Source organism: Prosopis cineraria, unplaced genomic scaffold, assembly GCF_029017545.1.
Source record: "Prosopis cineraria cultivar Desert tree isolate PC_DT_omini unplaced genomic scaffold, ASM2901754v1 PC13, whole genome shotgun sequence".
Classification (NCBI taxonomy): domain Eukaryota; kingdom Viridiplantae; phylum Streptophyta; class Magnoliopsida; order Fabales; family Fabaceae; genus Prosopis; species Prosopis cineraria.
The window spans coordinates 8,727,720-8,841,724 of record NW_026555344.1 but is presented as its reverse complement, the minus strand read 5'-3'; the positions used below and the strand labels follow the sequence as shown (position 1 = coordinate 8,841,724).

The following is a 114,005-nucleotide window of genomic DNA, read 5'->3' as shown; positions in this document are numbered from 1 at the left end:
AAATTATTAATTTAATTAATTTAAAAAATTTTAAATGCAAAGAAGAGATGAATTGAAATTTAAAATGAAAATTAAAAATTAAAAATAATAATTTTATTTTTATTTTTAATTAATAAAACATTAAAACAGATATAAGAGTTATAAAAATATCAATAATAAAAAAGCAAAGAAAATAAAATATCTAAAGTGATTAAAATTTTAAATGGGTTAGGTGTAAAGAAAAATTCAAACTACAAAGAAAATATAATTTAAAATGGATTTGAATTTGAATCAAATCCAAATTTATAAATTTATGTGTATTCTAATAAGGATTTTGGTTAAAATTCAAATCCTAATCTAAATTTTTATTAATCCAAACATACTATTAATTAATTAAAATTGTTGTTAATATAGTAGATTATATGAATGTTTATATTTTTTGAAATTCTCTAATATTTTTCAATTATTATTATTTTATATATTTTTAGTTGATTTAATTAATATATTTGTGTTTATAAATGGAGGACACATAGCTCTAATCTTATTTTGTTTTCAAGTTTTTCTTATAATATCCTAAAAAATTAATCACTAATAAGTAGAGTTAAATAAGGTTAATTGAGTAAATTAATGTAGTGTGTGGTTACAAAAAGTAAATGGATGTGTTTGGATTATGATTTCAACTATAAGATCAAGCTCGAAGTGGAGTTAAGGCACTCAAACCTTGAAATGAAAGAAAAATAAAAAAAAATGACTCTGTGTCACATGCCATAGCTCACAAGTCATCAAAACACAAATTAGGCTTCTTAGTACCATATGCGGCGGTGTGTGGTGCATGCACCGCGGCGCACAGCCGTGATTCTGTAGAAATAGAGTTGCGTTAGACACAAAAAAGAGACAAAAAAGGAACAAAGAGGAACAAGAGAGCTCTAGTAAGGCATTGTAAGTTCAAAGGAATAAGAGCAATTTGAGACTTGTAAACCTTAAAGATAAATCCCTTAAGTCCTTCACTTCCTTCCTCTTCATTTTCTTGAATAGGGCAGTTAGGGCTTATTAAAAAAGATGATTTTCAATCTATAAAGGTTATAGGTTCAAACTCATTAGCTTAAATAAAGTTAATGAAAGTTATTTAGGTTATTTAAACCTAGTATTTATAGTTCAATGCGTTTTTTATAGTTTGGAGCCATTAATGTCCAAAAATTCATCATTAATGTGGTGGATGAGAGTTGAAAAAATGTCATAAATGGTTGTTTGAAAGTTCAACAAAGTTAATGTGACTTAATGAAAATTAATGAACTTGACAGATATGTTTAAAAGTGAGAGACTATCATATTGGGAGTTATGAAAGTGTAGGGTTAAGAATTAGGATTTATCCTAATAAAGATATTAATGATTGTTAATGTGATCAATTGTAGATTAATTATTTATTAGCACCATTCAAGCTTGGATTAACTTTGGAGGTGTATATTTAAGGGCTAAACCTTTGATCTCTCAAAAATTTGAGGTAACTTAAGGAAAATATTTTTATATTTTTGTGCATTAATTGATTATTTGATTGTGAGTTAATATTGTTAATTGTAAAATTATATTGTAATGCAAGTGCGGCGTATGAAACTTTATTCTCCCTTTCATAATGAGGGGAAGTTTTGAAAAGAATACTTTTAAAGTGGAGGTCAACGAATGTGTGTAATATGGAGTTCAATAAATATTTGTGAAGTGGAGTTCAACAAGTGCTTGTAATGTGGAGTTTGATAATATAATGTTTTGTGGAGTTTGATAATATAATATTTTGTGGAGTTTAATGAATTTTTATAGTAAGGAGTTTAATGGTGAAATGTGATGTTGAGTTTAATGACTTGTTATGTGTTTATGCAATGATCGTGTATGATGTAAGTACAATAATGACACTAAGCATGCATTTATAGTGAGTAATTTCATAATTCGCATGATATGTGATATTACATTTATGGCTTGCATGATCACGTGACGTGGGAGCATAGTTATCATTGAAACTCGATGGCTTGCCTGGATATCAATGTCATAAATAGGATTGTCCCATTATGTAATAAGGGACTTGAACTTGTTATAGTTTCCACTTGTTCGATAAAGAACCTAAGAGAATGATACCCTACAGTGTAAGATTTAGGGGAAACCATAACCACAAGTGAGTTAAGCAACCTTAGTCAGATAGCTTCTCACCCATGAATGGTTAGGGTAGTCTCATCATATGGGCGATCCCAATGCATAATTTCATATCAAAAGCATAAAGAGGATATAAAGAAGGTGTGATCATGCATATTGTAAAAAAAGGTGCATGGTTGTTTGTATTATGTCCCTTATATTAAAAACATGTGATATTATGTGATTAATGTCATAATTGTGAAAATGATATTGCAAATTATGAAAATGGATACTGTGAATATGAGAAAATGATTTGTAAATTGTGAAAATAGAATTTGAATATGGATGACATGAGTGAAATAATAGACTACTACTTGCATGTAAATTAATTGACATGTATTAGTATAAGTCAAACGTACCTTAGTTATTGAATAGTTATATTCACCCTTTTTTTTAATATTATAGGAGCTAGCTCATCGAGATAAAATTGAGAGAAATGTTCCAAGGCTTAAGATTTCTATCCTAAAATAGTAGGCCTCATTTATTTTAAATATTATATGTATAATTCATTTTGATATTTGCCAACTAAGACAATACATGTTTACTTACTTGCACTTTATCATTATTAAGCTAAGTTGTGTGTTTTGGACCAAAGGTTGTGTATGTTCTAAATTGTAAAATCTAAAAAGTGTTAAAATATTAGTGCAATTAAGAAGTGAGTAAAAGGTGATTTATGTTGAATGATTGTGATGGTTGTGAATTTGAGGCTCCCCCTTTTATTTTTATGATTAAGGGGTTGAACATTGAAAATGTGCTGGATGTGTTGATTGTATAATATGGTGTATTGCACAAATTTGTTATAATCTATTGAGTGTGGTCTAAGATGTAATTTAGGTTTTTGGTACTTGGAATAAAATTTGGGCACCTAAGTTGTATTTGAATTGTGAAAAGGAGTGATTGGAGAAAAGAGTGTCCAATTTTTGATCAAAAAATAACTTAATTATGAAACTAGTACCATTAGCTAAAGTTAGAAGAAAGATCTATGAAAACACCTAAAACACCTCGATTGGACGTTAGACAAAGAAATGAGGCTTGTCAGAAGTTTGCCCTTGTAGTTGTCAAATGATAGTGTCAACATATAAAAAATATCTCCGTAGAAATGAGACGCCTCAACAGCCTTTACTTTTCTGTGAAATATTTAATGTGTAGGATATTGATTTGATGGGACTTTTTACTATTTCATTTGAATTTGCTTATATTTTACAAGCTGTTGATTATGATTTTAAGTGGGTAGAACCGTAGAAGCTAAAGCCACCAAAACTGATGACTCTGCTGTTGTTGTAGATTTTGTTACGTTACAGATCTTTTGTAGGTTTGGTATTCCAAAGGCTATTATCAATGACAAAGGGACCCATTTTCATAATTGAAGCATGCAGAGTTTGTTGGGTAAGTATGTGGTTGTGCATAAGATGGCCATTCCTCATCACCCCCAAACTAATGAGCAAGTTGAAGTTTCTAAATGAGAGATAAAACAAATTCTTGAGAAGATGGTACAACTCAATAGGAAGGATTAAAGTAAGAGACTTGATGATGCATTATGGGCATACAAGATTGCCTATAAGACTTCGATAGGAATGTCTCCTTATCTGCTTGTTTTTGGGAAAGCTTGTCATTTACCTGTGGCAATTGAGCATAAAGTTTATTGGGTAGTAAAGCAATGCAATATGAATTTGGCTAAACCACAAGTTCAAAGAAAAAATCAATTGTAAGAGCTTAAAGCATTTCACTTGAAACCATATAAAAATTTAAGGATCTATAAGGAAAAGACCAAGTCGATGCACGATGAGCTGATGGTTAGGAAATAGTTCAAAGTAAAACAAAAAGTATTGCTTTATAATGCCAGATTCGAACTTATGCTAGGAAAACTTCATTCTAGATAAGAAGGCCCTTTTATAATTACTAAAGTATTTTCTTATGGTGGAGTAGAGATTATGACAGAGTCTACTAAAGCAAAGTTTAAAGTTAATGGGCACGATTAAAGCATTTTCATGATGGATTCAAGGCACACATTATGGAGGAACTTTCCCTCCAAGATAGCACTTAATCAATTAGATTGTGTCCCTTCTCTTCACTTTTAATTTACATTTTTCTATACATCTTTTGGATTATGTTCTATATTGAGGATATTGTAGATTTTAAGTGTGGGGGGAGGTTTTTGTTGTTTTGTTTTTCAACTTAATTGTAGACTTGAAATTAGATTTAGAATCACTGATAATACTATTAATCAATTTAGATAAGATTTTAGAAACCACACTATCCCTAATTTTATGGTGCTTTTGATTTTTACGATTACTACGACAAGTTCTCTCAATTTTAGAGTTTAAATCAATTAATTTGTTATGCAAAGATCCTGTCATGCACCAATGAACTAGCAAAATCAATGAAAAATATCAAAAACAAGGAAAAAAATACTAAATATGGAAAAAAATAAAAATAAATCATAGAAAATTCAAAATAAAAATAATGAGAAAAAAAGAAAAAGAAAAAAAGAAGCTAATAACTAAATTCAAAAAGTTAACACCTTTGACTCCCTAGCAACGGCATCAAAATTTTGACACTACTGTCGAATAGCATCAAAATTAATAAAATCAATTTTTGCAATAAAGCACGACCTCGGTCATCTCCCTTAGAGTTAATAGAGTAACTATTTGAATTATGATTATAAAAAGGTAAATAATGGGGGATTTTTTTATGATGAAGTTAATTTTAAAAACTAAATTAAAATATTATAAATAAAGAAAATTTAACCAAGAAAATTATCAAGAACAAACAGCGCAATTAATCATAACCTAATAATCTAAATTTGATCTTCCTCGTTCACAAAATAAATTAATTTTATTTAAGTTTATTATTCTGATTTTATTTAAATTATAAATTAATTCAAATTTTCATTAGCCTATGACCTAACAACTCTTCTAAGTTAGTCATACTAAAAACAAAGCATGGATAATCACTCAAGTCAAGCCAAATTATTCTTATATTACTATATCAATCGATTATAACAAGCAAAACTTCATATAAACTTTATAACCTAAAATTATGCAATAAAGCTACTCTAATCGTCAACAACAATTAAAACATAAAATTCAGAAGTAGAAAGAAGAAGAGCAAATTGGAATAAAGTTAAAATAAAATCTTTCCTCACTATTAAAGACTTTGATTAAAATTTAAGATCATCATTTGTGATTGATCATATTAAAAAAATTAATTATCTATAAAATTAAAAATCAAACAACAACCAACAAGAGAAGCCATCAAGAATTCTCGAACAAACGATCGCCCCTCACATTCTATCGTCTCCTTCAACCCTGTGCTGCGTCTATTATATATATATGGTGATGAGTATTCCCATAAGAAATCCAATAATTTAATGAAAATGATAACATCACCCTAAATAAAAACTATACTAAAATATCCAAAATAAATACAAATCAAATTTTTAAAATTTAATTTTTAATTTGGTCTCCAAGTATATCCTTATTCTTCTTATCTAAAATAATCTCTATCAATATGTTTTAAATTGAATCTAGAAAATTTACACAAATAAAATAAAATTAAATAACAACTGTGTAAAAATATTAAAGATATTATTTACATTTTAAAATCAAAATTTAGTTAGTTAAATCCAGAAGAAGAAGATTGGCTGATAAAATAAAATAATATTTAATTAAACTCAATTAAATATTTAAAAGTCTAAATTAAAAGAATAAAAATATATAAAATTGTTATTTATCAAACAACAACAATGTTGTCAAAATTGTGCAATGCACCACGACGTATGGCACAAAGTCAAATATGCTACGGAGCACGTATAAAAAGTAGCAAAGCATCTCTATTTTACAATATTGTTTTGCAATTTTTTTTCAATTGAAATGCAAATGCTTAATATGAGTTAGTATCTCATTCTTTCGCCTACACTTTTTAATCTGACTTTTGAATTTGTAAAAATATATGAGAATATTTTAAAATTTTAAAAATTTGGGATCCTAACTTGTAAATTTTACAAACTTATTAATTCTTTTGGATTAATCACTTGATTACCTTAGGTTTTGGAGTTAACTATGGATTAATAAGAGAGACTTTACATCTCTCTCCTCTTCTCCATCTTTATTTTTTCTAACAACAACATTAATTATTATTTTTCTTGGTGGAGTATATTATTATTGTTGAAAGCTTTGAAGAAAATATAACATATTATTTTATATTTTTCAATTTAATCCTAAACAAAAAATGGAAAGGTTAAAACTAATTGGTTTTTATTTTATGGTAAGCTTTACTATTTCATTGTATTTGACCCAAGCTAATTTGGTCGGCAATTTATGGACTCCTCTTTAGGAGACACGTCTCTCGTTGAGAAATTAATCACTGTTATATATCTATGATTCAAACTCAAGATTATATAAATTTTTACAAATTTAAAAAACTAATTGGTTTTCATAAATTTTTTATTTGACATGTACGCACATATAAATGGCTTTTTTAATATTGCGAAGAGAAAAATAGACTTTTATTGAAGAGGTAAAACCAACTTAAATGGTCTCTTTGTATAGAAAAAGATTATCTTTGACTGTTGAAGACTTGAAGGATATATTTTATTTAAAAAAAAAAAGAGGATTCAAAGACTTCCATCAAATTTAGTAAACCAAAGCACAGTACTAATGTGTTTGTTTTCAGTTTGAGTGACCAGGCAAACATCTCAAAATGAAGTTTACAAGGAGCAACATTTTGTTTCTATTTTGCAAACATCCATTTCAAAATTTGAAATGGTGTACCAAACACACATGTACATCAGCAAGAATAAAATTTGTTACACATAAAAACTAATAGCTGTGTTGCGCTGTATAACTAGCATTTTAGCTATCATTTTATGATTAATAGTAAATTTCAAAGACAGCCCTCAAATTAGTAAATCAAAGTTCAGTACTTATGTGTTTGTTTTTCAGTTTTATGATCCAGGTTGCCTGGCAAATATTCCAAAACAAAGTTTATGAGGAGGAATAATTTTTTTTCTATTTTTCAAGCATTTGTTTCAGCATTTTTGAAAAGGTGTGGGTGTGCTGGGCAGGCAGGCACACATGCAAATCAACCAGAACAAAGTCAGGCTACGCAGGAAAAAAAAAAAGAAAAGAAAAAAACCCCTAATAACTGAATTATGTAGCACAACACCCCGCATTTTAGATTTTAGATATCATTTTATGATTAATAATAAATTACTAATTTCTTAATTAAGCATTTTAAATATTTACACCGCCATTTCATAAACAATTTAAGTTGGATAATAATTCATATTCAAACTGTTTTATTGACATTATATCTCTAGCGTACTTAATTAATTAACCCATAACCAAGTAGGTATGACATAGATAGTAGCGGTTTGAATTTCTTAAATATCATTCCAAAATTCAATTTCTAAAAATGTGTGTAGAGAGCATCACTTGAAAAGGGACAATCCCTTAAATGATACTTAGATTTCTTAAAGGATTAGTCTCATAACTGACAATTGTGTAGATATCTTACAAAACCCAACAAAAAAAAAAATTGGCCTAGAAGCTTTTAGAGCAATCAAAATCATAATTGAAGGGAGGGTATTGAAAATGGATTGGTGATTGAACTAGTCAAAATATTAATTTAAAAATTAATGGTCACTAATCAAATAACTAGTTTAAGAATTAATGATTAAAATATTAATCTAACCATGATTAAAACGGTCATAAAACATTTATTAAGGAGTTTACATGCAAACTTTGAAATATTTATGGAATGGAATGATAAGATAAAAAAAGCTTCCTTAAACCATATTCCAAAAAAAACTTTTTCATGCTATCCTTGCAAGAATGGTTTAGGTGGAATGCCCAAACTAACATGAACGAGTTTGTGCAGACGCATGTTGGATGATACGGAAAGCTTTATTGTAATCTTAAATACCATTTATAAATTAGGTGAGTTATATGACATTGCAAGAGGCATTAAACTTTGTGGGGGAATCACGTCTTCGCAAAGTGGAATTCTTTAAAGATTCCATGGAATTCATCAATTTGATTACATGACATCGGCAAGCACTCCCATGCAAACATCATTCGCACGATCAGATGAAAGTTGATGCACACCTTAAATCACTATTGAGATCACAATTTCAAGAAGTATACTTCTAGCGCAAGTTGGCTAACTCAGGCATGTTTGGTTTGACTGTTTTAGGGGAGGAAAGGGGAGGGATTGTAAAAATGGAAGGGAGGGAGGAGCATTTTTTTTTTTTTATAAATTTTTCATCCCCTCTCCTCCAAACTCTCCCCTTCAAAATAGTGGGATGTGAGGAGAGGGTATAATTTTATTATATTGGATTAATATACTTTTTTTATAATATGATAATTTAAAAATGTCTCTATCTTTTTGTTGTCATAGACTCTTTTATTTAAGTTGTGTTTCTCCTCTTAACTTATACTATCATTTTTATTTCCCTGATTTTATTTTTTTTTTTATTTTTTGTCATGTTTTGTTGTTCTCCTATTTTATAAAGAAAATATAACTTTAAGTCTCTATATTTTACTTACATTTTACTATTAGTTCTTATAATTTTTTTCGGTGTTTTTGATTCTTTACTTTGTTTTTTATTATTTTAGGTCCCCCATGAAAAATTGCAATCACCAAAATAATAAAAAATAAAAGTATAGAGACCAACAACAAAATAGGAGCAAAGTATATGGTATGTTTTTTCTATTTTATATTAATAATCTTATTGCTTACTCATACTTTTGGTTTATAAACTTTGAATATATTATTGGCAATGTATATGTGAATTATGGATAATTATATACTTATACATTGAAAATATTCATAACCATATTTTATTAGGAAAAAAAATTACTTATATAAGGATAAAATTATCCATGTGTATCTATTTTCCCTCCCCTCTCTGTTTGGTTGGAGGGAAAGTATGGGAAGAAAGAAAATATAAGAAAAAATGAGGCAGAAAAATCAAAAAATATATTTTCTCTTGTTTGGATGAAGAAAAAAAGTGAGAAAAAAAAAGTGAAAAAAATAAACAAGATGCGAGATCCATCATATTCCTCCCAATTATTCTCTTTAAAAGTGGAGAGATTTTAAAAGTAAAGTTTTATTTCCACTTCGTACTCTCTTCTATCTCTCTTCACTTCAATCATATTAATTCTTCACAAACAAATCAGAATTTGATGTGGATAAAAATTGCTTATCCTCACAAACAAAATCAAATTTTCAAAATTTGAAACTTTGAAATCACAAAGAGCCCCTTATTTGGAATCAAATTGCTTATTTCTCTCCAAGCAATAAGAATAAAACACCCAAAATGATAAGAAATAGAAAAAAAATTTTGCATCTTTAACTTTCTAAAACTAATTTAATTTTAACAACTAATTTTAATATAATTTGATTGATTTTAAATTAATTTGATAATGTTAATTTTAATATAATAAAATTTGCTTTTAAGAAATAGAAACAAAATTTGCGTGTTCAACTTTCTACAATTTTTTTTACAACTACTATGATTTTAAATAAATTTAAAGATGTTAATTTTAATATGATTTATTCTTTCAGTTTATTTTTACAAAGATAATTACATGAAACATGATATATACTAATATACGGGTATTATAATTATTGTAATATTGGCTCATTTTCTTTTACCTTTATTTTTTTTATCTGTCAAAATGAGTGATAATATTTTCTTTTTAATTTTTTTTTCATTTTTTTTCTCTCATTTTCATTCTTTCCATATGGAGGGTAAAATCTCCCCACTTCCTCCAAACCAAACAAACTCTGAGAATGAGCCATCTCTTGAAACTTCTCCAATAGCAATATTAATGAAATTAGATTGACAAGATGGGTGGATAAAACAACAGCGTGGATAAAACAACAGCAACAACTAATTCAGGAAGCAGCAAGACTCAAACGGCCAATTATATTAATTTGATCTGTCCTGATCCAGACATGGAAATTTCTAAGCAGTTTAGAGAGGAGCAAACTTCAACCAAGAAATATCTAGATGTTAGAAATTCAATCCAATACATATTACTCATTGGCGTGGTCGAATACAATACATATAAAGAAAGCATTGTAAGTAAAAACAGCGGAAATCATTGGACATAATTGAATTAATAGACCAATCTTACTTATAATGACAGCTTCTATCCCAGAATGACAGGATAGAATCACCCCTGAACTAGGAACAGCATTACAGCAACCATGCCTTGACCTACAGGAGCTAACCACACTATGGGAACATTAGGTATAATTAACACTATGCAGCTAATTTGCAGCCCTACCATGATGTCCTGCTTATTGATTTGGTTAGAAGACATCAGGATGGAAACGACCGGGAAAGGAGTTGCACTGCTGAGCCTGCTTCAGATGCATTGCCAAAGCATAGTTATTCACCTGTCAACAAAATCATTGGCACCATATTCATCAGCAAACAAGAAATGCAATTTTTTTCCGTATAACAATCACTGATTTTCACCAAAAATATGCCAATTGATTTGCTGTAACATGCCATGCCACCCAAAAACAAGGACAACCTTATTTCTTTAAGCACTACATACAGAAACCAAAAATATAATTTATTTAATAAATAATAAATTTCATTTGTCATCCTAAACATGGCTATAGTGTGAGATAACAGTGTATCTCAATCGGCTATGTGAACAATGGAAGAGTGTCAAATCCCACATGGAAGTGACACATAACAGCCAGCCACTTCCCTTGGATACATTTCCAGCTACCGAATATGAAATACCCGGCGACACTGTGCTTCACAAATTGGTTACAAATTTTCCATTAAACATCATATAATCTATTGGCCCACCTCATGTCCATTCTTTCTCTTCCATCCTGATGGGAAATCAGAGTTTATAATGATTGCAGATGATAGTCAAATTTCTAAACATGTTTTGAATTGAAGACTAAATAAATCTTAGAATTATTTCAAGCTTCAACTGGGAGAATTAAAACAGAAAGAAAGCTCATTCTGACCTCAAGAGTTCTCAACTGTTCCTGGTATTGAGACATCAACTGCTTCAACTGCTGCAACTCTTGACTCTTATTTTCATGCTCAATCTGACGTTCATGCTGGATTTTAAAAGCACTTTTTAAAATAGTATTCTCCCTAGTCAGCCCTTCAATTTGCTCTTTCAACATCATATTTTCCTGAAAACAGAAGGGCATTTGTCATATAATACTTACTCCTGATCAGGAATAAAAGGAAAAGCAAAAGCAAATCAGGCCTTGGTGGTAATTAATCCTAGAGCATTGCATGAAGATATCTGTATATACAAGCATTGAAGATTACTAAAACTATGGACCAGGCAACGAAACCACAGGCTAAGAAAAAGAGGGGCAAAGAAAGGCAATGAGACCACCAGCTTAATCCTGATACTGTAGCATATAATCAAGGCCATTAATGGAAAGTCAATATGAAAGATGCATGCATAAGTGCAACACTACGCTCTTCCCAAGATTAACAAATCCTTCAACAACCATTATCGTTCAAGTGCTTAGTTCAATAATCTTACAGCCTACAGCATGTCCAATTATGTCGCCCCCTAGACCAGCATGTGTTTTGACTTTAGGTAGCCAGATAAAAAAAATTTCAGTTATGACCTCAACAAGCTATTTTAAATTAAATTGTTTGCCAAGACCCAACTCTCAATCTCATGGCATGTACAGCCATCAACCATACAGGCATGTTAATTGATCCTAGCATAAACATGTACCTTTTGAATAACATGTGTTGCCTCAGCACTTGCATGCCCACTGATTGATCTCTCTAAAACCTCCAACATTCTAGAAGCACGGATTCTAGCATCATCAACAGTAATAGCACTCATCATTTCTCTCACGAACAAGTCAACCCATTCTGCTCCATCTGCAGAAAGCTTTGAAGCTGATTGGCTCTCAGAAGCAGAAGCATGCCCATCATCTCTCAAAGTACCTGGAAATTTTTCAAAAGACTTCAACTTCTCATTTATTATAAGCTCCAAATGCACACAAATAAACAGGTACTCACTGTGTAGTGTTGTAACCTGCACAGTTCTCCATATTGGTTCAGAATATTAAATATATGTTCCCAAAAAAGGGCCAAATAACATCACCAGTTCATGTTATGCAAAAACATATATTGACCCCTGATAAATCATGGCTACATGTATAGCTGCCGATATGCATCCATACATTCAACCACCCGAAATACTACCAGTGGAGGCCAGAAAATTTGCAAGCCTTAAGAAAAAGAATGTTCAGGGTAATAGAGCACTGTCTACTCTTGTTTCATGCAGTCGAAGGAGAAAATTCAGCAAGCATAAATGCTAAAAAAAAGACACCCCTCTTGAAATGAAAATCCAACCTAAGCAAATACCAAATGCACCTTAAGCAGGCCGCTTTCAATTGCTTCAATAATTGAAAGATTTTTAGTAGAGAACAAAACTATAGATAACTCGTTCAACTCCATTAACTAGTCTTTAGTCCAAGCCAAGCCATTAGAAATGTGTAGCATGATATATCAAAAGATGCCTAAGAGATAAAAGGCCCTATCCTGCTGCCAAAACTGTATAAGAAAAAGAATTATTTTCCAGAACAATTCAAATTCACTAAAGTCACCAAGCATGGTTCATTTCTGGACTGGACGATGATCCCTAGATCCTAACGCAAAAGTCTATTCCAGGTACGGTAACACCTGCTACCACATTAGCATCGGATTGTTCGGCAGCACCAGAATTTTCATCAGCAGATCCCAGGCAACGATCATGCAAGCTTTTGACAGCAACATCTAGATCATTTCCACATTCTTGGAGAGCTCTCTCAAGAAGCTGAAAGGTTATATACCAACTGATCAGAAATACTTGTAAAGAAAATGCAGAAAATAATGACGGCTATACAATATTCAATAGATTTGCTGATACGCAACAATACAAATATCTAGTTAATCAAATGTAAATAAATAAAATTAGGGGGAAAGAACCCCTCTCTCAATCAAACCATAAACCAAAGAATATACAAGTTCCAAATAGTATAGCGCTGTTGGTGTTATTACTATCGGCGGCGGCGGCCTAAGTTCCACGCTTCATTACCAGGATGACAAAAAAGTAGAGGAAAACTCGACAGTTCATCAAAATCGAAGAATTAGGTGATTTAAATTGAAAAGTTAATTTGTCTGCCTTACTTATGTTTTCTGTTATTTTCCCCAGAAACAAACAAATCACAAGAAATTAAACCAAACAGTCAACCGGAGAAGGCAAGGAGATATACCTGAACTTCCATTTGAGGGAACACCGCCTGAAGCTGATCGACGAGGCACGGAGCGGTGAAACGAATGGGAGAAGATGAGCAACGGAGCCTCTTAGATACTGGAGGCGACGGAGGAATATCTTCAAAGAAAGATCTCTTGCTTCCACACACAGCAGCAGACATCGTTCCAATACCAAATTGTTCTTACCTTTCCTCTTCCAGTTCCTCCACCGACCCTGATCCCCAAGTTCCAATTATCCAAAGAGGGAACAAGGGTCAGGGAACTATGAGAGGATCGAACCTCTGAGGGTTTTGTTGAGGTTCCTCTCTGATTTTCAGTATTGCCTTGGGTTGGGTCTATTGATGGAATTCAAAGGGAAAGGTCTCGCAGGTTGGGTAGATGAGATTGCGTAACATATATGGACCGTGGAGGCTTAGAGGATCGGCGCAATGAAGGCTAAAGAAACGGCGTGGAGATACTTGCACGTGCTTTTCCGGCGCGTTAGTCAGAAGTCAAAAAGTCCCCATCCCTCCAAAAATTATTGTCGGAAAAAAAATAAGAAAAACGACGGAAAGACAATAGTACCCGGACTTTTTATGACAAAATAAAATAGAAACAGAATTTTAGAGAGCACTGATAGCTGATGCCTGCTTTTCAATTTTACTTCACTCCGTTTGAAAATATAAAATATTTTTAATTAAATTTTATTTTTTAATAAAATAATTATTTACTTTTTAATTAATTTTATTTTTTCATATTTATCTTAATTAAAAATTTTATAATAAATATAAAATTATTATCAATAAGAGTACTTTTGAAAAAAAATAATGATTATATTTCAAAATACTAAAAATATTTTACATTTTTAAATATTTAAATTTTTTAAAAAATATCTCATATTTTTAAATGGATGTAGTATTTTTTATTCTTCCAATACCAATTTTGTATATTTTAATTCCATTAACTCAATCATTTGTTATTTAAAGTTTCATATATTTTTTTTTTTCATAATACACAATGTGGACATGCCATCCCATATATCTGAGGGGACGTAATGAAAATCAAACTAATTTAAATTGTCAGGCCAAAAAAAATTAATTTAAATTGAGTCGAATCAAAATTCTTTAAATATTGTTGCAGGCTTCTACCTGGAGACTTGATCAAAAAGATATACAATACATCTCCCCTACTAATGTTAGTGCTGAGCTATTGTATTCCTTTTTTAATGACAAACAGCTATTTTTCTATACTTTTATTTTAGCAAATTTATTTATGGATTGGTGTTAAAAAAGTAAGTTCAATGTAAAACTTATTAAATTATAACATAATTTGAATTCAAGTATCTGCATAGTATTAAAAATTAGGTTAACCTAACTAATTAAAATAAGTAGATTGTTGACCAATACTTTGACTCACGCATTGAAATATTTTATTTATAACTTATTTAATCATAGTTTAATTATGATTTTGATTATTAATTCTTGAACTGAAATTGGTTCGATTTTTATTTTAAATATTTGGATAAGATATTTAATTAAAAATCCTAACAATTGCATGCTTGTCACCAAATAATTATGTGGTCATTGTAGTGTAATTGACCAAACCGAAAAAAAAAAATCATTTGTGGCTCGATTTATATCAAAAAATATTCAGGTTATTTGGTCATTATCTACGTTAAATTTAAATAATTTCAGCCCTTGGTTGTAGTGATAAGAATGTGAATTATTTATCATTTCATAATTGTCTTTTATTCTCAACATTTTGTTCAGAATTTGGAGAAATCGTTGGTTAAAGAAATGACCTCAAGATAGTTTGATTATCAATCAATCAATGAATAATACAAAAAAAAATACAAAATATAAAATATAAAAAAGTATATGTATGACCAACAGGGATTAAGTACACAACAGAAGGATTAATTCTTTATGATATGATGAATTAATGTTTGAATTCATTTAGGAGAGGTGCTCATGTATTTTGTGATAGAGAATGCCTCGGATATGATTACTTCTAATAAAATAATACATGTGAAAAATAAATAAAAAATAAAAAGTAGATGCATGAGAGTGGTCCTAAGAGTAATTTTTCCAATAATCAAACAATATATCCTTTTTCTTTTAAAATATTATATAAATTTGTTTATTGGGTAAATGTGCAATTTTTTTCCAGAAATATTCTTCAATGAGCACCCAGTACTCTAAATTATTCGTCAAAATAATTTTATCCTTAAAATAATTAAAACAAAATATTTTTTCCTTGTCATTAAATTCTCAACATTGACCGTTAAAAAATATTAATTGAGATTCTAATGTTAACTATTAGGGAATTTGATAGAAAAGGCAAAAATGTTCCATTTTAATTACTTTAAGGACAAAATTGTTTCAACTAATAATTTGGAATGTTGGGTATTCCTTGGAAAATACTTTAAAGGCAAAAATATAATACACATTTATCCATATTTATTTTTATTTTTATTAAATTCCTCCAATGTAAAAATCAGTAATAATCATTCAGGATAACATAATGTTAAAAAAAAATTGAATTCTAGGATCATAGTTGTTATTTTGCAATTTAGAAATTAATGTTTTGAGTAAAACACCTACATTTGAATGCATGTCTGGTCACTTACTTTAAGGAATATTTTAGTCATAACAATAATTTGTGAAAAATTCCAAAAAAAGGGATCCTGATACTTAAATTCAATTACCAGATTTTATGAACCTTAATGGTTATTACTAATTTTTACAAGAATTTATTTATACTTTTCCTAAATAATTTGGTTTCAAATGAGGCTTTCCTTTCCTGGTGTGAAATTTGAAATCTAATATACTGTTACTTGGATGTGTCATCTCCCTCGAGGACAACATAATATTGTTGCTTTCTTGCTAGATGCCTGATTTGGTATAGCATTTTTCTTCTTGAGTGCACATTCTTTTGTTTACTTTTCCCATACACCAAGAAACAAGTTTTTAGCCGACATTTAGAATAATTTAAAGGAAGATGGAGGAATGAGGTTTGATGAAATTATACCAAGTGGGTACAAAAGTGAAAGGTAACATTATGGAGGATTTAATTATAGAAAAATATAAATAGTTATTGTTTAATCATAAAAATATTCTTTGTTGAGAAAGTTTAGATTATTTAGTCAAAATAAAACTTCTCATGATTCTTCTTTAACAAATGATTTTCTCTAGCAAATCATAAAAGATTAAAAAAATATATCACCAATTAATTTGTGCGATTGCCAGGGTGGGTCTTAACTGGAGAAGGCCTACAAATTTGAGTGCATTGGGCATATATGCTCCATGCTCTTTTACAAATTAATATGTAACTTTATTGTTGACATGAACAACCCTTAATATACTTGTATATATACACGCACACACAGCCAAAAGGTATATAAAGATTAAAAAAAAATTGACTTGGTGATTTGAGGGCAATATCTCCCATTACAGTAAGATGAACGGAGTTGTGGTGCCTGCAAATATCAAAACCATGTGGATGAGTAAGTGAAACCTAAGAAAAATATGCCAATGAAAGAAGGAAAAATAGAAAAAGAATTGAAGCTAAAAGCATGTTGATATCATAATTCAACATTTAACATATTATAAACCATGCTAAAATATTATAAGAAAATTATGTTGATTATTGTTCTTTAATGGCAAGGATTGTATCAGTATAACTTTATTGGCATGAAGTGTATTTGAATGAATGATTCACGCCAGGGAAGAAAAGGAAATAATAGAGTTCATCAAATTATCTAATATTCCTAATAGATAGTGAATACTACTTGACCATGTGATAGATACCATGCTTGGTATTCTGGTCATGCAATAGGATTGTGATAATCTGGACTTTAAACACCAATAACTAATGTAATTAGGATACAGCGTAAGAGTAATGGAAGGAAATTAACTAAAACTTTAGAAAATGAGCATATTTTTAGTAAAAACAATAAAGTGAAAAGGCAACTCTATTAAAAATAAAATCAATCAGTTTAGTTTGATAAACCTACCAAATTGTCAAAGATCTCTTGCAAGACAATGTTTTGAGTTGTTGATAATGCTTAACTGTCAGAGTTATCGATCAAAATTTTCAAGCCTTCTTTCATTTTCACTCTAAACACAACAACATATAGTTGCCCGTGAGTGAAAACTAAATTAGACAAATATACAACAACATAGTCTAATGATTAGACAAATATACAACAACATAGTCTAATGATTGCCCTTGACTTTCATTAATACTCACGGCAAAAGAAATAACTAAAGGAAATTGTCTTCTTTTTAATTTGAATGGCAACTTTGACTCTACTAAAGTCATGTCCATCCTGTGAATTAGGGCTTTATCCCTTACATTTGATCCATTCAAGATTCTTGCTTCAATAATATGCTCACCATGATCCTTAATTATCAATCGAGTTTCATTACAAAGTTCTATTAATTGATCGATATTTATTATTAGCAGAACAAGTATTCCAACCTTTAGAGTTAATCTATGAGGTGGAAGACATGAACAGTTCAAACTGTTAAGGAACTCAAGAGTATATAAATGATTAAAATAATCATTTTGATATGAGTGAGGTGCAATGGAGTATAAACTAAGATAATCAATAAAATCTCTTATAAAAATAGAGCATATGTGGTTATTTAATTTGTTGACCACATCATTAGACACCGCCAGAATTGCACAAGATGTAAAAATAACTAGGATCTAAGTACTTGTACAACAAATCTTTGTAGATTGCATTAACAATAGCCATAATAGGATCATCAAACTGAAGGATCAATAGATTTGCTAGAATTTTAATTTTAGCATGTCCATCATAAGGTTGTGCTATTTTAACACCAGTTACATTTGGAATCCATTTAGCAAATGCTTCAACCTTAGTTTGATTGTTAACTAGAGATGATGCCATTCACAAATCTTTTATAAGGTAACTACTTTGCAATAAGACCAAAGATTGGATCTATTGATTGAAAAGTTGATAATATCTAGCCTTGATCCTTTTGCAATAATAAGCAAGATTTGTATGAAATCTCCACCTAAAACAATACAATTACCACCAAAGAGATAAGTATGACTATCTAGATTATCAAGAACCAATATATCTCTAAGGGTGCGATCAATAGCTTCAAGAAAATGCTTCTTGATCTTGAGTGTTTCATCCCATATTATTAGTTGAGGTTTACGAATAAGTAATGACATAGTAGAATTTTATCTAATACTGCATGCATAATCCTCATTAACTTCAATAGGTATTGAGAACATGGAGTAAGCAATCTTGCTATTAGGTAGTAAAGTTGTAGCAATATCTCTTCAAGCTACATTCAACATAGTTTGGCCTTTTGATTAGAGGAAGGCACTCAATGTGTTCCATGAGAAAGTTTTTCCTATACCCTCATAACTATGGGCTATACTTATGGGACGTAAGGTGGCTTGGGATATAGGTGCCCATCATGTTTTGTTACTACATATGCATTGGAAGTTGTTGAGCTCGTAAATAGGGGTCAAATTGAGTTACATCAGGATAAGGGAATCATTGAAGAAATTTGTTCCCTCATGCAACGAGAGTAGGCAACGTCTATTACACATACAGCAAGGATAGCGAACAAGGTTACTGACTATTTAGCACGTAAAGCGATACATGCATGGCCAGGTATTCTTCAATTTTTTGATCCTTATGATATTACTCCTCTCCTTGAACATGACTCTATGGGCTTGAGCAGCAACTAAGCTGCTTCACTAGTGCATAAAAAAAGAACCTTGATTCAATTGAGGACAAACTATTGATAATAGCATAAAAAATGCTTCTCTGCTCCACAATAATTGATTGAATTAATCGAGTAGCTTTTTTCTCCTAATTTCTCATGATTCACATTAAGATGCTTTAATATTAAGTAGTCCACTAAATAATTAAAAAATGCAGGTAAATCACAAGAAACTTCAATGAAGTCATGCAACCTTAGTCCATTTTTCTTGAGTAACTCATCAATTTCAACACCATTACCATTTCTTTCTCTAAATTAGAGAAATGAATTTCTACAAAAAAAATGATATAATCATGAGTTAGTTATTGCAACAATTTGAGTAGCTTATAAACAAACAATAAAATTTATGAAAAAGTAAGATGCTTTAGGATTACCAGATAGTTGTTCATTACTGTGAGATATGTAGCATATCTTGTGAAATAATGTCCTTGGTATGGTCCCAAACCAATTTAGGTTCTAACAATGTTTGAAACAAAAGCATTTGAGAAAATAAATGACAAAGATAATGACTAAAAGCCCAAGTTGATGCTTCTTTGATTGCATTTATAAATTCTTGCTCATCATCCAAAAGTCTCATTGCATAGCAAGTAGCCTTAAAAGTTGGGTGGAAATATTGTTGACTGTCCTAATTGCTTTAAAGGATTTAGCACTTGAGACTTTGTTCAATAAAACATGAAGAAAGTATAATTCACCAACGTTTGGATGAACATTAGTTAATCGGCCAATCTTGATGCCCTTTTTTTTGAAGGTGCCATTCTCTTTTTATGCAGTCATATACAAATCTTCAAAGGAATTCTGAATATGTTAAATCTAAACCAACAATGTGTAATGACTATAAATTTTAAATTAAATTAAATTATTTTTTCTCCCAATTGTTATTTTACTTAAATTAATTTTATAGTAAGAGGAGAGTGGTAGTTTGGAGAAATTTATGCTAGTAATTTTTTAAAAGTTCAAAGTTTGAATTTTATCAAGCAAAAGTTTAATTTAATTTTGTTTTAAATTATAGAAAAAAATTTGGGTCCTTTCTTGTAATTTTTTCTTGTGTCATTTCTTGTAGTTTTCTCAATTTTTCCTTTCATTCAGAATTTTTATATTTGTTGCACAAAACAAAGCATCTTGTTTTAGCTTATCATCTTCCTTCCCTTCACTGACATAAGCTCTTTTAATTCTTCATTGTCGGTCTGCATTTTTATTCTCCACTACTGACTTCCCTCTCGCCGTTGCTGGTTGTCTACCACCCTTCTCCCTATCAATGTCAATCTGCTTTTGTGAAGTAGAGTTGTTGGATTTTCTGTTCTTGCTCACCCCTGCTTCGCTTCTGCTCTTCTCTTACTTCACCGTCGACATGTATGGTCTATGAGTGTGTGAGCTTCAATTTCTTTCCTTCCCAGCTACTGGAAGTTGCATGGGTATATGTGGTAAGCTCATTCTTTTCCTTATCTGATAACCGATAGATGTATTATTTTCCTCTTTGAGCTACTGTGGCTGTTGAAGGAGGGATCTAAAATTGTGTTTTAATTGTTTCACCTACTTGTTAGTGAAGGAAGAAGCTTGTTGAATGAGTCTTTATATATTAGAATTTTTAGTTGAAATTGTTCATTTTAGTTGCTTTCTAATGATGTGATTTAAATGGTTGATTGGGATTAAATTTAAGATATTTTGTGTTCTTAATTATGCTTGAGTAGTGTACGAAAGTTTGATTTAGGAATTAAATGATGATGAGAAGTTGGAATGGATATGTGTAAATTGGTTTTATAGTGAGCAAATAGGAATACTCTCAAGGTGTTTGTTTAAATGCTTGTGAAAAGAGTAATGTGTTAATCAATTGACACAATTTAATTTGAAATTTATTAATGGAAAAGAAGGAAATTATATTCTAGGATAAGAGTTTATGTTGATGTTGAGAAAACTTTAAGAAATTACATTTGCGCTTCAAAGTTGGGTTATCTATTTTATATCAAGGTGCTTGCTTTTTATCTTAACTTAGAATGTCCATAAAGTATTTGTTAAAATGTTTAAGAAAGAATTTAAAGTTAGATTGAGGAAAGTATTAGAGTCTTGTTGGTTGCTTATTATGAATAGGACTTTGATGCACTTAAGATGTTTGTAAAAATGCACAATAGAAAAATTGACAAAAATGCAAGTTATCTAATTTCTATATTATTAGTTTAAAGGAATATGTGTAAATGGCGGCTTGAAACATTAAATTGGCATCTTAGGGCACTTAAGGAGGTAATATTAAATAATGGTTATGGTGTTTTATTAAGCTTTAAAAAGGAATAAAAAATTCTTATATTATTCTAGTTAGGTTATTGTTTTGTTAATAATGTGATAAGGAAATTGTTAATTGAACATTTATAGTTATGATGTTATTTAGAATTAATTTGAATGTCATTAATTGTTTGAAGAATTAATTAACAAGTGATATTGAATGAAGCAGAGGACTTATTAGAGTAAAAAGAATTTTGTTAATTGTTGATTATTAGGATATTAAAATACTTACTTATTTATATTAAGAAAAGAATGAATAAGTGGTTTTTAAATTGTGATTGATTTATTAGGAAAATTAATGATATCCTTGGAATTAAGTAAGAAATTGAAGTGAAGCAAGTTTTAGAATTATTTAAAAACTCTCAGGTAAGTACGTAGTATTCCAAATAATTTCTTGTAAAGTGTTTGTAAAAATTTTTTATTTAAATTTTTATATTATTCCTTTATAAATCGTATAAATATTCTTGTTAATTCTATTTTTATAATTTATACAATTCTTCTCACTTCACTCTTATATTAATTGATTCATTATAGAATATGCTTTATTTTTATTAAGAATTATGCTATTGTTAAAAAATATTTAGATTAAGTATATTATTAACTGATTATTTATTCTAAGCTTGTTTAAATTTTATAACTCATATGATATTGGTTAACACGATGATTCATGCATGGAGAAAAATTGAAAAGAAAGTCTGATAGCTAAATATTATATTTTGAAAGAAATAGTTTTAAATGAATGTTTTAATTCCATGCACGTTTGATTTAATTAGGGGGATGAGTTTAGAATGTTGTATGCTAATGGCAGTTTCGTTAGCGCTTGGTGCACCATGGTTCACCTAGCTAGCAGGGTGCATTGAAGGTGCTAGCCCTACGTGCCGGTCAACACAGGTGGAATGGAGGATACGATTTTGTGGATATAATTCATGCCTATTATTCGTGAGCTTTATGCTTGCGCCCATTTTTTGTGGCTTCTTGCCATACTGAGTATGTTTCTTACCTTCGTAAACTGTGTGTCCACTCTTATTAATCATTCTAATTAATTCTTGCTAAAGAAGGAAAAAAATTGAAACTATTTTCCTTAAATTTAATCTCAAAAAGCAAACTGTTATTTTTACTACATATGGATTTTACATTGAACGATATATATATATATATACCTCAAGATGTTTAAGTATGTGTAAAATTTTAAAAGGAAAAAAAGGAAGAGAAGAAGAAGGAAAAGAAATTTGAAATTTTAATAATTTCTATTTATTTTTATGTATTCATGGTTTATATAAATTTTAATTGATTATTTTAGTAAATTTATAATTGACTCATTGACTTGCTTTTCATTATTTTTTCAACTGTAAATTGAGAGGCTATTCACCAAAAAATTTTCTTCAGCATCAAACATTAAAATTGACCCTGCACCTCCTGCTAATCACTGAAGGACACAATTGCTTTTTAGACCTATGAAAGCATGCATTAGTTATTTTGATGTAAGCATATTTTATATGATGAAATGTTAACTTAACATCCCATGTATACCGTAGTTAGATCCTAGTCTTATTTTATTATTATGAAATCTGTTAGTGTGAAGCTATGCTCCTTTCTAGTTTGGTTGACAAATTTTGTTATTGTAGAAAATTTGGGAGGTCCTAGTTGCAAAAAAGACTCTACTGAAATTTTTACAAAATGTTTAAAACTTTATAAATTTTAAATTTAAATATAAATTATATCATTAGTCTAAATGAATTTTCTAATTAATCGAGGCTTATGGAATGTGAGTCTATTTCATATTTCGTACCCGCCATCATGGGCTCATTCACACTTAGCTTTTGCATGATATCATCCAACTAATCATAGTTTAAGTAGAAAATAGTTTGTTCATTCAACAAATGAAATCGCAAATGCTCAACTGGAAAATATTTATATATGATTTTAAACCCAAGAATCCCCCAGGCACCTTTGCATGAAGAAACATAGTGACAATCATTATATTGTTTGATTTCATTTTCCACGGTAAATGTTGATGATAAACCATCATGCTTGTAAAATTTGACATTCACTCTATCATTTCCTATTTTCCTTTGCTAACATACTTGAATAAGTACTTAATAGATTTCAAATGATTTATTTTTTCAATATTAATGTGGCATTGAAACTTTTTAAGCAAAAAAGAATTATAAGGCATAACACATCTATTGTCTACATCAACTCCATTTTTTACAACTACCCTATCATTATTTCTTCTCCTATATGTAGAATATTCTTCATCATTAACAATAGTCTCTTGGTGAAATTTCTTTGAGAAGTATTTGTCGCATTTATTATCTTTCATACAAGGAGAATTTTGATTTGCAATTCCACAAGGTTCATGAATCATGTGAGTTTTAACTAATTCATATAGAAGGTGGTCTTCCTCTTTGTCAAGAATTTCAATAAATATATACTTGTCAACCAGAATCGATGTAACAACCTCCGAGAATATATATATATATATATATATATAGGATTTCTCCAAGAATTTTGAATATTCACATATTTCCTTGTATTTTGCAAGATATTGATCAAGATACTAAGTATTTAATTCCCATGTTTTGGTACCAAAAATAAAGACGAGTTGAGTTGCATGAAATTTAGTAATCCTAGTGAATTTCTAAATACTATTAGACAAAAAATTTCCACACATACACATATATAATATACGTAGGCAGCCATACCTACTTTGTAATGGGTGATTATTGTCATATAAATCTAATATAGTAGTAATATATTTATTGTAGTATATATTGATATGTATATTATCACTAAGAATATATATATATATATATATATGGGTGTAAGTACCTACAATATAGCTACAGAAAGATTGTATTGTATATACCAATATAATAAATCTATTTATTATAGTTCTTTCTATAAATTACTACTATTTGCAACTTTAGACCTTAACTATTTTTCAATAATAATGTATTGTATATACCTATATAATAAATCTATCTATTATAGTTCTTTTTATAAATTACAACTATTTACAACTTTAGGCCTTGACCATTTTTTTAATAATAAAGTTGTACTTAGCTTCCTTCTTGATAATTAAAGTCACACGTAAGGGGGAGAGGGAGAGAAAGAAATAGGTTAAACTCTGGGGAAAAAAGTGAAGCTTGCTACAAGTGAATGAAAGGAAGAATTGATATAAAATAATAAATAAAAAACATGGAATAGGGATGAATTTACGGTGAGGAAAGCATTATTATGATATGGGATAAAACAATAGTGGGAAGTGATGCAAAAAGTTGCCAACCACTTTTCTCTCAACTTTTCCCCTATAAATAGCAAGATGATCGATTGGTGAGGGGGTAAAAAAAAGAATTATTGAGAGAGAGAATGAAAAATCTTAGTGCATGTTTGATTTTTAGTTTGTCAAAAGTCAGTTTGATGAAAGTTCATTTATTAAAAGTCAGTTTGGTAAAAGTCAGTTGTTGTAACGAAAATTGTGTTTGGATACATTTTTTTAAAAGTCAGTTTGACAAATTGAAAGTTGTTTGGATTAATAAAAATATATGCTTTTGAAATGTGCTTCTAAATATAGAATGACTAAAAAGGACATTGATTTATAATAATTTATAATTTTTATTATATAAATATAATATATTAAAAAATATGAAATAAATTTAAAATAACATAAAATTTAAAATATTAAATAATAAGAATAAAAAATATAAAATTTAATATTAAAAAAATGTGTAATAATAATATACTCTCTATCGTCACGTCGTCCTCGCCATCAACATCTGGACTATCTCCGCCTCAGTCATGGCCAAACTCTGCTTCTGAGACATTACCAGCACAATAGAGGAAGCTCAAGAAGGGCCGAGATAGCAGCAACAGCAAGCATCCCATGTACAGAGGGGTTCGAATGAGGGCGTGGGGCAAGTGGGTGCTAAAAATCCAGGAGCCCAGGAAAAAGAACTGGAGCTGGCTCGGCACCTTCGCCACGCCGGAGATGGACGACTTTCACCTCGCGAGTTCCCTGCCCTGACTTGCTCCCAACTCTCCGATGTTCAGGCCGCCGCAACTAAGGTCGCTGCTATGAAGATATTTAATCCTCCGACAAAGTCACTCTTATTTTCCTCTTCGTCGTCGTCATTGGCAATGTCCTCTTCCTCCTTTGGCGACCGTCCATTTCGAAAGAACTGGGCGAGATGGTGGAGATGCCGCCTCTGGAGAGCAGCTTCGAGATAGGTGGAGAGATAGTAGTAACAGGAGATGAGAGAGCTCTTTGGCCAGAAATGCAGCCACCGTCGATGAAGGAGGGAGATGCTTAGGGAAGGAAGAGATCCGGATCTGTGATGGCGAAGGAGAGGCGAAGGAGAGAAGGAGAAGAGATGGCCGAACGGTGGACTAGCGGCGAACGATCAGCGAACTAGCAGCGGACGACCGGCAGACACAGAGCAGCAGCAAAGGACGAACGAGACTGATGTATCAGCTGCATGAATGAGGACCAATGAGGGAGCGTAGGTGATATGTATCAGCTGCAAAAATGAAGGGCATCATGGTCAATAAAAAAATTATGTACCAGCCATAAATATCCATTCCAACTGATCACGTTTTGAAAGCAACCCAGAGTAGCTTTGCAAATTTCTCCATCTCAAACGTTTTTGAAACTCAGTTTGGAAAGTACGTTTTACTTGAAAAAAGGAAGCCAAACAACATTTTACATTTGGAAAGTTAAAATTTACTTTTGGAATGGAAACGTGATCAAATCCAAACACACACTTAGAGAAAGGCCCGGGAAGAAAAAAGGAGGGACATAGTAAGATACTACTTTAAATTTTTCCTATCTTTTAATTATATCGAGATAAGTTAAGATCCTCTTAAATATCTATTATTAATTATCTTGGTACTCTGATGTGCATTAGTCACTTAAGCACTCAAATTAAATTAATAAGCATTATAATGCATATTGGGAGCAACCTAGGTCAAATCTCTTGCGAAATTAGTTAAAAATTAAAATCTTAGTTGATTAAATCTACCCAAAATATTAACAACTTGAGTGGATTTGATGATTTGAATTAAAATAAGCAAAGATTAAAAACTAACTATTTTATTTTTTGGTACTTTTTTCAAGATTGGACGGATTTAGAAAATGGATTGATTTGTGATTAAAAACTAACTATTTTATTTTATTCATAAGTTGAAATGCCAGAAATTCATAAATAAAAACAAAATTTCTCTTCTCACTATATAGATATGCACTTAAATTTCTCTTCATATTTACCTCGACCAAATGGAAATAAAATAGGATATTAAAGTAGAAGGTATGACTGTGCATTTCATGAATTCATTGTAACTCTTCTAATTGTGTTTTAACAATGATGTCACGAGGTTGATAAGAATGATCTGAATCACCTAAAATGAGTGCATCTTAATTAGAGGGTCTCAATAAAGCATAATTATGACTTTGCATATATGTTTTGCTCATCAAACGTATCTTGATATTATCAACATGATGATGGTTAATCATTTAAGAAGCCATTTGATAACTCTTGACAAGACAATTTACATCATTAAATAATTCCATAAGATTCTACACAATCCTTGGATCAAGTTCATTATCTTGGTCATGGTTATTAGGAAAAGCAAAGAAACCTTCAGCAAAACAACTTTTAGGAATCAATGGCGCCTGACATGAGACAATTGCAACAAGAAGACATACCTCATCACGGAGAATCTATTAGAAATCTCATGCTTAATATCAAAAATAAAGTTGAGAATAAATTGGTTAGGAGCCTATCGTTGGAAGATGACTTCTAATCTGATGATAGTTTTGTACAGATAATGTAAAGGAGTAATGCCCATAACCAATAGAAGTTGTGATTTTTTCGCCCATATAAGTAAAGGAAAACATATTGTTATAAGATCTAATATTACTAAGAAAGTTCTTAGATTCATGTGATGAACAATAAAAAAAACTTATATATGGAGATATATATGTGATGGCTCTATTAAAAGCAATTTAATTTTTTCTTGTGAATGGCAAAGAGAAAATCGCAATAGTAAAAATTTTATTCCATGCTTTACTTGTTCATTAAACCACATCAAAGCATTATAATGTTGACAAATATAAATTAAATCCCTTTCATCTATATAATCTGCATGAACTACATTTATCACATAAGAATTTTATCTTAAATAATGAACATATAAGCTAAGTTCATCTAACAAATCTCACTGATCAAATACTAACCATCAACATTAATTGGGAGCATATTTTAGGTAGAGTTAGTATCATCGGTTGATATTTTATCATAGTTTACAAGCCTTATAAATAAAAGTGAATCACACACAAGAAACTAATAAACCTTTTATTGAATTCGTGGCATCAAAATCAATATTACATATACTTTAAGGAAAGTTACATATAAGTCTCATGGAGTAGACAAATAAGTCTCGCAAAATTTAAAAATCATAATTATGTTCCTTGGGATCTTACTATAATTAATCAGTTTAAACTATTTAACATGTGAAGTTACAGTTGTAAAAAATTAAAATTATAGTTATAGATTACTAATGAAGTAATTGTAAATAATTAATGTTAAACTTTGTGATCAGTTTAATTATTGAATATATGAAATTATAACTGTAAAAAGCAAAATTATAGTTATAAATTACTAATAAAATAATTGTAAATAATTAATGTTAAACTTTTATTAGTAACACGATTGTTTAACTATTGAATGTATGAAGTTATAGTTGTAAAAAGTTAAAATTATAGTTATAAATTATTAATGAAGTGGTTGTAAATTAATTATCTAATTAATGCAAGTATGTTTAATAGGGGTATTATTGTCTTTCTAGCTTAATTTCAAATTACACTTAGGTTCCAAGAGACCTGAATGTGGTTTTCAAATTTCATAAGACTTATTTATAAATAAGTCTGTTCCATGTGATCTATACATAATTTTACCAACACTTTATCATATTAGAGTAAAATGATAATTAACTAAAAACAAAGACTAACCAAAATTTTTAGCTTGATGACAAACATCTCTAGAACAAAGATTAGTGTAATCGAGGCTATTATTCTCACTAAATTCATTAGAGAGATTAAAATCAGCATTTAAAGACCCAGATGATAATCCAACAACAAATTAACCACACATCCATAGAGTTATAATGGAACAATAGAGCAAGAAACTTCAACTTTATAAGGAATATGATAATATGTGAGACACTTTATATTAGTAATAGCTTGTAAGGTTTGACGTCAATTAAGTCCCATTGTGGGTGAGATAGCATCATTAGATGAATTGGCTACCACACTTTGGTTATAGTTTGCAAGCCTTGCTAATAAAAGTGAATCAACGCATAAGAAACTAATAAAACTTTCCTTGAATTTGCAGTGTCAACATCAATATTACATAAACTTTGTCATATTTGAGTAAATAAATGGTAATTAACTAAAAACATAAACTAACCAAAATTATTAGTTTGATGACCAACATAACCAAAATGAAGATCAATGTAATTGTGACTATGATTCTCACTAAATTCATTAGAGTAATTAAGTTCAGCATCTACCTAGGTGACAGACCAACAAATTAATCCATATTCCACAGAGTTATAATACAACATGACAATACATGAGATACCTTATATTAGTGATATCCTATAAGATTTGACGTCAATTAGGTCCCATTGTGGGTGAAATAGTATCATTAGATGAATTGGATGCCATACTCTAATCAAATTTAGTTCTCTTTTGTACCACTTAAACTATTCAAATATGGCAAATAACAAATAACACAAGCAAAATAATACCTAACATGTAACCTATAGGCAAGTTACTTGCCAATAGGGGATTATATCTTCCTTTTCTTGTCATATAAATGAAGGAGAACCAATTATAATTATGAACAAAAACTTAGCTAGGCTTTGCAATAATGAAATCAAACACTAAATACTTGAGTAAGCCAAGGTCCATTAAAGTGCATTGAGTGTCATTCTCTTTATTGGAGGAACGGCAACAATAACACCCATTTTCATTCTATGGGTTAAAATCATAATGAATAAGAAGTTTTGCAAATGTAGGCATACTAACTTTTAAATTAGATTGGCCACTTATGTTAAAGTTTTATATGCCTTCCATATAATTTTGATGCCGCTTAGCCAAGGATGGATCCAAAATTGAATATCTACAAATTAAATTAAAAATTATAGTTAAAATCTATTTGTAACATCCTTTTTAGGAGTTTATTAAAATTGGACATTGTGTTCTTTCTATTGGCTATTTGTTCGTAAATGGCGAGCTGCTTGAGTGGTACCCAGAAGGACACTATTCTTAAGAACTATTTAGCACACCGAGATGACAGATCGGTAGTTTCTCAGGATTAAACAAGCACTTCCTGCACAATGTAAGGATATAGAACAACAACACTAACAGAAAACTCAAACAAAAAAGAGAAGTTAGAGGGGGAGAAGAATGCCTCGAAAGCTCAAGAGGCTAGCAAGTTGTTCAGTCCGAATGCATGCCTATATATAGGCCAGATCTTGGACTCAAATGTTAGGCATTCAACCACCGGAGTAAAGGCTCGGTTACACACTCATAAAGCATAATATCTCGATTACACAAATATAAAACATGTTTAAGCATCAGTTTGAAAATGTTGGGGGGACAAATATGTTTAGAAAATTAATCATCCATTTCAAAATCTAGTTAATGGCAAAAAAGGTTCATGATTTGATTTCAAACTCCAGACAGCCAAAAAATGAGATTTTCTAGTAAGCAAATGTAAATAAATAATTATTTATTTTTGTAAAATTAATCCGATAAAAGGAACCCAGTGCCTTTTGAACTCGTACATAAGGGGCGAATTGGTTGATTTCAACTATGATTGCCTTGAGTTGGTCTGTTTCGTGCATGCGAGCTCACTTCTCCTTCAAACTCATTTTATTAGACCACTTCATTCCTTAGTATTTATATACTAAGAGAGTTCTTCACTTAGGCAATATGAGACTTTTGACACACACACACACCGCTTTCATATCTGATCAGATTAACTTATAGATTTCCTTAAAAAAATTTATAGCGCTTGATCCAAAATTTTGAGAGGAGGAAAATCAAATAAAAATAGATATTTTGGAGTCGCCACCAAAATTTTAAAAGGTAATTTTAAAAACCTTTTAAATGCGTGGTTATATATATAGAAAAGGGTAAGGGAGTGATTGTGTGCAGAGAAGGTGTTAGGCATCCCACAACACCTATTCATATGAACGATTACCTTAAGTTAACAATATAAATTTAAACAACCTTAAAAATATATTAATTATCCTTAATAAAAATAAGATAAAAAGGTTAGAAAATTAAAAAGGAAAAATTTTATTTATTTATAAGTTGAACTTGACTTAGGATAAAACCTTAGGGCCTACGTACCCTTTTAAGGAATTAAAGCCCACATAGTTCGGGTACATGCCTCTTAGTTGAGATTTTTTCTAAAAAATGTTATTTATTAATTTTTTATAAAATAGTTTTAATGTTGGTTTGTGTTTTTTATTCATGAAAATATTTTATTTCTTTATTTATAGCAAAACTCTAAGAAATAATTTTGAAAAATATTTTAATAAGATTTATGAGAATTTCATACATTCACCTTTGAAAAAATATTTTATTTTATTTATTTATTTTAGAAAAAATTATTTTACTTAAAGATAAAATATTTTAAAATGTACTTGCTATAATTTATCGCTGTGTAAGATAATTTATTTAATTTATAAATTTGTGAGGGTTTTGAAAGTTTCATACAATTGATGATGTTAAAACTATGTACATACAATAATTTATAGCTGTGCAAGATAAATTAATTAATTTATAAAATTTGTAAGGACTTTAAAAGTCTCAAGCAATCAAAATAATATAAGTTTTATAGATGTACATATTGATAATTTATTCACATATATGCCAAATTAATTAATTTAAAAATTTATGAGGACTCTGAAAGTCTCTCACAACAAACAAATTAGATAACATTATATAATGCAAAATCGATAAATGTAGATTTGAGATCTAAGTTTTGAAATTACTTTTTTCAAAAAATTTTATAATGATTCTCGCATGATATATACTTCCTAATTCAATTATGATGCTAAGCTTTCCCATATATTACAATCAAATGCTATTATAAAAGTAAAAGAAGTTCTCACCAGACATCATAAGAAGCTTAAAAAGTGGTATGCGTTGGTAGACGTGGGCATAAACAATGGACTCAAAACCAAAGAGTTAAGATTCAAAGCTTGTGAGATCGTGCATATGGAGAAAGCAAGAAGACATATAGAGAATCCAAACTCAAATCTTAGATTAAAAGACAAGAGGCCAAATCAAATAATAATTATGTGAATGATCAAGTTTCATTTAAAAAAATAAATTAAGGACAATAGAGGGTGGAAGAATAAGATATGCAAGCATTTATAAAGTTTAAGATAGATGAGCTTACCTCTAGTTTTCTTTATCAATTAGATTTCTTGTTCCACTATTTTCTATTGTGTTATTTTTCTCTCATAATTTTTTCTTGAGTCTCTCTCTACATGTCCTTTGCTCTTCCTTTGTTTTCCTTTATATAAACCCATACATCTAGGGTTTCTCTAATATCTCCATCCTATCCTCATCAATATTAGTATTTTATATATTCTTATATTATTATTGTTATCATTATTTAAAGATTGCATATTAATTGTTATCTTTTCTATTATTATATCTTGATTATTATATTATTTTAAAATTTTCAAATCTTAATATTATATAGTAGATTATCTTGAAATATTCAAATTAGATTATATTATCTTGAAATCTTTAGATCATATTATATTATATTCTGATTATTTTAATTATTATATTGTGATCTAGTTTGAATATATTTTTTTATTATCTTTGTACCCACCTATATATATATTTTCTTGTTGTAACATATTATTTTTTCTTTTTTATTTATTTTACTATGGATGTTATCTTATTTACTTATTAGGACTCGAACAAAATACAGTGTTCATAATAGTCAAACAAATAATTTGTAAAAAATTCCAGAAAAGGATCCTGATACTTGAATTCAATTTCCAGATTTTATGAACACCAATGGTTATTACTAATTTTCACAAGAATTTATTTATAATTTTCCTAAATAATTTAGTGTGAAATTTGAAATCTAATATACTGTTACTTGCACGTGAGATCTCCCTTGAGGACAAGTTAACACCGTTCCTTTCTTGCTAGATGCCTAATTTGGGACAGCATTTTTCTTCTTGAGTGCATATTCTTTTGTTTGCTTTTCCCATGCACCAAGAAACTTGTATGGCCGATGTATGTCACCAACAGCTCACATGCTACCCCATCCTCATACACGTAGGAGATGCTATCTTTTTACGAGCCTCCAAATGAATGGACGTACTACACTTCTTCCACTTAAAAATTTGGATAGAAACAAGACCCACGTGGACTTTCTCTTCTACACATAATAAGATAAACGAACCGCGTTGCTTATGATTCGTAAGTAATATGGATTAGCAGATTTATTTGTTTTAGCAGATTTATTTTGGATCACTTCCTGTTATTTTTTCAGTAAGATGTTCGAAGAACTGATATAAAAACTGGTCCAAGTCATGCATGACATGAGGATAGGGACAATGTTTTTGAGAATTATTCAACCGCACAAGCCCATGATTAAATGAACTTTGTCTATAATAAACAATGTGACAAATTAAAACAGTGGAAATATTCAGAGAAGACAGCAGATCTCGAGTGATGGATGAGAGGAATGTTCGAAAACTCAAGAGCAGCGTGTCCTAAAACAAATAGTGGGCACAATCTTATATAAACAAAAAAAAAAAAGAAAATTCTATGGATGGTTTAAAGGAACTTAAAGACAGCTTAATCACCATTAAAGACAACCTAATGACCATTAAAGAAAATTGTTTCTGATTAATATTGAAATTAATGGGCAACTTGATTAAAGTACCAACTGCTAACACCACGTATAACTCGTGCAAGGAAAATCGTTGGGTTTCAACCATGTTGACCTCTTATTGTGTGAGCGAGCCTACTCTTTTTTCTCATCTTAGCAGGCGTTTATGGATTAAAAGTTGCAAAATTAGAATTAGAATAAACTGGAGTTTGCAAACTGTAGTTAGGGAGTGTCAATGTTTAATATGATTCTAGTTTGCATATATATATCACCATCAATATCAACACACACACGCAAATCTTGTAGCTTCAATCTGATTGCTTAAAAAAATTGACTCTCATTGATTAATAAATTCTAGGCTAACATTAATATAAAAATTTCTCTTGATTTATTAATGAGATTTAATTTATTCTTCTATTTTTCATGTATTTTCAGTTTTTTTATGGGAGCATTTAATGGTATTTAATTTATTTTTTTATTTTTATGTATTTTTAATATATTTTCATGGAAGCATTTAATGAGATTTAATTTATTTTCTTATTTTTATGTATTTTTAATTTACTTTTATGGGAGCATTGATTCAAAAGCAATTCTATTTTCAAATTTTCTTGAAGCAATAACTCCATTTGACTATCATTCTCCATTTGCTGTACGTTCCCATGCCTTTTCAATTTTCTTGATCAATGAGTTTTAATTTATTTTTCTATTTTTCATATATTTTTAGTTTACTTTCATAGGAGCATTGATTTAAGATCAATTCCATTTTCAAATTTTCTTAATCGTTAGCATTAATTTCATTCGATTATCCTTATGTATTCGCTATACTTTCTCATGCCTTTTCAATTTTCTTGACAATGAGATTTAATTTCTTTTCTTATTTTTCTTGTATTGTTTGATTCGCTGTACTCAATATCAATTAACTTTCATTAACTATCATCTATGAACATTATCTATAAAAAGGAAAGAAAAAAGAAGTTTAAGTTTAATTTGAATTATCAATCCTTATCTCGCGATCTTGGCCCTTTAAACTGTGGATGTTTCACCATACATTTTGCGCTAACAAGATAATGTGATCACTTTTTAAGTATTCTAAATAGGCAAAACTTGAGTGATAAATGTATCTTTTTGGTAGCTCTTTTGTTTTGCACATAAAAAAAAGAGAAACCAAAAAATACAAAAAATGGAATACAATTACAAAAAAAAAGAGGAATCCTTTTGGATTCTTTATTATATCTATATTTATGGAAATACAATTTATATCATAATTCATAAACTGGTGATTAATTTTTTTATGTAATTGAAAATGAGGAATTATTGAAAATTCTAAAGAAGTATTTTTGTTTGGGGCCAATATTCTCTAAGCATTTTAAGAACAAGTATTTTCTAGATAGATTTTTCACTGTAGGCTTGAAAATAAAGATAAGATGTGTACAAATAAAATATTCAAGAAAGAAAATGATTGAATAGAAGAACTTTTAAAAATTTCGCTATTTCAAATACATTATATCAATGATATCTAAAAAGGACATAAATTTTTATTATATTTTTTTGTTTTTAAATTGATCATTAAAAAAACTTTAAACTACAATTTTAAAAATAAAAATTTCACATACAATCAAGTATTATTTGTAAATTCTAAAAATCTAAAATAAATTGATAAATTTTAAAGGAAAAATTTATTTAGGTCCCACATAAAAAATTTATTATCATGAGGTCCTATAAAATTTATAAAATACTCTCAAATATAAATCTTGCACATTTATAGTTTGATTAAGAGAATTAATAGTTATGCAATAATTATTTACAACTTGTATTACATTGTAAATACGCAGGATTTAGAATTTGAAAATATTTTATGAATTTTGTAGAACCTTTTAATAACAAATTTCTTTATGTGGTACCAGATGTAATTTTTCTAATTTTAAAATATTAAAAACTCAAAAACTAAAAAACTAAAATAAATTGATAAATTATAAGATATTAAAAACTAAAATAAATTGATAAATTATAAAATATTAAATTCTAAAAAGTTAAAAAAAGTTTGATAACCTAGGCTTTCGCTCAAAGCGCTTTTGAGAAGTCAGAATTTCTGACTTCAATCTTAACCTAGGTTTTGGTCCATAAACTCAAAAACTTTGTTACCCAAACATAAGATTGCACTATCAAAAGAGCTTCTCCCATTATAACTGGGGTTTGAGACAAGCTAATTTTAGGTTTGATGGTAAACCAAATACTCGTGATCATGTAGGCAGGACGAATAGAATACTGCAAATCAAAGTAAAATATTGAGATGAAATCCATATACCACTAATCACTAATGTTTTTAATTTTTAATTTTTAATTTTTAATTTTTATATATATATATTAATACTGATATATTGATATTTTGGTGGACGTACTGACACCTATTAATCAAATCTTCTAATAATTCAATTAAATTGAATTGAATTTTTTTTTGCTAAATAATTGAATTGAAATTAAAAATATAAACTGGCATGAGTTCTTCTGGACCGGACATCAGTTTGAAAAAGATGAACAGAGCATTTCGGGCCGCCAATTGTTTATGGACCAACCCAATCTTTAAGTCGGCCTCAGAAAGTCGGCACGTGCTACCGCCACTACCACCACTCATCGGCCATCGATCTTCAAAGGCTCTTCGATCCACTGTCGAGTAACTCATTTGGCTCTCTTCTCACCGAGGGGGAAGTTTATGTCTTAAACCCTAGAACTAGAAGCTCCAAGAGGAGCCCTCAGAGGCTCTTTGTTTGATCCACCAAAGGAGCTGTGGAAGTATAAGCAATCTTTGTCCAGCGATTTCTCCACCTTTAGTCTATCCGAGTTGATAGTTTTGCAAGCTTTCAAGATGTGGAACAACGGTCAGATTGCACCACCAGGAACTACTGGCTCTTCCATTCCACCGCCTCCTGCAGCCCAACCGTCGTACACGGTGCTGCCTCCTCCCCCGCCTCCAGTCCCGGCTGAGACCGAGGCTGATGCTGAGGCGAGGCTCGAGGAGAAAGCCAGAAAATGGCAGCAACTGAATTCGAAGCGGTACAGTGATAAGAGAAAATTTGGGTTTGTTGAGACGCAGAAGGAGGATATGCCTCCGGAACATGTTAGGAAAATTATCAGGCAAGTGTTTCTGTACTATTTTATTCGGCGTCGTAAATAAGGTTTCTTACTGATTATGGTATCGCGGGACCTCTGTCTTCAGAATTCAAATTTTTAGTTACTACTATGTCTCTCCACGTTTGGTCAATTGTTTCTGTTCTGGGCTTTCTGCGCTAAGAGCCTTGGCAAATGATACAACCCGCGAGTGTTGTCTTCCTTCCTTTTCTCTTAGTAATTTTATTTGAAAATTGTTCGCAAGTTACAGTGGCGGTGCCGCTGTAGGATTTCTTTGAAATTCGTTTCGCTGCTACAAGTCATGGGTTAGGATCATGGCTTTAACGTTGTGGCGAAGAAAGCAGTTAGATACCAAACTTTCTAGGATGCTAAGCAGCCGGTTTGTCATTATGTGCGGATTATTATTTGTATTAATGAGTCATGTGAGGAAGAAACAGCACCATGCAGCTCCTGCCCTGAAAAGGAATTTTCTTCTTTTTTCTTGAACATGAATATAGATTTCTCGTAATAGAGTAGAAAGTTGTATGCAGAATCAACCGACTCTATTGATCTGCTCACGAGTCGGTTGATTCTGCAGAAGGACATTTATAGCAGTAAATAAGAAATATCATAATTCTTGCTTTTGAGTCTATTGATGTTTTTGGTCTATTCAGCTTAGCCTTCCTGTTGTCGCAATACAAAATAAAATATCTATAATATCGATGGTGCTATCATTGTTGTCTCTTGATCCACTTTGTAATTTCCTTTCCCTTTCTTTATTATAGGGATCATGGGGATATGTCCTCAAAAAAATACCGTCATGACAAACGTGTATATCTTGGAGCACTGAAATTTATTCCACATGCAGTTTACAAGCTCCTGGAGAATATGCCCATGCCATGGGAGCAGGTATTTACCATTTCTCATTTGTCCGTGATAGTCTTCTTTCACACTTATTTGCGTGTCTTTCTTTGGAGACCCATTACTAATACCAGCTCTGTATTGTGTTTTATTAATTAGGTCCGAGATGTGAAGGTCTTGTACCATATATCTGGGGCAATTACTTTTGTTAATGAAATACCATGGGTTGTCGAACCAATATATCTGGCACAAGTATGTTGTTTTCCCTCACTTATTACGTTTCCTTGCATTTTGTTCTCCTGCATAATTCCGACGGTTAAATGTTTTACAGTGGGGTACTATGTGGATCATGATGAGAAGGGAGAAGAGGGATCGACGCCATTTCAAGAGGATGCGGTTTCCCCCATTTGATGATGAGGAGCCTCCTTTAGATTATGCTGATAATTTGTTAGATGTTGATCCTCTGGAGCCGATTCAGCTGGAATTGGATGAAGAGGAAGATTCTGCTGTATATACTTGGTTTTATGACCATAAACCTCTTGTGAAAACAAAGCTCATAAATGGCCCTAGCTACCGGAAATGGCATCTTTCCCTTCCAATAATGGCAACTCTGCATCGGCTTGCAGGACAGCTTTTGTCTGATCTAATTGACCGGAATTATTTCTATTTGTTTGACATGGAGTCATTCTTTACAGCAAAGGCATTGAACATGTGCATACCTGGTATGTGGTTTTTATTGTTATATACAGTTAGAAATGTCAATAATTCTGTTAAAATTTGATTATTTTGATATTGATGTGGATAATTTTTTTTTTATCTGATTACCAAGGTTAAGAACTCAACAAACTTATAAGTTAGTAATTTGAAAGCTAGGAAGCTATGCACATTCTAATGAATTTTGTATTACAGAAAAGCTGTCTTTGTTTATAAAAGAAATCTATCTTGGTTCTCTATAATGCAAAAAAATTAAGAGAGGCAAAGCATATCTGTTTTTTGTATAAGGTCAAAGTCAGGCGTCAAGATTTTTTTTTTTGGGTATATCCTGCAGGTGGTCCTAAGTTTGAGCCCCTTTACCGTGACATGGAGAAAGGAGATGAGGATTGGAATGAGTTTAATGACATCAATAAACTCATTATAAGGTCACCTCTAAGGACAGAGTACAGAATTGCATTTCCTCATCTCTATAACAACAGGCCTCGCAAAGTGAAGCTTTGTATTTACCACACTCCAATGGTCATGTATATAAAAACTGAAGATCCTGATCTACCGGCATTTTATTATGATCCATTGATACACCCAATAACTAGTGCCAACAAGGAGCGCCGTGAGAAGAGAACTCATGAGGAGGAGGATGAGGAGTGGGAATTGCCAGAAGGTGTGGAACCTTTGCTTAAAGATACACAGCTTTACACAGATACCACGGCAGCTGGTATCTCCCTACTATTTGCTCCTCGTCCTTTTAACATGAGATCTGGTCGTGCACGACGTGCAGAAGATATTCCCCTTGTGTCAGAATGGTATAAGGAGCATTGGTAAGTGGTGACCTCCCTTCCTTAAATGCTTCATGACTAGTCTCATTTTGGCTCAAGCATATCTACCTCATACTTTTACCCTAATATGAAAATTAACCTTTTTTCTTTATGTTTTCAACAGTCCTCCTTCATATCCAGTTAAAGTTCGAGTTAGTTATCAAAAGTTGCTGAAATGCTTTGTGTTGAATGAGCTGCATCATAGACCTCCTAAGGCTCAGAAAAAGAAGCACCTATTTAGATCTCTTCAAGCAACCAAGTTTTTCCAAACCACTGAACTTGATTGGGTTGAAGCAGGTCTTCAAGTTTGCAGGCAGGGTTATAATATGTTGAATCTCTTGATACACAGAAAAAATTTGAATTATCTTCACCTTGATTACAATTTCAATCTGAAGCCCGTCAAAACCCTTACTACAAAAGAAAGGAAAAAATCACGATTTGGTAATGCTTTTCATCTTTGCCGTGAAATCCTCCGGTTGACTAAGCTTGTAGTGGATGCCAATGTCCAGTTCCGTCTGGGTAATGTGGATGCATTCCAACTGGCTGATGGTTTGCAATATACTTTTTCTCATGTTGGTCAGTTGACTGGTATGTATCGGTACAAGTACAGGCTTATGCGGCAAATTAGAATGTGCAAAGACTTGAAGCACTTGATTTACTATCGGTTTAACACTGGACCTGTTGGGAAAGGTCCTGGCTGTGGATTTTGGGCACCAATGTGGAGAGTATGGTTGTTCTTTCTTCGTGGTATTGTTCCACTTCTTGAACGATGGTTAGGCAATTTACTTGCACGGCAGTTTGAGGGACGGCATTCGAAAGGTGTGGCAAAGACTGTTACTAAGCAGCGTGTTGAGAGCCATTTTGACTTGGAGCTTCGAGCAGCAGTTATGCATGATGTGCTTGATGCCATGCCTGGTATTTGTTTAGTACTGTTTTCTATTTTAGAATTTTGGATTTCCTTCCACTAAGTGGCTTTTGCAATTCAAGTTTTGCTAAGTAACAGTGCTTCTCCCTCTTTGAATGGCAGAGGGCATTAAGCAGAATAAGGCCAGGACTATATTGCAGCATCTGAGTGAGGCTTGGCGCTGCTGGAAAGCAAATATTCCTTGGAAGGTAAAGGACCACTTAATTTTTGTTTTTATGGCTAGCATGAATTTGTTAGTGAACGAGCAAAAGTAGAATTCTCATACTGGATATGGAGAAAACTGCTAAGAGATGAATAATGTAATTTCTTGGCATATGAATAGTAAGGCGCATGTACAATTGCCAATGAAAATTATTTTGCAATATTAATTATGGAAGATGTTTTGCTAGTGCTGCCAGAGAGAAGCTACTCCCCGCTCTTTATGTTCACAATTCCGTTGTTGATTTTCATACTCTGTTGTTATGTAGGTTCCTGGTTTGCCAGTTCCCATAGAAAACATGATCCTCCGTTATGTGAAGTCTAAAGCAGACTGGTGGACCAATGTTGCTCATTATAATCGTGAACGTATCAGAAGAGGGGCAACTGTTGATAAGACTGTGTGTCGTAAAAATCTTGGAAGATTGACACGACTATGGCTGAAGGCTGAGCAGGTGTGTTTAGCCTCCTTCACGAGTCATTAAAATGTATCATGGGTCTTTTTTATTATTCAAACTTGAATCTTAGTTGTTTAGAATATATATTTAATGGTCCGATGTTTTCCCTTGAAAGTTTAATTGCCATAGTACTATATTTTATTTATTCCTTGATCATTTATCTTTGTCACAGGAGCGGCAACACAATTATTTGAAAGATGGTCCATACGTCACTCCTGAAGAAGCTGTTGCTATCTACACAACCACAGTTCATTGGTTGGAATCAAGGAAGTTCTCCCCCATTCCGTTCCCTCCTTTGTCTTACAAGCATGATACCAAACTGCTAATTCTTGCTCTTGAGAGGTTGAAAGAATCCTACAGTGTTGCAGTGAGGTTGAATCAACTGCAGAGAGAAGAGTTGGGGCTGATTGAACAAGCTTATGACAATCCACATGAGGCCCTCTCAAGAATCAAGCGACATCTCTCACCCAACGTGCTTTCAAAGAAGTATGCTGATATTTAATTGCAAGTTTATTAGCTTAAGGATATGGATATCTAGCTCAAGTTTTTTTTTTTTTTATGCAAATCTAGCTCAATTCAAGTTAGTTATGATTTTTTTCTCCTTTGTCAGGTTGGGATAGAGTTTATGGATTTGTATAGCTACTTGATTCCGGTTTATGAGATAGAGCCTCTAGAGAAGATTACAGATGCTTATCTTGATCAGTATTTATGGTATGAAGGTGATAAGCGCCATCTCTTTCCTAACTGGATCAAGCCAGCAGATTCAGAGCCACCCCCACTTCTGGTTTATAAATGGTGTCAGGGTATAAACAATCTGCAAGGTATATGGGATACCAGTGAGGGCCAGTGTGTTGTGATGCTGCAGACTAAATTTGAGAAGTTCTTTGACAAAATTGATTTAACAATGCTCAACAGGTATGCATTCTGCAAATCACCTAAATGTAATCAGTAATCAGTGCTGTCCTTCTAAATTAACTTCCCTATGTTGCAGGCTTCTCCGTCTGGTTCTTGACCATAACATTGCTGATTATGTCACTGCAAAAAACAATGTTGTTTTATCATACAAAGATATGAGCCATACAAATTCATATGGTCTTATACGTGGTCTGCAGTTTGCATCTTTTGTTGTCCAATATTATGGACTTGTGCTAGATTTGTTACTTCTCGGACTTACTCGAGCCAGTGAAATTGCTGGCCCACCACAAATGCCTAATGAATTCATCACTTACTGGGACACGAAAGTTGAGACAAGGCATCCAATTAGGCTTTATTCTCGGTACATAGATCGGGTTCATATATTATTTCGCTTTACTCATGAGGAAGCCCGAGACCTCATACAGCGTTACCTCACTGAGCATCCTGATCCTAACAATGAGAATATGGTGGGCTACAACAATAAAAAGTGCTGGCCAAGAGATGCAAGAATGAGGCTCATGAAACATGATGGTGCTTATTTTTCCTTTCTATCTTGAGTGGGTTGTAATTTATGATAAAGCTTAGTTGTAATATGGATGGCTTTTTCTGTTGCGTCCTTTTCAGTCAATCTTGGGAGGAGTGTCTTCTGGGATATGAAGAATCGTCTTCCTCGAAGCATAACAACTTTAGAGTGGGAGAACAGCTTTGTTTCTGTTTACAGCAAAGATAATCCAAACTTGCTTTTCAGCATGTAAGTATTCAATGATTTTAAAATAACATTTTGTTTTTAACTTTTTGTTCTTCACTGAAGTGGTTGCCTTTGTCAAATTCTTCACACATTCCATTGCCAGTTATTGTAAGTTTTAAATTGGCTGTAGATGTCTAACCTGATGGAATAATGATTTAATATTTAGCTTTGCTCCTAAGTTTAAACAATAGAAAGAACATGTAGCTTCACTGGTTCTGAGCAATTTTGCTCAGTATCTAGCTTTCCCCTGATGGAAATATTGGACATCCCTGTTGTTGTCGGTTGTCACAGTTTTTACCTAATTGCCAATGATGACTGCATATTATTTTATGTAACTTTGTGTGAGAACTGGCTGTCCTCACATTTTTTCCCTTGTGCTGGCTCTTTTTATATGATGGATGAACCAAAAGAATCTCTTTGCTTACACCTCTTGATGACTTGTAGGTGTGGGTTTGAAGTTCGGATACTCCCAAAAATTCGAATGACTCAAGAAGCGTTCAGCAATACAAGAGATGGTGTTTGGAATTTACAAAATGAACAGACGAAAGAGAGGACAGCAGTTGCCTTTTTAAGAGTTGATGATGAACACATGAAAGTGTTTGAGAATCGTGTTAGGCAGATTCTCATGTCTTCCGGATCTACTACGTTTACAAAAATTGTCAATAAATGGAACACAGCTTTGATAGGTCAGTGGAGTTGAATTGTTTTTGTTACTCTAGGAGCTCTTTGTAGTTGTTGTCATCAGTTTGTTGACAGAAGCTCTCATCAGGTCTTATGACATACTTCCGGGAGGCAACTGTACACACTCAAGAGCTGTTAGATTTGCTTGTTAAATGTGAAAATAAGATTCAGACTCGTATTAAGATTGGATTGAACTCAAAGATGCCTAGCAGGTAAGTAATCAGATCCTATTATTCATAACTCTTGGTTTAAAGTCTATACTAATCTATTGTCTTCTTGTGTTAAATCTGTACTGATGTATTGCCTTATATCAGATTTCCTCCTGTCATTTTCTACACCCCAAAAGAAATCGGAGGACTTGGCATGTTGTCCATGGGTCACATTTTGATTCCACAAAGTGATCTCCGATACAGTCAGCAGACTGATGTTGGTGTGACACACTTCAGGAGTGGGATGAGTCATGAAGAGGACCAGTTGATTCCCAACCTTTATCGCTACATTCAGGTGAACTCCAAACACCAACCACCCCCACCCCAAAAAGAAAAAAAAAGCCACCAAAATAAATGTCACAATCTATCTACACCACCACCTGCATATATGTATTTTTAACACTATTTTTTGGATTGTTGACATTTGACAGCCTTGGGAGAGTGAATTCATTGACTCACAGCGTGTCTGGGCTGAATATGCATTAAAGAGGCAGGAGGCACAAGCACAAAATAGGCGTTTGACCCTTGAAGATCTGGAAGTGAGTTTTCTGATGATTTGTTACTAGATCTTGTGTGCTGTCGTTTTTGTATTTAAAAGTAGAGGCAATGATATGGGGGATGTCTTTTAATTTTTATCTGTTATGAAACTAATATGCTTCCTGTTTCTCTTGTATGGAATTTTATCTTGACTTTCGGACATGTATCTCCATTTTCTAATTGATAGGATTCATGGGATAGAGGTATACCGCGTATAAACACTTTATTCCAAAAGGATAGACACACCTTGGCTTATGATAAAGGATGGAGGGTGCGTACAGACTTCAAACAGTACCAGGTTCTGAAACAAAACCCTTTCTGGTGGACACACCAGAGGCATGATGGGAAGTTGTGGAACTTGAACAATTACCGTACTGATGTAATTCAAGCCCTTGGAGGTGTTGAAGGAATTCTTGAACATACTCTGTTCAAAGGAACATAGTAAGCATCTATTCCCTCATAGTCTATTGTTGCATTGAGGGGGAATTTCTAACTGCTTAACCACTTTATAAAGCAGATGATATTATTCTGAAGTTTGTCAGATAAAATTTCAAGTAATGTTATACCTGTTGGGAGTAGAAAACAAGTGTACAGTATTTAGCTCTTTCTATTGCCTGCATGTGATGTGACAAACAAACCATTGACTAGGCAAGAATTCTTACTGTCTAAAACTTCTGAACTTACAAATAAACAGGTTTTTCAAGGTATAGATAACTAATGCTCAAACAACCAAATTTAAAATACTAGTTATAAAATGTGATTAATGAATATAATAAAATTTTCGACTGATTCGCCACTTCTTTTCACTTCAGCTTTCCAACCTGGGAAGGTCTGTTTTGGGAAAAGGCATCAGGCTTTGAGGAATCTATGAAGTATAAGAAGTTAACAAATGCCCAGAGATCTGGTCTCAACCAGATACCTAATCGTAGGTTTACTCTTTGGTGGTCACCAACCATAAATCGAGCCAATGTTTATGTGGGGTTCCAAGTGCAGTTAGATCTGACTGGTATTTTCATGCATGGGAAGATACCTACTTTGAAGATATCTCTTATTCAGATATTCAGAGCCCATTTGTGGCAGAAGATCCATGAGAGTGTTGTCATGGATCTGTGTCAGGTTTTGGATCAGGAATTGGATGCTTTGGAGATTGAGACTGTCCAGAAGGAAACAATCCATCCGAGGAAAAGTTACAAAATGAACAGCTCTTGTGCAGACATTCTTCTGTTTGCTGCCCATCGATGGCCAATGTCAAAGCCTAGTCTGGTGGCTGAGTCTAAGGATGTTTTTGATCAGAAGGCAAGCAATAAGTACTGGATTGATGTACAGCTTAGATGGGGGGATTATGACTCTCATGATATTGAGCGTTACACACGGGCAAAATTTATGGATTATACAACGGATAATATGTCTATATATCCATCTCCTACAGGTATTTTTAATCTGTTCTACTTTATTTTCTTTATCATCAATTAGACTGTTAGCCTGATTGTTGCTTTCATGCAGGGGTGATGATTGGCATTGATTTGGCATATAACTTGCACTCCGCATTTGGCAACTGGTTCCCTGGTTCAAAGCCACTGCTTCAGCAGGCCATGAATAAAATCATGAAGGTAGCACAACCATGAAAAAAAAAAGAGGTCATTTTGGTGTACATCATTTTAGTTCTTCAATAAGTCCCTGCTAGGCTAGAACCTAAGATCCCTACCCAAATTTTTACCTGCCAGAGTCTACTGGATTGAACTTGGGTGGCCTTGTTTGTTTGAGTATGCTTTTTGATTGTGCAATCAATTATTTTACTGATTGTCTTGTGCATGTGCAGTCAAATCCTGCGTTGTATGTCTTGAGAGAGCGGATAAGGAAGGGGCTTCAGTTGTATTCTTCTGAGCCTACAGAACCATACTTGTCATCCCAAAACTATGGAGAGATATTCAGCAATCAGATTATATGGTTTGTTGATGACACTAATGTGTATCGTGTTACAATCCATAAGACCTTTGAAGGAAATCTCACAACAAAACCCATCAATGGTGCCATCTTCATTTTTAATCCAAGGACTGGCCAATTGTTTCTGAAGGTTTTTTCCTCGATCCTTTTCTTCCTAATAGGGTTTTTACAGCAATGATTGTCCAGATTGTGACATGTTTTATCCTTTAATGTAGGTTATCCATACAAGTGTCTGGGCTGGTCAGAAGCGTCTTGGTCAGCTGGCCAAGTGGAAAACAGCAGAAGAAGTTGCTGCTCTTGTACGTTCTTTGCCTGTTGAAGAACAGCCCAAGCAAATTATTGTCACTCGTAAAGGAATGTTGGATCCATTAGAGGTTCACCTTCTGGACTTCCCCAACATTGTTATTAAAGGAAGTGAGCTTCAGCTTCCATTCCAAGCATGCTTGAAGATTGAGAAATTTGGCGATCTTATTTTGAAGGCTACAGAACCTCAAATGGTTTTGTTCAACATTTATGATGACTGGTTGAAAAGTATTTCATCTTACACTGCATTCTCCAGGTTGATATTGATTCTCCGTGCCCTTCATGTAAATAATGAGAAGGCAAAGATGTTGCTAAAGCCTGACAAAACAATTGTCACTGAGCCACATCACATCTGGCCTTCTCTCAATGATGACCAGTGGATGAAGGTAATTTTGATTTTACAGTTTAAGCACTTTTTTCCCTGGGTTCCATTGTCAAGAAAATGCTCAGGAAATGGGAGGTTGTATATTTATGTTTTGAAAATAGTTGCTGGTTAGTTGACACTGAAGTTTAGTGAAGGGAAACATGACTGGAATTATTTTGGTTTTAGTGATTTCACGTGTACTAAGTTTCTCTATTTTAAAAGTTAGTTCTTTAATTATTCAAATATCTTATTTATGGCTCATTTAGTAGTCCTAGATCTCATCAGTCAGTTTTGAAGATTTATTATTGAGAAGTATTTTGCTTTAGTTATCTTCAGCTTCTCTCTTCTCCCTTAGATCTCTGTTTTTCTTTAATTTGCTCTCTTGAAAGCACTTAGCATTCCCCTCTACCCCCACCCCTTCCCCCTTGCCCTACACCTATTAGTAACCTAAGACTTTGGGCTGGGTATTTTAATAGCAAGCTCTTAAAGCATAAATTAATGGTCAAGATTAATGCAAAACCCGCTAATGGGAAAATCATCCAATTGAGGAAGTTATTTAATATATAAACTTTTCCTAGGTTAACATTGTATTTCATTCTGCAGCTCTGTTAGTTGTTAATGTAATCAAAACATATTAATTGCATTGACAGGTGGAGGTTGCATTAAGAGATCTCATACTCTCAGATTATGCCAAGAAGAACAATGTCAATACTTCTGCCTTGACTCAGTCTGAGATTCGTGACATCATACTTGGAGCTGAGATTACTCCACCTTCTCAACAGCGGCAACAGATAGCAGAGATTGAGAAACAGGTTTTGATTCTTTTCTGGGTTTCTTCCTAAATATCAAGTTTGAGAGAATTCCTCCGACCACAGGTCTTCTGTTATTTACTTGAGTTGAACTTTCTTTGCAGGCAAAAGAAGCCAGTCAACTGACAGCTGTAACAACAAGGACAACAAATGTTCATGGGGATGAGCTCATTGTCACCACCACTAGTCCCTATGAGCAGGCTGCATTTGGTTCAAAGACTGACTGGCGTGTCAGGGCAATTTCAGCAACAAATCTGTACCTTCGTGTTAATCATATTTATGTAAACTCAGAGGATATAAAGGTCAGATGTGTTCTCCTATCTCATTTCTGTCGATTGTATTATATAATTTGAGTCATCTGCTGACAGTCAAGTGGTTGTTCAGGAAACTGGTTACACCTACATTATGCCCAAGAACATTTTGAAAAAGTTTATCTGCATAGCTGATCTACGAACACAAATTGCTGGATACCTGTATGGTGTAAGTCCTCCAGACAACCCACAGGTTAAAGAAATCCGTTGCATTGTGATGCCACCACAATGGGGGACTCATCAGCAAGTCCACCTCCCATCAGCTCTTCCGGAGCATGATTTCTTGAATGATTTGGAGCCTTTGGGATGGATGCATACTCAACCAAATGAACTTCCACAGTTGTCTCCTCAGGTTCTTGCTCAACTCAGTTGCTATTAATTTTAAGTAGAAAACATTGCAAGGTTTCCTAGTCCACCCTGTATAATACCATAAAATGAGATATAGAACCCAGCAAACAAAAGTATGAAATCAAGAAATTTTTATAGTTGTAAAGAGTGTGCCATTGTCATGACGAGGTACATCGTCTCACCTGAGTAAGAAACATTGCAGGATCTCACTTCACATGCCAAGGTCTTAGAGAACAACAAGCAATGGGATGGCGAAAAGTGCATTATCTTGACTTGCAGTTTTACTCCAGGCTCTTGTTCATTAACTGCATACAAGCTCACTCCATCTGGTTATGAGTGGGGACGTGTCAATAAGGATACTGGAAGCAATCCTCATGGCTACCTTCCTACTCACTATGAGAAGGTTCAGATGCTGCTCAGTGATCGCTTCTATGGTTTCTACATGGTAAGTTTTTCAATCTTCTCAAAACCTTATAGTATGTTTGTCATTCTTTCATTGGGAAACCTTCCTCTCAAATAATAGGTTCCTTCTCTTTAATTTGGCAAGTACATGTCGTGATGGTTTTCTGGTTTAATTCCTTAGGTTCCTGATAATGGACCGTGGAATTACAACTTCATGGGGGTGAGACACGCATCTGGCATGAAGTATGGAGTGAAGTTGGGAACACCACGAGAGTATTACCATGAAGATCACAGACCAACTCATTTCTTAGAGTTCAGCAATATGGAGGAAGCGGAAACAATTGCCGAGGGAGATCGCGAGGATACATTTACTTGAACTTTTTTCTCTGTAATTTTGCCCTGTAATTGGCAGAAAATGTTGTAAGTTGTAACATCTGAATAGTTTTGCTTGTCACAACACTATTACGGCACTGTAAATATGTTCCAGAATTAGCAGTCAAGTTAAATTCCTATTGAGCCTTGTCTGCTTTTGCAGATGAGTTGTCAAGTTTTGGATTACGGTTTGCTAACTATGCTTGATGAATTAAGTTGATGGGTTCAGGAGCACTTGCTTCCATCCCAATTTATCTCTTGAAAAGTATACACTACGGAACGCTACTGGCACATTTTTCAAGGATTGGTAGTAATTGTGAAGCGGAAGGGTGATAAAGTCAAATTCTGAATAACATGATTTCATCCTTTCCTTCTGTCTCCTAAAATGAAAATGTGCTGAAGGCCTAAGGACGGATCAACAAACAACTTGCTATACAAAGTTTCTATTTCGTACATAAAGCCTTGAAAGGCACATCATAATGTACATGAACAAAACACAAATGTAGATTTACAAACGATTGACCTTTTGAAGCCATATAACAAATTTTCAGATGACTATGTCCAAATTAAATGAAATGGCAAGGCTGCAATGCGAGGTAAAACCCGAGAACTAGAGGGGAGAAAAACCAATGAACAAACATCAGTTGCTCTAAACATGAAACTGATGCACACAAACCCCAAGCACTAAACCATGCTTTCATATTGATAGTGGCTAAAATGTCCATGGCACCCAATATAAATGGTACTAGCCTTGCAATAATAACAAACTGCAATTAGTGGAAGCTTCATAACCAGCACTTATTCCAGTTTCAGTATTTTGCATAATTTATGGCCCAGGATTCTCCTTCAACTCTGGTTTTGATTCATTCTCTGCTGTTATAAAGTCGGAACTATCTTCGGCAGCTTGTATCTTGTCATCGTTGGAATCAGCAGGTTGAGGGCTTCTAAAAAGTTCATGATTCTCTAGCTGAGAGAACTTCACTTTAGATTCTCCCTTCAGCAGCTCTACCACCTCCAGCATGTTGGGTCTCTTCTCAGGCTGATTCTGAGCACAAACAAGTGCAACATAAACAACCCTTTTAAGCTCTTCATCCACATAGTCACCACTTAGTCTTGGATCTGCAATTTCACTAAATTTCTTCTCAAAAACCAATGGTAGTGCCCAATCAGTTATTGACCGCTTCACTGTTGCACTCAGTTTTTCAATTGGTTTCCTTCCAGTTGCAAGTTCCAGCAAGAGAATTCCAAAACTGAAGACATCACAACTCTCAGATGCTTTACCCAACATAGCGTACTCCGGTGCAAGATAGCCTAGGGTGCCCTTGACCTTTGTAGTCACATGTGTTGCCCCCTCAGGGATTAACTTAGCAAAACCAAAATCTGCAACCTGAGCCTGGAAATCTGCATCCAAGAGAACATTGCTCGCTTTAATATCTCTGTGGATGATGTGTGGAGTTGCTTGGTGGTGGAGATATCTGAAAGAAATACATTATATGATTAATATATGAGCAGTGACACAAGCTATGAGAGAAAGGGGCAAATCAGTACTCACGCAATTCCCTCTGCTGATCCAATTGCAATACTCATCCGTCTGCTCCAATTCAGCAGGGATTCTGCTGAGTGCTGTCCATGAAGATGAGAGAGTAAGCTCAGATTTGGCATATAGTCATATACAATTAACCGTTCCTGCCCTTCAGCACAATAGCCTCGCAGACTAAGAAGATTCTTGTGTCGAACTCTTGCCAATATCTCAACTTCAACAGCAAATTCCATATCTGCTTTGTTGCTCCAAACTTTCAATCTTTTCACTGCAATCTGCATGAGTACACATTTTAAATACTTCTTACTTAATGGGGATAAAAATAATTACTAGCAGCCAGATTGAAGAGATCTATAAAAGAGAAAAGGACGATACAGCTATGTTTGCATCAAGTACTATAAAGCATATTTGAATTTGAATTGCTTCATTTCCACAACCATTCACTAAAAATCAGTTGATCAGAAGTTTGGCAGCACCTGAAACATTTGCAAAAACATTTTCTCTGAGCCTATGAAACAAACCCCCCACCCTTCCTTTGTTTTTTTTTTTTTTGGTTTTGTTTTTGCTTGGGGGGGGGGGACCTGTGTTGCCAGAAATGGCCCTAACTCAGTGAAGAGAGTTAGCATTTGTTGACAGCCACTTGAAACATGTTAAACATAGAACATGAAATATTAAACCTAAGAATCCAACAAATACATAAACATTTGTGCATATAAGTATGAAAACATCAATAAACACATGTTTCGCTAGCATATGTCAGAACATGTTTAAAAAGTATCAGTGTCAAATATTAAATTTTAAACACTTCTCATTTCTAAGCGTACCAATTACAGGAGTCAAATACTTAGTGTCATACTGATCATATGGCTACTTTCTTTAAATGTCGGTGCTTCATATCTTGTGACCAATAAAATTCAAGAACCATCATTTTTACTGTATCCACACAGACGCTTCCAATATCTTATAATTTTCATGTAAAAATCTACCTCACAGTGTCATGTAAAACTGAGGAAATTCTTTTTAAGATGACTCGAAGATATCAAAGCAGGCTCAGAGACAGAGATCAGATGGGCCATCATATTTTAAGCCAAAAGAAAGGAGTCCCATACAACATTATATCAATGTCCCTCACAAATGAGAAGATCACTTTCCAAACTAGGAGTTACAGTTACAGACAAGTACTATAAATAAATCCCTTCAGAGGCCAATAGAAGAATGAGAAGATCACTTTTGGGTTGAAACGATCATGGGCAACAAACGACCAAGAATTAAAAAAGACAGTATCCCCTTACTTGTGATCCATCCCAAAGCTGGCCCCAGTAAACACTGCCAAATCCCCCTTCTCCAAGTTTATTATCATAGTTGAAATTATTTGTAGCTGAGTGCAGCTCCTTTAAGGAAAAGACTCGCCATGGTGGTTGTTGTGACTTCCCTCGCGCTTTGCTGCATGTTCAGAGACTCTAACATCAACCTCCATTAGAAGTAACAGTTACAGACGAGTTTAAATCACATAAAAGGGGGGAAACAGTAGTTTGAAATATCCAGGTAACAAAACAATTATACAAGGCACGCCCAGAAATAACTATTCTGTCAACTTAGTTATGAAGAGCAGAGTCTAAATGTTCTCTTCAACTACCAAACTAGACCAGTAGGTTGCTTTTAGTTTCATGGTCGGAGTCATTTGATCATCCCGAGAACATGGGAAACCCAGAATCCAAAACCCTTTCTTAGTTTCATTTTCCACCCACAACTGAATTGGGGAATGCCTTGACCTTGAGTTCATATCACATATTTGATCCAAAACAATAAGAACATAGAAAAGATACAACGAGCAGTTAGTAACTAGAAAGTAGAGACCATTGTATGATTGACGTACCGATCCGAACCCCTTCCACAACAAAAGATTGGGCAAAAAGCCATACCCTTGCAACCAATCAGTCCCACCTTCTCGTATTTCTCTGTTGATAACTTCTCCGAACCCTCTGACCTCTCAGTCGAACCCAAGAAGTAAACAAAAATCCGAACTTGAGATTGACCCAGGAAACCAAATCAGATTCTCTTATTGTTCCTCCACAGCAGAAGTGATTCTTCTCAGAGCCAAGAAGAGTTAACAAGAGGGTGTGAGGAAAAAAGATGAGAGAGAAAAAGATGCCAAACGTAACACTCTGAGAGAAGCCGAAAACATGCTTCCGCGGGCAAAAGCTGATGATGTATCGTCACGCGAACGTTGGAGCTCAGCGAAAAGGAAAACCCCAAAAAAGAGCCGCAGATGAAGTTGCTTTTGTTTATTTCGGCCGATGAAGAGATGTGTAACCCCAAGTCCAGCTGTTCACAATTTTCAGAAACAAATACATGGGGTCCATTTTCTATTAAAAAAAATAAGAGCGAGGTTGTAATATGCAATTTAAAACATTAATTTAAAAGCGCTTGTTTATCTCGCAAACTATTAAAAAAAAAAACGTTGTTTTCTGGGGAAGAAGACCTTAATATGGAATGTTATGGCATGTTTATTACTATAAGTTATATTACTATATGATTACTTCTATATTACCATAAGTTTTGAGTAACTTGTTAATTTCCAGAACAGATAAGCAAAAACAAGGCAGTGAGACAAACATTCAAAACTTTGCACAATTCTTAAATGAGTAAATCGAAAGTTCTGCGATCGGCTAATTCTTTAGTACAATATGTCTCCCCGAGACTGCAAAAACAGGACATGCATGGCATGCGCTCCAGCTTCCTTCATTGTTTGTTTCTTCAGTGCCTTTTACCCCCTTGGGACTTGGATCTTCTTCTTTTGTGACTTCATATATGGAAATTTTGAATATTTGTATGTGTATGTATATGTGTATCTATAAATACAACATAAAATGGAATTGTTTTTTCCCTTACCTTTTTTTTTTGGGCGAAGTGTGGCTTTGGACCGAGGTACTAGTAAGTGCCCAAGTGGGTATTATTGGCTGTGTTGAAATAGAAGGGAAGTTTTGGCACCTACCATAATATATGAAAGAAATGTAAGTTATAGAAAATGTTAATTGAATTATTAATGAACATGTTTTTGTCGGCAAAAATGTACTGCCAACATTATAGGACACAAATCTTTTTTTTTTTTGGGATAAAATAAAAGCACAGCAGACTTAACCACCAATGGGCCCCGTATAATAGGACATAATTCTTTTGGTCCTAAATGTATATGATGTAGTTAATGTTTTTGTTTTGATCCTCGACAGTGGATCTCAATCTTTTTTTCTCATTTTTATTTAACATATAAAAGAGGAGTATTTTAAGAAAAGTAACACACATTTTTTACATAATAATAACAATTAACTAACTGAATCAATTTTCTACGTTGAATTAATTAAGTAAATTTTTTATTTAGAACTAGAAGAAGTAATCACAATAATTTGAATTCAGTGATTAACAGGAAGAAGTAATTACATCACAATAATGACTAAATGTTGTAATTTAATTGAATGATTAATTAATTAGGTGTTATTATGCTCATCAACTTGTCAATCATTGATGTCACAATAGACTGCAAGTGCTTGTCTCTTAACCTTTAGAAGACAAATTCCATAGAAATGAGTTGTTGTTTATTTATAATTATTATTATAATCTCCATTAATTGGCTTCACTAGCCACCATCTCATCATATTATATTCATAGATGCTTATATCCTCTCATCAAATTGCTTCACTCCATCATACTGTCAGCAATATTTTTTTTTTTAATTGGTGCTCTCATGCTCTGTTTGATTGGAAGGGAGAAAAATATTTATTCCCCTCTTTTTATTTGGAACAAATAAAAAATATAGGAGAATTTTTTTAATGAATTTTTAAAATTAAGAGAATTTGGAGAGATCATTAAGTTTTCTTCTCTTCCCTCACCTTTATAAAATATGACCCTCCTCATCAAAATCTCTCCTTTTCCCCTCTACTAAACCAAACACTACGTTAGACTTTAATTATTGGAAAAATTGGTTAGAAGTCTCCATTCAGCAAACTAATTGTGCAAACATCATAGGTATAAATTTTCAATTTAAATGTCCAAATTGCCCATGTCACTCAAATGGAACTTTCCAGTTTCCAGGAAACAAATAGGTTTTCTTAAATACGTGGAACTTTCCAGGAAAAGAAACAAAATTTTCCTGAAAGCGTGAAACTTTTCAAGAAAAAGAAATATTCTTTTTCTTGAAAACATGTAAATAGAAGAAAATTTTAAAAACAGGGAAGAAGCATGCATACTATTAAAGAATATTTTCATACATGGAAAACATTGCAAAGACCTAATTTCTTTAATGTTTATGGAAGAAAAATGTATATGTTTAAAGAAACATGCATATAATTAAAAAAAAAAAGAGCATATATGAACGATGACTTGCATATGGTATTAATCTAATGTCACGGAAAAAACTTGCATATAGTGGAAGAATGATGCATCCTTTGAAAAAAAAAAAATTACACTCATGGAAGACAGTTTGCACATATTTAGTGCCCATGAAAAATTATATTTAAAAAATAGCTTTTTTTTTTTTGGCCTTTTCATTCTCGCCATTAAATGTGATGGGAAAGAGTATATATCTTAGTAAAACATCATTACATTCTACTTTAATTTAGGTCATCTATTTTTTTTAATCCACGTATAAAAATACCCCAAAGCAAAGCAACGAGCATTCTAAAGCGGGAGAAAGTTCTTCTTTTTTTAAGGGCAATAAATCTTAAGGTATTTTTGCTCAAAAAAAAACTCTTAAGGTTTTATTTTCTTTTTTCTTTTTCTTTTTCTTTTTTTTGGTGAACTTAAGGTTTTTTTTTTCAACCCAACAGTGTAATTAGTATCCTTCAATGAGAGTCAACCTAGCTAGCTAAATATTAATTGAGAGGGCATATGCTGCGAGAGGTGGTCCCATATTGGATATTTATTAATGGAAACCAAATAGATACACTAATATATACTTCAGCATTAAATCACAATCACTATACAATGACTTTTAATCAACCTTTTTCCCTCCAGAGCTCTAGTACCTGCTTTGCCTTTTCACACAGCCTAAGTCAGGGTCTAGAAAGAAAACTCAACTTTATTTGCGGTACAATCAGAAAGAAAACCTTTAATATATATTCTGCTACTCGTTCATACGTACATACAGAGTCTTCCATTAGTCATTGCTTACAATAAAATCAAAGTGAAGAGAAGAAGTGAAGTTAGTCCCAACAACCTTGTAACTGCATCCGCAAGAACAGCATCCGATGAAACATATGTGGTTGTTGTTGTTGTTGTTGTTGGCTCTGATGACTTCTGATGAGTCACTGATGAAAGATGCTGCACTGTCCCAAGTGATCCTCCTCCTCCTCCTGAACCACCACTTGAACTCTCATCACACATCTCGATGCCATAATTATTGAGAGTAGAGTCTTCACTGTCCCTGAACCCACTTTTCTGATCATAACACAGACCAGAGTTATTGTACAGCCTTAGCTTCCTCTTCATCCTCCACACCATCTCTCTGCTAAATGGGACTGACCCACTTAGCCTATTATCATTCAGCCTCAGCTCGCTCAGATTCTTCAGCTCCTTCAAGCTCTTCGGGACCGACCCGTTTAGTAAATTCCCGTCAAGATGAACCACACGAAGGCTTTGTAATCTGCCCAGTGATTCTGGTATTGGGCCGTGCAGGTTCATGTTTGATAACACTAAGGTCATAAGTTTCGCCATGCCGTCAAACAAGTCAGTGGGAATTGTTGTTGGGCCTGGACCCATTGGGTTACCTTTCAGAATGAGGGCCTGAAGAGAACTCAAGCTTTTCAGGGATTTTGGGAATGGGCCTGAGAGAAGGTTGTAGCTCAGGTCCATTAGCATGAGCTCTTTCAGGCCGTTGATTTTCTCTGGTATCGGTCCGGTAAGGTGGTTGTGGCTGAGATCCAGTTTGATGAGAGAAAGGCAGGTTCCTAGGGTGGATGGTATTGGGCCGGTCAGAAGATTCTCGCCCAGGTCCAGTATGTCTAGGGAAGGGCACGTTAAATCGGGTATGGGCCCGGTTAATCTGTTGCCGCTTAGGTCTAGCGACCTTAAACCGGGGATCCGGTTCAGGGACGACGGTATTGAACCGTTGAGGTCGTTGTTGTGAAGATCCAGCACTCTCAAACGGGTCAGATTACCCAGTTCGTTCGGGATGGGACCCACGTGCCCGTTTTCTCTGAGGACTAATGTTTGTAGCGTGGGGCCCAGCTTGCCTAAAAAAGCAGGGATTGGCTGAGGATTGTAACTGAAACAACGGTAAAAGAAGAGGGTCTTGAGGTGGGGCAGCTTAGTGACGGACCGTGAAAGGTAGGACCGGGTCGGGTCGCATGTAGGGAAAGCCGTGTCGTCAGAGAGCGCTCCGAAGGAGAGTGACACGACATGGTAAACGTTGTCCTTGTCGGGCATGCACTCGATCCCGTGCCACCGGCCACGACACACGTCGGGGATATCGGAGGCCCAGTCGTTGCCGGTGGCTCGCATGATGTCGTAAACCGCTTCTTGCTCGTGAGCGTCGGTTCGAGCGCCGTCCTGCTTCATGGAGAACCCGGTCTGAGGGCCGTCGACTAGAGATGAAGGCGCGCCGCCAGAATCTGACATGATGGTCGTGAAAGACAGAGCAAGATGAGGATAAAACATGAGAGGTAGGAGCTGGAGTACTGGGAGACAAAGAAAGAGCAGCATCATTTTGGGAGTGAAATGTTAGAATTTGTGTGGAAGATGAAGACGGGAATGAGGTGTTATATAGTCGAGGGTGATGGGACCAGAAAAAAGAGGTAAGAAATGAGGTTGGTGCAGAGATTAAAGGAAGGAAATTTATGGGATCACGAGAATGAGGAGAAAGGTTATAAATGGCAGAGAGAGAAGAGAATGAGCATTTATGTGTTTCACGGGATTTACACATCACTTGAACAGGGGCCCCGCCCAGCCGTTTTTCCCACAAGGCTCTTATCTATTTGGGCCGCTCTCCATGATTTGGGCTCTTATGGGTCTCTCCATTACCCAGGCCCATTCTTGGTTATCTTTGCATGTTTTTCCTTCTTGCTTTATATTGTACCTTTTTTTTTTAATTGACAAAATCATGGTTTAATTAATTAAATAGTCTTGAGCTCAGTGAGAAAACAGCAGGGGAATATCAGAGAAAAAATTCAAAAAAAAAAATTGCTAAACGAGATATTTTGATCGACAACCCAAAATTTTTATTATTTATAGAGGTTTGTTGTTGTTATTGACAAAGCCACGATTAAGGTCCTGTGGTTACAAACAAATCACAGAAAATCTAATCATAAGAAATTTCTACATATGATGAGGGTGGAACATTAAAAATGCTAACATTGAAAACTGTCAATTATTATCTGCTTGATAAGCAAGCTCGTCGGTGCATTAATTACCTTCCTTAAAACAATAAAACTTGCCAATCCCACATACGCGCACCTTACCAGGTTTAACTCTTTGCCTTGTGAATTTCTCGTTACTCTCTCGGCGTTTTGCTTAGTTACCTGCTCGAATCTTGCTATGTTTTTATTCTAGAACGCGCTTCTCTTCATGTTATAGCACAAATTGCCCAGTTCAACAATTTCTAATTTCCCACAAATTTCTCGATTTTAAAGAATACTGAACACAGATGCAGATTTTGAACTTGATAAAATATATAGATACACATATCAGAGTACTCAAAAGGAATAAAAAGGTGTCGCATGCTTATGCATACCACGAGTCATACACAATACCTATACACTCGGGAACATCAGAACAAGCCACGTAATAGTTCAAATCATTGTAGAACAACACGTATAGTCATATAATAGCCCAAACAAAAATAATAATAATAATAATAATAATAAAAGACATGCGATAAAAGGAGAAATAAACACTGCAATTTGTATATTAACCTTCATGCTCTATGCCTCTATATTGTTCCACTACGTCACCGGTTTATTTTTGAAATCCAGAAACACAAACTTCACTTTCAAAATTCAAAACATGCAGCAAATCAAAGAGGTGAACCCCACCACCATGCAAGGCAATGAAAGCACGCAGATCACAGCGAAGAAGGTGAAGGATTTGATAGCAGACAAGAAGAGGAGGCTAGTGGAGGTGCCGTACACTGCGTCACTGTCTCAGGTGATGAGTACGCTAGTTGAAAACAAGGTTCTGGCGGTGCCAGTGGCGGCGCCGCCTGGCCAATGGATCGGAGCCGGTGGGTCCATGATCGTGGAAACGGATAAGCAAACAGGAACCCCACTGAAGCATTACATAGGAATAGTGACCATGCTTGATATCGCGGCTCACATAGCCGGAGACGACCACTTGAGCCAAAAAGATGATGGAACCGAAGATCTTGATCAAAAAATGTCCGAGCCAGTGTCCTCCATTATAGGTCACTGCCTCGAAGGTCTTAACTTGTGGACTCTCAGTCCAAACACAAGGTGAGTATCTAACTATTTATATATTTATTAACAACAGTTTAAACTTGTTCGGTATATTAGAATTTTTGCACTATTCTAATCATCAATTAAAGCTTTTCATTTAGATCAAAATAGTTTCAACTACTTTGATAAAGAACTTAACACACTTATATAGTAATTGATAATAGTATGATTTATTCTCTAGTAAACTTAAGTAATACTACATCATACATCTAATATTTTTTTTATTTTTTATTTCCTTTCCTCTTTTTTGTTTTTTGTTTTTTCGTAATATCAATTCTCTTGATACTGTGTTAATTTTTTACATTTATTATCATAAACTATTAAAACTTGTCACTTACATCAAAAGAGCTTAAATTACTTTGAAAAGAATCGCCCCACACTTAAATAATTGTGACTTGTGATTAATTCTAATCACTAGATCTATAACATATAATATTTTTCTTACTATTTTTCATTTCCTTTCTTTCCTTTCTTATTTTTTAATATCAATCCTTTTGATATTATATTAAACTTTTTCTATTAATTATAAACTAATTAAAGCTTGTTACTGCTTGCATCAAAATAGCTCATAAAGTACTTAGAAAGAATCACCACACCTTTATATAGTTGTGACTAATTATTAATCACTCGACATGGACACCTGATATTTTCTCTAATATAGTTTTCATTTCTTTTTTCTTTTTTTTTAACATCAATTATCTTGATACTACCTTCGAGTCACAAACTAATAGTCATAAACTAATTAAGGTTTGTCATTTAGATCAAAATAGCTTAAATTCTTGGAAATACTCACCACACAGTTGTATAATTCTTAAATTGTCACACCTAAAGTTTGAGCTTAGTAATTCATATATAATAAAGTGAAATTACTTGAAAACTGGACCTTGCCATGTAATTAAACTTGAACTCGTGATATGTTTTGTAGTTTATTGGATTGCATGGAAGTATTTAGCAAAGGGGTGCACCGAGCTTTGATACCAGTGGACAGCCAGATGCAGCAGATATCAGAAAGTGGAGGAGTTGAACTCATAGAATCTTCTTCAGGCTACCAAATTCTGACTCAAATGGACGTAATGAAGTTCTTGAAACAACACTCTATAGAATTGAACAGCATCGTAGGACGATCTGTTGAAGATCTGTGCGCAGTCACAGATAAAGTGTACGCCATCACTGAACGCACAAGACTCATCGATGCCATCAGGTGCTTGAAAGCTTCCATGCTAAACGCTGTTCCCATCATCAACGCCTCTGAAGTCGGCCCAGATGATCACAAGCAGCTTCTCAATGTAGGTCTCACAACAAACACAGACGCACATACACACACATTTTAACTTGGGATTGTGATGAGAACATGTTTGTGATGGCAGGGAAGAAGCAGGAAGCTGATAGGGACATTTTCTGCGACAGACTTAAGAGGATGTGACTCAGAGACACTGAGATTCTGGTTAGGGAAAAGTGCTCTAAAATTCACAGAACTGATTGGTAATGGAGGGTCGTCGTCAAGAAGAGAAGTAGGGACATGCAATTCAGAAAGTGGGTTATGTGAAGTAATTGACAAGGTAGTGAGTAGACATGTTCACAGAGTGTGGGTGGTGGACCAAGAGGGTTTGCTCGTAGGGGTTGTGTCACTCTCAGACATAATTAGGGTTATCAGGACTTGTCTGCTAAGCACAGAGTGGTGATTAATAATACATACATACATATATACAGTGTCTGTTTTGTAGGCCGGATCGGAGAGTTCATGTGAGTACGTACGTAGAGGTTCTTATCCTTTGAAATAGAATATAGAGGCAGTGGAATCTGAATGCGTGATGCAGATTCGGAGATGGGGTTTTATAAGGGTACTGTAATATATATCCACACACAGCACATGGGGGGTGGCTTGGACTCTTCTTGTAGTAGTTGGCACTAAATAACGATGCCTCTTGAATACTAATTCCATGAATTTTTTTTCCTTTTGATTGAATGTTCAATGCAATTTTGTTTTTTTTTTTTGGGTTTTATGAGTGTATGGCAATAACAATGGATTTTTCTTTTTGGCCAACTTTTCATATAGCATTTACTTACGTCCAGAGAACATTTTGTATTCTTAAAATAGTAAAAAAAAAATCATTTGCTTTCTAATTATCATCCAATGTTTACAATACAATTAATAAGAGCAATTGTACGTGTAATAAGAAATTTTAATATTATTAACTTTTTACCATGTGTCTTGTATTTTGAATCTGACACATACTCCATTTGGTTTTTAATATAGTAAGTATCTTTGCACGCATTAATAATTAATAATTCTATTCTTAAAATTATTTAAAAATATATAACTTTTTAATTAATAGCTATAGTAAAGGGAAAATTAGAGTGAGGACTGAGCTTAAAAATTCTAATTATTAATGACCAACTACTAAAATGTAAATTTTAAAGATATTAAATTGCCTCGGTCAAATATCCTGCATTATCCCACTCCATATGTTAGTTTTCTTGACAGTTTATAAACAAATGGATATTGGTTGAAGTTCCTACGTCTCATGTATGTGAATTTATTTTTAATTAACTTAATCTATGATCGATTTGAAGAGTAGTCAGTTCAATAAGAAGCTGCTTAATTGCTAAAGACTACTTGATATGTTTATCGAAATTGTTGAATATCAAAATTAAGATGCCCTCCAAGTTTGAAAAGGGAGAAAAAAGAATGGAAGCAAAATGCTGACGGATGCAATATAGCCATTTAGTCAAATTTCTTTCGCAAGGGCACATAATGGTCTATCAATTGTATTTTAGTCCTTCAACATAATTTGGATTTTTATGGTCGTTTATAAAGAAAAATATTAATTGATGTAGACCCTGGAATATAATTTTCACTATAATAAATTGTTAGGAGTTGATGATAATGAGTTTCAATTAAATTAATAGACATACGTAATGAAATTATCAGGCATTTAATTATTAGATCCAACAGGCGAGCAAGAATTACAAATATATATAAATAAACAAATTACTTATTACTGAATCAATTATTTGTGGCACAGAAATAACAGTCCTTCGCTTCTTTGTATGCACGTTGTCTTCCGGTGGCATCAATGCTTTTTTTCTTCGAAACGTCCAAAACTACTGAAACAAGAGGAAGAAGGGACATGGTTATGGAATTTAATAATGAAGAAATAATGTATGATAGGTTAATTATAATATAAATTCATTTGAATAAATTTATTTATTCCTCTTGATTAATTAGAAGTGTTTAAAGTGTATTATAGTACTTTCTATTGGTTAACGAAATAAAGAAATTTTTGTATATTTTACTTTAACATTAATTGAAGAGATATAAAAAACGTACACAAATTTCTCAATTGAAAAAAATCATGTACATCATGTAATTTAATTATAAAGGACTTATTTTCTCAATTATATAGGACAGCGAGGTACGATTTAGGACATATATATACATAATACTAATTTGAAATTAAATTTAATTAGCGATATATAATCACAATGTTATAAAACGACACAAGATCCTACAGAAACAAAAAAACAAAAATTAATGCCAATATTCTGATGACAAATTGTGAAGCAGGCAAAACGGAAAGAAAACCAAAACCTTCATAAGTTCATATGCGTATGCTTCTCCATATCCTGCTCGACAAAACATGAAACCAACCTCATCGTATCAAACCAGAACTTTGACTCTATTCTGTTTATGATGTTTTCTAGCTTCTCCAAACATTTAAATGATGCAATATGTTGTAGTGTAAAAATTAAAATTCTCTAATGCCTTCCTTAATACAATTGAAGTTACACAAACAGCTATTTTGCTGACAATTAGGATGTACTCAGAATGTTAGGTTCGGGCTCCCTTCTTATGTGGAGAAGGGCTCAATACTAAAGCCCATTATAAGTCTCACTAATTAAAGTAGAAATGGGTCAAATTAGGTTATGAAAAAGAAGTCATATTCAAGATTGAGATGCACTTATTTGAGAAAGAAAAGGGAGTTGGGGAGAGAGCAATTTTCGCATATTCACAATGTGTAATATTCTCACTCCATTAAACTCAATTAACCAATAAAACTCATGATAATCAAAGTATTAACTCAAAAGGTGATTACCAAGGTTTAGTTCAAAAGTAAGGGATCCCAAGTTTTCTAAATGACAATGAGTTTAAATCTATCAAAATCTTTTATATCAAAGTAAAAATAAGTTTTAAAAGCATAGGATACCTCAGAGGAGTGAAAGAAGTCAAAAACAGTTGAAAAACAAAACATGTGCTATGATACAAGGTAATGTGCCGCAGCTCATGCATACTGTGCCACGACGTGTTGCTCTCTATGCCACACATTGCGGCTCAAGCACCATGCGTCGAGGTGTTTTGCATGAAAAATCAACAAATTCTGCTGTCATTTAACAGCAGAATCGAGAAACTTTCGATGAACCTTGATTCTCCATTCGACATCCGAATGATATGGTATAGGTATCTACGAAAAGCTCTTTATATAAACTAGCTAGTGGCACGAGTTTCACTTTCAAACAATTCACACTAGAAAGATGGACACTCAAACATATTTTTAACCACTTTTTACCACTTTAACACAAAATGAGTGTCCAAAACTCTCAACATATGCCAAAAGCATTTCGTAACACTTGGATCATATCCAATGAACCTAGGACTATCAGTACAACACATCACAAGCACTAAAACAATACTATAACAAAAATTCACTTATCAATCCCATTTTATTAAATATCAAGGAGGTAAATAGTCATTACTTTATACCTAAAACAATCAAAATATGCTCAAATGTTTAATTCTACACTTGCACTAGTATTTTGACCCTATTAACATATATATCAACATATACAAAGATTCAAGGCTCAAAATACAAGTCTAATATTCCCAATAACAAATAGCACAAGTGTGATGGCATGCATCCTAGAATTGGTGTTTATATACTATTACACAAAATAAATCTAAGTTAAAGGAATACAGTAGGAATATAGTAATTTGTAGCCTCTTAAGCCTTTTCTGTCGCTGCACCAGAGTTAGAGCCTGAAAAATGTTAAATGAAAGGGATGAATCTAGTCACTCAGTAATCAAGGTTAAACCTATCCTATGCGGTTATAGATCAATTATAAACCAAGTACATACATAAGAAATCAAGTATCTAAAACAAGCGCACATATATCATAACTTGTCATTGATCATTAAATAACTTCTTTATCTCTCATAAATTAGATACATTGTCATCATATTCTCAGATATGTGACCTTGACCCATTACTCACACGACTTGCCACAACTTAGCACATGTGACACGTCATATATTTATATAGGCAATATCAACTAACCTTATATCCTTCTTATTTCTTTAGACTGAAACTATAGGCTATAACACTGATTGAGGTTCTGTCCGTGTGACTGGACTACCTAAACTTACTAATCGTGAGGTGTGATCTAACTAAAGATTACATGACTCACTCTCAGACCACGACTTCTCCTGTTCTTGAATCTTGGAGATGTCTTATACTCTAGACTATTCTTCTCATTGAATTGGTAGAGATAGCTAGGTTCTAATCCCTCAATAAACTATGGGACAAGGCTATACCCCCGTGCACCAGAGAATAACCTAAATACTATATAGATTTTCTCTATTCCTAATCCGTAGGCAAACTCCTGCCATTGATCATGCCATAATCAATACTTACTTATTTTAATATTTTCATTTTTGTTTACTCATCATCATAACAAATCACGTTGGGCTCATGATCATGCACTACCCAAGTGTGTATTCTCATCATCTTCTTAAAATCTATTTCTCATCAACACACATCTATCTCACATAATCATCACATTCATTTTTTTAAACACATATGCATGTTCATATTCAAAAATATCTTAATTAGGCATTTGCATTTCAAGTCATAATAACTTTATGCACATTCCATTTTTCATATACTTATCAAAACTAGCACATGTTTTTCACATTGAAAATCAACCCATACATGCCACACTCATAATAGAAATTAATTTACAATCAATTAATATATAACTACCTAAAGTAGAGTTTTCCCTAATTATCTCAAACCTTTGAGAGGTCAAAGATTTACTCATCAATCTACTAGCTTCCCAGCTTGAATTTCTAATCCAATAGGTGACCAAGAGCCAAAACTACAATCAATCAAGTTGCATTTCATCAACATTACCAATTCAAGCATTTACACCTTCAATCTTTTACTTCTAAATTAACCAATGTTCGCTCTACATGAATTGGAGCATATCCATTGAATTCATTATCTATCTATAACATCATATAGCTTTATTGAACAATCATATTGCCATTAATACCTCAACAATCATAATAATAATAAATTTAATGTTCATTTTCGAACATTAATGGAGCTCATCATTTGATAACCAATAAAATTATTTATACTAGGTTTAAATACTCTAAAAACTTTCATTAATTCTATTTGAGTCAATAGGTTTAGACCATACCCTATATGGACCGAAATCACCATCCTCATCTAAACCCTAACTCAAATCCTTAAAAAAATGAAAGAGGAAAGGAGAAAAAAAGGGTTTAGAAATCTTATATTGAATGATTTAAAGCTTCAAATCTTCTCAAATTCTCATCGAAGTCGCACCCTAGTAGAGCATTGGCGCGTCTCTCCATTTTCTCTTTTCTCTTCTCTCTTTTTTGTCTCAGGTTCGCGTTTGATAAATTGCAAAAAATGGCTATATGTCGCGGCGGACGCACAATGTGCCGTGGCTCATGGCATAAAAGGTCTTCCTCGCATTTGAAGTGTTTGTGTGTCGTGGCGGACGATCTCCACACCACAGCATGTGGCACAGCAATATCACTATTCATTTTTCTTCTCCTTTTAATGCTCGGGTGACCCGCCTTAATACCGGACCCATAATTAAAGTTGAAATACAATCAAATTTGATTATTAGATCTCTCTACTTAATTACCCTAATTAAGTTAATTAATTAGGAGATTAAAATTCAGGATGTTACATAATGTACTCTCAATAAATCAATATTTGCGAATTCATTAATTGTGAGATCAAATTGAAATTTGGTCAGTTGATTTGGAGCATTCAATTTATCATTTTTAATGGTTGGATTGTTGATTAGTTGCTTGATGTGAAAGTTATTCCATTCGCACTACACTTTCTGGCTTGAGTGTTTTTTATCTTCTCCATCCTTTTGTAAGTTTGTTGCTTTTTGATTGAGACTCTCTTATACTCTACTCCCTCCGGTCCTATTTATAAGTCATTTCTACCAACCTCATCAATACCAATACAATAAAAGTACAAAGAATAAAAGTAAGTAAAATTTCCAAACATGCCCCTATATAACAAATCTAAAAAGTAATGTCCTGTTACTTTTTCTCTCTCATGAAGGGTAATTTTGGAAATACCTATCAAATATTACCTAAAAAGACGCACTATAACTTATAAATGGGACCAGATACACCTTCTAAAATTGGACTTATAAATGGGACTGGAGGGAGTATTTTTTATCATAGTATAGCTTTTTTTTCATTAGTTTGATCAATCTTTGATTTTTATCTTTACATTGAGAGGTTTTCCATGTTAATAATTCTTTGTGTCTCTAATTGAATGTTCTGTTTATTTTTCTATCATATATTTATTTATTTGCTTCTCTGACCTTCTAGATGAAAATTTATTTCTACTATATATAAATTATTTGGATGTGCTTTTCTTATCATAATCCAAACTTCTTTAGAAGAAATAAAGAATGATGGTTAAAAGTTTTTAGATGGAAACGGAGGAGAGGCTATAATTATTTTAATTTTTAAAAATTGAGAAATTGGATTAATTTTTTTAATCAAATTTTATTCCTCTTATAATTTAAATGTTTTTATTATTAAAATTTCATAACCCCACTTGTCCTTATTTTTTTAACTCATTAGAAACATCCTTTCCTTTCAAAACCCTCCAACCAAAGAGGAGTAATATATAGTCAAGATCAATAAATATATTCTAGATTAATTTTTTTCTAGAATGGCCATATCAGTTGTTTGACATGGTGGCTGTGTATTTAATTAAATTTCTTTGTTAAGGTGTTAATTAAGCGTAAGCTGATTTGATATTAAAAGTCTTGCACCTAATGGAATTGAGTTTATATATATATATGAAAAACCTACGCACTTGATTGTTGTGATTGTAAATTAAGATGCGACATCTCATTTGAAGTCTAAAAATTTGTTGACCTCGCGCGAGCCACGAAAGGAAAGGACTTCGTGCTTATAATTAAAAAAGAAATTGTATAATAAATTTCTTAATATTTGCCTTACAAATTTTAATTTGTGTTCATATACATACACACACACACACACACATATATATATATGGAAAAAGTTTATAAGAAAGTATCTACTATGAAAGAAGTCAATAATATTTAAAGTTAAATGGTAAATTAATCTTTAAATTATAAACTCATTTTTAATATAATATTCTCTTTTAACTTTTAAAAACAGTATAATTTAACTTTTATCATTAGCAAAAATTAATTTTACTTATTAGTGAACTAGAAAATGATAAAAAAATTATAAAAAGGACCAAAAAATACAAAAGAGGGTCTGTTTTTATAATTTTTGAGGTTGTGTTTTATCATTTTTTGATTAATTAATAATTAAACTTAACTTTTATTAATAGGAGGAGGCTAAATTGTATTGTTTTTAAAAATTGATAGAAAACACTGCTTCAAAAATTGATGGACTTATAATTTAGAGACTAATTTGTATTTTTACCCTAATATTTTGGAGGACATTTGTTGAAAAATATTTAAATTTTTTATAAAAAAAAAATCTTAGGAAAAAGAGGAACATGCCAATGCCATGTGCTTGCTTTTTGCCATCATTTGAGAGTGAGGTTTCCGTGAGATGGTTCATGGTTGGTGTTTTAAAGCACAATAGTGTTTATTAAGGGAGAATGACAAGCAACAACCTTATAAAAATATGAATATCAAATTAGAGTTTTTTAACATTAACATTTCTAATTCAGTATTCATCCTCTCATTTTTTTAGTATTAAAATTTTTAATTTAATATTAATATTCTTATATGTTCTTGTTTGTCATTTTCCCTATTAATAACCCACGCACAACACCATCACATTAATGTGCCCTGGACTTTGGTTTTCTCTGGATCGCACGGCAATGTGGACTATGTGGATCCCACTGCATTCATCCAAAATAAAAGCCACCTCCTGAAAAGTTTTTTAGAAAATTAATTTAATTGGGAAACAAAAATAAAAACAAAACAAAACAGGATAAAAAAAAATTAAGGCATAATGAAACTTTCAACCAGTCAAACTTATTTCAATCTTCTTAAATTAATTGATTAAATGTTGGTATATGGTAAAATTATACTCCTTTCGTTAAAAAATATAAAACATTTTTTGAGGAGTCAGATATTCAAAAATATAAGACATTTTTTGTCTTTCGAGATGTAATTATTACTTTTTTAAAAAAGTATTCCTATTAATAATGACTTTATATTTATTGTAGGGTGTTTAATAAGAGTAAATATAAAAAGATAAAATTATTTAAAAATAAGTAATTACTTTATTGAGAGTTGAGATTCAATTAAAAATAAATTATATTTTTAAATGAAGGATATAACATTTTTAAAACTTATGAGATAATATTGTAATCAAAAGTTAAAAACACTAATTACACTTGCTAAAAAACTTTCCAACAAAGATTTGAGAGAATAATATTAAAATTTTAAAACAGTGAATTTATGATAGAAAGTTTCGGATAAAATTTTTTGTCAAACAATTACAAATTTTAAAATTTGAATCATAAATAAAATATTTAAAATTTAAATATTATTTTCAATTTATAATTAAGATTCCTGTTTTCAAAAAAGAAAACTCCGTGTCTCCGTCCAGGTCCAACCGTGTTAACTTAACAATATAAACATAAATTTAAAAACATAAAGAAATAATACTTTAAAAAAAAAAAGTGGAGGCGGGGTCCACATCCAAGCCTGTACCAATAGAAAGCATAGCTTCATCAAACCCAGAACCAGAATCAAATCCCCCACCACGCACCGCCCTTCTCGTCTCTCTAATTTCTCTTTTTAATAAAATCTTCAAAAATCTTCCCCCAGCCCCAATTCCCTAATTTCCCAATCTTCCCAGTCTTAATCCTCTTCTTCGTCCCTAATTTCCCACCTACTTAATCCTCGTAATCTCCGCCTCCTCCTCCTTCCCCATCCGTCCTTTATATATAATACCTCTCCCAATGCATTTCCTCTCTGTCTCCTCCTTTCTTAACGGCCATGGACGCCGTTAACGCCCACCCCTCTCCGCCATCACTCCCGCAACCACCACACCAACAGCATTTGTCACCTCCGTTAAGCGCAGGCACGCCGCCGGAACGGGGCCTGCTTCCGCCGTTGAGGTAGATCGCCGTGTGCATGACATGGGGAAGAAGAGTGTGTACAGTCAGGCGTCGTTTATGCAATGGACGGTTGCTGATGCCGTCCACGTGGCTAGATTCCATTGGCTACCCTGCTTGTTCGCTCTCGGCCTCCTCTTCTTCATGGCCGTCGAGTATACCCTCCGGATGGTGCCCTCGTCCTCGCCGCCGTTCGATTTGGGTTTCGTCGCCACTCGGTCCCTTCACCGACTCCTTCAATCGTCGCCTCAGCTCAACACTCTCCTCGCCGCCCTCAATACGGTACGTCGCTCCCCCTTGTTCCAGATCTGAACGAGAATTCATCTCCTCGCTGTTTGTTAAACGACATTTAAGAATCAAATGGCTCTTTTTTGCTCTCTGTTCTCTTCCGGGTCCAGAAGAGAAGAATCTAAATCTGTTCGACCAAATCACAAGCAAGTGGGGTATAGCCATGGGACCAAATCTGAGCTACCAGGTCCATCTGATCTCTTCATTTATGACCATGTTTATTGACTCAGTTCGCTAACAGGTGTTCGTAGGAATGCAAACAACTTATATCCTTTGGACTTGGCTCATCGAAGGACGCCCCAGAGCCACAATCTCAGCTCTCTTCATGTTCACATGCCGAGGCATTCTAGGCTCTGCCACTCAGCTTCCGTTACCTCAGGTGAACAAACAAATACTGATAATTCTCCAGATTGAAATACATATTGTTGCATCATACAGAAGCAGGGGAGTAATTGGAGATGGGTTTTATTTGATTGGTGTGAAACAGGGTTTTGTGGGATCAGGGGTGGATTTTCCGGTGGGGAACGTATCGTTCTTTCTGTTCTTCTCCGGGCACGTGGCGGGGTCGGTGATAGCGTCGCTGGACATGAGGAGGATGAAGAGGTGGGAGCTTGCGTGGACGTTCGATGTGTTGAATGTGCTTCAAGCCGTGAGGTTGCTGGGGACGAGAGGCCATTACACCATAGATTTAGCAGTGGGCTTGGGAGCTGGAATTCTGTTTGATTGTTTGGCTGGCAAATACGAAGAGAGCAAGAAGAAGACAATTCCTTCTTCCTGCAACGGCGCCACCAAAGAGGCTCTCCTAGTGTCCTTTACCGCTACTAACTAGCTAATTACTAATTAGGCATTTTCTGTAAGATATATGTAACTTTTATATGTTATTTATTTATATGAAAAGGAATTAGAGGGTCTTGGAAATTCGTCATGATGTTCTTTTTCGATCAGATTAGTGTGCGCCAGTTTGAAGAATGAACCGAAAGATTACATTACGTGATTTCCTTTTTTAAAAGGGTAAATGGTAGAAAGAGAAAAGAGCGATTTCAAATTAGTAAGGTGTAACGAGCAAGGTATTTTTCGTGTGATGATAGGCGATTCGTGTAATTTTGTTTTTAAGCTGTTCAAGACATCAGAAATGACCTGTATTCTTGTTAGTTCTTTTTAAAGGTTTTAGTTTTAACTATATATATGTTAGTAGCAACAAGGGACTCGCGCATGTACTTCAGAGCTTCAAAAAAATGAAGGTTAAATGTATATTTTAGTTCTAAAGTGTTTTTCAAGAAACATTGACACCTTAGATTGTTGATCGAAATAATTTTATTTTTAAAATAATTAAAATAAAGTATTTTTATCTTTGTCATTAAATTTTTTAATAGTTAATGCTGGAGTTTTAATTAACATTTTCTAACACAAATACTAAAAATTTAACGGCAAAAATAAAAATATTTTATTTTAATAATTTTAAAAGCAAAATTATTGTGAAGTGTTGGTTGCTTTCCCAAGAGAGACAAACATGAAAGGTACTGTAGATTACAGCGTATATAACTGATGATCAAGACATTCTATTGGATTTTAGTCGAAGATTTCAGTAACTATTCTTATACGTTTAATACTATACTTTTATCTAACTAAATTAAAATAAATAAATTTTAACATGTTAATAATATTAATAAAATTTTATTATGAAATAAATAACATGCAAAAGATTCATCTAATTAAAAATAAATATTTTAAATATATAAAATTAAGCATAATAATTCTTGTGAGAGTTTGGGGGAAATGGCAAAGGTTGACTTAAAAGTTGACGATTCGAAGGATATTTTGTGAGAGCTGATATGCATGCATTTGAAGTGGTAGAATTGAATGTGAAAAGGGATGGGGGACTGGAAAATATGAAATAATATGAATAAATTATAAACAGAGAGAGAGAAGATGGAAATGGAAGCGCATTGTATAAACTATAAGGCCTCATTTGGTATGATGGAAGAGTTTTTAATGGAATCGGAATCGGAATCGAAATTGGAATTGGAATTAGAATCGGAATATAATTGAGTTTTAAAAGTGTGTTTGGTAGGAAGATGGAATTCTAATATAATATTAATTTATATATGTACTTAAAATAGGAAAAGACTAAATTGCACTTTTTTTTAAATTAAAAAGACCTATCTTGTTATAAATGGACAAAAAAGATGAGGATAGTGAAGTTCACAAATTAAATTCAAGGGAATTGAAGCAATTCCATGATCAATATGATGGAATTGGATTCTAACATTTTTGGTGGAATTAGGATTCTTAGAAATTACAATTCTTACATATCAATCGTGCTTAAATTAAAATTTCATCTTTAATTTCATTGTCACCTTGTCAATTCAATGCTATCAAATATGGCCTAAAGCTTCATTGAATTGGCCTTGTGTGTGTATTGAATGCTACCGACCAGGCCTCCGCTGCGTGTCCACGAGGACGAGGTTGGCTCTCATGTAGTACAAATAACGTCATGTATACATTGGTTTCAAAAATCAAAATAACGTGGTTGCATGTACGTTGCCACAATCAAGTAGTAATCATCTGCGAAACGCAAGTAAATTCTACCAGTTTTTATTACTACTTTCATGTCAACGTGTTTACTGCTTTACTTTTCTTAAATACTTCTCTATTCCTTTTGCTATTATTTATATAAGCCATTTAAAACACAGATTTTGTGATCTACGTTTTGATTATTTGTCATAAATTTGTGTTTTTACCCATATTCAATCTTTATATATGAAATTCGAATTTTTTTCACGGATGAATTTAATATGATCAATGTAGAATCTTTTTTATTATTAAATGAAGTTAATAAATTTTAATATTTTTTTAATTTCAGTACAATTTTAAAGTATAACATCATATAATACTCCGTTCCTCCTTCAACCATTTGAATTTGAATTTTAATCTCTCATGTAAAATTTTATTCAAATCAACATGTCTTTTAGTCAATGTTTTTAAAACAAGAGTGATTATTAAATCCATCAAGATAGTCGGACTATGATCAAATTTAAGTGGAATTGATTTTAATTAAATCAATTTAATAATATAATTTAAAGAATTTGTCTAAAAATAAAAAATATTTCAGATAAAATGTATTCATGTCCATTTCGTACATGCTAAATTTACAGTCAATCACACCAGCATTATAACAAAAATATTTATTGTCCCTTACAAATCGCCAAAATTATCAAACATGTTAGATTAATTGTTCAACTAAATTAGTATAAGGTTCCATGATTAACCAGAACCTCCAATAGATCGTCGAATATATATAGATAATATTAAAGAAAAACCAATCAAAGACAAATAAAACACTAACATAGCTTTCGATTATTGGGAACTTAAAAAACAGTTCGAGACCAATTTGATTGATTTTTAATCAGGTTTCATCAGACTCGGCTAATTTTTCCTTTGGTTTACTTTTCCCCCTATTCTGAGGGTGTATTAGGCCAAACATATGACCGATTATTGATCTGATTAGTCAAACTAGCCGATTGAAAACAGCTTTGACAACACTAATTTTAGCACAAAATTTTTATCAAATGATTTTCTTTTTCAATCACATTAAGAGGGTTTAAACTTTTAACTTGTTCCCACATCCCATCACACGTTTACCACTTAAACTAGCATTGGGTGGCTTTTATAACATAGTTATTTAATGAAAGGAAAAATACACCAACATAAAGACAGCTTATTTTACAACCAAATTAAAAATATTATATCATATAAAATTTATAACAAAATGTCATAAAACTCACTACAGATGGCTAGCATGTTATTATATCCAACAAGCATCCCATATTACTACTCGTGTTCTAACATAATTTTTGTTAAGTCACAAACTGCTTTTTTTCCCCCCTTTAAAGAGTTGCAATAATTTATTGTCTATAAAAACCAAAAACTTCTGTGTATTTTAAATACCAAAAATTGGTTCAGAATCTATTAGCGTCCACAAGTATTGGACCTTAGCTAATAGAAAATTAATTCAAACGAAAATTAATCAAACGGCAATAAAAGGACAATCCTAACATAGTTGGGAAAGGGCAGGCTCAAATGTTTTTTGCCTTCTTTTTCCCCTGTTTGTTCTTCTCTTAACTAATGTCTCAAATTTAAATATTATACATGAACAAAATTATTGCTAAGTGAGCTTTACACCCATATGATTTATCTTGATTAATGATTCTGAAAAATCAGATGGATTGAAATGTGGACACAGGACAAGCTAAATGGAAACTCTGTTTGACTGCAATGCATCACCCATGACTCTGAAGGAAAAGTAAAAAATGGGGACAGAACAAAGTAGTCATGTAATAAGGCTGTAAGTAACTGCAATTTTATGAGGGATTAATAATGGAATTTACAAAGTCCCATGTATACATGTGATTTGAGATATGCATCTGTATATGAAGTATAATAACAATACCAATAACAATAATACTCCTATTCCTCAGACTCAGAATCCGTCTCCAAGGCACATGTACCATCATCTACATTGGCTAATGGATTGTACAATGGAGAGCTAGGATCTGTACACCCAACAACCAAATCCAAACTGCACCTATCACCCTGCAAATTTATTCATTTCGATATCCTTAACATTCACTACCACATTTCATAAATCCCACCACAAGGAGGAAAAAACACACAAAATTCAGTTGATGAGACAGTGTATCAAACTAACTTCTTTATTCATCCTTTCCCATACTTTCATATTTTCTTTTGAGAGAATAACAACTAGGGACCTTATAAGAAAATTAATGCTAAATTAGGATCTTATCACAATTAAGGTTTTCAAATTCAGTACTCCGTCTCCTATATTTTAACATTGAAAAATTTTTAAAATCCTAATTTGTTAGTAACCTTCATATGAGGTCATCCTTAATTGTCATTCTTCCTTTTCTTTTTGAGCTTTGACATTTTCATTTTAAAGAAGGAAAAACATAGAATGAAACTGACTCTCCAATGCAGAACTTTAAAAAGTGATGATTGAAATGTCAAAACTTAAAAAGAAAAACTTGAAAGGTTCAAAAGAGAAAATGAAGAAAGAAGTTGGTTTGAATACACGTGGACAGAATCCAGAGCAGGTCACTGAAGAGGACCCCACCATTTTCCCCCTTTTCTCTCCTTAACTTGATCTCTTAACTTTAGAAGTAAAAAAATGATCATTCTATTGAAGAAGAAAGACAATGAAGATTTGAAGAATTCACTGTTTAGTACTCACCCCTTCTTTAGACAGATTACCGATCATAGCACATCTGGCAATGATCATATTTGTGTCTGGGAATATTGCCTTCTCACATGCTCCTTCTTTACTCAGTTCCTCTGCCAATCCCTATCACAAGATTTATAACTTCTAATTCAGGATCATCTTCACCATGTACCCAAGCATATCCCATTTTTTGAACTTTCATGTATTTAGCTCCTACCTTCTAGAGTAACTTATTTACACTCGCCAATTAAATGTAAGCATGCCAATAACACTTAAGTAAGACCCACAAATGACATGTTTACAAAAATTTACTCATACAGGACTAAATATTCTTATATTTTGTAAAATGAGTCTGGTAGAGAATCTTGCATCACGTTTTACTTTTACCTCGTTAAAGAAGTCAATTGTCTTGTTTTGCCAACGCTTAGGAACTTGAAACTGAAGCCTGTAGGGGCCATCCCACTCAACTCCATTTGTAAAGGAGAAGATCAAATTCAGAGCTAAAACACAAAGGGGGGAAATGTGAACTTGATGAGAAGACAATTAACGGTTTTATGAGGGGAGAAAAACATGCAGAGAAATAAGCATACCGTGCTTAGGAATGCATATTTGGATGGTGTATATTGGGGCATCAGCTTTGCCTCTATCTTTTCTCAGCATTGCTCTTGGCTCACCACCACACATAATTGGCTGGTTAAAACCACCTAAAAAATTTGCAACTTCGTAAGTCAATCCCAAAAAACATGACTAACAAAATGGATATCATCAAATCAGAGGTAGTATGAAGAACAAGGCAGCCTCATTACAACTTGATAAGTGATATAGTTAAGTCTCCTGAATCATGTGTGAAACAACTGTCTGTGGACTTTAAAGGATTAAACTCTTCTACGTCTAATGAAAACTTCCAGGTTGAAAATTTGTGGGATAACATAACTTAGTTAAGATAATCGAAATTACCATTAAAACCAATTCCAAATTCTTCACTGGGGGCAAGCTGAGATGCCGCTGGATTGTAAAAAAGCTTTAGCTTTTCTCCCTGTCAGAATTTACATAAGTATTTACTTGAAGGCTAATAACAGCCAAAGAACTGAACTATATGTTGTACTGTCATACGTACCGAGGTAGGAGGAAGACCATTCATGGTTTTCCAAAAGACAGGGGCCATCCCAAGTTCAAACATAGCCCACGAAGGAAGTTTGTACCTAAAAAAGCCACATAGTCGAGATTGTAACATTGCACCAAAAGATAACTCAATTCTTGAGAAATTAAGTATCCCTAGACAACAACATAAAGAACACTGCATCTCGAGACAATAACAAGAAACTTCGGTAAGAAAAAGGTATTTTGTGGGAGTTCATACTCCTGAATTTCCTCAAGCGGAGATGTCACAGCAACAGCAGTAGCAGCAGCACTGATTTTTCTGCTGATTTTAACATTTCTTTTCTTTACTGGTGAAGAATTTGTCAATGGTACATTGAGAAAATTGTTGGCTGCATCAGAAATGATACAACTATTACAATAAGAAAGATACAAGACTAATTCAGATTTAATAATTGCATTCAAAATTTAATGCTTTCTTCTATTCAAACTGTCAATCCACATCTTTAAATGGGCTGATGCAATAGTATATCATATGTTACAGGAAATGTAAATAAAAACAAATGAAATTGTTTTCTCCATATCTACAGAAATCATTATGATATTTCTAAACATTGTAGCATTGAGCTGAGGAACGACGTCCAGATTATGATGTAGTAACTACTCATAAATCATATTAGAGGAAATACACTCTTCAGTTTCTTGACTAAGTGTGTAACTTTTTCCCAACAATGGTGTCATGCTGATGAAATTGTCAAAATGAATGTATACTGGAGGTCCATCATCAATTGAGGCAAAAAAGAAGAAGAAGAAGAAGAAGTCAATCATTAATCAATTTGAATCCTCTTTAATTACCAAAAAAAAAAGGATTGCATATAATACGCTCAAATAAAAAAAGAAAATAAAAGTAAACATGTTCCAGTCGTGGTTATTTATGAACGTAGTGATTGCATGACTGGAAGAAAAAAAAAAATCAATTTATATCATTGACAACTTTATCGAGGTCGGAGAAAGACACACAAACTCCCATGTTAATTCAGATTTCAGATAGCTCTATAAGCCAAAACTCCTTTTTCACAAAGAAAAAGCAAATCTGCCTTATATCATTGATCCAAATGGATCATTAGCATCGAGTACTCTAGAGCACCATCCTTAAGATTCAGATAACCTAGCAATAACTTATTTTTCCTTCATCAAAGTTTGCACGCAACGTTATTAGAATCTTCGAATATAAGGGAAGTTATTTCCTACTAGGACTAGCAAGTATGTAACAAAATGGAATCGATACAAAGATTTAAAACATGGGAAAAGAAGAATAGACAGACTAACCAAGCGTGCTGGAAATGCCACAAGAAACGGACCGCTTGGCCAGAAACGGTTGCGTGGAAGATGCAAATATTGACCCCTTTGTTGCCGCCATGTTTCACACTTTCTTTCTCGGATTGAAGAGAGATGAGAATATAGTTGAAGTTCAATGCACTAGCGAGACATGTTTATAGATAAAAGAGGAAAGATGGGATATTTCTCAGTATATGTATGTGGGTAAGAATTTGCAGATAGAGGAGAAGTTTTGGCGCAAAACAATGAAAAATCTTATAATAGAGACAAAGGGAAAGAAAAGGGTTTATCTGAGAATCAAAAATATCTGGACCTTGTTTCTCCGACCTGATAACTCTTGGCTAAAACCCTTTGCGGCTTCACCGCCTTATCTCTTTTTCCATTATCTGATTTATTGATTTATTTCTGTTTTCACTTTTCACTTTCTTTCTCTTTTTGCCCACATTTTCACTTTGAAATTTCAATTTCAACCCGGAAGTCGACAAATTACAGGTCTCGCAAGTGGCTTAACCTTCATTTCACATTCCAACTTGCGTTTATCAATCCATCGCATCATTAAAAACCCAAAATCCATAAAGCTTCCATCAAACGACTTCAAGCCTCAAGGTTTCATTTCTCGCGAGAATCTCAAATACAGAGACGGGAAAAACACAGGCCATTTCTTTTTCCTTCATGGCTCTGATCACCTCACAACCCAAAAACGCCATCCTCCATAACTTCACCACCGTTCACCGCTCAATCCCCCGGCTACCTAATTCTGGGTCGTTCTCAAACAATGCCAGAACCTTTAAAGTCTCCAACTTCAATTCAAATTCGAATAAACTTTTCCTGAAATCAAACCCCTTCAGAACGGTGCCGGTTATAGCTGCCAATGCAGCATTGACGGAAGCATTGGAACCAGAAGAAGGGAATGTGAAGTACAGGAGAATTCTGCTATCAGACGTGGAGGTGAAGCGAGGGAGACGAGTTTTCTTTGGAAGGAAATGGAATTCCTTGGATTTGGGCACTGCCGGTGTTGTATTGACCATGCATGTGCTTAGTCTCTTTGCACCGTTTCATTTCAATTGGAGAGCTTTCTGGTTTGCCATGGCTCTGTATGTTGTGACGGGTCTCTTTGGCATCACGCTCTCCTTCCACAGACATCTTTCTCACCGGAGCTTCAAACTTCCCAAATGGCTTGAGTATCTCTTTGCTTATTGTGGAGTTCTCGCTCTTCAGGTAAATTCTGATTCTCAAAGCTTTCTTCTGAGTTCCTTCTATCATATTTTTTGATTTTAAAGAAGTATTTTCATTACCAAATGGTCCCAAGGTAGCTGACATAGGAAAATGAGAAGTTTGGCTATCAAATACTTATTATCTTTATGTCAAATTATTGCATTTCATAAATTTGAAAGATTTGAACATGTATAAGCCTCGTATTATCCCTTTTGTTAGACTATATTAGCCGTTTGGTCAAACATATATTGTTAGCAGATTATTTTAAAACAAAAACAATCTTGGGTGATTTTGATTTGATTGGTGTGCAGGGGAACCCAATTGATTGGGTGAGCACACACAGGTACCACCATCAATTTTGCGATTCAGAGAGAGATCCACACAGTCCCACTGAAGGATTCTGGTTCAGTCATATGAGCTGGTTGTTCGATACCAAATCTGTGGTTGAAAGGGTATGCATATTGTGATCCATGAATCCCTGGTCTCTGTGTACTATCAGTTTTTGACAGGCAGAATAATCATAGTTCATAACCTTGTTGCAAATGTTTTGGGATATTTTGATGTAGTGCGGAGAGCCAAACAACGTTGGAGATTTAGAGAAACAATACTTCTATAGATTCCTCCGAAGCACATACATTTTGCATCCTCTTGCCTTGGGAGTTCTGCTTTATGCCATGGGAGGATTTCCTTTCCTTGTTTGGGGAATGGTAAGGAAATTTCTTTCATTTTCTTTTTCATCTTCCTGGCTATCAATCAAAAGAGCCTCATTTTTTCCAATTATTGAATTGAAACTCAAGCATATATATCACTGTTACAGGGTGTGAGAATTGTTTGGGTATACCACATCACTTGGCTAGTAAACTCAGCTTGCCATGTTTGGGGAAAGCAAGCTTGGAATACCAAGGACTTGTCCAGAAATAATTGGTACTTACTTTTTTACCTTCATTGAAATTTTTCCCCTTCTGTTATTTTTGTGTGTCAGATTTTTCTTTTCAGCAACATGTGCTATTCGGTACTACCAGCTCATATTTAAGTACTATTTGGCTTACCTAAAATAATTTTTTCAGAGTGATCCTTTCATCTACTTGATTCTAAATTTCCCATCTTGTTCGAGAGAAATCAAGTTTAATCAAGCCAAAGTATTGAAAATTAGATTAGTCATTAAAATGGTTAAGATAGCAATTGAAGAGTTAATGTTTCAATCATGGTTGAAACAAGTTAACCTAATCATAATTAAAATAATATAATCTAATTAAAATATATAAAAATTTTCATATACAAGCGTTAATAGAGTAATCTTCAAATAAGAAGGGCATTAATCCACAGAGAAATGAAACATTCATGTATAAACCATATATGATCCAACAAAACAGAGTTTCTAAAGCTAAAAAAAATGAAAAAATTTACACAATCAATCCGTCCAAAACTCTTGACCAAACCGATCAGGGAACCAGTTCACTAGTCTGATTAGTCAACTCAAGTAGGGTTTTGATATCTAAAATAGTTATTTGGCATGGCTGAACAGGTGGGTGGCAGTGCTAGCATTTGGGGAGGGATGGCACAATAACCACCATGCATTTGAGTACTCTGCAAGACATGGGTTAGAATGGTGGCAACTGGACATGACTTGGTACGTTGTGAGGTTTCTGCAACTTCTTGGGCTGGCCACTGAAGTTAAGCTTCCTTCACAAACTCACAAACTAAGAATGGCATTCAATAACTGATTGATAAGCTCACTATGCGGTGTTGCTTTCATCCCATATCAATGACTTCACTGTTGTACGCTGTGTGTGGGACTAGCATGCCTGCACACTATCAGAGAGCTTCATAGCCTGCCTGATGCAAACGAAGATGATTTTTGTACACCACAATGAAATCAATATGCAATATCTAAGAATGTTTGGTGTGCCAGATTTTAAGTAGGAGCACGAGAGTTTTCTGTCCATAGTTTTATTCTCTTTTTTCTTTTTCTTTTTCCTTTTTCAATTATTATTGGTTTCTGGCTTCTTATCTTTTTATAATGGTCCACTTTACTCTGTTCCTCCTCAGTTCATTTTCAGCAACGTGATAAAACATAGTTAGGTGAAAGCCACGGCGTTCCCAAATTCAAATCGATCATTGTGTGACAGAGTTTAACACGTTTGTGTGTGTGTGTGTGTTTGAGAGAGAGAGAGAGAGAGAGACTAGTGGTTCTATCGTCATTCTCTATGAAGGACAAAACTGTTGGGGAAAAAAAATCAATGATAAAAATTGCCGAAACATCTAATACATTTATAATTGGTATAATCTTATTTTCAGCGATTGAACTTGGCTTGTAATGCAACTCAAAACCTGTTAGTTGGGGCACTTTAATTTGGAAATTCCATTTATACCCATTAAATACTCTGTGGAAGACCTTGCCTCCGATCATATAAGAGATCATATAAGACATTGGGTGCAATACAGGAAAAACCCACACGCATTAAAGAAATAGGAAAAAAAAATAGGGAAGTTGTGAATGTAAAGATGATGTTTAGAAATTAGAATAGAGCAGGAAATGAATGAAAATACTTGTGTGATTTGATAGATCATTGATGTTTGGTTGGTAGAATATAAATAATAAAAAATTGAAATAATTAAAATCACACTCACCTCAAGTAACTAAAAGATTGCTCGTTTGATAGGTAAGTAGTTGGTAGTTTTGTAAGTATAAAACTAAAATGATAAGGTCCTGTTTGTTTACTAAAAAAGTAAAATAAAATGAAATGAATTAAACAAAATAAATATAAAAATAAAATGATTAAGGAGAATGAATACATTTATAAGAGGGAGAGTAATTAATTCATAGGAAAAAATTATCATTTATAAAATTTTTGAAGAGTATGATAATCGTCATATTTATAATATATATTAATGAGTTTTATCATATTTATTATAAAAAATAATTTATTTTATTTTTATTTTTATTTTTAATCTATTTTATTTTTTTTTTAAAATCAAGCGGGACCTAAATATCCAACCTTCAATTACTTATCCATGCTACTCATGTGAAAGTTCAGTCTAGTAATTTTTGTTTTCTAAGATCTACATATATATATATACACACACATATGATCTACAGAAACCAATTATTTCCTTTACAGTTACTATGGAATTTATTTATTTTTTTTTAAAATGGTAATACTCCGTATAGACTGATCGTAAATAGTAATAAAATATAACTCACATGTCCTATACAGTGTAGTTAAAAAAAAAAAAAAAGAGTTGTACTTTTTATAACTGAGTAATCATTTTAAAAATAAGATTTGCATGTATGTATTGATTTAACATGTTGACCCTGCTTGTACAAAGCATGCTTGGAATGTTTAAGGTGATTATTATTATAATCAAAATCGTTGAAAAATATTAATTATGATATAATATCATACTATCTATTATAAAACAGAAAAAAAAAATATCATAGCAATTACAAAATCATAAACTTTCAATGACACTCACAAAACTGCTTTCATATGGCTTCAAGCTGATTTTCTTTTCTCTCTCCCCCATCACAAAAGAAGAAGAAATCATGCCTCCACCGTCCATTTTGGGCTGAAAGTTGCATACCGTCCACTTTAATTATAGCGTATTTGATGATGATAATGATATAAGCTCAAGTGACATTTTAATTCTTTTATTTTTATACTGTTTTATTTCAATCACTAAATTTTATAAAAAAATTTTTAGTTTTTAACCTTAATATGGTTGGTTCATTAACAAGAATTTTTTACATTGAATGAACTTTTAAATATTAGCATAATATTTTCAAATGTTGATATATTAAATTTATTTTTTTAAAAAATAATAATGATTGAAATGAAAAATAATTATTTAAAATTAATATTATTAAAATTAAAAAAATTAAATAGATACTCCCTCCGTTCAAAAAATATAAAGCATTTTTTGAGGAGTTGAATGTTAAAAAATATAAAATATTTTTAGTTTTTTAAGTTATAATTATTATCTTTTTTAAGTGCCCCTATTGATAATGACTTTATATTTATTATAAAGTATTTAATATAAATAAATATAAAAAGATAGGATTAGTTTTAAAGTAAGTAATTACTTTATTAGAGGTGAAATTCAGTTAAAAATATCTTATATTTTTTAATGAAAAGAATATTTATACAATAAACTGATAAAACTGAAAGCTTAAATGGTTCAATATTAATATATTATTATTCTCCTCCCGCTCTTCCTCCTTCACCTCATCTAGTCATATTGAATATTGATTGGTCATTGTCAAACATGAGAATACAGATGTTGAAGGTCAATCTAAACATGAATCATGTTTTTGGTTCGTTTTAAATATTAAATATTTGAATGGAATTGATGGTTGGGTTAGACTTAATACTAATAATTTCGTTAGCATAAATAGGGTCAGTGTTTGTGGTAGCGTCATTTATAATAAAAAAATTGAATAAAAGGTTTCTTTAAATATTTTAGCCATTACCCCAACACTATTGCTGAACTTTTAGGCATCTTGAAAAACCTAAACATGTGCTAGATTGGCAAGTTTTTAAAGTCAATGTTTATATTGACTCTTTAGAAGCTCTTTCTCTCATTAATTGTGATTACAATGACAATTACTCTCTTTTAAAAACAATTAAGAAGATTAAAGATTTTATAATAAGATATTGGACGATCACATTCGACCATATCTATAAAAAAGCTAACAACTATGTAGATTGACTCATCCAGCATGTTCTTAAAAATAGTCTGAATATCAAAATTTTAAACAATTTATTTTTAGAATACAATAATTTTTTAAATGTTGATATAATTTAATTGTCATCTTTTGCACGACTTCTGTCATGGCCTTTTAAATTATATATATATATATATATATTTTTATATAGATTAAATATTTTCACACGCAAATCTCACTGTAATTTATTTTTTCCCCGGGGGTGTGGGGGAAGCTTCCTTACCTACACTGCTTTTGTCAGATTTTCGCTTTCTCTTTCACACAACGCATGTGCCTCGAGAGGAACCGTGCTTCTGGTTTATGAATGGGCTTTTACTTTTCGGTCTCCATGATGACTACATGAATTCAGTGCTTTACGCCCAATTCAGGCCCATGAATTACCAATCAAGTTGAAGCACTTCGGCAAAGAAGAGAATTTTGTTAAAATATTTCAGGCCAAAAAAAAAATTATGTTAGAACATTTAAGTTTTATTATATTTTATTTAAAATAATTTGATAAATATTTTAAATAAATTATAATATCAAAATATTTTATATTTTTATTTTAATTTAAAATATGTTAATATTTGGTCCAGCAAACTAGTAATAAAGTTTGGGTCTTTGAGATAGTAATAAAGTTAATTGAAGGCTTAATATTTTAAAATATGTATATCTTTTCAATGATATTCTAATTATACATATAATTACCTCAATAATGACATTTGATATTCTAATAGAATTTTTTTTCCAAAAGAGATAATAAATAAAGTAAGGATATAGTTTAAAAAAAATTAGAACTACCGAATGTCCTATATTATGAAATGAATGAAGTATATATTTAATATATTAACAAAATACTCCTTCGGTCTCAAATTATAAGATATTTTTAGAAAAAAATTTAACATTTTAAATATAAAATCCTTTAATAAAAATAAGGTTTCATTAATTACACTTTTCTAGTATTACCCTTCCTATATATTCTCTCTCTTCAATATTATTTCAGCAATTAAGTATTAAATGAAGGTTATTTTAAAAATTTATATTTTTATTTTGAAAAGGAAAGGTTATAAAATGTATTTAATGAGTTTTATTGATATGTGAGGTTTTTTTTAAAGTGTCTTATAATTTAAAATGGAAAGAATAAGATATTATATAGGGGGCATCCAAAGGTCAAATATGGACATTTATTGAGAAAAGGGACCAAAAATTCTGAATTCATTATATTGGATGAGTGTAATTAAAATTTTATTGCAAAAAAAATACCCATGATATATTTTTTTAAAAAAAAAAAACCTCCCTCCACTATACATTGTTTTGAATTCATTATATTGGACGAGTGTAATTAAAATTTTATTGCAAAAAAAATACCCATGATATATTTTTTTAAAAAAAAACCTCCCTCCACTATACATTGATCACCAGACCACCGTCGGCAGTCACTCAAACTTTAGCACTAGTGACATAAATTTTTGAGCTGTTCAGAGAGGGTTTGGACCCATAACCCCTTGGTCATCAAAAGACCAATGCATCTTAATCTTATAGTGCACAAATTTGTGTGTGTGTCGTTAACTTAGTCTTCAATATTCAAATCACTAGAGCTTAACTGATCAATTTGTCATTTCATGGATGTTTACTTGTTAAATTATTAAAAGAACTTGTTAACAAAATTTAATATGCAAGATGTGTGTCACTATAACCAAGAGTCTACTTGTAAAAAATTTATGTGAACTTTTTATTTTAGTAAAATTACTTACTCGTTAATTTAGTAAAGGAAATTTTGGAAGAAGAATTATTTTTATGTAATGAATTGTAATTGTCAAATTAGAGGCATAATTGAACTTGTTATTTCATTGACGTAGAATTGTCATTTTACTGGTTTGCATGTCAAACACTATTAACAAGTTTTTCTTAGAAATTTTACAACTTAATTTTACAAAAATGACAAGTTGACACATCATTTTGACAAGTACCTTTCTGGTTATAATTGTCACGTTTTACGTAGTGAATCTTATGACCAAGTTCCTCTTGATAAATAATTGACAAGTAAATGTTGCTAAAATTAAATAACGACAGGTTGACATATCATTTAAATTGGATAGAGAAAGAAATAAAAATGAATAACTTTTTGAACGCATCTAAATTGGCAAGTATATTTCTGAATATTTTCAAGAAGGGAAATGGAGAACATTCTAACTTGCTGCCTAACCTAGTGATCCCATTTGTTGAATTTTATTTCCCAACAATAATACGCACATTGATTATTCTTGAAGTCACGGCCACTCTTCACCAATTAGCTATATATAGTACTTACTGCTATTTGTTTAATGAAAATGCAGAAAAAGAATGAGTCTCGAAGTGGAACACAAAATTCAGAAAAGAAAAGGGGTAAATTTGAATAGACAGACATATAGTAACATAAACATTTTAGGAAACAAAAGAACAAAACCAACCTTGAGCATCGAGAGCACCAAAGTTTCATTATTACTCTTCAACCTTTTACAGAAAAAATTACCATGCTCTAGTCACCTCGAGGTCCCAAAAGCTTTTGGAATTTCGAAGCCATAGGATAATGTAAAACAAACCCAAAACAACTGCTTATTAACCATACAAAGCCACCCACAAAAGGTATTACTTGTTTGTAAGAATAATAAAATACTTAGTAGAATAGTAGCCACGGTTAATAAGCATGGGAGAATATTTAAAAAGCACAATCATATGGAACCTAGCTCTCAACTCCATGCACAAGCACCTCTGGTTTATTGTTTTTAGTTTCAAATTAACATTGGTAATCAAACTATAGCTATCTAGCTAGGTTGTTCTAAAATAATAATAATATTATTCCCCAGGTTATTATAATATACTTGATTATGTTAATGATGGGTGAAAAGGCAAAAATTAATTAATTACGCTTGGGAAATTTGTGAAATATTAGTATGTGGGGTGAGCATGAGTTCAGTTCCCATTCGAGGGACTGCCAAAAGTTGCGTGTATTATTTTTCTGACACTCCATAATAATGAATAAATAATAACAAGACGGTAATTATTATGTTAAGCAGAGAAATTGCATGCTTACGTCATTACAAAGCATGCCTTTCAAGCAACGATTTCGAGGTGTCTATAAAATTTAAAACAAATTAATTAGTGCTCCTATTGTATACTACTATTATTAATAACATGCCCATTATTATACATTCAGTCGTGTTAAATTAAACTGTAGATTAACCCATAACTGCTTTTTGCACTAGTACGGCTAAAGTGTATTTTTAACTCATCTCCATGTGTCTCTCACGCCGATGAATGGGAATTAGGAAGACAATGTTAAAGTGAAAATTTTAATTTGAAAGCTCGCTTGCTAAACAACCATGTGAATTTCTTAGACTTTTTGTGGTATATGTTTATTAACCATCTGAGAATTATTATTTTTCTTAATTTCCTTCTAACAAATGTAAAAACCAAATTTAAACATGAGAAAGGCAAAATTAATGAATTATATAACTTAATGTTACTAGCTACAAATTATAGCATTAAAATAGAAGCCTACTAGATCCAATGTTTATATCATAAAAACGAAGTCCCTGCTCAAACTCCAATTTAAATGCGAGTTTTAAACGAGCAAGTTCCTAATGAAACAAGCTTCTGATACTAGTTGTCAAAGCATGTTTCAAATGGCGGGATACACAATTTCCAAATTAATATTAGGGTCGAATTACAATTTACAACCTTAATTTCTTAAAAAAAAGTTACAACTTTTCAATTTTACCTTCATTAAATATTTTATATAGGTTCTTTGATAATGATAGTTAAAATTTTAATGCATCATTTTGTTGAAAAGAGTAATAAATGTAATAAGGATATAGTTTGAAAAATAATTAAAAATGTTACCTAATGTCCTATATTTTGAATTAAGTAAAGCTTTTAGAAAATGTCCTGCATTATAGTCCGAATAGAGAAAATGGGTTCAACATCATAATTTAATTTAAAATCCTAAAGCTTTAGTTCAAAAGTCTTTCCACTTTTATTATAAATCTTATCAATTTCCATTATATTTTACATATTAGAAAATTTTATTAATTACAAAACTAAATAGATCATTTGTGAAAAATCATATTACTCCTGTTTCACATTATAAGATACTTTTCAAAAAGATTTAATATCCCAAAATATACGACACTTTAAGAAAAGTAAGGTTTCATAAATGATACTCTCTCCCCAAATCATAAAACACTTTTGAGAAAGATTTGTCGTCTCAAAATATAAAACACTTTGAAAATATTAAAGTTTCATTAAATATGCTTATTTCAATATTACCCTTTCTCTCTTTATATTTAATACTAATTAAGTACAGATTTAAGGTTATCAAGTGAAGGATATTTTTAAAAGTTTATATTTTTATTTTGAAAAAAATAAGGTGGTTGAGTGTATTTAATGAGGTTTATTGGTATGTAAAATTTTTTATAAAAATATCTTATAATTTGATACAGTTGAAGTACTTTTTTTAATATTATCTTTTTCATATGTTCTTGATCTCTGTAATATTTTTTCACAAATGGAGTACTCCTTCCATTCCAAACTAAATCACACATTCAAATAAAACTTACTATCTTCATCTCCACATATAAGATATTTTTAATCGAATCATTCAAACTAATAAAAGTTAGTTATCTAATTAAAAGCACAACAATATTTTAATTTTGCCCATACTTATTGTAAATAAAAAATGAATACCTTTTCTTAAAGTAAATTAATGAGAGTACTTATATTTTATTTTTAATTTAATAAGGGTATAATGACTCATTTATTAAAAAAAATACTAACAACATTTTATATTTAGGGACCAAAAAAATTCTAGAAAATCTCTTATATATAAGGAAGAGAGAGTATTATTTACAATATTATTTTTTCAAGAAAAAGATACAAAAATCCTAAAATGCCCTTTATTAATTAATATTCCATTTGTGAAATAATATTATTGAAAAAAAATTATCAATAAGATCTTATTTTTGTCAAAGTATCTTAAATTTTAGGCTGTTAAATCTCCTCCAAAAGTGTTTTATAATTTAGGATGTATGTAATATTAATAAAGGATATTTTTGAAAGTTTATATTTTTATTTTAAAAAAAATAAGGTTATAAAGTGTGTTCAATGAATTTTATTTATCCGTGTGATTTTGTCTAAAAATATTTTATAATTTGAGATGTAGAAAGTATTAATTATACCTTGACATATGCAAAATGTCTAATCTGTTTTAACATTATATTTTTAAAAAATAATTTATAATAATGAATCATGTCTATTAAGACTTCTTTTGATAGGTCGTTACTCCTCTGATCCTATTTATAAGATAGAAAGAGAAGAAAAAATTCAATTCTATTTATAAGATATTTGTGAATTTTTAATTTTTAATATTTCTCTTTACTTTTTTATTTTTATTAAATACTTTAAATAAAACTATTAACAATAAGATTTAAGAATATTTATTAAAAATAAAGGTTGAAACTAATATTTATTAGGAATAAAGGTTGAAACTATTTAAATGTTAAGACAAAGTTAATGAGATTTATATTTTTTTTACTTTGATAAAATATATTAGTAGTAATTTATAAATAAGCTCAGAGGAAGTATAATATGATTTAATTTTTAATGTTAAATTAATTTTTAATATTAAAAGAGAATTGAACCACAAATATATGAGGAGGCAAGCACGTGTACAACAGATTTGCGTTATAGTAATTAATAATATATGGGAGCAGTAGCGGGACCAATAATTTAGTGGTTCATTATGCTTGGGCGGGAGAGAAGGAAGCTGTGAGGGCGTAAGGATGGTGGTGGAGTCGAAGCTGCAACAGGTAGCCCATGATTTCACCTTTTGGAAAAGGTCGGCCGATTTCAGAGGGTCGTCTTCCCCGATACACTCCCACCAGTCGCAGTGAAAGACAAAAAAAGCATCAAAAGCAAACACTTTTCACCACCTGTCACTCCCACCCTTGTTTATCGGGCGCCTCTATATTCCCTCCCTCCCTCTTCCCACACTCCAATGCCAACACCAACGAGAAGAAGAAGAAGAAGAAGCTTTCTGCAATAAATTAATGGAAGGCCCGAAGCACGCGAGGTGACCGGGCACAGGAACAGCAGGTGACCAAGCCCAGAGCTATGGCCTGAAACCTCCAACACAACACTGAGACTCAGGTGGTAGGGATGGTCCGGTAGATACCCCGCATTCGCCTCGATTTCTCACCTCTCCCCTGGCACGCCTTTCCACTTACTCTCTCATTCTTATTATTCACTTTTCTCCTCCTGCAGTACTTGTCACCTTGGTAATTGTTTTCCCCTCATAAATCCTCATTCATTCCTCAATCTTCCCAAATCATCTCCATTTCTGTACACACACACTCTCTCTCTCTCTCTCTCTCTCTCTGTTTAAATACCCCAAGAGAACGACAACACTCTCCGCGTCTGTGTCTGCGTGGTTCTTCTTCGCATTATCTATATCACATTATCACATTGGGTTCGGTCTCTCAAGGCTTGATCCATTTGGCTAGCTGTGTTGGTTTAATTTGTGAGGTTAGTGAAGAGCAAGTCAAAACGGGTCTCCCACTGTGGATGCTTGGGCTCGGAGCGGACCGTCTGTGGGCCGACATGAACCGCCTCCTTGCCTTCCTCTTCCACCAGGTCAGTCACCGACACAGACACGCTTGATTTCTTTCTTCCTTAAGCAACAACGTACCTAAAGCTGTCTTGAGTGAAAGATGTACGTCACGTTTAGCTAAGTTATTAACGGTGTTAGCGTACGGTGCAGGGAGTTCTGGATGAGCAATTCCTGCAGCTTCAGCAGCTTCAGGATGAGTCGTCTCCCAACTTCGTGTCCGAGGTTGTCAACATCTACTTCCACGAGTCCGAGAAGCTTCTCCGAAACCTCAGATCACTGCTGTATGTACACACACACTCTTCCATAATTACCACCTTAATCTTCTCGACTCTTCCCCTGCATTATGCATATCTTTATAAATGTGTGTGTTTTGCGACAGAATGGATAGGGAGTTGTCGGACTACAAGAAAATGGGAATCCATGTGAACCAGTTGATGGGAAGCAGCTCGAGTATTGGAGCCAACAGAGTTCGAAACGTCTGCGTCGCGTTTCGCGCTGCCACTGACCAGAACAACCGTGCCGGGCACGTGCCTTCTCCTTCCTCTTTTTCCACTTTCTTCGTCTCCGATTTAATTATCTATATAAAAGTTCAGCGTCTTTCTTACCTTGCAGTACTGTATACATGTTTGGTTTCAGATGCTTGCGAGCTTTGGAGATGCTGGAGCACGAGTATTGCTATCTCAAGAACAAATTACACGAACTTTTCCAAGTACTTTATTGATCTGACTCTGTATATTATGCCTCAAAGAACTCGTAGCTTATTATACTATCAAATAAATCAGTTATCAATGCGTAATAATATTGCAGATAGAGCAAGAACGTGCTTTGGCAGCAGGAGTGAGGTACCCGGTGCAGAATTGAAGAGTGAAAGACAAAGGAAAAAGCGATGAAAAACATGAGATGTTATTAACTTATCATCTCAGGGAGATATGGTTTTTGTTGGTGTAGTTATTAATATTATAGTATTTGTACTTTGTTTGTGTTGAGGTCAGTTCAGGTGGTGCCTCGTCTCTGGGGTTTAGTTTTTGGATTCTAGTGTATACGTGCGTAGTGGCATAATAATAATAACATAATCACATTTGAACTCTTGGATTTGATGGTTACCAATACCAGACCAGTAAATCGTAGCCCTAAGTGCTACGCGTTACTGTCAGTGTCTATCCTGGTTGGACAGATCTCGAATGCCAAAGTTACTTTCAAATTTTAAACTTGCATCATTCTTATCAGCTACAAGCCTACAAGAAAACTAGGGTTTTCTCGTTTTCAGCACAGTAATGACGACGACGCATGAAATAACATCACATCACTATATTTGTAAGTTGTTCAACTATTTTCAACTCCCTCCGGTCCCATTTATAAGTCCAATTTTAGAAGTATTTTCTAAGTCATCAGGTATTTCCAAAATTACATGAGAGAGAAAAGCCTTACTAGGGTTTTTCGTTTTCAGCACAGTAATGACGACGACGCATGAAATACACATCACTATATTGATAGTTGTCAACTATTTTCATTTTATATATTACAGTTAATGAGGAAAAGGGATTTGAACGTTGACAGTCAAATCGATGAAAAGCCAAATCGAGAGTAGCACCCGTACATGTTTTTGGTCCTGAGATCAATTCTGAAACGAGACTGAACCGGCGTGTAGTCTAACTCATATACAGTAGCATTCCGTAACCATGGAACTTGTAACTATCGTACAATTCTCATTCCATGCACTGCCCTCCACAGTCCACTGGGTGGAGTATAATATATTATTAGTTAATGATAAATTAAATGATGAAGGACATTCAATTCTATTAAAAATTTAAATGTTTAGTTATTTGAAATAGATATATACTGCATTTTACATCTAGATGTTCTTAATATGATGATTCATTTTAATTTCGCTGCTATCTATATAATTAATTCATAAATGGTGAAAAAGTAACATTTTTTGTAAGGATCTTGCATTTGCGAAAGTTGTTAAGCATAAGCTTAAATAAAGATTTGACCCAAAAAAAAGGTTAATTCACACTAGTCACAGGATTTCATTAATGTCTCAAAATTCAGGCTTGACCCGAAATAGATAGAACATTTAGTTAAAAGACGGTCGACAATGATGTATTTAAACAAATTTTCAGCATCTATATGAATCATTGGATTAAAGCATATGACATGATGACAGGAAAATACGTTATTTGGTATTTTCTCTCTATATCTTGCATTAATATCTCTTGCAACTGTTTGATATTTATAGTGTCACATGGAACATTCATTAAGTAAGAGGATTTTGGAGACACTACCAAATTCGAATTCATTATGCGCAAACTTCCTTTTATTCCTATTATCAGGTATATCCTTTAGTCATATTTATAAATTAAATTTTAAAAGATTCATTTGATTCTATTTATAAGTCATGATGTGACTTTTTAGATAATAGTTGAAAGGTATTTTCAAGAGAGAAAAAATATAACATGATATTACTTTTTTAATTTATTATATAAGGGCATATTATGAAATTTTACATACTTTTGTTCTTTATATTTTTTTGGTATTGGTATTAATGAGATGGTGAAAATGACTTGTAAAGAAGATCAGAGGAGTACATCTAAAGCTCTAATCAAGCCATAAAATCAAAAAGACATGGTTAAGTAATTAACCTTGTCTTAAAAAATAATGAACTTTCAATTTTACCTACATTTAAATAAAAAAATTATATTTATATTACTAGTTAATGAGTTTAAATATAAATACTATTAAAAAAATGTAATTAACCCATCACCCAGTGCCTTTTTTCAATGATCATCAATGTCTTCTGTATACTTTACATTCCTTTTATTTACTCATATCATCTGTGTTTACCAAAAACTGACAACACAATAAAACATGGCTTGGTATAGATTCACAAATTATTTGAGGGAGGAATGGGTCAATTAGACCCATTTGGGTTGGCCCATCATGTAAGGGTATAATTAGTCCAAACTAAGTTTTCCACTTTTTGTTATTAATTACTGCAAAAACCGTTGAGGTGCCCTTTCAAACAAACATGCTACAAGTTTGTTGACCCCATCAATCACAGCCCATATCCTCGACTCAACTTTGAGCAATAAAATTTAGTACATGTTTGTCATTACTTTCTATCCAAAATATAAATATTTTTTTTAATTAATCTTGGTACAATATATAAGCAATTTAGTTTTTTTATTTTTTTTATTTTACCTCTTATATTTATTAACCTATATTCTTGTGTTTGTGAAATTATAACTTTCTTCTTACTCAACATAAATTAGAACTAAGGGTATATATATATATATATATATATATTCATGAAAATAATGATTTTATTGATAAGCAAAATATTTTTAAAAGATACTTATATTTTGGACTGGAGAGAGTATATGAAAAAATGCTTCTTATAAAGAAAAATGCTTGTATGTGGATAAAAAAATAACATAAGGTAGGTATATTTCTCATTTTATTTTTTTAAAAAATATTTTTTCACACATCAAATATGCACTTACTTTTCAAATTTCTCATAATGCATGGAAAAACTTGTTTAATTAATAAATATGACATTTAAAGTGAACTATACTATTTATAAGTTATTGTAATTGTGTAATACATATGAAGCTAGCATTGAAGCAAAGACCAATATTACAGGATGCGCTTTTAATAGTGAATAAAAAATACTTTTAACAGTGGTTCTATGTTCGCAATTGTTTTAAGGGATGTTAAATGTATGTGACTTTTAACAGCAGTTATACAATCGTCGTTAAAAATAAACTTTCAACAGCGAATCTATGTTCCGCTATTGAAAGTTGCTCATTGATTTTTTTTAAAGAAGACTTTTAACAATGTTCTAGCCATAACAATGATTATGGCATTAACCGGTGTTAAAAATAGACTTTTAACATGGTTTGGCCAGAACCACTGTTAAAAGTCTACTTTTAACAACGGTTAATGCCATAACGTTGTTAAAAGTCCACTTTTTTTAAAAAAATTATTTTGTTTTTAGTTATTTCCCTAATCTTTGCAAATAAAAATATTTTATACAATTTATTGCTAGCCAGCCAATTCAAGTACATATAAATAATCTAAATTTCAATACAATTCTATAGAAATGACACAAAATTCAAATTTTTTTATACAATTTTTAAAAAATTACCTAAACCTTGCATACCATTCGCAAGATATTGTGCCCAACGTGTGAGGATGTTGTCAACCTCTCCCTTAGAAAATGGATCCGCAATGTCAAACATCTATCTAATGTATAAAATTGCAATTGAAACACTAACCAATTAATCCAAGTAATAATAAAATTAGCTTTTAAAAAATATAGTTACCTTATTTGTAAATTCAGTCATTCCTAATGTGATGATATTGAGTATGCGCCTCATCACATATACACTGCACAAACTACTCTTCAGTAGTTGCCTATGACTGTATATAAAAACACATATATATATATATATATAAAACAATTGGGAATCGAAGATAAATATTGACAATTGAATATATTAATAAAGTGTTAGTTTTAACTTACCTTTAGCTCAATCCACATAGCATCCTTTAGTTTATGTGGATGCTTTTTCAGGACCATCATTTGATATGTTTTCATTGCCCTATGATCAATATCACAAGATTTGTAACTAATATATCTATAAAAATTAATAGTTTTTATACAAGTATACTTACGAGTTTATCGTCTTCTTTATATCCTTGTTTGGTTTGTAATGGAGGGAGTATAAGTTATTCTTCAATGAAAGAACAATCAGTTGGTAGTGGTCCCTACAAAATATATTGAGATATTAGAAGAAATCCATATTTAACGAAAAACTATCAATCACAAATTGATCCTTATGAATGCACATATAGAACCATGAAAACATCCTTTTTAACTTTACATATTCGTTGCTAGAGGCACTAGGATCTTATTTTAGGAGTATTCCATTTCTTCGTCATGTGATGAAGGCAAAGAAATCTGAAATGATTACCTTTGTCCGATGTAACGATGGAGGTACCTGTAATAATGCAATTGTATTAGTTGATCGATCTTGATAAGTTAATTATATTTAAGTAAAACATACTTACAGTATAAAAAACTCAATTAATGCTGTAGTAAGCTGACTTTTCAAGAGAAGTCAATTCAAATCTTCTCGTTCAATAATCACTAGACTCTCCATACCCATAACACCCTTTTCCTTTGCAAATTTTTTTTCTTGGAATGATTTATTGTAAGTAATAAAATTATTTATTGGAAAAGAGTCAACTTGCGGTGGCTACAATTGCTGGGGTTATGGAAGTTTCAACAGGGAATTATTTGGTAAGGGAAGCTGAAAAGGCAAGAGATAGTTAATTAAAAAAGTATAAAAAAGAAATATTTAATAAGATGTATGAAATATTTAATAAAACGTACCTCAACTTGAACCACACTCACAAGTCTCTTAGGCTACATGATAAAAGTACCAACAACTTCGGATACAATCTTGACCTTATTAGTAGGGAATGGGATGAGTGCATCTGTTACTTTTACATCTTCTACCACTACTCTAACTTGATCTTGTTACATTTGCTTATGGCAGAGGGTTTGTCCTAAAGTGTGAACACTGCCAAGAGCAACCAAGTGTTTATCAGGATCTTTTACATATAGCTCACACGTTTCATTCGTATTTCTCATTGAAAGACCCTCTAATATGTGTCCAAGAACATTACTCTCTTTTGTGTTGTGAAATATATGAGACTGTGTATGAGGTGCTTCAGCAGTCATCTCTTATTGTGAGGACATAAAGGTCATCATATCTTCTTTCATTTTTGCAAGTCGAGCTTCCAAGCGAGCTTTAAATGAAGCTTCAGCCTTCATTGTTTATTATCTTACACTTGTTATTACATTTTTCAACTCCTCTCTTGTAACAACACTTGATCTGTTAGGACGTGCATGTGCTCTAAAGTAATCTCTAATTCTCTCGCCAAATCCAACACCTCTAACTCGTCTCGAATGCTCTGGCTTGCCGATAGCAACTACCAAAATGTCATTTCTATCCTCTGGAATGAAGGATCCTTGAGATTGTTGTTCCTTAAGAGCCTCCTATAACAAATAAAACAAATACCATAACATTCTATATTAGTAATTGAATAAAAAAAAAATTAAAGAATTAAATATTACTTACAATCCTTTCAGCAACCTCACATGCCTTCTCACTTGTATACCCTCCATTCTTGTATTGATGATCATATCTCTATTTATCCTCATAAGAGATAGGCAATGTTGGGAATAAGAGAATAGAAGGATCAAATTTAGCTTCTTCTTCTCTCTTTTTCAACTTCTCATCTATCAAAATATCGTCTACATGATCATAACCCCCACGATACATTATGTGAGGGCATTCATTTCTCTGATCAATTTCTTTACCTTTTGCTTGTTTTTCATGTTAATAAAAAATTAATATAATTAGTTAAATTAAATTACTACAATTAAATCAATTAGCATTGACTAACCATAGCTTTTTTAGAAGTCTAAGTCCTGTAAAAATTCTCTCATCCGTATGCCACCTCAAGTTCTTTGCATCATTAGTATTCGTAAACAAGTGCTTGAACCTTGGTATAATTGGAAGATATCACAAAACTTTTGCAGAAGCCCCTTTCTCTTTGTACCATAATACCTCACATTTCGGACACTTTTCCTCTTCTTCAAGCTCTTCTCTATACATCACACAATCATTAGGACATGTGTGTATCTTTTTAAAATCCCATTGGAAACAAGATCTTCTTAGCATCATAATAATGATTTGGTAGTACATTTCCTTTTGGAAGCATTATTTGGAGTAACTCTAGCAACCATGTAAAACTTTGATCACTCCACCCTACTCTTGCCTTCAATATAACTAATTTTAACACTCCAAAATAATAAACTGAAATCAGTTCATCCTGAATATAAAGGCTTCTCTATATCATTGCACAAGTTACTATATACATGCACTCGTTCAAAGACCTCTTCCTTAACATTATGAATCATGTCCTCTAACTAATCTTCATCCATATTTATTTCATCACTAAGATCATTATCAACTTCCACATATTGAGATGTACCACTATAGTTTTCTAATCATTCACCATGCCAAATCCATACCATACAATTCTTGTAAATTCCATCACAAATCAAGTGTTCTCTTATCTCAGTAACACTAAGTCTCCTCTCATTCAAGCAATTTACATAAGGACGATAAAACTTTTCACTATTGTCAACAACATTTTTTTTAACAAATTCCAAAACTCCTTCACACCATTATCATACACATCACTTATTCGTCCAGCATTCATCCAACTACGATTCATATGTTACTACCTAGAGGACAATAAAACTAACATGCATGTTATCGTCTTCAAACTACTTCAAAAAATGTAAATTCCTAATTAAACTATGATTTTAATTAATTTAGAGAAAATAATATATTTAAATTTTAATTAATTTAGACCTCCCAAAAAATTTACAAGAGAAAATTTATAATTTTACACAAAATAAATAATCACATGCAACACCTAAGACCTTATAAAGCCATTAACAATACTTCCAGTAACAATCAATATCAATAAAATATTAAAATATTTTTCTCAAATATTAGATATCCAACAACAACAACAATTCTACATAAAAATAATAATAAAAGTAATTCAAAAATAATTAAAAATGACATTACAATTAAATAATAACTAATCTATAAAAATTAATAATTAAAAAAAGCATTTGAAGCTATGGAGCAATGAAATAATGGAGGAAAGTGGATGAGACCACTGAGGGGGAGGGGAGGGGTGTGGGGGCTAAGAGGGTGAGGAGAGGGGATGGCGGGTGGGGGACTTGGGGGAAGAGAGAGGGAGGGGGGCGGGTAAGGGGACTTAGGGGGGTTGAGGGGGGCAACGAGGTTGGGGGGCGGGGCTTGGGGGGATTGGGTGCGTAGGGAGAGGGAGGTGTAACATCCTCAATTTAAAATCAAGTTAATTAAGCTCAAATAAACTAATTAAGTATATTAATGAGGCGTGTGATTAAAGGGACTTAACTTAGTGTAATTGTTGTGATTTCAACTCTAGAACTGGGTCTGGATTGATGGCGGGCCATTCGGGCAAGGAAAAAGAAAGAAAAAGTAAAGATTTGCTCTTTGTGCCATATGTTGTGGTGCGTGGTCAGTCGACCACAGTGTACAGAAGTAGATTTAAATCCAATGGGCTCTTCTGTGCATGGCACTGTGGCAGAGGGCAACATGTACTGCGATGCACGGCCAAAATTTTGATATATTAATTTTGTATCTGCATGAGAAAAACAAAGAAGCGGAAGAGAAAAAAGAAGAGAATAAAGGAGCTGAGCTAGGGCTTGAAGAAACAGACTTATAGGAGTAATTTAGAGCTCATAAATATCAAAGGTAAGCTTCTTTACTTAAATCTTTCTCTCTTCTTTCATTTTCTTGATGGTAGAAGTTAGGGTTTGATTGATAATGGTGATTTTCGATCCATAAAAGCTATAGGTCTAAACCCATTGACTTAAATAAGGTTAATGAGAGTAGATTGAGCTAAGTAAACTTAGTATCTATAGTTTTATGATGATTGGTGGTTGGAGGACATTAAATGTTCGAAATTCTCATAAATTTGGTGGTTGGGAACAATGTGATTTCATTAATAACCATTTAAGATCTAATGTTATTAATGAGAGTTAAAGGAAGCTAAGAAGCCTTATGAATACTTTTACATGAGTTAAAATAAATCTTGAGTATTAAAAAAAGATGAAGTGTTAGTGAAAAATAGCTCAAAAATGGATATTGATGTTTTTTATGGTAAATGCTTCTAGAGTAGCTAACATTGATACCATTCAAGCTTCTTGGAAGATTTAGGAGTGAGTAATTGAAAGGTGAAACCTTTAACCTTTCAAAGGTTTGAGGTAATTGAGGAAATTTTATCTTATAATTTTGTGTGTTTATTAGTTTATGGATTTATGATTGATCATTAAAATGTGTAAATTAAAAAGAAATGCAAGCGTGGCTTGATTTGTTAGAAAATCTACTAGATCAAATTTGTGAGTTTTATGTCTTGTGATATAAAATTTTTGTGAGAAAAATATCGGTAGATTTTCGTATTATGTTTATTGGGAGTTTAATGATTTTGTGAATTAAGAAGTAACATGAATTTTTGTTTATGAGAAGTTCAATGATGTTTAAAATAGTAGAGTTTAATGATTTTTAAAGTGTGAAGTATAATGATTGTGAAGTTGGAATTCAATGACTTATTTAATTTGAAGTTCCATAAAAATGTGTTTAAGAAGTCCAATGATTTGTGTAATGATGAAATTTAATGAAAATTGATAATGTAAAGTTTTATGAATTGTATATGTGTGAATTATGGCATTAATGTGCATTCCATGATCTTGAGAGATGGGACTTTTCTTAGGAAGAGGAATAGATGATAAAATCCACGTGATAAGGCCCATCCGTGGGATGATTTGCCAGATTGATTATATTTATATTGTCTCACTTATTCAATAAGGGATTGTCTCATTAGTTTAACGAGGGACTCTCCTAGCTAGCTATCCACCAGTTCAATGAGGAGGTTAGTCTAGGGTGTATGACACCCTATAGTATGAGAAATAGGAAAAACCATGTTCCATAAGTGAGTTGGTACGCCTTGGTCGGATAATCCCCTCACAAATGTTTAAGTTAGGGAAGTCATGGAATATAGACTATCCCATTAAGTTATAGCCCAGGTTTCATGTCAGAGGAATAAGGATGATATAAGGGAGGTGTGATGATACATATAGTGAGTAAAGGCACCTGTTGTCTATATTGTGTCTCTAATGATGATATCACGAGTTGAGTCTTAATTTCTTCTAATGTATTTGTCAATGAATTGTGTGACCAACTCTCTTTATATGAAAAGTGCTAAAAAGCATTGTTTATCAAGTAAATGCTATTATGTGAGTGGAATTATGAATATTTATTTTCAAATGTTTCACATGGGTTAAAGTATTGACATTAACTGTCACTTGCATTTAAATTAATTGATATGCATTAGTATAAGTTAGTTAGACTTTGGTCACTGAGTAGTTGTATTCACCCCATTATCTTCAATATTACAAGGAATAGCTCAAAAGGTGTGGACAGAGAAAAACACCCAGAGGCTTAGGATCACGATCCGATTGTAGTAGACCTCTTTATTTTGAATATTTATATGTGTATGACAATTTCAATTGCCAATTAGGAATTCTCATTTATTCCTTACTTGCATCATGTGAATTATAAATTATAAGTGTATTTTGGGTCCTAAGGAGTGAGTTAATGAATATGTGTTGTTGTGATAAGGCCAAAATACTAATGCAAGTAAGAGTAGAGTATATTATGAGATGATTTGGAGAATTTGATGAAAATGGTGGTAAACTCTCCCTTATTTGTTTTTGAGTCTAAGGGGTTGAGTAATGAAAATTTAATCTGTGAGTATTTCATGAGATATGGTACGTTTCATGAGTTAATCTTATTAATGTGAATGTGGTCAAATTGGTATTAGTGGTTATTAGCCTATGGTATTTGGTTTGAACACTCGATTTTATAAAAATTGTTGTAAAAGTGTAAGTTTTGAAAAGTGTGTCCTATTTTTGTTTTAGAAAAAAATTTGAGTTTGAGACTAATGTCATTAGTTAGAGCTTAGAAAAAGCTTTCTATAGATGCCTAGTTTGCATCAATCAGATGTCAGACGGAGATTTGTAATGCGTCAGAATTTGCCCCTAATGCTATCAAATTAACAGCAAAATTTACTGTCAAAATTCGTGCAATTGTGTCGCGGCGCATGGTGCCACGAGCCATGGCATGTGTCATAGAGGTGAACACACTGCGGTGCATGTTCAACGAGTCACGACGCACGCCTCAAATTTTCTAGAAATTCTCTTGTTTTAAATTCTTAAATAAATGTACTCACTTATATAATAATCCTATGTTTCTGCATATTAGTAAACTCTGGTATGTCCAATTGCAAGACTTTAAAAATGATTTTAGTTTTGTAAACTTGGAGTCTCCATTTTACTAACCATTAAAAACTTTGTATTTTGATAATTATTATAATTTCATGCCCTAATTACTTGAGATTTAATTTTAATTATGGGATTAGAAGGAGGGGGGGGGGTTGACAGGGTGGCGCAGGGGCACTCGGGGGGGTGATGGGGTCAAGGGGGGGTGAGGGGAGGTGGGGCAAGGTAAGAGGGAGAGGCGGCGATCTAAGGGAAGTAAGGGGGAGGGAACAAGGAGATGGAAGTATAAGGGCGGCGACGAGGTGTGGTAGAGGAGGAAGAAGATGGATTGGGGATTTGTTAAAAAAATTTGAATTATTTTCAATAGTGGGTGATATATCACCCGTTGTCAAAAGTGCACTTTCAACAGCGGATGGAGGCTACTCGTTGTTGAAAATGTTGGTTTTTTTAATTTTTATTTTAAATGGAACTTTCAACTGTAGGTAGAGGGCACTCACTGTTGAAAGTTCAGATTTTTTTTATTTTTTTAATTAATATTGCTATTGAAAGTTGAATATTTTTATTTTTTATTTTTAAATGCTTCTTTTCAACAGTAGGTATAACGCACCCACTGTTGAAAGTGGAGTTTCAACAGCGGGTTGCTTTTACCTGCTCTTGAAAATTGTTGAAAATTATAAAAATGACATCACCTCTACTTTCAATAACGGGTGCATGTTAACTGATGTTAAAAATCTCCTTTAAAATTCAAATTTTACACTAGTGGACTAGTTATATTCTATGCAATTAAACTATCGTTAAATTACTTTTCGTGTGGATCATGTGATATTTAAGTTTATCAAATCCCACTAACATCAATCTGAGACCAATATTTCTGCTTATGGGCTTTACTTTTGTGTTCAGTCCAGAAGGGCAAGAAATTAAAGCACCAATCATGCCTACCATGCCTCTTCTTATTATGATCTGGAACACTTGCAAAATATGAGTGGTGCTCATTCAACACTGGTCCCATAATTATTTGTTTTGATTTGGTCAAAAAGTCATTCATTTTTTATTTCAAATTATTCTCTTGTCCAGTTTAAATCATATTTGATTCTTACACTCAGCATTTCAAAACGGACAATTTTTAATATTCTAAAGGGATTTTTTTTAACGTTTCAAAGTAGTCCTTGATGTATTAATAAAAAAATACAAGAGACGTATAAATTGAAATTTTAAATAAATTAAAATAAATAATAAATAAATAAAAAGGCGAAATGATAGTCAAGTTTAGGATATGAAAAATCGTTTTATCCGATTGGATTTTTTATTTATAAATAGTGTAACTTGCAATAAATTATAACTTATACTAACATTGATATTGATTAATCATCCACAAGTATGGTTTACGTAAATAGGAATAGACTAAACCTTGTGAAGAAGAAAAAGATTGATAGAGAAAAGAAAAATCTGGTGGATCACATTCACACGGGGCATATAGAATGCGAAGGATCAGATTATATAAATAAGAAAGGCATGTAGGTCCACATGAATTATTATTATTATTATTATTATTATTATTATTATTATTCATGTTTAAATTATTTTCACACAATTTTTTTGCTCCCAAAAACGTTAATTAAACAGTCCAGATAATTCAATTTTATCACGTGGCCAATTTCGGTCCACATTAATATCCCAAATTAAAGTGACTTAATGGGAGTGATTGACTATACATTATTGAAACGATTTCGGGACAACATTATTATTATATCCATTCATCTCAAATAATTTAATCATGCCCATGCGTAATGATTAAGGACCATATTTACTCATACCAACAGATTAATCAAAAGTGGAAGTTCTTAGTATACGTATCCGGAATAATATCAAATCATATATTCCAAATAAAAATTATAAATACATTCTTGCATGGTTACGTGCTTTTTTCTTTATGCCATTTGCCCTTTTCTTTATTTATTTTTGTGAGAGTGGTATATAATAATATATGTAATTTGTCACACATGCGACGAAAGTCTTCCAACCCTTGAGGGCGCAGATAAAAATGCTTGGAAAACTTACAAGTTCTTTTGATCTTACTTTTTTCTAATTACAAAAACAATCTTATTAGTTTGAAATGAATATTTACAACTTAATTCCTCCATTTCAATTTATAAAATACTTTTAAAAATAAATCAATATTTTTAAATACAAAATAAATTAATAAAAATAAGGTTTCATTACTTATACTTATTCTAATATTATCATTTTCTCCTTATTATCTCTCCCTCTCCCTCTCTCTCTCTCTCTCTAACGTTTCTCAAATAAAATTACCTTGCCTTCTTTTTAGCTAGGTAAGATGGTAACAAATATAAGATATTTTTAGTATTTTTAATATATAATTAATGAGTTTTTTTTCAAAAATACCCTTAATAAATAAATCCATCAACTATTATTACTTTTAAGTGATGCATTCTATTCAATAAGAATAAATTTGAAAAGATGATGTAAATTTAAAGACAATTTAACTAACTTATCATATGTTGTTATTTAACTAAAAATATATCATATTTTTTTTATAAAGGGATATATTGAATTAAGGGTATTTTTAAAAATATATATTTGTGTTTTTAGTGAACTTTATTAGTATGTGCAATTTTATCAAAAAAAAATTATCATAATTTGATATAGAGATAGTACTAAGTCATTTCTAACTATATTTCACTAGAATTAAGAAGAGTTGATCAAAGGGTACATATGCACATTATTCCTTCAACTTTAGATCCAATAATATTATAAACTCTGAACTTGTTTATTATACAAATTTTTTATTCAATTCTTGAAAATGTTGCAATCTGATCCCTGCCATTAATAAAAATTAATTTTGACTGTTAGTTGATTTAAAAATGACAAAAAAGACCAAAATTTTTTTATCCTTTTCTGTAATTTTGGGGGTATTTTGTCTATAATTTTTGAGTCTTTTATTGTAATTTTTTGATCATTTTTTGTAACTTTTTGAGGCTCTTTTCAAATTAATTAATGATCGAAGTTAATTTGTATTCATGGTAAGAGATAGATTGCATTGTATTTAAAATTTAAGGGAACAATTTGCACAATGAATGAATTCGAGTATGCAGTGCTACTAGACCTAAAGTTTATAAAGTAACTTACTCATTATCCTAATTAGATTATTAATTTTATATGAAAAAATTTTCCCCATGTACCTTTATTATATGCACCATCTTTTAAAACATTTTTTTCATATGTAACATTTTACTCTATTTGTCAAAAGATATAAAAGGATAACATTAAAATAAAATAATTAATAATATATTTTTATGTAAAATGAGTTTATAAAAAGAATTATCAATTTTTTAAAAAATTGACTTGCATGTGGAGAAGACTTTTAAACACTTTGAGAGATTTTTTTTTTGAAAAAAAATACTTTTGTAGGATGGAAAAATTGGTAATGTCTTCCCTCATGGAGTGGAGTTTCATGGAGCTCATGTGGAATTTTAAGCCATGTTTTATCCATTTTTTTAAATTTCATATATAAATGTACGGAGAGAAAAAAAAACCAGAAAGAAAATAATCACGACCATACTTTCTAACCAACAAATATAAACCACGACTTCTATAAAACGTGTTTCAGCTACAACTCTAACGATAATTAAAACATTTTTAGGGACCTAGATTAGTGTAATCCTATTTTTGGCAAAGATTAATGTAATTCTATTTTTTTGTAAACATTAATGCAATTCAATTTATATTCACATTAGGAGTATTTTTTTATTTGAAAAATTCATCCTTACTCTCAATAAAGTCAGTATCGATTTGCTGGATTCAGTGTCACGAGCTTCTAACTAATTCACCATTTTTTCCTCACTTATAATATTCAATTATTCATCAATTCCATTCACCTTCACATGCACCCAGCGTTAAAAATATTCATATTAAAATAAAATTAACTTATACCGAACATTTTTTTCATTTTAATTTACCCCTGGCTTTTTTTTTTTACCTTGAGGTGCTTTAGAATTATTTTAAAATTGAAAATATTCTAAACAAAAAGCTTGTAACTTAGTATTTTGCTGCAATTTTTTCCTCTGGTTGCAGATTTAAAAAAGAATTCTGTGGATATTCTGTTTTTTGACGGGATGAAAAATTAATAAAAGCACAAATTGTAAAATTCTTCCAGAATTAATTTGTTTAGAAACTGAATTGTAGCTCTCCATTCTTCCAATTCAAATAGTAGTTAGCACTAATAAATGTTGAGTTGATTTATATAGATGGTTTTGTTGAAGATTATTTTGGAAGTTTGACTGTAATAAGTACAAAATCCTTAACAAAATATTTTATATCAATGATAATTAAACACCCTAGTGGTGAGGTAATATTGGTCAGCCAAACCGTTGTAGTTAGACCACGATACAAGGACCATGACATTGACCTAGATATGCAATTATATTATATTTATTTCTATAAAATATCTTAAGACGAGTTTTTTTTTATCATTTTTAATTTTAATTTAATCAGCTTCTGGATTTCTTCGTTGAATCTTATTAGTTTTGCGCTTTTAAATTTTCGAAACAAACAAAGTCACTCCGATCATGTGGAAACCCGTATCCTCTTTTCCTTTCTAATTTTGATAAATTAGTTTACCAAAGTTAGAAGAGTGACAACATTTTTCTTAGAGAAAAATATATTGACATAGGTTTTTTTTTTTCCCTACTCCTATTCTGGCATTTTAAGTCTTTAATACAGACTAATCCGGTTGATAGTTTGTGAGTATCTCTTTAAAAGGCATACCTTACATCAAGGATTTAATTGCTGTTGCCTACTTTTCCTCTCTTTTACCTTATAATTACATATGCATCCTTTCTATCTTCAAAATTATTTTTTAGTTATTTTTGAAAGTTGACTTGCAAAACGTTTTTGTAATTTATTGTTTGCTATTAAAATTAACAGGGTAAAAAGGTAAAAATACTTACAAAATAATTAGCCACGGACACCCAATATCTTAAAGTGATGAAAAAGATAAAAATATTCATAACGTTATATATATGGGTGCAAAAATAACTAAACCGTTAACTTTGACCTAACACTGTTAACTTTAACCTTTAAATGCTGACTGTACATGCCACGTGTCAGTCTTTGCTGACATGAACTAAAAAAGGGACAAAAATACCCACAAGGTCATTGACTAGGAGCAAAAATAAGCATAACGTTATCAGAGTTGGTGCAAAAGTGACCAATATATTCAATCCTTAAATGTTGACTCTTTAGCTGACGCCTAAGCAAAAGTTGACTATTTTTTTCATTGATGTAAACAAAAAATATTCCTAAATGAAATTCTCTGAAAGTTAATTGGTTATTGTATGAATATCATGTGAGAAAATGTCATTTTGACTGCATATTAAATTAAATTGTTTGTTTCTTTACAGTAATGATGAAAATTATTTGAAAATATTAAATCTATCATGAATGCAATTGTTTAAGGTTGTGACAATGTTCTTAAGCTAGATGTGCTCAATCTTGATCTTTGATTTTGAACAACCTATCTCACTATGGTAAATCTTAGGTTTTGCATATAAGAAAAATGAGTGGAGAAGGAAAAAGGAAAGGGGCGAGATACATTATGATGGAAAAAAATCATATGGCGTTGATTTTAACGGATTGGTTACTATTGGACCTACTAAAATAACATTATAGATATTCATACAATAATCGATCAACATTCGTAAAAATTCATCTTGAAATATTTTTTATCTACATCAGTGAAAAAATAGTCAATTTCTGCTTAGGTGTCAACTAAATGGTCAACATTTAAGGGATTCGATGTATTGATCACTTTTGCACCAACTCTGGTAACGTTATAGGTATTTTTTCTCCTGATCGATGACTTCGTGGATATTTTTGCCCCTTTTTTAGTTCATGTCAGCAAAGACTGACACGTGTATGCACAATCAGTATTTAACGGTCAAATTTAATGGTATTAGGTTAAAGTCAACGTTATGATTATTTTTGCACCCATCCATGTAATATTATGAATATTTTTATTATTTTTATCACTTTAGGATAATGGTTGCTCGACTACTTTATAGATATTTTTATCCCTTTATCCAAATTAATATTTCTTACAAAAATATGTTTCAGTTTTTAGTGCGGGGAAATTTTTATCCTAAACATGAAACTTATTATGGGTCAAAAAATAAACTTAACTTCAATTAAAGAATAAAAAATTATACAAATTTATTCAAAAGTCTTTTAAACATAAAAGATATTTTAATAATTAACCAAGAAAGATTGATTTTTGACCCATAACTTATAAAACTGAGTTCAAATCCAACTGCAAAGCCAGCATACAGCGAGGTAATGATTTAGCTAGCTTAATGAGGTAACAAGATAAAAAATAAAAAAGGATAAAACTTATATAAAAAAAGATAAAACTTATATACCTTAACTTATATATGTAATGTATATGTTTTTAATTGAATCAAGATACATGAATATTTTACATATTATTTATTCAATAATAAATTTTTATTTTTAACATTATCATCAATACATCATAAAAGTATACTTTTCTTGATTTGATTAGACAATAGAGAAAAGTATGAAGTATACCAATACCAAGTTCAGTACTTAAATCTTGGCAATAAAAGCTTGAATTATACGGTGGTCACTTTTGCAACTTATTTGCTTTAGTCCATATTAGCTGAAATCCAATCCAATTGCCTTCATTTCATATATCTATACAAGGTGGTTTAATTAAAAAAAATGTTTTATGGATGAGATGACTCTAATTAAATCCTAGTGCTTAAAAAATTTCTCATCCACTTGTAAAATTTGTCAACATCAACTTGTGTAGATTTTTCTTTGTTTTGCCAAATGTGGGGAAGAAGACAGCTACCGTTGGCACCTACTCACTCCATATGTGTTCTAGAACTGTTTTTTTTTTTTTTAAATTTAAATACAAGAAGTTATCAACAATATTTTTTTAGTAAATAAAATATTATATCCTTATCACGTAAAAAAGAAAAAAGTATTAAAATTGATTTTAAAAAATATTCATTTTTATTTATAATAATTATAAATAAAATTAAAATATTGTTATATTTTAAATTGATAATTAATTTTTATTGATTTATATCATTCGATTAAAAGTATCTCATATATATATATAGGACGGTGACACCTTTTCTTGTCGAGCCCACTTTCCTTCACACCTATCTCCTACAAAGCCGAAACCAGACCCCTGAACCACTCTCATCTCATCTTCTTTTCTCTTCTCCATTCCTTCTCTCTTCTCTCTCTCTCTCTCTCTCTCTCTATATATATATATATATATATTCAATCCCTGAGCATTCTCCCAATTCCCCTCCACTACTCCAACCTTCTTCCACAAAGTCTCAACTATGAAAGAGTCCTTCGTTGTCCAGGACGCCTATGTCTTCAAAGAAGAAACCCATCTCACCGTTCTCAAGACCTCTCTCTTCTTCGCCGGCGACGGATTCACTGTCTACGATTGCCATGGACAGCTCGTCTTCCGGGTCGACACTTACGGACCCGACGCCCGCGATAAGGACGAGCTTGTCCTCATGGATCCTCACGGCCTCTGCCTCCTCACCGTTCGCCGAAAGGTATACCAATCACTAGATTCGTCCTCAATCTTCCTACCATTGTTAAATATTTGGATCGAACTACTGCTGGTTCACTCTAATTGGTTGTTGTTCAGTCATTTCAATCGTTTTCCTCAACAGTTGTAATTGGATGATTGTTTGTCGTCGTGAACAGAGGCCAAGCCTGCATCAACGGTGGGAAGGGTTCAAGGGGGAGAGGATGGACGGCGACAAGCCGATCTTCAGCGTGAAGAGGTCGTCGATCATCGGGCGGTCGAGAGCGGGCTTGACGGTGGAGGTGTACGAGGACGACGGCCGCGGAGAGGAGCAGCAGTACTACCAGATCGAAGGGTGCTTCTCGCAGCGGAACTGCACGGTGTACAATGTGACGAAGGAATCCATGGCGGAGATCCGACGAAAGGTGGACCAGACGACGAGCGTGATGCTGGGGAAGGAAGTGTTCACGCTTTGCGTGAAGCCGGGGTTTGATGGTGCCTTCGCCATGGGATTGATTTTGGTGCTGGATCAGATCAACGGCGACGATTACGTCGATAGCGGAACAGAAACTACGGTGCACCCTACCGCGGAGGACTAAAACCGTAAGATATCTCTTTACGATTACTATTATGATCCCCCACTGATGTAGGGTCCCTTGGGAAGGCAACTTTCAAGCTCATCTGCCCTTAAAATAATGCTTCGTACTTTGTAATGCAAGTCATTTCATCTTGCTATCGTGTAAATTTTCTATTAATATTTCATGAAGATGAAGGTTAGCTTTTGATTAGTTTAAATGAACACTTCTCATAAATGGCCAAGTGATTTGCACGAGGGTATATGTGTCATTTTAAAATTCATGTCGGCCTTGTGATTCAGGTTTTAAGTGAAGCCTCTCTTCCTTTTCTTCCTCCAAGTGGGGGAAAAGACAGATATAGTTTTGCCTTTACTCACAATCAAGATGCATAGATTAATTAAAAGGATTGGTGAACTAAGTTAATTGGGTATGGGCAAGCCACAAGTTTATATTATATATATCTTGTACGTATAACTTTTGAAAGCTTGACCTCTCAATTACACTCTTCTCGATTTAAATTGAAAGATATTTTTTTAATCTAAACTTGGTTTAAGATATAAAACATTTATTATTTTTAATTTTTTTAAATTTATCCTTATAACGTAGGTATAAAAATATAATTTGACTGAACATTTTTTTCACTCTTTATTACGGAGGAGTTAAAGGAAAAAAAGACGTCACTTTTTTTTTAAATAAAAGTAAGGCACGAAATTATTTTTTATAATAGTATTAAGTATGTGAAGTATGGTGGAATGTGCCTTGCAGTTTGGCCGGAGGTTGTCATAAATAACCAATATCCCGATGGTAATACTGCTTTTTTTTTTTTTTCGGAAATACAAAGCCATAATAAAACTCGTGCATATTTAAGAAATAAGAAATTGGTTGATATATAATTGGCAAGTTACTATTATATAAAAAAAATTGGCAAATTACTATGGGACATAGATTTTGAGGAGTTAATTTCTTATTCCAAGTAATCATCATACAAGTAGGAACCGGATCCTCTTAGCGGCAAAATTCTCAGCATCTCTCATCAGCTAAATTCGGTAGGCCTATGCAAAGAACTTGAGAAGCCAATCTGCCCGATCCTACTCGGTGACATGGGATTGGGTTTCAACACAATGAAATTCATCCCAGAGACTAAATGGGAGACTGAGACCGGATTATGCACCGGGTCAGACTAGATACAGGGTGAAGGTTTTGATTGATTGGCCTGGTCTGACTTGAAGTGTATTTATTTTTTCTTTAAAAAAGTTAATCTTAGGTGCTGCTTATGAGAGATAATAGAAACTTTTTGAAATTTTAAAATTAAATGAACTACTTCACTATCTCTCTTAATTATTTTTACTTTCTCTTTGCTGTCAAGTTTTGTCTCCCTCCTTTCTCTTTCATTGACTATCAGAGCAATAGCTTGACTTGATCTACAACTTTAGCTTCGTTTTGTGTGGTGTTTAATATATTGTTAATAGTGGGGACTGTGGGGTTTGGGCTTTTCTTTAATGGCTGATAAACTATACAAAAGGTTAAATAAAATATATAAGAAATGGTTATTAGACTACATTTTAATTATGAACTTATGTGATATATTAGGTTTTATTACTTTTGGACATTAGGCTATGTTATTTTCAAAAATTAGTTTTATTTTTTTATGATCCAATAAATTCTATTTTTGAGATGGGTAATCTTGTAACCCGGTCCTAGTTTTGTGACCAAACTCGATCTTGTCTTGCCCTCAAGTCAATTCGAGTAGGATTGGTCCTGGACTAAAAATTAATAACCTGGCATTGTTAATACTAGGCATCGAGTTGACTACAAATTCAATCTTGCTCAGTCTTTGAACACCCTTAAAATATAGTCTATTTAAATAGTCAAAATCTTATCAATACACACATCACATAGCTATTAAAAATACATGTGAACATATATTTTGAAATATCATATATGGGTGAAAATAAGTCAGGCTTAAATTAGATTTTAAATAAACAAGCTTAACCTATTTATATAAATAAGCCTAATTATAAATTTAAACATGGTCTTTTTATTAAAAAAGCTAGACCAAAATTTAAACAGGAAAGGCTGTATGTCTCTACGATCAAGGCTTGGCCTACTTAACAAAAAGTTAATTATACTAAAATAAGGAAATAAGCTTGCGAAAACGTACAGTCTGTCTATTTCAAATTTTGACATGATCTATTTAACAAAAAAAAAATCATACTTAAATTTATAATTAATAGGCTAAATCTATTTACTCAAAATCTGGCTGAAGCTTGACCCATTTTCATCCATACATAATATTTCAAAATATATTGTTCATATGTATTTTTAATACCCATGTGATGTGTGTGTTGATGAAATTTTGATCATTTGAACGGATCAGAATTAAATATATTTTTTGGATGCTAGATAATTTGATGAAAGAAATATAAAAAGATGGGCGGTTAACTTTTGCAAGGTACGTGACAATAGATATGCCTGGAAAAAAAAAAGAATGTGTTTCTCTCCACTATTTTTTCCCTTCACTATCTCTCCACTTTTAAATTAAATTTATATTTTTAAATTTTCTTTTCATGTAAAAGGTAATATTAAAAAAATATAGTTAATAAAATTTTATTTTTTAAATTATCTTATATTTTAAAAAATAAAATTCTTCTAAAATTATTTTATAGTTTGGGACAGAGGGAGTGGCAAGCAAGATTAGTCTAAATACTTTTATTTATTAATTTTTAATTATACAAATTCTTTTAGAAATATACATACGTATGTATCTGCGCGCGGGCGCAAAACAATTGCATAATGTACGATTTTATGCTGTACACAAATGAGAAAAATTATATTTCCGAAAATGCCATTGCTAAATATTTCAATCGGAAGGGGGCATCAGATCTGTGCAATCAATTGGAATGAATTGGGCCTGTTTGGATTTTAATTTAGAAATATTTATTATAAAAACATTGATTTTCATAATGATATTTGGATAAATTTTTAGAGATTGATTTTGATAAAATTGGGGTTTGGATTGTTTGGCTAGATAATATTAAAAACGTATTTCTAAAATTGCCTTTCTTGTGAGAGAAAAAAATAAGATGACATAAATTTCTACATTTGTTATATGAAATTGAGATATATGAAGAACAAGTATGTATGTATGTATGTATGAGAATAAGAATCATGATGAAGCATGAATGACTGGAAGGGGAGGCATGGAGGGTATAAATAGGAAGAGAGGGTGGAATATTTTTCGGTCTTTCTATGACTCATTTCTACCAACTTTTTTAATACTAATGAAAAAGAAAAAAAAATAAAAGTGTATAAATTTTAAAGATATCTCTACGTAATAAATTTAAAAAGTGATGTTTATTATTTTTCTCTCTCATAAAAATAATTTTAAAATATTTTTTAAATATTATTTAAAAAATTATACTGTAACTTATAAATAAAATTAAATAAATATTTTAAAACATGCATTGTCAATTTATGACACTGAATGGAGTACTCAACATGCTATGAAAGAAGGACTAAAATGCTTAATGAGGGTCGTCCTTCTGTTTCTCACACACCGAGACAAACTACTTTGTTTCTTCTCTCACCCTGCCCCTTCAGCCCCAATAAAAACAATGCAAGGCACAAAAATGTAGTCAACAAGATCAAAATAAGGTTCCATCTCTGCCATGAATCACAATTGGATCAAATGATTTTTCATGCGAGTTAAAATTGATATTTTATAGCATGATGGATTAAATTGGTTGAGAAAATAAACTTTTTATGTAAGTTGTAAAAAACAGCATGCCAGTTTTAATTACAATCTATGTAGAAAGTGATGTTTTTTTTTAAAAAAAAAGAGGCATTTTTTTCTGAATCAGAAGTAATTTTTTGTTTTCTTAAATTTTAATAGATTTCATACAATCAGGCGTACGTGTATTATGCCTCAAGCTATATTGATACGATTTTTGTCTGAATGGGGCCTCTCATAAAGTCCTGAAAAATTAATTGTGGGACAAAAAAATATTTTTTAATTTAATTTTAAGTATTCTTCTGCATAAAGCTTGGCTGTGTTTCTATTGTGAATAACATAATCTAGTACCTCTGAGGACCTTGCACGCCTACATATCCTTATGTTACTAAGAATTCTTCATATATACCACTTTTCATAATCACCAAGAGATTAAATCAAATCCCTGCCGATATATCCATCATATTTCTCCCCGTTTCACAACCGTTCATTCCCTTTTTTGGTAGACAAAGAAATCAAGGTGATATTTACAGATTACTTTCTTATTATCCTAACAAGTGCACTTTTCTACAAAAGATATCTCAACATGAGTAGTTTAATTTTGTGCCTCTGCAGATGAGTCTCATTGCTAGGCCTCCCTGCACAAAGATGAATATAAATCTAGAACTTTCATTGTAGATGAGTATTTGATTCTCTATAATATGTTAAGATGTTTAGAATTTTTTTACAAACTGTGTTTAATTTATTTTAGGCAAATGATTATATTTTTTTTGTGTTTCTAATTCATGATAGTATATTAGTGATATGCAATTGATAAACCATATTAGTTAAAGCTTATCAACACTATTTAGTCTTGTAGATGTGAGGATGTGTAATCTCATCATTTCTTATGATGAAAAATAAGATTTATTAGTTTATGTATTTGATTTTCTAATAAGCTAAGATGTTTAGAATTTTTATAGGTTGTATTTGAACTATTTTAGGCAAATAATTATAATTTTTTTTTCATCTTTTTGATCTACAATAGTATATCAATGATATACAATTGTATATCACTGATAAACTATATTAATAAAAATTTATCACCACTATTTAATTTTGTAGATATAAGGATGCTTAATCTCATTATTTCTTTTTTTGAAAAAGGGGTCAAATGAAGCTCTCTTCCATTTTCAAGTATTTAAAAAAAAGTTTTTGCAAAAAAAAAAGCATTTGAAAGAAGGTTATATTTTTGCAAAGAGGTAGTTTTGTCATATAAATATCAACTAAATATTAAAATGAGCATAATGCAAAATATAACAAATATTAGGCTGTTTATTAGATTTGATTCTATAAAATGGGCTATATATGTAAAAGTCTCTAAATTTTTTTATTTTTAAATTATTAGCATCAATGTTATTCTGTTCAAATTATTTTTACTACTTAACTATACTTTTGTTTATTAATTATTCTGTTATTTAATCAATGTTATTCTGTTCAAATTAGCATAAAATACAAACTCTTTTAAAATGTGTGTGTATGCGCGCGCGCAGAACAGTTGCATGATATAGAATTTTATGCTGCTTGCGAATGAGAAAATAATATTACCGAAAATGCCATTAATAGATATTACAATCGCTAAGGGGGCATCAGATCTGAGCAACCGATTGGAACCATATTGAATGACGAGTCAACTTTTTGTCTTTGAGTCAACTTCTTCACTTCTTCGCCAATAAATCCAAATTAGTTCTCGGGGAGAATACAATAGCGAGATAGTGAAATTACAAACCTAAAATAAAATTTTATTCTG

General features: G+C 32.3%; 10 protein-coding genes across 10 annotated transcripts; 7 read left to right on the top strand and 3 right to left on the bottom strand.

The window, feature by feature from the left end:
- Positions 1-10,154: 10,154 nt before the first annotated feature.
- LOC129291734 (uncharacterized) lies at positions 10,155-13,842 on the bottom strand. Its single transcript, XM_054929241.1, has 5 exons — positions 13,432-13,842; positions 12,860-12,992; positions 11,901-12,118; positions 11,161-11,334; positions 10,155-10,566 (listed from the first exon to the last, which is right to left on the bottom strand). Exons 1-5 carry the CDS (start codon positions 13,591-13,593, stop codon positions 10,480-10,482), a joined length of 774 nt encoding a protein of 257 aa, XP_054785216.1. The 5' UTR covers positions 13,594-13,842; the 3' UTR covers positions 10,155-10,479.
- An 11,500-nt stretch (positions 13,843-25,342) lies between these two features.
- On the top strand, positions 25,343-25,769 carry LOC129289860 (ethylene-responsive transcription factor ERF043-like). Its single transcript, XM_054926623.1, has 2 exons — positions 25,343-25,469; positions 25,561-25,769. The coding sequence occupies exons 1-2, from the start codon at positions 25,343-25,345 to the stop codon at positions 25,767-25,769; spliced, it is 336 nt and encodes a 111-aa protein (XP_054782598.1).
- A 10,304-nt stretch (positions 25,770-36,073) lies between these two features.
- Positions 36,074-48,586, top strand: LOC129290922 (pre-mRNA-processing-splicing factor 8A-like). The gene is given in 27 exon segments (XM_054927988.1): positions 36,074-36,527; positions 37,286-37,409; positions 37,521-37,613; positions 37,693-38,083; positions 38,410-38,893; positions 39,015-39,805; positions 39,918-40,003; positions 40,283-40,465; positions 40,641-40,926; positions 40,929-40,954; positions 41,079-41,383; positions 41,460-41,914; positions 42,008-42,134; positions 42,576-42,817; positions 42,901-43,024; positions 43,127-43,316; positions 43,453-43,560; positions 43,746-43,999; positions 44,371-44,987; positions 45,062-45,168; positions 45,378-45,632; positions 45,718-46,191; positions 46,820-46,981; positions 47,083-47,280; positions 47,363-47,641; positions 47,840-48,082; positions 48,221-48,586. Coding segments are annotated over 27 exon segments (7,068 nt in total). The 5' UTR covers positions 36,074-36,258; the 3' UTR covers positions 48,416-48,586.
- Positions 48,587-48,824: 238 nt separating this feature from the next.
- LOC129289859 (LRR receptor kinase SERK2-like) lies at positions 48,825-56,671 on the bottom strand. Its single transcript, XM_054926622.1, has 5 exons — positions 55,119-56,671; positions 51,828-51,992; positions 51,244-51,394; positions 49,964-50,226; positions 48,825-49,886 (listed from the first exon to the last, which is right to left on the bottom strand). Exons 1-5 carry the CDS (start codon positions 56,648-56,650, stop codon positions 49,238-49,240), a joined length of 2,760 nt encoding a protein of 919 aa, XP_054782597.1. The 5' UTR covers positions 56,651-56,671; the 3' UTR covers positions 48,825-49,237.
- Positions 56,672-57,946: 1,275 nt separating this feature from the next.
- LOC129289857 (SNF1-related protein kinase regulatory subunit gamma-like PV42a) lies at positions 57,947-60,077 on the top strand. The gene is made up of 3 exons (XM_054926621.1): positions 57,947-58,392; positions 59,321-59,681; positions 59,763-60,077. The coding sequence occupies exons 1-3, from the start codon at positions 57,947-57,949 to the stop codon at positions 60,075-60,077; spliced, it is 1,122 nt and encodes a 373-aa protein (XP_054782596.1).
- Positions 60,078-68,456: 8,379 nt separating this feature from the next.
- On the top strand, positions 68,457-70,021 carry LOC129291386 (phosphatidylcholine:diacylglycerol cholinephosphotransferase 1-like). Its single transcript, XM_054928692.1, has 3 exons — positions 68,457-69,095; positions 69,343-69,480; positions 69,589-70,021. The coding sequence occupies exons 1-3, from the start codon at positions 68,838-68,840 to the stop codon at positions 69,928-69,930; spliced, it is 738 nt and encodes a 245-aa protein (XP_054784667.1). The 5' UTR covers positions 68,457-68,837; the 3' UTR covers positions 69,931-70,021.
- Positions 70,022-73,439: 3,418 nt separating this feature from the next.
- LOC129291121 (protein POST-ILLUMINATION CHLOROPHYLL FLUORESCENCE INCREASE, chloroplastic) lies at positions 73,440-77,016 on the bottom strand. Its single transcript, XM_054928298.1, has 8 exons — positions 76,765-77,016; positions 75,698-75,827; positions 75,455-75,539; positions 75,295-75,373; positions 74,928-75,041; positions 74,725-74,837; positions 74,350-74,460; positions 73,440-73,694 (listed from the first exon to the last, which is right to left on the bottom strand). The coding sequence occupies exons 1-8, from the start codon at positions 76,853-76,855 to the stop codon at positions 73,569-73,571; spliced, it is 849 nt and encodes a 282-aa protein (XP_054784273.1). The 5' UTR covers positions 76,856-77,016; the 3' UTR covers positions 73,440-73,568.
- A 300-nt stretch (positions 77,017-77,316) lies between these two features.
- Positions 77,317-79,993, top strand: LOC129291120 (palmitoyl-monogalactosyldiacylglycerol delta-7 desaturase, chloroplastic-like). Its single transcript, XM_054928297.1, has 5 exons — positions 77,317-77,991; positions 78,300-78,440; positions 78,555-78,695; positions 78,806-78,912; positions 79,514-79,993. Exons 1-5 carry the CDS (start codon positions 77,446-77,448, stop codon positions 79,710-79,712), a joined length of 1,134 nt encoding a protein of 377 aa, XP_054784272.1. The 5' UTR covers positions 77,317-77,445; the 3' UTR covers positions 79,713-79,993.
- Positions 79,994-89,056: 9,063 nt separating this feature from the next.
- Positions 89,057-90,423, top strand: LOC129290270 (pseudo histidine-containing phosphotransfer protein 6-like). The gene is made up of 5 exons (XM_054926994.1): positions 89,057-89,362; positions 89,490-89,620; positions 89,719-89,862; positions 89,976-90,048; positions 90,147-90,423. The coding sequence occupies exons 1-5, from the start codon at positions 89,294-89,296 to the stop codon at positions 90,198-90,200; spliced, it is 471 nt and encodes a 156-aa protein (XP_054782969.1). The 5' UTR covers positions 89,057-89,293; the 3' UTR covers positions 90,201-90,423.
- A 17,159-nt stretch (positions 90,424-107,582) lies between these two features.
- On the top strand, positions 107,583-108,743 carry LOC129291443 (protein LURP-one-related 5-like). Its single transcript, XM_054928795.1, has 2 exons — positions 107,583-107,936; positions 108,091-108,743. The coding sequence occupies exons 1-2, from the start codon at positions 107,712-107,714 to the stop codon at positions 108,508-108,510; spliced, it is 645 nt and encodes a 214-aa protein (XP_054784770.1). The 5' UTR covers positions 107,583-107,711; the 3' UTR covers positions 108,511-108,743.
- The last annotated feature ends 5,262 nt before the right edge of the window (positions 108,744-114,005 follow it).

Excerpts from the sequence above, each read along its gene's own strand:
- LOC129290270 (XM_054926994.1), top strand. The coding sequence starts at position 89,294 with ATGCTTGGGCTCGGAGCGGACCGTCTGTGGGCCGACATGAACCGCCTC. Across the intron at positions 89,621-89,718 it reads CGAAACCTCAGATCACTGCT|AATGGATAGGGAGTTGTCGG; the intron begins GTATGTACACAC and ends GTTTTGCGACAG. Across the intron at positions 89,863-89,975 it reads GACCAGAACAACCGTGCCGG|ATGCTTGCGAGCTTTGGAGA; the intron begins GCACGTGCCTTC and ends GTTTGGTTTCAG.
- LOC129291734 (XM_054929241.1), bottom strand. The coding sequence starts at position 13,593 with ATGTCTGCTGCTGTGTGTGGAAGCAAGAGATCTTTCTTTGAAGATATT. Across the intron at positions 12,993-13,431 it reads TCCCTCAAATGGAAGTTCAG|CTTCTTGAGAGAGCTCTCCA; the intron begins GTATATCTCCTT and ends ATAACCTTTCAG. Across the intron at positions 10,567-11,160 it reads AACAGTTGAGAACTCTTGAG|GTGAATAACTATGCTTTGGC; the intron begins GTCAGAATGAGC and ends TTTTGTTGACAG.
- LOC129289857 (XM_054926621.1), top strand. The coding sequence starts at position 57,947 with ATGCAGCAAATCAAAGAGGTGAACCCCACCACCATGCAAGGCAATGAA. Across the intron at positions 58,393-59,320 it reads ACTCTCAGTCCAAACACAAG|TTTATTGGATTGCATGGAAG; the intron begins GTGAGTATCTAA and ends TATGTTTTGTAG. Across the intron at positions 59,682-59,762 it reads ATCACAAGCAGCTTCTCAAT|GGAAGAAGCAGGAAGCTGAT; the intron begins GTAGGTCTCACA and ends TTGTGATGGCAG.
- LOC129291120 (XM_054928297.1), top strand. The coding sequence starts at position 77,446 with ATGGCTCTGATCACCTCACAACCCAAAAACGCCATCCTCCATAACTTC. Across the intron at positions 77,992-78,299 it reads GTGGAGTTCTCGCTCTTCAG|GGGAACCCAATTGATTGGGT; the intron begins GTAAATTCTGAT and ends ATTGGTGTGCAG. Across the intron at positions 78,913-79,513 it reads GACTTGTCCAGAAATAATTG|GTGGGTGGCAGTGCTAGCAT; the intron begins GTACTTACTTTT and ends ATGGCTGAACAG.
- LOC129291443 (XM_054928795.1), top strand. The coding sequence starts at position 107,712 with ATGAAAGAGTCCTTCGTTGTCCAGGACGCCTATGTCTTCAAAGAAGAA. Across the intron at positions 107,937-108,090 it reads TCCTCACCGTTCGCCGAAAG|AGGCCAAGCCTGCATCAACG; the intron begins GTATACCAATCA and ends CGTCGTGAACAG.
- LOC129291386 (XM_054928692.1), top strand. The coding sequence starts at position 68,838 with ATGGGGAAGAAGAGTGTGTACAGTCAGGCGTCGTTTATGCAATGGACG. Across the intron at positions 69,096-69,342 it reads TCCTCGCCGCCCTCAATACG|GTGTTCGTAGGAATGCAAAC; the intron begins GTACGTCGCTCC and ends GTTCGCTAACAG. Across the intron at positions 69,481-69,588 it reads CTCAGCTTCCGTTACCTCAG|GGTTTTGTGGGATCAGGGGT; the intron begins GTGAACAAACAA and ends GGTGTGAAACAG.
- LOC129289860 (XM_054926623.1), top strand. The coding sequence starts at position 25,343 with ATGTACAGAGGGGTTCGAATGAGGGCGTGGGGCAAGTGGGTGCTAAAA. Across the intron at positions 25,470-25,560 it reads GGACGACTTTCACCTCGCGA|TCACTCTTATTTTCCTCTTC; the intron begins GTTCCCTGCCCT and ends CCTCCGACAAAG.
- LOC129289859 (XM_054926622.1), bottom strand. The coding sequence starts at position 56,650 with ATGATGCTGCTCTTTCTTTGTCTCCCAGTACTCCAGCTCCTACCTCTC. Across the intron at positions 51,993-55,118 it reads CTCTTCACTTTGATTTTATT|CCTGGGTCAATCTCAAGTTC; the intron begins GTAAGCAATGAC and ends CTGATTTGGTTT. Across the intron at positions 51,395-51,827 it reads TGTGGAAGGGGTTCGGATCG|CAAAGCGCGAGGGAAGTCAC; the intron begins GTACGTCAATCA and ends CTGAACATGCAG.
- LOC129291121 (XM_054928298.1), bottom strand. The coding sequence starts at position 76,855 with ATGGCGGCAACAAAGGGGTCAATATTTGCATCTTCCACGCAACCGTTT. Across the intron at positions 74,838-74,927 it reads AATATGCATTCCTAAGCACG|CTCTGAATTTGATCTTCTCC; the intron begins GTATGCTTATTT and ends TTTGTGTTTTAG. Across the intron at positions 74,461-74,724 it reads CAATTGACTTCTTTAACGAG|GGATTGGCAGAGGAACTGAG; the intron begins GTAAAAGTAAAA and ends ATCTTGTGATAG.